This window comes from Humulus lupulus, chromosome 3, assembly GCF_963169125.1.
Source record: "Humulus lupulus chromosome 3, drHumLupu1.1, whole genome shotgun sequence".
NCBI classification, from domain to species: Eukaryota; Viridiplantae; Streptophyta; class Magnoliopsida; order Rosales; family Cannabaceae; genus Humulus; species Humulus lupulus.
The window spans coordinates 12,602,960-12,731,355 of NC_084795.1; the positions used below are offsets into that span (position 1 = coordinate 12,602,960).

At 37.9% G+C, this 128,396-nt stretch overlaps 9 protein-coding genes, 1 long non-coding RNA gene, 1 other non-coding gene and 1 pseudogene across 18 annotated transcripts; 3 read left to right on the forward strand and 9 right to left on the reverse strand.

Annotated features, from left to right (window-relative positions):
- Window positions 1-37,337: 37,337 nt before the first annotated feature.
- LOC133823647 (uncharacterized) lies at window positions 37,338-54,386 on the reverse strand. The gene is made up of 3 exons (XM_062256503.1): window positions 54,140-54,386; window positions 37,681-38,935; window positions 37,338-37,575 (listed from the first exon to the last, which is right to left on the reverse strand). The coding sequence occupies exons 1-3, from the start codon at window positions 54,384-54,386 to the stop codon at window positions 37,338-37,340; spliced, it is 1,740 nt and encodes a 579-aa protein (XP_062112487.1).
- On the forward strand, window positions 38,308-38,414 carry LOC133828244 (small nucleolar RNA R71). The gene has a single exon (XR_009890874.1). It is a non-coding gene; the product is annotated as a small nucleolar RNA R71 (small nucleolar RNA).
- Window positions 54,387-57,027: 2,641 nt separating the features above from the next.
- On the reverse strand, window positions 57,028-58,314 carry LOC133823649 (uncharacterized). Its single transcript, XM_062256504.1, has one exon. The coding sequence runs from the start codon at window positions 58,312-58,314 to the stop codon at window positions 57,028-57,030; it is 1,287 nt and encodes a 428-aa protein (XP_062112488.1).
- Window positions 58,315-59,035: 721 nt separating this feature from the next.
- Window positions 59,036-63,887, reverse strand: LOC133822126 (1,4-dihydroxy-2-naphthoyl-CoA synthase, peroxisomal). 3 transcript variants are annotated; one of them, XM_062254354.1, is made up of 10 exons: window positions 63,693-63,887; window positions 62,908-63,158; window positions 62,675-62,797; window positions 60,803-60,904; window positions 60,657-60,695; window positions 60,451-60,549; window positions 60,294-60,341; window positions 60,119-60,214; window positions 59,886-60,008; window positions 59,036-59,317 (listed from the first exon to the last, which is right to left on the reverse strand). In XM_062254354.1, exons 1-10 carry the CDS (start codon window positions 63,694-63,696, stop codon window positions 59,201-59,203), a joined length of 1,002 nt encoding a protein of 333 aa, XP_062110338.1. In that variant the 5' UTR covers window positions 63,697-63,887; the 3' UTR covers window positions 59,036-59,200. The 3 variants fall into 3 exon arrangements, with proteins under 3 accessions (XP_062110338.1, XP_062110339.1, XP_062110337.1); XM_062254355.1 differs by having other exon boundaries at window positions 62,908-63,152; window positions 63,693-63,885; XM_062254353.1 differs by lacking the exon at window positions 63,693-63,887 and having other exon boundaries at window positions 62,908-63,168.
- A 1,866-nt stretch (window positions 63,888-65,753) lies between these two features.
- LOC133822124 (polygalacturonase At1g48100-like) lies at window positions 65,754-70,953 on the reverse strand. The gene is made up of 7 exons (XM_062254351.1): window positions 70,424-70,953; window positions 68,578-68,709; window positions 68,225-68,455; window positions 68,064-68,108; window positions 67,755-67,962; window positions 66,625-66,815; window positions 65,754-66,472 (listed from the first exon to the last, which is right to left on the reverse strand). Exons 1-7 carry the CDS (start codon window positions 70,811-70,813, stop codon window positions 66,080-66,082), a joined length of 1,590 nt encoding a protein of 529 aa, XP_062110335.1. The 5' UTR covers window positions 70,814-70,953; the 3' UTR covers window positions 65,754-66,079.
- On the forward strand, window positions 67,957-68,861 carry LOC133822128 (uncharacterized). Its single transcript, XR_009887807.1, has 2 exons — window positions 67,957-68,137; window positions 68,293-68,861. It is a non-coding gene; the product is annotated as an uncharacterized LOC133822128 (long non-coding RNA).
- Window positions 70,954-81,462: 10,509 nt separating the features above from the next.
- On the reverse strand, window positions 81,463-84,513 carry LOC133822125 (probable polygalacturonase At1g80170). Its single transcript, XM_062254352.1, has 9 exons — window positions 83,973-84,513; window positions 83,541-83,669; window positions 83,277-83,447; window positions 83,097-83,117; window positions 82,803-83,010; window positions 82,614-82,695; window positions 82,360-82,468; window positions 82,119-82,235; window positions 81,463-82,025 (listed from the first exon to the last, which is right to left on the reverse strand). Exons 1-9 carry the CDS (start codon window positions 84,243-84,245, stop codon window positions 81,738-81,740), a joined length of 1,398 nt encoding a protein of 465 aa, XP_062110336.1. The 5' UTR covers window positions 84,246-84,513; the 3' UTR covers window positions 81,463-81,737.
- LOC133822123 (pentatricopeptide repeat-containing protein At4g33990) lies at window positions 84,115-87,068 on the reverse strand. The gene is made up of 2 exons (XM_062254350.1): window positions 84,892-87,068; window positions 84,115-84,190 (listed from the first exon to the last, which is right to left on the reverse strand). Exon 1 carries the CDS (start codon window positions 86,917-86,919, stop codon window positions 84,907-84,909), a length of 2,013 nt encoding a protein of 670 aa, XP_062110334.1. The 5' UTR covers window positions 86,920-87,068; the 3' UTR covers window positions 84,115-84,190; window positions 84,892-84,906.
- Window positions 87,069-87,214: 146 nt separating this feature from the next.
- Window positions 87,215-90,220, reverse strand: LOC133822127 (uncharacterized). Of its 6 annotated transcripts, none has more exons than XM_062254361.1 (5): window positions 90,035-90,220; window positions 89,495-89,813; window positions 88,094-88,198; window positions 87,924-87,971; window positions 87,215-87,590 (listed from the first exon to the last, which is right to left on the reverse strand). In XM_062254361.1, the coding sequence occupies exons 2-5, from the start codon at window positions 89,741-89,743 to the stop codon at window positions 87,351-87,353; spliced, it is 642 nt and encodes a 213-aa protein (XP_062110345.1). In that variant the 5' UTR covers window positions 89,744-89,813; window positions 90,035-90,220; the 3' UTR covers window positions 87,215-87,350. The 6 variants fall into 6 exon arrangements, with proteins under 6 accessions (XP_062110345.1, XP_062110343.1, XP_062110344.1 ...); XM_062254359.1 differs by having other exon boundaries at window positions 89,495-89,819; XM_062254360.1 differs by having other exon boundaries at window positions 90,015-90,220.
- Window positions 90,221-92,763: 2,543 nt separating this feature from the next.
- Window positions 92,764-93,644, forward strand: LOC133822129 (cytochrome b-c1 complex subunit 8-2, mitochondrial-like). The gene is made up of 2 exons (XM_062254362.1): window positions 92,764-92,990; window positions 93,299-93,644. The coding sequence occupies exons 1-2, from the start codon at window positions 92,821-92,823 to the stop codon at window positions 93,345-93,347; spliced, it is 219 nt and encodes a 72-aa protein (XP_062110346.1). The 5' UTR covers window positions 92,764-92,820; the 3' UTR covers window positions 93,348-93,644.
- Window positions 93,645-100,091: 6,447 nt separating this feature from the next.
- Window positions 100,092-103,384, reverse strand: LOC133822130 (E3 ubiquitin-protein ligase BOI-like). Its single transcript, XM_062254363.1, has 5 exons — window positions 103,011-103,384; window positions 102,848-102,915; window positions 101,520-101,707; window positions 100,919-101,280; window positions 100,092-100,792 (listed from the first exon to the last, which is right to left on the reverse strand). The coding sequence occupies exons 3-5, from the start codon at window positions 101,623-101,625 to the stop codon at window positions 100,241-100,243; spliced, it is 1,020 nt and encodes a 339-aa protein (XP_062110347.1). The 5' UTR covers window positions 101,626-101,707; window positions 102,848-102,915; window positions 103,011-103,384; the 3' UTR covers window positions 100,092-100,240.
- A 6,476-nt stretch (window positions 103,385-109,860) lies between these two features.
- On the reverse strand, window positions 109,861-110,917 carry LOC133823650 (uncharacterized; annotated as a pseudogene).
- Window positions 110,918-128,396: the final 17,479 nt, after the last annotated feature.

The following is a 128,396-nucleotide window of genomic DNA, read 5'->3' on the forward strand; positions in this document are numbered from 1 at the left end:
AAAAAATATTGATGATGGTCTTGTTGAGGTAAATTTGAATGTCACATGTCCTGACAATAAAACTTTTGATGATTACTTTGACGATGCATACATATGTAATGTTCCTGATGCTAGTTTTGCACCTCACACTCTTGAAGATAATTATTTACCACTTCCTCGTTGTAACGCCCTGGCTATCCCAGAACAGTTACGGTGAACAGTGAACCGGAAATTTGACTCGCTACCCGAGTCCTTTGGTTAAAAAACGTGATCTAAGTGTTATTATAGGTTAAGGTGAAAAACTAGTAAAAATGAAAGGATACATTTCATTAAGTAAATAGACTGCTCATGAGCCATTCAAAACGTTTACAGGTTGATTATAATACAAAATGGTCGCTACAGTTTCAAATTTACAATCCCCGCCGACCTAAGCGGAAAAAATAGGGTAAACCCCTAGTCCCTCTGAGAACTCCCTGACCATGGTGGTCAAGCGGCCAAATATGTACACAACACCACCTAAGCTCTCCACTCAAGGTTGGATGAGCTTCTCTTTCCCTTTACCTGAACCACATAGCACCCATGAGCCAAGGCCCAGCAAGAAAACACAATAAAGCATGATATAATATCAACAATGATCATAATAATCATCCGGGACTAACAGTCCAAAATAGATAGGTAACAGTAGCAAAAGTCACAACAGTGGGTTCAGCCCCCTTCAGCCATGTGACGATAGGGTCACCAGGGCTTAACTGATAAGTTATCCTTTCATAAGTTTGATCAAGATAGGTATATGGTGAATGGTCACCAACATAACCTTCCTCATGACCATAGGGTCATAACTGTAACGCCCTGGCTACCCCAGAACAGTTACGAAGAATGGTGAACCGGAAATTTGACCCGCTACCCGAGTCCTTTGGTTAAAACGTGATCTAAGTGTTATTAACAGGTTAAGGTGGAAAACCAGTAAAAAGGAAAGGGTACTTTTCATTAAGTAAATAAACTGCTCATGAGCCTTTTTAAAATGTTTACAAGTAGTTCATGTTACAAAAGAGTTGCTACAGTTCCAAATATACAATCCCCGCCGGCCTAAACGGCAAAAATAGGGTAAACCCCTAGTCCCTCTGAGAACTCCTTGACCGTGGCAGTCAAGCGGCCCTGTATGTACATCACACCGCCCAAGCTCTCCACTCAAGGTTGGCCAAGGTTTTCCTTCCCTTTACCTGCACCACATAGCACCCATGAGCCAAGGCCCAGCAAGAAAACATAATAAAACATGATATAATATCAACAACGATCATAATAACTATTCAGGACTATCAGTCCAACAACTAGGTGACAATAGCCAAAAGTCACAATAATGAGCATCGCTCCCTCTAGCCATGTGACGATAGGGTCACCAGGGCTTAACTGAGAAATGAATCTTTCATAAGTTGTTTAGGACAAGTGTATGGTGATTAGTCACCAACATAACCTTCCTCACGACTCTGGAGTCGAAACTATGGACAACGTCCCTTAGCCATGTGACAAACAGTCACCGGGGTCATATACCTTGGCTATAATCATCTGGTTGTAAGCCAGGCAAGCGCTTATAAGTTTCTCGACCCTAGGGTCGGTCTGGCATTAATGCTATAGAGCCATTCAATGCATGATTCTCGACTTTAGAGTCGGTCCCTGACTAGTCAGTGTCTCAAACAGGTAAACAACGTTCAACAACATTTAATATGCAATCCATGTCCACATATATCAACCAACATGCCTCAAGTATCAAACCACGCATGTCATATATCTATACAGGGTGCAACTGTACTAAAACACCGTTTTCTTACCTCTCGTTCAAGTGAGAATAATTATATGAACGACCCCTGAGAACGATCAACCTTTAAATTCCTCGACGGTCACCTGGTCATAACCAAGATATAGGATTCATCAATAAAAATGATAACTGAGGGTTCCCAAACCAAATCCCAGCCCCCCGAGACCTCAAATACTACCCAACCGGGTACTAGGTCCAACCCCGAGGCCTATGGTTTGAATCCCTAAGCTAAAAACCACTTTTAGCAAAGTTTGGCCTTATGGGCCGCGGCCCCAAAAAGCCGTGCCGCGGCACGCCCCCAAGCCCTATCTGCCAGACGCGCTTGGGCCGCGGCACACAAAAGCTGTGCCGCGGCACCCAGCCCAGTTCAGCCTAAACCCCACGCTCAAACCAGATTTCCCCCTGGCGTTTTTCTCTCAAACTAGCCTCTCAAACCATCATAAAACCTCCTCCAAACATGTAATTAAACCCCCTTACAACATCCTTATCTCACTCACACCAAACTCCAATCAACTAACGCCAAAAACCTCCTTTGATTCATACTTCCCACATCAAGAACATGAATTGAAAACTATAAACAAAAATAGAGTACCAGCTGTGATTAATGGCAAAACTCACCTTGAAACTTGTCTTGAACCTTCCACACAAGCTAGCACAAGTCTCCAACCCAGCCCTTAAGTTTCCCTAGCTTGAATTATCACCAAGAACACAAAACCACCAAAGGAGCAATAAAGGAGATGAGGTACGGGTAAGGGAGAGGCAAACCCCTGTTTTTGTTCTGTTTTATTCTACAGCCTTCAACCACTAAACATCATATAAATCCTCCCTAAAATGACCAAAATGCTCTTATGTCATCTTAAGCCTCTAAAGTCACCCCAAGGGCAAAATTGGTACTTCTAGCTTAACCCGTTAATCATAATTAACGCTTCCCAATTCCCGCTAATCTCAATATCCTCGAACACCAATATTTCATAACCCGTTACCCTAAAATCCCTGGTAACGCTATAACCTTTAATATCACCCCGAGACTCACCCCGAGCCCCGAGCTCAAACCTGTTATGACCAAACCGATAAATCATGTTCAAAGATCGTTTCATGTCGAAATACTCGAACCAATCCACATTATAATGTGGTCTCACAATATATCATTATCATACAAACAAGTATTCAATTATATCCTCAACGGGCCAAATTACCAGAATACCCCTGTAAACACATGTGGACACACATGCATGCATTTAACATCATATTATAATACAATTCTCATAAACATGCATAAACACATTTAATGGCATAATTAAACAGTTATGGCCCTCCCGGCCTACTAATCTAGCCATTAACCATAATAGGGAATCCGGGGCATTACAACTATCCCCTCCTTACAGAAATTTCGTCCTCGAAATTTACCTAAACAGCTCGGGATACTGACTCCGCATATCAGACTCAAGCTCCCAGGTCGCCTCCTCGACCTTGCTGTTCCTCCACAATACCTTAACCAAAGGTATTGTCTTGTTCCTGAGGACTTTATCCTTCTGATCAAGTATCTGAACAGGCTGCTCCTCAAAGGAGAGATCTGGCTCAAGCTCCAGATCTTCATAACTCAAGACATGTCTCTCATCAGATACATACCTCCGAAGAGCGGATACATGGAATACATTATGCACGACCGACAACGCCGGGGGCAAAGCTAGCCTGTAAGCCACCTGACCAATCCTCTCTAGGATCTCAAATGGACCTACAAACCTGGGACTCAGCTTGCCTTTCTTCCCAAACCTTCTCACCCCTTTCCATGGCGAGACTCTAAGGAAGACATAGTCTCCTACCTGGAACTCCACGTTCCTGCGTTTGGGATCTACATAGCTCTTCTGTCTACTCTGAGAAGTAAGCATCCGAGCTCTAATCTTATCAATAGCCTCACTGGTCCTCTGAACCACCTCAGGACCTAAGTATCTCCTTTCACCTGTCTCATCCCAATGAATGGGAGACCTACACTTCCTACCATATAGCATCTCATAAGGTGCAACACCAATGGTAGACTGGTAACTGTTATTATAGGAGAAATCTATCAAAGGCAGATACTTACTCCATGATCCACCAAAGTCCAGTACACATGCCCGCAGCATGTCTTCTAATATCTGGATCGTCCTCTCAGATTGCCCATCTGTCTGAGGATGATAAGCTGTACTGAACTTCAGTCGTGTACCCATGGCCGTCTGTAAACTTTTCCAGAACTTGGAAGTGAATGTAGGGTCCCGATCCGACACGATCGACCTAGGAGCTCCATGGAGGCGCACGATCTCTCTCACATAGAGATCTGCATACTGGTCAACAGTATAAGTAGTCCTCACTGGTAAAAAGTGAGCTGACTTGGTATAGCGATCCACTATCACCCAAATGGAATCGTGCTGACCAACTGTCCTGGGCAAACCCACCACAAAGTCCATTGTGATGTCTTCCCACTTCCACTCTTTGCATCTCATACAACACCTTACTCTTTGCATCCAGGCACCACGAAGATGTATCAGGATGTGAGATCGTTCTATTGGTGGCCAAGGATGAAGAGATATGTAGTAGAGTATGTGGCTAAGTGCTTGACATGCCAACAGGTCAAGGCTGAGCATCAGAGGCCAGCAGGGTTATTGCAGCCTCTAGTTATCTCAGAGTGGAGGAGGACATCACGATGGATTTTGTGGTGGGCTTACCCAAGACTGTTGGTCAGCATGACTCTATTTGGGTGATAGTGGATCGCTACACCAAGTCAGCTCACTTCTTGCCAGTGAGGACTACTTATACAGTTGATCATTATGCAGATCTTTATGTGAAAGAGATCATGCGCCTTCATGGAGTGCCTAGGTCGATCGTGTCAGATCGTGACCCCACTTTTACTTCCAAGTTCTGGGGGAGTTTACAGAAGGCCATGGGTACACAGTTGAAGTTCAGTACTGCTTATCATCCTCAGACAGATGGGCAATCTGAGAGGACGATCCAGATATTGGAAGACATGCTGCGAGCATGTGTGCTGAACTTTGGTGGATCTAGGAGTAAGTATCTACCTTTGATATAATTTTCCTTCAATAACAGTTATCAGTCTACCATTGGAGTTGCACTTTATGAGATGCTGTATGGTAGGAACTGCAGATCTCCCATTCATTGGGATGAGACAGGTGAAATGAGATACTTGGGTCCTGAGGCAGTTCAGAGGACCAGTGAGGCCATTGAAAAGATTAGAGCTCAGATGCTCACTTCTCAAAGTAGATAGAAGAGCTATGCAGATCCCAAGCGCAGGAACGTGGAGTTCCAAGTGGGGACTATGTCTTCCTTAGAGTCTCGCCATGGAAATGGGTGAGAAGGTTTGGGAAGAAGGGCAAGCCGAGCCCTAGATTTGTAGGTCCATTTGAGATCCTAGAGAGGATTGGTCAAGTGGCTTACAGGTTGGCTTTGCCATCGACGTTATCAGTCGTGCATAATGTGTTTCATGTTTCAGCTCTTCGGAGGTATGTATCTGATGTGAATCATATTTTGAGTTATGAAGATCTGGAGCTTGAGGCAGATCTCTCCTTTGAGGAGCAGCCAATCCAGATACTTGATAGAAAGGACAAGGTCCTCAGGAATAAGACGATACCTCTGGTTAAGGTATTGTGGAGGAACAACAAGGTCAAGGAAGCGACTTGGGATCTGGAGTCAAATATGCAGAATCAGTATCCCGAGCTGTTCAGGTAAATTTTGAGGACGAAATTTCTGTAAGGATGGGATAGTTGTAATGCCCCAAAATCACTAATGCGGTATAATGGCTGGATTAGTAGGCCGGGAGGGCCATAACTATTTAATTATGCCATTAACTAATGATATGCATGTTTATGAGAATTATATTATAGTATGATGTTAAATGCATGCATGTGGGTCCACATTTGATTATTAGGGTGTTTTGGTAATTTGGCCCGTTGAGGGGATATTTGTGTATTTGGTGCATATTGTGATTTATGGATGAGATCCCATTATTATGGAGATATATTCAAGCTATTCGGCATGAGACTGTCTTATATTGTGGATTAGCAGTTTTGTCATAACGGGGTCTTTTATTGGGGATATTGGGTAATGAGAATGTTATTTGATGATAAATTGGGAGTTATTGAGATCAGGAGGAAATTCTGGGAGTTTTGACTATAATGTCCCCGTGGGTGTTTTCGGGACCACGAGCACTAGGTTTTATACTAGGTTTTATTTGAGGTTACTTAAGCTTGAAGTAGCTTGTTAGATAGAATCGTACGTTAGAAAAACACTTTCTCTCTTCCCGTTAGTTCATTTTACTGTTCGAGGCAATTTCGAAGACCTGAGATAAGTAATTTACAATTTGACAGTCCAAAACTAAATACCTATTACAAAAAATGAGACAAGCAATTTACAACTAACCTATCCAAAATTAAGTACCTATTACAAAAACGGAGACAAGAAATTTACCTAGTTCACAAACCATGCTCAAAAGCTTATTGTCACTACCATATATTCCTAATAAAAAACATACAACCAAATACTCTATCCCAATAAATTCAGTCATGCATTATGCCTATTCTAGTAAATATCCCAATTGATTTGTTTAGAAATCACAATTCAGTATAGGAAACCTATCAAAATTGTAACAAATTATGTAAAAAAAATTCATATCAAAATTCCAATGGCTAATGCTTCTCACCAGACCCCATTGCTTCTTGAATCTCATCTGTCCTGCAAGATTATTGATTATATATACTCATGAAAATAGGTTCCTTAACACAACAAACCTTCACAAAAGTGAATCCACCAAAATAAAAGTTAATGTCCTAATCAGATGGTTGGCTATAAAACCTTATTTTTCTAATGCCTCTCATCAAATACACACATCACTAAGAAAGCTAAGACATGAATACTAATGTTAGTGACAATATGTATATACACACATATATACTAATGGAATAAGAACTGATTAAACAGGCTATTTATGAGTAAATAATTCAAAAACTATGTCACTAAATGTAGCAAAGAAGATTAGTCAGGGTGTCTCATCTTTAAGTTGCAAAGCATTAAGAATTTATACTCAGAGAGGGAGCCATTTTCACCAAATAACAATCCTTAAAAATTAGTAAAACAAAACATAAATTAAAAAAAATACATAAATACATATATATAGAGAGTAATAGAGAGACGGAAGGGAAGGAGAAGAGTAAGTGAAGGAGAAGAGGAAGGTCTGGTGGCTTGGCGTGAGTGAAGAAGAAGAGCAAGGTTGGGTCAATGATAGAACAAAGGAGAGGGAGGGATGGGTCGCTTGTGTAATGCCCCAGTTACCCCAGGACTGTTACGGTGAACGGTGAACCATAAATTTAACTCGCTACCCGAGTTCTTTGGTTAAAAACGGGCTTCTAGGTATTATTACCAGGCTAAGGTGGAAAACCAATCAAAACAAAATGATATATTTTATTTAAAACATAAAACTGTTCATGGGCCCATACAAACGTTTACAAGTTATTTACAGCTCAAAATGGTCATTATTGTTCAAATTTACAACCCGCTGACCTAAGCGGCAAAAATAGGGTAATCCCCCTAGTTCCTCTGAGAACTCCTTGGCCGTGGTGGTCAAGCAACCGCATATGTACACAGCACCACCTAAGCTCTCCACTCAAGGCTGGGTGATCTTTTCTTTCCCTTTACCTGCACCACATAGCTCCCGTGAGCCAAAGCCCAGCAAGAAAACACAATAATGCAAACATATAATATCAAATGATGATCATGATAATCATACAGAGCTTACTTTGAACAGATGAGTGAATATCACTTTGTGTTTACAATAACCATGCTGGAGCTTATAGCTCTTAATCAAATAAGTGGTTTAACACTTGAGGTTCTGGTAAACCATAATGAGTGATTGACGAGCAAGTCACTAGCTTATACAAATGAGTGACTGATGGGTAGTCACTAGCTTAAACAGATGAGTGACTGATGGGTAAGTCACTAGCTTTAACAGATGAGTGACTGATGGGTAAGTCACACAAGTGCTTTTAGTTTTCATTGAGCTTGAGGTCGGTCCAGCATTAACGCTCTTTCGAGTCATTTAATGTAGATTTCGATTAGATCTAATCTTTATTGGCTTGCGTTGAACACGCTAAGGCCGTTCCTGACTTATGAGTCAGCACTGTAATGCCCCAAATTTCCTAATAAGGTTTAAGATCTTGATTAGGAGGCTGGGAGGGCCATAATTGATTTATTGTGTTATTAAATGATAATATACATATTTAGGTGTATTAAATATACATGTGAACCCATTTCTGAGTAATTGGGTGATTTTCATATTTTGGTCATTTCTGGCATATTTGGCATATATGTGATATGTGTGTGGTGCTTTATTATTGTTTAGTTATGCTAGGGTTACTTAGCACAAGACGATCCTAGGAGGTAAGCTAGTGGGAAAGTCACAACGAGATTTATTCTTGACTCAGAGTAAGTCAAGGGGTATTTAGAGCATTACCGGGTTATTGGGTAATGGGAATTAATATTTAGTGATAAATTGAGAGTTAGTAAGATCAGGGGGAAATTTTGGAGGTTTTGAATAATTTGCCCCTGAGGACATTTTCGGGACCCCGAGCGTTAGGATTTGGTTGAGGCTACTTAAGCTTGAAGTAACCTTTCAAGAAATAAAAAGAACGTTCAGGAACATTCTCTCTCCCTCTAAGTTCCATTTTCGTCTTCCGATCGCAATTTCGAAGGTAACTTGAGTTCTAGGACTCAGATTTAAGCGAGGATTGAGGCATATCAATCCTAGGAAAGATTAGAAGCTTCTTAACTGGAGGATTTAGTTGGAAACAACTCAATCAGAGGTAATTCAAGTTTTAAGTTTTTAAAGTTTTTAAGCTTGAATTGGACTTTGTGTTTTGATGAGTTTTTGATTGAATTGACGCTTGGGTTTTATGGGTTTTGGATCATGGGGATGTTTGGGAACTTTTATTTTTGGATTTGGAAGTGTTTAGGTATGTTTTTGGAAGGTTTGGAATGAAGAAAATCGAGGTTATGGCTGGTTTCTGGGTGGGGGCCGCGTCCCAAGCTCGAAGAAGCAGCTGGTGGAGTTTGGCTTGTGCTGGGCACCGCGGCCCTCGCTCCTGGTGTGGCTGGGGGCCGCAATTGAAGGTGCTAGGGCCGCGACTCAGGTAGGGTTTGAGGCTGTTTGAGTGTTTTGATCTCGGGAACTTGGTTTTAGGCCTCGGGATCACTCATACTCTCGGATTAGTGGGGTTTGATGTCTCGGAGGTTAGGTCTTGGTTCCGGGATTGGTTTTAGAACTTGAACTCATTGGTTCACCGTTTATGGTTATGACTAGGTTATTACTAGAGGCTTGAAGTAAGGATTGTGCTTGTGGCTCGTTTATTGGTAACCTGTGCTTGGACCAAAGGTAAGAAAACTGCACCCATATGTGACATGCATGGTTATTCTTGATGCATGTTGGATGTTTAAATGTGAACATTGATAGCATATTGAATGCTTAGCAATCTTGCTCACTTGTATATGGTTATTATTGAGGCATGCTAGATGATTAAGTGTGATGCATGTAATGCACGAGAAACATGTGATTAGGGCATGCCATGAATATTAACTATGAGACTGATCAGAGCTTGAGTCTCTGTGTTTGTGCATGATCATAGTTGTGCTAGCAACTAATAAGTAAGCATGCTGAATGCCCTACGTTTGAATATTCGACATATGACATATGCTTGGTAGCATTCCTTACTTGTGCGTGGCACTGACTCATTAGTCAGAATTGGCAAAGGTTTCAGTATCAACTGTGAAGCTGTGACTCATTAGTCAGGTTTAGCAGTGGTACTGGGCACTGGTCACACAGTGCTGACTCATAAGTCAGGAACGGTCTTAGCATATTCAACGCAAGCCAACAAAGATTAGATCTAATTGACATCTGCATTGGATGACTCAACAAGAGCATTAATGCCGGACCGACCTCAAGTTCGATGAAAACTAAAAGCACTTGTGTGACTTACCCACCAGTCAGCCATCTGTTTAAGCTAGTGACTTGCCTAGCAGTCACTCATCTGTGTAAGCTAGTGACTTACCCAACAGTCACTCATCTGTTTAAGCTAGTGACTACTCATCAGTCACTCATCTGATTAAAGCCATTGCAGGAAAGCCCAGGTAACAGTTTCGTTACACGGCTACGGGCACTGAGCGCCATAGTGACTTGCTTGTGAGTAACTCATTATGGTTTAACAGAACCTCAAAGTGATACCCACTCATCTGTTCAGGGCTATAAGCTCTGTATGATCATTCTGATCATCATTTGCATGGCTTTGGGTACTGAGCCCTATGGTGACTTGCTTGTCAGTCACTCAATATGGTTACCAGAACCTCGAGTGTTAAATCACTCATCTGATTAGGATTGACTTGATAGTCATCCAATCAGGAGGGCATAATTTCTTATTCTTTATTCCCCATCATTATATGAGATTATTTGCATGCTTGAATTGAGCTATATTTGTGTAGAGTCCAAGAACTTTACTTAGCTAGTTATTTAGTAGTATTATAGTATGTTTAGTATTATCTTTGTAACTGTGAATTTTTGGTTCAGACCGGGAATTATTTGGACACTCATAGTAGTACTTATAGATTTTCTAAGTTTAATCTATAGTTTAAGAATATTAAGTATAACCTAAGGTTTGATTAATGTGACTGATATTAAGGATTATATTTATTATATTATAAGGTTTAGACATCAACCAATAGGATTTTAAGCACATGTTATGAATGGTGATTAAGGATTAAGTATTTTTGAGGATTTAATTTAATAAGGAGTAAAGTTTGAATCCCCTAAGGTCAGTCAGCAGCTTTGAATACGTTGAGGGCTTAGTCAAGGCTGTTTACCCCATTCAAACTTAGCTAAAAGTGTGTAATTTCGTGTTTAATTATTCAGCGTATGCCGATATATCGCAGCTATAGGGGGCGATATATCGCAGCACGTAGATACGGAAAACACGAGACGATGCACGGTCGCCTCGGGCATACTGGCCCAGGCGATATATCGCCTCCTTCAGCATATGTTCAATTGTTTTTGAATTCCTTTCCTTTCAGCCATTCAAACTCCTCCATAAGTCCAGCATCTTTTGAACGAGTCTTCAGCCTCTGCTGAACGATTATTCAAATGATTTTCACTTAAAAAGCCATTATTTTTATTCAAGTAAAATCAAGATACTTTCATTCCAAAACTCTATAAATAGGACCTAGTACCCAGCCATTATTCACCTTTTACTCTAAGATCAGAAGCTGCAAGTGTTAGGAGAGTGTGAGAGTTAAACACCTGGGTTTGGGAAATCATAAGCTTAAACATCATAAGCTTATCAAACACTTTGGGAAGTGAGGTTCTATAGTATTTCGGTTGAGGTGTAGATTGGTCTTTCAAGTCTTTGAGGTAACCAAAACTCTAGTTCCTTTCTGTATTATGATATTTTCTTCCTCATAGTCTTCTACTCAATCTCTAACCTTAATCTTTATTTTGGTTAGGGAATCCAAGTTCTTAAGCACATAAGTTGTGGTAAGCATGTTTCTCAAATGGTTTAGTCTTCCCATCTCCTTTTCATCTCTTTCCTTCTTTCAACTCACTCATGTTCATTATTGTTTTAGGAGTGTTCCAAAAGTCCCAACTCAGTCCATTATATCCCGGTAACTTTGGTAAGGAAAATAGGCTAGAATCTATATGTTTATGTTTATGTTATCTTATGTGTTATGTTTTCATATGTTATGAATATGTTATTGATGTGTATGTTGTAGGCTTGGGCATATGCCCTATTTGACTAACAAGACCCCAAAAAGATTGTGGGCATAAGCCTATTTAGCTGGTAGGACCCCACTAATCTCATGGGCATAAGCTTGTTTAGTCTATGGGACCCCAAGTAATAATGGCCATTATAATAAGTGAATTATGTGTTATGATATGTCTTTACGTTATTATGAAATTATGTTTATGTTTATGACTATGTGTTAGATTTTCCTTGCTGGGCATTAGGCTCACTCCTTTCTGTTTATGTGCAGGAAAATAAGCTTTAGAGGCGGTAAGATTCGTGACGCTTGGAGGATGTGTATCGATGGTGAATGGAGTCAAGGGGCCGAGCGTTATTCGATTCGAGGATGTAGTCTTGTTTATGCTTTTATGGTTTTAAATGTATTTTCCGCATTTTCTATGTAACTCTTTTTAGTTTTTAAGTTATTTTTGTTTTAAAGACAATGGGTACCCATATCCTACTTATTATTTATGAAAGTAACCTTTGTTTCTACAAGTTTATAATAAATTGTGGTATTTTCGCAAATATATGTTTTAGTAAGAATATGTATGTATAGTTCGATAATGGTCCAAGAGTCTAGATTAGTGGGTCGTTACAATTTGCTAGGCATGCCAGATGTGATTTGATACCATGATATGATTATTCATAAGCATATTGAGTTTTCTTGCCGGGCTTTGGCTCACGGGTGCTATGTGGTGTAGATAAAGGCAACAGAAAGCTAGACCATCCTTAAGTTGGAGAGCTTAGGTGACGATGTGCACATATGCAGCTGCTCGACCGCCACGGCCGAGGTTTGAAGGACAGGAACTAGGGTTAAACCCTCTTTTGCCTCTTAGATCGGTTGGTTGTAAATATTTTCTTGTAACAGACCTTTAAATTATAATTTTTGGATCCCAATGTATACAGTAAACGTTTTAGTGAAACGTTACATCTTAACCAAAATTTTTAGTCCCTAAACCGCTAATCATACTTAGTTACACGGTTTTAGGCCAAATGACTTGATTAGCGAGTTTAGCATTGTTTACAAGGCACACCGTAACGGTCCTTGGAGTTTAGGGCATTACAAGCACTGTGTAACAAGTGCCCAGTACCATTTCCGAACTTGACTAATGAGTCACAGCTTCACAGTTGATACTGACACCTTTCCCAATTTGACTATTCAGTCAGTACCATGTACAGGTGAGCAAGATTTTCTAAGCATTCAATAATCAATCCATGTCCACATTTATACATTCAACATGCCTCATGAATAACCATGCATGTCACACATGGGGTGCCTCCAGGACATCGAACCGCACTAATCCGGGTAGTATGAACGATCCCAAGGCCTAAAACGAAGTTCCTGAGGTCAAAACACTCAAATGGCCTCAAAACCCTGCCTGAGCCGCGGCCCTCGCACCTTGAGCGGCCGCCCCCAGCCACACCAGGAGCAAGGACTGCAGCGCCCAGCACACCTAAAACCACTCCACCAGCTTCTTCGAGCTTGGGCCGCGGCGCCCAAGAACAGGGTCGCGGCCCCCACCTGGGAACCTGCCATAACCTTGTTTTCTCTCATTTAAAATCTTCCAAAAACATACATAAACACTTCCAAATTCAAAAAGCAAAGTTCCCAAGCGTCCCAATGATCCAAAATCATCAAATCCCAAGGTTCAAACGAATCAAAAACTCATCGATTCACAAAATTCAATTCTAAGCTTAGAAACTCTAAAACCTCAAAACTTAAAACTTAGATTACCTTTGATTGGGTTGTTTTCCATTAAATCCTTCAGTCAAGAAGCTTCTAATCTTTCCTAGGATCGCTATGCCTCGATCCTCGCTTAATTCTAACTCCTAGAACTCAAGATTTCTCCGAAATTGCCTCGAATGGTAAAAAGAACTAAAAGGAAGAGAGAGAAAAGTGTTTTCTAACATACGGTTCTATCTGATGAGCTACTTCAGGCTTAAGTAACCTCAAATAAAACCTAGTGCTCAGGGTCCCAAAAACACTCCTGGGGACATGATAGTCAAAACTTCCAGAATTTCCTCCTAATCTTAATAACTCCCAATTTATCATCAAATAAACATTCCCATTATCCAAAATCCCAATAAATGACCCCGTTATGAAAAAACCGCTAATTTTTAAAATAAGACCGTCTCATGCCGAATAGCTCGAATATATCTCCATAATAATGGGATTTCATCCATAAATCACAATATGCACCAAAATACACAGATATGCCCTCAACGCGCCAAATTACCAACACACCCTAAGAATCACATGTAGACCCCCATGCATGCATTTAACATCATATTATAATATAATTCACATAAACATGCATATAATCATTTAATGGCGTAATTAAACAATTATGGCCCTCCCAGCCTACTAATCTAGCCATTAAATCAAATTAGGGATTTTAGGGAATTACAACTATCCCTTCCTTACAGAAATTTCGTCCTCGAAATTTACCTGAACAACTTGGGATACTGACTCTGCATATCTGACTCCAGCTCCCAGGTCGCTTCCTCGACCTTGTTGTTCCTCCACAATACCATAACAAAAGGAATCTTCTTACTCCTGAGGACCTTGTCCTTTCTGTCAAGTATTTGAACTGGCTGCTCCTCAAAGGAGAGATCTGCCTCAAGCTTCAGTTCTTCATATCTCAAAATATGATTTACATCAGATACATACCTCCGAAGAGCTAAAACGTGAAACAAATTATGCATGTCCGACAACGCCAGTGGCATGGCCAACCTGTAAGCCACCTGACCAATTCTCTCCAGGATCTCAAATGGATCTACAAACCTAGGGCTCAGCTTGCCCTTCTTCCCAAACCTCCTCACCCCTTTCCATGGCGAGACTCTAAGGAAAACATAGTCTCCCACTTGGAACTCCACGTTCCTGGGCTTGGGATCTGCATAACTTTTTTGCCTACTCGGAGAAGCGAGCATCCAAGCTCTAATCTTCTCAATGGCCTCACTGGTCCTTTGAACTGCCTCAGGACCTAAGTATCTCCTTTCACCTGTCTCATCCAAATGAATGGGAGATCTGCACTTCCTACTGTTTAACGCCCAAACGTGACTTCCACTTAGCATTAGTCGTAGTATAGATGGGCGGTCGATTCCACAAGGAGGTAAAGAAACAAGTTAGTCAATAAATAAATGTTAGAGATAAATAATGTGAAGAAAGTAGAACAAGTGATATTTTTGTTGTGTTTGAGATTTAAAGATTAGAAATAAAGATAAATTAAAGTGTGATGTAACAATAGGTAACAAGTTGGAAGGATCAAGAGTCACCAATATGCATACTGATTTATTTGGATCTTTGATTCACAAAAATTACACAAATGGATAATTCACATCCCAACTATTCATTTGGAAGATTTAACATTGATGCACAAATATATTTTACAAAAATGTATTCAAGTGATTATTATTCTTTACCATGGAAGGATGAGATAAATCTTATGAGAAATCTAAAAATGACATTATACCATTGGCAATAATGCAATAAAAGATTGGACATAAAACCTAACACAAATATTACTTTTACTATTTATAAAATACATAGAAAGAGCATGACTAATTCTATATAGATTTTAGCAAAAGTACATATATATGAGTGAGATGGAAAAAATGATAAATATATTATCTATATTATTTTCACTAATTTGATAATACATAGAAAGTGCATGACAAAATCTATATACTATTAGTCAACATAAATATAGATAATAAGATGAAGAAGTAGAGATGAAAGAAAATAAATCACTAAAATATATAAACTTTAAGCACATGGTGAATCAAAAATACCAAACAAAGTCATAGTGCATGTAGGATCATCCTAACCTTCCTAAGAAGGTTAGTCTATTATAGAGAGAAAATATGAGAAATGAGACTAAAATTTGGTAGAGTTTTGCTACCTAAAAATTACATACAAAATGTGAAGGAAGAGTCCCTATTTATTGTAATGCCCCGGATTCCCTAATGTGGTTTAACGGCTGGATTTGTAGGCCGGGAGGGCCATAACTGCTTAATTACATCATTTAATGTGTTTATGCATGTTTATGAGAATTATATTATAATATAATGTTAATTGTACGCATGTCGATGTTATATGTTGAGACCACATTATGATGTGGGTTTGTTCGAGCTGTTCGACATGAGACGATCGTAGAATATTGATTAGCGGTTTAGTCACAACAGGTTTAAGTGTCGGGACTTGGATTGAGTCTCGAGGTGATTTTGAGGGTTAGAGCGTTACCGGGAGACAAAGGGTAACGGGATGTGAATTATTGGTATTTGAGAACATTGAGAATATCAGGAATTGGAGAGCGGTAATTATGATTAACAAATTAGGAGGAAAGTACCAAAAATGCCCTTGGGAGCCTTTAGAAAGTATTGATTGACCTAGGGGTAAAATGGACATTTCACCCCTAGGATAGATATAACACTTGGTGACTGAAGAAAGTGATGGAAAACAGAGTATACTTTAGAGTTCTCCCGTACCTTCTTCTCCTCACTGTTCTTTGTGGTTTTTGAACCAATTTTGAGGATTCAAGCTTGGGAAGCAAGCCTTGGGAGTTTGGGAGTGTGTTCCACCATTGAAGACCATCATAAGCCAAGCTTTGGGTAAGTTTCTAACCATGGTTTTCTCTGGTTTGCTCTGTTTTGGTTTGTTTTGCAGCTAAGATTACTAGGATGAATTCATGGTTTTATTGGGAGTTTTGGCTAGGGTTCCCATGCTTGTGATGTTTGGGGTGTTTTAGGACGGTTTCTGGGTTTATTTGGCATAAAGAATAGGCTTTGGAAGCTTGGGAATCGAGTTAGAATCGAAGAAGTTGAAGAAGGTCGGTTTAGGGGTGTTTGGGCCTGGAGGTAGCGCTACAGCGCCCACCCTAGGGCGCTATAGCGCTCCTCAGGAGATTTTCTGGCTCTTGGGAGGTTCTGTGTAGAGCGCTGTGGTGCTAGGGGTTGAGCGCTGTAGCGCTACCCTGTTCCTTCCAAACCCCATTTTGAGTGTTTTTAAGGGTTTTTGACTTGGGGTTTCAATCCTTAAGGCCCGGGATCGAATCTACTCACCGTGTGGGCATGTTTCGAGGTCCTGAGGGTGGTGTTTAGGTTAAGACCCTATTATTGTGGATTCTCATTAATGGAGGTTATAATTGGTTGTGATTAGGTAACCGCTAAGGAACTAAAAGATTGATCGTTCTCAGGGGTCGTCTTTATCATACTTCTCGCTCGAACTTGAGGTAAGAAAATGGTGTATGAGTACAGTTGCACCCTGTACAAGTATATGACATGCATGGTTTGATATTGAGGCTTGTTGGTTGATATAAGTGAATGTGGATTGCATATTAAATGCTAATGAATGCTGATTACCTGTTTGAGACACTGACTAGTCAGGGACCGACTCTAAAGTCGATGATCACGCATTGAATGGCTCTATGGCATTAACGCGGGACCGGCCCTAAGGTCAATGAACTTATAAGTGCTTTCCTGGTCTATAACCAGATGACTTTAGCCAAGGTGTATGACCCCGGTGACCGTTTGTCACGTGGCTAAGGGACGTTGTCCATAGTTTCGACTCTAGAGTCGTGAGGAAGGTTATGTTGGTGACCAATCACCATGCACCTGTCCTGAACATGCTTATGAAAGAAATCACCTATCAGTTAAGCCCTGGTGACCCTATCATCACATGGCTAGAGAGAGCGATGCTCATTATTGTGACTTTTGGCTGTTGTCACCTATTTATTGGACTGATAGTCCTGAATGGTTATTATGATCGTTCTTGATATTACATCATGTTTTATTATGTTTTCTTGCTGGGCCTTGGCTCATGGGTGCTATGTGGTGCAGGTGAAGGAAAGGAAAAGCTTAACCAGCCCTGAGTGGAGAGCTTGGGCGACGTTGTGTACATACAGAGCCGCTTGACCACCACGGTCAAGGAGTTCTCAGAGGGACTAGGGGTTTACCCTATTTTTGCCGCTTAGGCCGGCGGAGTTTGTAAATTTGGAACTGTAGCGACTCTTTTGTACTACAAACTACTTGTAAACATTTTGAAAGGCTCATGAGCAGTTTATTTACTTAATGAAATGTACCCTTTCCTTTTTACTGGTTTTACACCTTAACCTGATAACAACACTTAGATCACGTTTTTAACCAAATGACTCGGGTAGCGGGTCAAATTTCCGGTTCACCGTAACTGTTCTGGGGTAACCAGGGCGTTACATTTATAGATGGAGAAAATGACTAAAAAGAAATTAACAATAAAATGGAGTTTACAAAATAAATCTAAAATATTAATAATAAAATATGATTTTGAAAAATAAAATCTTATTATAAATATTAACCTAGTTATTTTGGTGTATGGTCAAAATGCCATTTTTCTAAAGCACCAAAAAAGATAAGTTTTAAAGCTCAAAATGGCAATTTTGCAAGACCCAATACCCACAAAATATGAGTTGAAGGTGGCTGGTGGCAGAAGTGGGTTTTGATCCATTTCCAGCCAATGAAAATGTGCCACGTAGGCAGGCTGCTGAGAAGGCTTTGGATTGGGCTTGATGCTGAAGGACGTTGCTGAGGAAATGGGACTGCGCTGGTGGGAAGGCAAGGGTCAAAGGCTGGGAAGGGGCTGCCGAGGAAATGGGCCTACGCTGGTGGGAAGGCAAGGGTCAAAGGCTGGGAGGAGCTAGCTTAAAGGTGTTTGGGCTGCTGGAAGTGACGTTGGGTTGAAGGAAAGCAGGCTGGCTGGCAACGTGGCGACCTTGGGTTGACTGGCTGGAGGACGCGTGGTGCTGGCTTAAGCACGCCACCTGGCGCTGAGGAGAGAGGAAACCAGACGGGCTGGGCTTCTCCTTCCAATTGGGCCACTTTATTCTTTAAAAAATATCACCATTTTCTTTCTTTCTTCAATTTTTGTTTGTTTCTTTCTAAGTGCCAAAAATACCAATTGAATCCTACAAAATAAAACAAACTAAATTAAAATCAAATATTTTCATTTATAATTTTAATCATATTAATTTGATGAAAATATTAATTAAAACTTAATTTATTTTGACTATTAAAATCAATAAATGTGTATTTTTGGGCACTAATCACCTACCATACAACATCTCATAAGGTACAACTCCAATGATAGATTGATAACTGTTGTTGTAGGCAAATTCTATCAAAGGTAGATACTTACTCCAAGATCCACCAAAGTCCAACATACATGCTCGCAACATGTCTTCCAATATCTGGATCGTCCTCTCAGATTGCCCATCTGTCTGAGGATGATAAGCAGTACTGAACTTCAACTGTGTACCCATGGCCTTCTGTAAACTCCCCCAGAACTTGGAAGTAAAAGTGGGGTCACGATCTGACACGATCGACCTAGGCACTCCATGAAGGCGCATGATCTCTTTCACATAGAGATCTGCATACTGATCAACTGTATAAGTAGTCCTCACTGGCAAGAAGTGAGCTAACTTGGTGTAGCGATCCACTATCACCCAAATAGAGTCATGCTGACCAACAGTCTTGGGTAAGCCCACCACAAAATCCATCGTGATGTCCTCCTCCACTCTGGGATATCCAGAGGCTGCAATAACCCTGCTGGCCTTTGATGCTCAGCCTTGACCTGTTGGCATGTCAAGCACTTAGCCACATATTCCACTACATTCCTCTTTATCCTTGGCCACCAATACAACGATCTCACATCCTAATACATCTTCGTGGTGCCTAGATGCAAAGAATAAGGTGTAGTATGAGATTCATCCAGAATCTCTCACCTCATAGCAGTGTCTAACGAAACACATATCCACCCCTTATATCTCAACAAGCTCAAATCAGACACTGTATAATCTCTGGATGCTCCAGCCAAAACATCTTCTCTAATCTTGATCAGTTGTAGATCACTCAACTGACCCTCCTTGATTCTTTCCAACAGTGTAGACTGTAGCGAAATATTAGCCAACTGGCCCACCAGCAACTCTATACCAGCTCTGGTCATAACATCAGCTAACTCTCTGGCTATCAGCCTCGCACCATAAATCTGCCCTGGACCCTTCCGGCTTAAAGCATCAGCTACCACGTTGGCTTTTCTCAGATGATACAAAATCTCACAATCATAATCTTTTACTAACTCCAGCCAACGCCTTTGTCTCATATTCGGATCCTTCTGGGTGAAGAAGTATTTCAGGCTCTTGTGGTCTGTATAGATCTCACACTTCTCTCCATAAAGATAATGCCTTCATATCTTCAAAGCAAAGACCACAACCGCCAACTCTAAATCATGAGTGGGATATCTCTTTTCATACTCCTTCAGCTGACGTGAAGCATAAGCAATTACCTTCTCTGACTGCATCAGAACACAACCCAAACCCTGATGAGAAGCATCGCAATAAATCACAAACTTCCCCTGATCTGTTGGAAGACTTAGAATCAGAGCTGTAATCAATCTCTGCTTCAATTCCTGGAAGTTGTTCTCACACTTATCTGACCACATAAATTTTTTATTCTTGCGTGTCAACTCAGTCAATGCAGTAGCAATATTTGAGAACCCTTCCACAAAATACCTATAATAACCTGCCAATCCAAGGAAACTTCTAACCTCTGAAGTATTCTTTGGCCATGGCCAATCTTTGCTGGGTCTACCTTAATCCTCTCCTTACTGACAATGTGCCCAAGAAAGGATAAATGAGATAACCAGAACTCACATTTCTTGAACTTTGCAAACAATCTGTGTTCCCTCAGTCTCTGTAGAACCAACCTCAGATGCTGCTCATGCTATGACTCAGACTGAGAATATACCAGAATATCATCAATGAAGACGATCACAAGCTGATCCAAATAATCTTTGAACACTCTGTTCATCAAATCCATAAAAGCAGCAGGGGCATTAGTCAATCCGAAAGACATGACTAAGAACTCATAATGCCCATACCTGGTACGAAAAACAGTCTTTGGTATATCTCCCTCCTTTACCCTCAACTAATGATAACCAGAACGAAGGTCGATCTTTGAGAATACCTTCTTACCTTGCAACTTGTTGACGGTGAGAACTCGTCAACTAAGTTAAGTCAGAAAAATCACAGAGCTAAGATTATGCAAAGAAAAACTCTCAGAATCTAAGTATCAACTTTAAGAACAATTGTAACAGAACAATGGTGAAATCAATTTTCATTCACTAAGATGCACTTGCTACAGTAAATTTTCCAACCCCCTCTCAGGTGGAGTTAGAGTCCATTTTATAGTGGGCTCTAATGGCCCTGGGTACATGGTGGTCCAGGGGACCAGATGGTACACGAGTACACTAAGAGGAGAGTGGTTCCAGGGGTAGTGGTGTCAACTCTGGTACATGGTCAGAGTTTGTGGGAGCACCTCAGCTTTTGTACCCGGTCATGACTCCACTACTTACCTTGTATGGGTGTCAGAGACGTGGTGGGGGTGTAGCCACTCCTCGTACTATTCCCAACCGCCACTATTTTTTGGGTACAGGTGTCAGGCCTGTTCCATGATCCTTGCAGGCATGTACGTACCCCTTTAGAGGTACCTTGTTCGTATTCTTTTTGTCTCTTGTGGGCCACCTCAAATATTGGCATCACGCACGCGGGTCCTTTGGGCGAGACCCATTGGGGCGAGACCGCCATATATGCGTAAACCTTCGGACGAGGCCATCATGGGATGCCCCCCGCGAGGCTGCTGGGTGCGCCAAGATGTTGCACGCGAGACAGTGCGTGCGGCCTAGGCATGGCCTCGTGTGGGCGTGCTGAGAGCAAGGCGTGCCTGGGCGTGTCCGAGCAAGGCGGGGCCTCGTGCCTGGGGCGTGTCCGAGCGAGGCGAGGCCTTGCGCCTGGGCGTGTCCGAGCGAGGCAGGGCGTGTCCGAGCGAAGGGGGCCTCGCGCCTGGGCGTGTCTGAGCGAGGAAGGGCCTCGCGTGACCCCTCGGATTTCTTGGTGCGTCTTTACTAAGTCTTCCTATGAGACACTGGCCAAGGGAAAGGTATCGGGTGGCTCGAATCACTTGAGGCTACATGAGGACAGACCCCCATATTTTCCCTTGGTGGAATCTGAGCATCCACACTTGCCCCCCAGTCTAGGAGAGGACCTTTCGGTGCTCTTGTAGACTATTCTCCTTGATACTTATAAATAGGCCTTCATGCAAGGCTTATTATTTTCACCTTACTTCCTTGGCTTAGTGGTTTTGAGAATCCTTCCTCTTTCAAGAGGTAAGGGGTTCAATCCCCCACATCCTCATTTTTTTTTCCATAGTTTCCTTCATTTTGTTTTTTCATTTCATTTTCATCATTCATTTTTTTTTACATATGAGCTAATTTTTGGTATGTCTATTTGGAGGCTAACACATCATTTTTGTTTATTTATGCAAACATGTGCTTTCGACCACTTAGCTCCTTTTTTACCCTGCCGACGCGTTTGGCCCTCGACCTCCTATCGACCGCGACTGCACTCTATTTTTCCTGCTTGAGGTATATTTTCTTTTTCCCTCATATTTATTGGGTCCAAATTAGCATTACTCGGGATGGGGTACCTTGGACTGAGCTTGCAGTGAGTTTTCCCATTTGCATGCCCCTCTTTTTTATACCCCGTAGTGAATCATCTAGGGCGTTTGCATCTAGAGGTTCTAAGCCCATTACTTTGTGTTTTGTAGCCATCCCCTCATTTACACGTGAACCCCTTTTTGCTTTCGGGACAAGGCCTCATGGCTAGTGATGGTCCGTTTGACATACCTCCGGGGGTTGAGTTTATTGACCTGTCCTCAGACTCAGAGTCCCCTGAGAAAAACCCTTATCAGGACTACGACTCCTTAAGGCAGGCCCGTATCCGCCATCTTGAGCACATGGCTAAACTTAGGCAAAAAATTTGAGTGGTGGAGAGCGAAATTGACTCGGTGTCGAGAGGAGACGGAGCACCTTTCCCCCCAGACCTTAGTGACCATGTAGCGAGCCTTAGGGTGACCCTTTTAGAGCTGCAGAGGGAGTTGGTGCTTATGGAGAGACACCTTCTGCCTGAGCCCTCCAGCCCATCCTCGCCTGATGACTGTCATGGGGCTGTTTCTGCTTCTCTTCAACCCTTAGTCTCGGTTTTTCCTAGCCTAGCACTTCCACATTCGCTCCCTGGTGGAAGACTCTTGCTAGGAAGAAAAAATGGAGGGTCAAGTGTTCTGCCTCTTTCTTACCTTTTTCTTTTGGTTTTGCAGATATGCCGAGGGCACGACGACAGGTAGCCTCCCATGAACCAGACGATGTTCCTTTACTGGCCTCCGAACTGGTGTCGCATGTGTCTGAGAACAGACTGAGGGAAATTGTGCATCAATATTATGTTCCTCCGGAGTACGCTCTATACACTCCTTTGGAGACATGCCGGGCCAACTGCCCCAAGACCGGTTATGTGGCCCTTAGCGAGCACATCCTGAAAGCGGGTGGTACCATCCCGCTACACCCGTTCTTTGTTGCGGTCCTCAACTACTTCGACCTGGCACCGCTTCAGCTCGCACCCAATGGCTGGCTGACTTTGAGCTACCTTTTCGTTGCGTTTATGAAACTGTTTGAACGCGCTCCTACGGCGACAGAGGTGCATTTCCTCTACAGCCTCATGCCTACTCCCAAGTCAAAGGGCTTTTACTATTTGCAAAAAGCCAACAACAAGGCCTCTTTGATAGAGGGCTCGGTGTCCAACCCGGGGTCCTGGAAGTAGGACTTTTTCTTCGTGGAAGGCCCCCTCTCAGTCTGCGGGGACTTCCGGGCCACTCCTAGTAAGTACCCTAAGCATCGCTTTCTCTCTTTTACTTTCTTGCAACTTATTGTTTCATGACTTACGTTCATATCGACCATGGCGTGTATTATGCAGAGCAATTTGCCGAACCCACACTCGTCGGGACAAAAGCGAGAGATCTGAGGCAGTTCCTCCACGCTGACCTTGATAAGAAGAAGGCGGTGTACTTATTCACCGTGAAGAATCTGAACCGCCATAAATTGTCCCCTGTCTCGGACCCCAAGTTCCTGTGGACCATCTCTGGGTCCAAGAAGATGAAGGGGGTATTGGCCGAGCCTTGCTCAGATGAGGATGAGGATGAGGAAGAGCCGTAGGAAGCCCCCCTTGACCGCGAGGGATCTCACCAGCTGCCTCCATCTCCTGGGGGATGCCCCCCATGTGCCTCTTACGATCCGGACATAGCCCTTCATTTTCAAGACCAGCAGGCCGCTCCGGGGTGTTATGTTTGCCCTGACCCTGAGGGCTACGATGCCTTCACTCAGGCTCCTCTCGACCCTGGACCATCGGGGACTTATTTCGCCGACCTTCCAGAGCCTCCCTCTGATCTACCAGGGCCTCAGTTTTCCAGTTTCACCGCGCCCCCTCCTGTTTCGGCGAGCGGGTCGTCCGTCCTCACCCAGCCAGGTGCCACTGGTGCGGATGGGGAGCCCTGGGTGACTCGGATGGCGACGTCTTACAGGCAGCGATACATCCAACTTGCCTTGGGCCTCCCCGTATCTGACTGGAACTGTCTTGGGAACATTGCCCAGTCGAACCTTGGGGAAACCCTAAGGCGCACCATGGCCTAGGTGAGTTCCTGCACCTTGCATCGGCCCTATTATGTATAGATGTACATGCATTTTTTTTTTGTTACTTATTGCTGATTTTGTTAACTTTCTTGTGCAGGCTTATACCGTGGCTCTACGGTTTGCCGACTCGTCTAGCAACCTCTTCGCGTCTACTACTGAGAGGGACTGCCTTACGACCCGGGTCCAGGAGCTCGAGAAAGAGCTTGAGGAAACCCAGTCTGAGCTAAAGAAGGTTCGGACCAAACTTGCCACCTCGTCGAGAAGGAAGCTGAAGGCGGTTGCCAATGCCAAGAAGCTGAAAGACCAAGTTGCCAGCCTGAAGAGCGAACTCCAGGTGACCAAGGATATCGCAGCAGCGTCGCAGGAGAGGGTTACTTATTTAGAGGCTGAAGTCGAGTCTATCGGTGTCAAACTCCAGACTGCAAGGGCCAAAGTTGAGGCTACCAGGACCGAACTCCAGGCTGCTAGGGCCAATGTCGCCACGTTGCAGGAGAGAAATGCTTCCTTGGAGGCGGAGAAGACTGCCATTGAGTACAGGTCCATAGACCGCGCCCTTTACAGCGTGTGGAGGCAGGATCCCAATTTTGATTTCTCTTCTCTCGGTGAGCACGCCGTCGCTCGAGCGGCTGTGTGGAGCGCCCGCAGTAGGAGGCCCTGAAGTTGTTATTTCATAACTTTTGTCAGCTAGCCCACCATGGGTGTACGCTTTTTTTTTTTTTTTTTAGACTTTGTAATATCATTATCACTACTATTTTTCTTTTGTAAATCTTGTCATGTCCTCAAGACTCCCTTTTTTAATGTATATATACATATGTGGTTATTTATCTCTTATTCCACTGCATTTGAGGCCCTTTTGAGCCTGTATGATGGGGTTTGGCACGTTCCCCTCTTTTATTTACCAGGCTGGAGGTCCTTCAGAGCCCATGTGAAAGGGTTCACTGGGACCTCTTTTGGTGCCTCTTGATTACTTTTATAAGGATATTTTGACCCCTTGGGTCCTAGCTATCCTTTTATATATTCTTGCGCGCGCTTATTATCTTTTGCGAGAAGCGTCCCTCTCGTCGTTATTCATAGTACTATTTTTGCAAGGGTCTCTTTTAGGACCCTTTTTGGCTAGACGGCTTGGTGGCTGCTCTAGACTTATTAGTGTTGTTACTATATATATTTTTTTTTCGTAAGACCCTTTGGCCTCCTTGATGTTCACAAGGGTAGCTAATCCTTGTGAACCCAAGGGATGCCTTGCAAGGTCCTCTCCATGTTTTCTGTATATAAGGACTTCGCCTAAGGCCCCGATATAAGGGTTCCTTCTGGGACCTCCCGTTAAAGGGTCCTTTTTAGGGTCATGGTCCCTTTTGGGTCCTCCTGACGGAGGGCCTTTTTTAGGATCCTCCTGGTGCATAGGGTCCTTTTTAGGATCCTGGTGCAAGGGGTCCTTCTCTGGATTCAGGGGTCCTTCTGGGACCTTTCGTTAAAGGGTCCTTTTTAGGGTCATGGTCCCTTTTGGGTCCTCCTGATGGAGGGCCCTTTTTAGGATCCTCCTGGTGCATAGGGTCCTTTTTAGGATCCTGGTGCAAGGGGTCCTTCTCTGGATTCTCCTGTTTGTTGCATGCTTTATCTTCATGGGCCACTATTTCCCCCCAAGTGTCTGGTGAAGTTTACTTTGGTAGGCACTTTTATTGATGCCCACATAAAGTAGAAAAAATAGCGTGTGAAAATGTGACCAGTTTCATTCATAGAATTCAGGTTACAACGATACATATAAGAACTTACACCTACTTGGGAGGTTATCTAAGTAACCTCTTTGATTTTTGCCTACCAAACTAAGATAGGATGCAATAATTTGAAAGCCTATCCTTCTAGCACAGGGTGTGAGCGCCTCACTGGTAGTATTTCCTGAGGTGCTCCGCATTCCATGCTCGAGGTATGATGGTGTCGTCCATGCGCGCCTGCTTATAAGTGTTTGGGGGTATGCACTGAGCGACATGGTAGGGCCCCTCCCAGTTCGCCCCCAGCACCCCTGCCCCTGGGTCTTGCGTGTTGGGGAGGACCTTCCTCAGCACTAGGTCACCAACTCTGAAAGTCCTCTCTCGCGCCCTCGAGTTGTAGTACCTCGCCGCGCGTTGCTGGTATACTGCTATTCTCATTTGTGCCTTCTCCCTTTTTTCTTCTAGCAGGTCCAAGTTCTCCGCTAGAGCTACGCGATTGGCCTCGTCCCCATATGCATGTATCCTAAGGGACTTAACCTGCATCTCAACTGGGAGTACGGCCTCGCATCTGTATGCCAAGGAGAATGGGGACTCCCCAGTGGTCGTGCGCGGGGTGGTTCTGTAGGCCCATAGCACATTTGGTAGCTCCTCTACCCAGGCTCCCTTCATCTTTTCTAGCTTTGCCTTCAAGTTCTTTATAAGAACCCTGTTAATGGACTCCACCTGTCCATTGGCCTGTGGGTGTACAACTGCATAGAAGCTTCTCCTTATCCCTCTTCCCCTACAATACTCCTCGAAAGCTCCCCCCTCAAACTGGGTACTGTTGTCAGAAACAATTTTGTAGGGTACTCCATATCTACAGACAATGAATTTGTTGACGAAAGAGGTGATATGCTTGGCCGTTATCTTCACGAGAGGTTCCGCTTCAACCCACTTAGTGAAGTAGTCCACTGTTACCACCGCGTACTTTGCTCCACCCTGCCTGCAGGAAGAGCGCCGATCAAGTCTATCCCCCAGATAGCGAAGGGCCAGGGGCTGGTCATGCTAGTTAGCCCATTTGGGGGCTTCCGAGGGTAGTTGGCGTGCCTCTAGCATTTGTCGCATTTCTTGGCAAAGTCATGCACGTCTCTCTCCATGGAGGGCCAGTAGTACCCTTGTCTCATGGCCTTCCTAGCTGTGGAGGGTCCACTCTCATGGTTGCCACACTCATCCTCGTGTATCTCATGCAATACTTTCAACGCCTCCTCCCCTTCCACACATCGCAGGACTGGCATCGAGAACCCTCTCTTGTATAGAACCCCTTCTACCAAGGTGTATCTAGTGGCCTTGTACACCAACCTCTGGGACTCTTTTTTGTCCGCGGGCAAGGATTCTTCCCCCAGGTCTCTTTTAATCGGTTCAGTCCACGACTCCTTTGGGGCACTGACCATGTGCACGTCCGTGCTGATGATGCTGGGCCTAGGTATGTACTCCACAGGTATCGACTCCAGAATATCCCCATCCTTGGTGGAAGCCAGTTTTGCGAGGGCATCGGCATAGGTGTTCCTCTCTCTTGGAATTTGCTCTATGCTGTATTCCGCCAATCGTCCCAGATAGCCCTTCACCCTCTCCAAGTACGCAGCCATCTTTGGTCCTCTTGCCTGATACTCACCTTTCACTTGGTACACCACCAGCTGTGAGTCGCTAAAAATACGTACGCGTGTCACCTTTAGCTCCAGGGCTAATCGCAATCCTGTCAAGAGTGCTTCGTACTCCGCCTCGTTGTTGGAGGCCTCAAACCCAAACCGGATCGCACAATACATCTTGTGTCCTTCGGGCCCCGTCATCATGATACCAGCTCCAGATCCTCCTTCATTGGACGTCCCGTCCATATGCAGGCTCCATTCCTCTAGGCCCCCTTGCTCTTTTTCCATGACTGTCCGCCCCCCTTCTTCACTTCTTCCTTCACTCGGCTGATTGGTGAACTCCACTATGAAATCTGCCAGCACTTGCCCATTGATGGAAACTCTCGGGGTATAAACAATATCGAATTGGCTCAACTCGATCGACCACTTCATTAGCCTTCCTGAGGTCTCAGCCTTATGCAGGACCTGTCTCAAAGGGCTATCAGTGAGAACTTCGATTGCATGAGCATGGAAGTAGGGTCTCAGCTTCCTCGAAGCCACAACTAACGCATATGCCAACTTTTCAATTTCAGGGTACTGGTTCTTCGCATCCACCAACCGTTTGCTCATATAATAGACGGGTCGCTGATCCTTCTTATCCCCTCTAACCAAGGCCGTGCTTATGGCATGCTCAGACACTGCCAAGTATAAGTATAGATTTTCCCCTTTTTTAGGTTTTGCCAAAAGGGGTGGCTTCCCCAAGTGCTCCTTCAACTTAATAAATGCCTCTTCACATTTCTCATCCCAAGCGAACTTTTTGCTCCCTTTTAGGACGTCAAAGAAGGGGAGGCACTTATCAGTTGACCTCGAAATGAATCTATTAAGGGCAGCCACCCTTCCCGTTAGACATTGCACTTCTTTCTTGCTCTTTGGCGGGCTCATTTTTATCAGGGCCTTTATCTTATCAAGATTGGCCTCGATGCCTCTGGAGTTGACCATGAAACCCAAGAATTTTCCTAAGGATACACCGAAGGTGCACTTGGCAGGATTTAACTTCATTCGATACTTCCTGAGTGTGTCAAACATCTCACCAAGGTCCTTGTTGAGCTCTGTAGTAGTTGTTGCGAATTTTTTTTACTACTGCGCAAGTATACGCAATCGAATAAACAAGTAATAATAGTGGAAATATATTATCGTTCCGTCAGGGAATTGATCTAATAATTACCAATAGCAAACTTTTATTTCTATTTGACTAACGAGATTTTAATGACAATTAACAATGAACAATAAACTAAGAAAGCACAATTTAATTAACGAAATTTAATATAAGCGAAAGATTAGAGTATTCTAATTTCATCAACCTTCAATTCTATTCAATCAATAATACAACTAATATGTTTCTTTGATCTATGGTTATAGCAAGTTTACTAATGACAATTCTATTCTCTCTCAAGATATAAAATATTCAGTTTACCTGCGAATTTTCTACATGTCTGTGATAAATTCTACACATAAACCGCATTAAGAACAAAAACCTAATTGCTACACAAACCAATTTGATACTTTCGTTCTAAATTGAAATCTATGTCTATTGTCTAAAGCTATTCCAATTCTCACTTTTCAGATATTGAATTAAAACCAATAATCATGCAACATATGGCCAATCAATTACAAGCATTAAACATAAGAACAACAGATAACCATAAATTCAAAGATTCATAGAAATTGCATTAAAGACGAATAGAATATCCAGTGACTACATTAAAATACTCTAAATACGAATTTAGTTCATAATATTAAACTTCATCATCCAATCTAAAATTCAAAAGCATAAAAATAAACACAAACGAAATAAACGTGGATTCTTCTCTGTTTCTTTCCCTTTGCCGTCAGAATGCCTCCTTTTCTCTTTTCCTTTAAGATCTTCTTTTTATTCTTTTTACAAAAATCCAAAAACCTACGAATTTCCATGAAAATTTCCAAAAATGCCCTCGTGCCGATATATCGCCTGGCGAATTCTCTCGTTGAAAACGCGAGTTTCTGATGTCGTTTCTGCAAAAACAAAATTTGGAATTCCTTCTTATGCCGATATATCGCCCAAGACAGGCGATATATTGCGTGTACAACATTTCCACATATTGGCCAATATTCGGCTACTAAAACCAACATTTATCCAAATTCTCGAACAAATCAGAATTATAACGACAAACTGCACAAGTTCACCAAACAGATTAAATAGAAACTTTCTCTTGAGAAAAACAACCAAATCAATCTGAAAATGTTATTAATAAGCGTATATTTTATACGCTTATCACACCCCCAAACTTGACTGATTGCTTGTCCTCAAGCAAACAAAAGAAAGAACAAAGAAACAATCCAACTAAAAAAAAACTATTGGATGACTTAACTTCACAGAAAAAAAATTTAGACTTAGACAAGGGGCATAATTTTTCTCAAAAATTCCAATTCCTCTTCAATCGCTCAACCAATGCTTCAGATCATGTGACTAGAATTTCAACATATCACTAATTTCTCCAAATACTGTCATTCATGCAAATACATATTTCATTTAACAAATACCATACAAAACATAATTTTACAAGTATCAACATTCATTCATACCACAAACCCATCAAAATTCACCATAAGCTTGCTCAATTAACTTGTCTCCACTAATATAAAATCTGTATCATGTAGATCAAAAGGACTTTTATAGGCTCATAACATTAGGCTTAGGTAAAGGTAGATAAATAGTCATTTAGGCTCGGTATTACCATAAGCATATAAACCTCAAAACTAGCCAACTTTCTCTTCACCACACCAAAAATCACCCTTTTATACAATTAGAGAGAGAGAGAGAGATTACAACACTTTCATCATTTTCTTATTTTCTTTTTGTATCATTTTTTCTATACTTATCACTTTTTTTTTTTTCAAGTCACACTCCCCCAAACTTAATATTTTCTATATATATACAATCAAGGAGTGTGACAAAGTGATTTGTTTATTTTTTTTTTCATAATCTCAAAAACTTCTCTCTCTCTCTTCTTTTTTTTTTGTACAACCATACTACATTCAAATCATATCAATACCTCATTATTTTCCATTCTACTTTCCCACAATTTATATGCTTATGATAACAAAGGAAAAGGAAAAATGATGAAGTTAGGAAATTTAGGCTCAATAGTATAATCGATAACAAAAACCAAAGCTTTAGGCTAAAAAATGGTAACTAAGGATAAATTTTTATGGGTTAGCTAGAAAGGCTCAAACGTTTACAAAGAAAATTGCCTAAATCATCCCTACTCAATACTTCATTTAGCATTTCGTCTCAACAAATCAACTGAGCAAGTTCTAGCTTATTTCAACATCCACCATGCATACCAATTCCCACAATACTTATAAACTTATATAATGTAAAGCATAAATTAAATAAAACACATATACTACACAAATGACAATACTCAGATCAATTACCAACAGGTTAAGCACACAGTCTACATATCCAAAACATCAGTCTAACAACATCAAGGAATTAGCATATATCATCATTGAAGCCCACCTGTCTCAGTCAATAACAGTTTCGTACAGTCATCCAACATTAAAAATAGAAATAAAAAAAAATCAAAAGAAAAGTAAATAGTCCCCCAAACTTAAAATAAAAAGTGCCCTCACTGTTTCATAAAATCCAAAGGACCTGAACTAAAAGAAAAAAATAAAATAAAATAACTAGAAAAAAAAACCTGACAACCGAACAGTTACTCTTCATCATCTGAATCTGGAGGCGGCTGATATGGCTGGCGCAATTCTGGAGGGCATTGGGGAAAATCATTGAAGCCCGTATAGCGCGCAAATGCCCCACAAAAATCGACCATGTAATTCGTCATGTGGAATTGACGATCTCGAATGTCCGCCTGACCATGCAACAACAGCTGTTGTTGTCTCTTCAACTCCTCAATGTCTTGTTGCATGGTGCTATACTGTCGAGAACTAGAGCCTTCAGTAGCTCTAGAAGTAGATGGTTTCCGCCCCTTTCTCTTCGGCCTAGTGGATTCAGGTTGCTCATCGGTCGGTGGCAAGGACAGCAGACTCGGATCAACAGGCTCGTATCCCAAACCAGTGGGTCGAGGAACACCCCCATAATTCTCATCCTGATATAACACCGATTGATGACTAATGATTGGAGACTGTTCACATACTTCATTAATGTTCATTGGGACGCCTTGATCCTTACAGAGACTGGTAATTAATGAAGCATGCCCATGACCACCAGATGTGGCCCCTCGCGCTATGTAACTGATACTCTCAGCAATAAGCCGCCCAACATTAATCGACTTGCCCGAACAGATACAATAGAGCAAGTAAAGACGTTCAGTGGTCACCTCCATTTGTTGAGTGGAAGGCATGAGAGTACTGATGACAAACCTATTCCACAACCTCCCATATGGACTCAAACAGGTAGCCCGGATTGATCTTGGAGTAATCATGTCACTCCCCATTTTGTAAGTGGAACCAGGCTTCGTCATTTCCCTTAGGAGCAAATCATAGTCCTTTTCTGCGGCCCCTGCGCGATAATCATCATCCCAAGGATCATTTAGGCCGTAGAACCTATTGATTTCTTGCGGAGAATAGCACACCTTCTTACCCCGAACCAACATTGTGTGATCATCCCGCTCGACAAAAGCGTTGGCATAAAACTCCCTTACCAAACTAATATTGGCCAAAAGCTTTGGCTCACACAATTGCTTCCAATTCCGATTGATAATCATCTGTGGGAGTATTCCATCCAACTCACTAGGCCTAAAGTGAGACTCTACTATCACTGTTTTATTCTTTACTATCCATTCCTCGAATTTATTTTGCGCAGTGGGATTAACAAAGGTATGGGCAATATTGACATTGGCTCTTTGGACGGTAGACATGGTTTTTGCTTTCTTGGGAGCCATAGAGTAATTGAATCACAAAAACATAGGGAATAGTCTCTGAACACACTGAGAACCCAAAATCAACTCAAAAACACACTAGAATATCCAAAATAGTCCAAAACTGTTCACTGAGTAATTTTGTCGAACACCTAGTGTGCGATCAAGAAAAATTGGCCTACAATACTCAAACAACCCACAATCTTCCCCAACTGTATAGAATATGCTCCCACAATGATAAAAACAGTAAACAAAAGCCAATCTCCCAATAGATTCTCAAAATTTCGTCCAATGCCCCAAAATAACATCAACTTCTTCAAATTTCCTCAATAGACCATCAAACACACAAAAAACTCAAAAGTGTACCTTGAATATGGAAATATGATGACAGAACGGTGGTGAATCACGTCAATAATCGGCCCCTTGAGTGATTTATGGAGATGATTGAGAGAGTGTTGTGCTTGAGAGGAAAATTTGGGAAGGTTTGAAAGAGAGGAATAATTGTAATGTTTCGGTTCTGGAAGAGGCTCGGATTGGGGTTTATGCTGATATAAACTGAGAGAAACGGGTCATGTGCTCCCCACGTGACCATTTTTTTTTCAAAAAACTCAACTAGGCGATATATCGCCTATATGTGGCGATATATCGCCACAAGCTCTATGCCGAATCTGACTTGCATGCCGATACTTCGCCTCGACCATCCCCGATATAGCGCAGCCCCATTTCCTCTAGCCGATATATCGCCTCTAAGTGGCGATATATCGCCACAGGCAGTATACCAAAACGCTGTCTCTGACTTCCACGGCGATATTTCGCCACTTGCACCACCGATATGTCGCCTCCTCCTTCACTGATGCCGATATATCGCCATTGATAGGCGATATATCTCCTGGGAATGAAAAAATTTTCCAGCTTTAAAACCAAAAATCCCCTCCAAATCGATTGTCCAGGCGATATATCGCCTGGTGTAGGCGATATATCGCCCAAACACTGTTCAAATTCATCAACTTTTTTTTTTCAACAATTTTTTTTTTTGTTTTTTTTTTCACGTTTTTCACGGTTCTACTAAACTAAAAGAAATTAAAAATAATAATGTCAAACGAAAACAAAAACAAAAATAAATTACAAAATAATGAGGTGCCTCTCAAAAGCGCTGTCGTTAACGTCATTTAGCCGGACGCTGCTTTCCTTTCCTTCAAGAATCCACCAGAGTAATATTGACCTTCGTCTCAATTTCTCCTCCATAGTAATGCTTCACCCGCTGTCCATTAACTTTAAACGGCGAAGAATCACCTTGTTGAATCTCCAAAGCCCCATATGGAAAAACTTTTGTAACATTGAATGGCCCCGACCATCGAGACTTTAATTTTCCCGGAAATAACTTGAGACGGGAATTGAATAGCAGCATCTTATCGCCCACTTGAAAAGTCCGATTGACAATATTATTGTCATGCCATTTCTTTGTCTTCTCTTTGTAGATTCTTGCATTCTCGTAGGAATCATGACGCAATTCATCTAACTCATTCAGTTGAGCTAGCCTTAATGCTTTCGAAGCGGCCGGATTGAAATTCAACTTCTTTAACGCCCACTGTGCCCTATGATCCAATTCAAATGGCAAGTGACAAGCTTTACCATATACAAGACGGTAGGGAGAGGTACCAATTGGTGTTTTAAAAGCTGTCTGATAAGCCCATAACGCATCATCAAGCTTATTCGACCAATCTTTTCTATTAACGTGCACCGTCTTCTCTAAAATCAGCTTAATCTCCCTATTTGACACTTCTGCTTGCCCATTTGACTGCGGATGATATCCCAATGCCATCTTGTGTTTAATTCCATATTTCTCCATTAAGGAATCAAAAATCTTATTGGCGAAATGAGTCCCTTCATCACTTATAATTGCTCGAGGTGTGCCAAAACGAGAGAAAATATTCTTTTTCAAAAACTTGACTACCACCTGAGCATCATTAGTTGAAGTAGCAACTGCTTCAACCCACTTACTTACATAATCCACCGCCAATAAAATATACAAATTACCGAACGACGGTGGATAGGGTCCCATAAAGTCAATACCCCAAACATCGAATAATTCAACCTCCAATATATTAGTGAGAGGCATTTCATGACGTCTTGAGATATTACCTACCCTTTGACAACGATCACACCGTTTCACATAGTCATAACTGTCTTTATACAGAGTAGGCCAATAAAATCCACATTCAAGGACCTTTGCAGCAGTCCTTGCTCCCCCAAAATGTCCACCAGTCGGCGATGCATGGCAATGAAACAAGATGTCCTTCATTTCTCTTTCCGGCACACATCTTCTGATAATCAAATCCGGACCTTGTTTAAATAAGAAAGGATCATCCCAGTAGTAGTTCTTCACATCATGATAAAACTTTTTCAGTCTCTGCCCAACAAATTCCGGTGGCACTACGTTGGCTGCCAAATAATTCACATAATCCGCAAACCATGGCACCAACTCATCCTCCACTGCAAATAATTGCTCATCTGGGAAACTCTCATTAATCTCTCCTGCAGCAAGTTCCGACTTATCCCCCAACTCAAGTCTTGATAAGTGATCCGCCACCAAATTCTCTATACCCTTCTTATCCCGAACCTCCATATCAAACTCTTGTAAAAGAAGCACCCAACGAATAAGTCTAGGTTTAGCATCTTTCTTAGCAATAAGATGCCTGATTGCGGAATGATCAGTATACACAATAACTTTGTTCCCCATCAAATACGGCCTGAATTTGTCGAATGCATAGACAATGGCAAGAAGCTCCTTCTCAGTGGTGGCATAATTCAATTGAGCGCCATTTAGTGTTCTGCTGGCATAATAAATAGTCCGAAATACTTTGTCAACACGCTGCCCCAGAACCGCACCCACTGCAAAATCACTTGCGTCGCACATTAACTCAAACGGCTGGTCCCAATCCGGTGAAATTACTATAGGTGCCGACACCAACTTCTGCTTTAGTATCCTGAAAGCTTCAAGACACTTCTCATCAAACTCAAATGGCACCCCATTCATCAACAAAGCCGAGAGTGGCTTAGAAATCCTGGAGAAGTCCTTTATAAATCTTCTGTAAAACCCCGCATGACCAAGGAAACTTCTCACTCCCTTAACTGAAACTGGAGGCGGAAAATTCTCAATAGTAGCAATCTTAGCCCTATCGACCTCAATACCATTCTTAGACACCTTATGCCCAAGTACTATGCCTTCATTTACCATGAAATGGCATTTTTCCCAATTCAAGACTAGATTCGCCTCTTCACATCTTCTCAGCACAGCCTCCAAATTCGTCAAACAATTGTCAAAAGAAGACCCCATCACAGAGAAATCATCCATAAAGATCTCAATGCTCCGCTCCACCATATCAGAGAAGATAGCCATCATACACCGTTGAAAAGTGGCAGGGGCATTGCACAGACCAAACGGCATACGACGGAATGCAAAAGTACCATATGGGCAGGTGAATGTCGTCTTTTCTTGATCCTCAGGAGCAATGGCTATTTGATGGTACCCAGAATAGTCATCCAGAAAACAGTAATACTGGTGTCCAGCCAATCTATCTAACATCTGATCAAGGAACGGCAATGGAAAGTGATCTTTTCTGGTTGCTTTATTCAGTTTACGATAATCTATACAAATCCTCCAACCAGTTACGGTACGCGTCGGGATAAGTTCGTTATTGTCATTCTTCACCACTGTAATCCCTCCTTTCTTAGGGACTACCTGAACTAAACTCACCCAACTACTGTCTGAAATAGGATAGATCACCCCAGCATCTAACCACTTCAAGATCTCCTTCCTTACCACCTCTTTCATTGCTGGATTCAATCGACGTTGTGCTTCAATAGAGGGCTTACTGTCATCTTCCATCAAGATCTTGTGCATAACTGTGGATGGACTTATCCCCTGAATATCTGCCAACGTCCATCCAATTGCCAACTTATGAGTTCTCAACACCCTTAACAATTTTTCCATCTCCTCATTAGAAAGAGAAGAAGACACAATAACTGGTAAAGTCTCTTTCTCACCCAGGAAAACATAGCGAAGATGTGCAGGCAATGATTTCAATTCCAACTCTGGAGGTCTCTGAACTGATGGTAATGGTCTTTCAGGTCCTTGGCCCAAATCTTCATATTTTCGATTATAAATTGGCCCTTTAGAATTCAACCACTGTACACACTCTTGGACCTCACTGTCTAACTCAGCATCTATATCCCCAATTGTCAAGCTCTTCTGAAGTGAATCCTCTGTAAGATTAATTTCAGCCACCGCTTTCTCTACCAGGTCAACTCTGAAACAGTTGTCATTGACATTTGCAAACTTTAAGGCCTTAAACACTTTGAATACCACTTCTTCGCCCTGAACTCGCAGTGTCAGCTCACCTTTCTGAACATCAATCAAAGCCTGCCCAGTAGCTAAAAATGGCCTGCCCAGAATGATTGGTACATCCATATCCTCCTCCATATCCAGAACGATAAAATCAGCAGGAAAAATAAACTTATCCACCTTCACAAGAACATCTTCAATAATTCCCCGTGGATGTTTTACCGATCGATCTGCTAATTGTAGAGTGACTGTTGTAGGACTAGCCTCCCCCAAACCAAGTCTTCTGAATACAGATAAAGGCATCAGATTTATACTCGCCCCCAAATCACACAAAGCATGCTTACATTCAAACTTCCCAATTGTACACGGTATAGTAAAGCTCCCCGGATCTCTCAACTTTTGGGGCAACTTTCTCTGCAATATCGCACTGCACTCTTCAGTGAGCGCCACCGTCTCATACTCCTCCATCTTTCTTTTCTTTGACAGAATCTCTTTCATAAATTTGACATAACTAGGCATCTGCTCTAATGCCTCAGCAAAGGGAATATTGATGTGCAGCTTTTTGAATACCTCTAAAAACTTAGAAAACTGTTTATCAAGTGTAGTTTTCCTAAGCCTCTAAGGGTATGGAACTTGAACTGGTTGACTATCAACAACGGGAGGACACTTGTTTGAACCCTGGTGGTCTTCAGTAACCCCATTCACTTTATTATCTGATTTCTCACCCAACTCTTCATTCTGAACCACTGACTTTTGTACACTGGGCTGCTCCACTTGCTTACCATTCCTCAACGAAATTGCTTGACAGTTCTCTTTAGGATTTACCACGGTATTACTAGGCAAATTCCCTTGCGGTCTGTTATTGAGCATGTTGGCTAACTGATCCACTTGTGTCTCAAGGTTTCGAATAGAGGATCTGGTCTCAGTCATGAATTGAGTCTGAGTATTAGTGAGGGTCAACAAGGCTGCTTGCAACTCATTAGGCTTTTCTGGTTGATCTTGCGGTCTAGGCTGGTGTGACGATGAGGCTTGATTCATAGGTTGTTGTGGCATGTGCTGCTGGTATGGCCCTTGAAACTGTGACTGTTGGCCCTGATTATTTCTCCATGAGAAATTTGGGTGATTTCTCCACCCAGGATTATAAGTATTGGAGAATGGATTCTGATAAGGCCTCTGAAAATTACCAACTGCCTGTACCTGAGCCTGATTAACTGGCATATTACCATACATGTTGGCCGCTGTACACTGTTCATACAAATGAGGCCCTCCACATATTTCACACCCTGATTGCATCTGTATAGCCTGGGCTTGAGCTGAGATCTTGTTTTGTTGCAACTGCTTTCTCAATGAAGCAACCTGAGCAGTTAAAGCAGTTATAGCATCTAATTCATGTACCCCAGCTACTTTTCTCTGTGAAGTATCTCGTTCGGCAGGCCACTGATAATTGTTCATAGCCATCTCCTCTAACAATTCATATGCCTCGTCAGCCCCTTTACTCATGAAAGCACCACCTGCTGCTGCATCTATTATAGTGCGAGTAGTACCGCAAAGCCCATTATAAAAATTGTGGACTAACATCCACTTCTCTATACCGTGATGAGGGCATTTTCTGAGCAGGTCTTTGAATCTTTCCCATGCATCGTACAATGACTCTCCCTCATTCTGATAGAAGTTATTGATTTCTCCCCTCAACTTAGCAGCTTTTGCAGGAGGAAAGAACTTTGAGAGAAACTTCTGAGCTAGTTCCTCCCATGTATTGATTGAGTTGGCCTGTAGAGAAATAAGCCAACTTTTTGCCCTGTCCCTTAGTGAAAAAGGGAACAATCTCAACCTTATTGCATCATCGCTCACCCCATTAAACTTAAACGTTGCACATAGCTCAAGGAAATTCACTATGTGCAAGTTAGGATCCTCATTGGGGAGACCACCAAACTGAACAGAAGTCTGGACCATTTGTATCATCGCCGGCTTAATCTGAAAGTTATTGGCAGTAATAGTAGGCGGCCTAATGCACGAGTGTACTCCTGTGACAGCGGGGAGCACATAATCTCTTAATGCTCGCACATTTTGGTCCTGAGCGATATGATTCTGACCATCATTGTTGTTAACCCCGTCTCTTTGGTTGGCAGCCATTGATACTTCCAACCTCTTTTTCCTTCTGTTTTGTCTGCAGGATCTTTCGATTTCAGGATTAACAGGAACAAGATTTGCAAATCCTTCACGTCGCATACAAAAGATTCACCTATTAAAACAGAATGCGACAACTTGGATTAGTTCAAATAATAAAAACAGCCAAATTAGAATAAAAATTAACTATTTTGATATTAACAGAATATCAATTCCCCGGCAACGGCGCCAAAAACTTGTTGCGAATTTTTTTTTACTACTGCGCAAGTATACGCAATCGAATAAACAAGTAATAATAGTGGAAATATATTATCGTTCCGTCAGGGAATTGATCTAATAATTACCAATAGCAAACTTTTATTTCTATTTGACTAACGAGATTTTAATGACAATTAACAATGAACAATAAACTAAGAAAGCACAATTTAATTAACGAAATTTAATATAAGCGAAAGATTAGAGTATTCTAATTTCATCAACCTTCAATTCTATTCAATCAATAATACAACTAATATGTTTCTTTGATCTATGGTTATAGCAAGTTTACTAATGACAATTCTATTCTCTCTCAAGATATAAAATATTCAGTTTACCTGCGAATTTTCTACATGTCTGTGATAAATTCTACACATAAACCGCATTAAGAACAAAAACCTAATTGCTACACAAACCAATTTGATACTTTCGTTCTAAATTGAAATCTATGTCTATTGTCTAAAGCTATTCCAATTCTCACTTTTCAGATATTGAATTAAAACCAATAATCATGCAACATATGGCCAATCAATTACAAGCATTAAACATAAGAACAACAGATAACCATAAATTCAAAGATTCATAGAAATTGCATTAAAGACGAATAGAATATCCAGTGACTACATTAAAATACTCTAAATACGAATTTAGTTCATAATATTAAACTTCATCATCCAATCTAAAATTCAAAAGCATAAAAATAAACACAAACGAAATAAACGTGGATTCTTCTCTGTTTCTTTCCCTTTGCCGTCAGAATGCCTCATTTTCTCTTTTCCTTTCAGATCTTCTTTTTATTCTTTTTACAAAAATCCAAAAACCTACGAATTTCCATGAAAATTTCCAAAAATGCCCTCGTGCCGATATATCGCCCAAGACAGGCGATATATCGCCTGGCGAATTCTCTCGATGAAAACGCGAGTTTCTGATGTCGTTTCTGCAAAAACAAAATTTGGAATTCCTTCTTATGCCGATATATCGCCCAAGATAGGCGATATATCGCGTGTACAACATTTCCACATATTGGCCAATATTCGGCTACTAAAACCAACATTTATCCAAATTCTCGAACAAATCAGAATTATAACGACAAACTGCACAAGTTCACCAAACAGATTAAATAGAAACTTTCTCTTGAGAAAAACAACCAAATCAATCTGAAAATGTTATTAATAAGCTTATCAGTAGTCTTGGTTTTTACTAACATATCATCAACATATACCTCCATGTTCCTCCCTATCTGGTTGGCGAACATCTTATTGACCAACCTTTGATAGGTGGCACCCACGTTCTTCAACCCGAAGGGCATCACCTTATAACAGTAGAGTCTTTTATCCGTTATGAATGACGTATGCTCTTCATCCGCTGGGTTCATAGGAATCTGGTTGTATCCCGAGTAGGCGTCCATGAAGCTAAGTAATTCATGCCCCGCTGTCGCATCTACTAGCTGATCTATCCTCGGGAGCGGGAATTTGTCCTTAGGACAAGCTTTATTCATGTTTGAGAAGTCGACGCAGGTCCTCCATTTCCCATTTGGTTTTGGAACTAGTACTGGATTCGACACCCATACAGGGTAAAATGACTCACGGATAAACCCATTGGTCTTCAGCTTGTCGACCTCCTCCTTTAAGGCTGCGTACCTTTCTGGGTCTAGCGCCCGCCTTTTTTGCCTAACGGGCCTCGCTTCAGGGGAGATATTCAAATGGTGGCACATAACATTGGGGTCTATACCCACCATATCTTCGTGACTCCATGCGAATACATCCAAATTATCCTTCAAAAACCTTATCAACTCCTTCTTCACGTCACTCTGCAGGTTTCTTCCTACCTTCAGTTTTCTCAACAGGTCTTCCACTACTATAACCTCCTCTACTTCCTCCACTGGTTCTGCTCTTGACTCCTCCACGACTCGAGGGTCTACCTCCTGCGGACTCCCCGCGGGCACACGCAGTGCCTCATGTATCACCATGGCCATTGGTTCCCGCAGTTTCACAGGCGCACGGAGTGAGGTGTTGTAGCACTCCCTTGCTTCTTTCTGTTCTCCCTTCATACTAGCGACCCCTCCTGGAGTTGGGAACTTGACAACCAGGTGATTTATAGAAGTTATGGGTTTCAGTTCTCTTAGGGATGGTCTCCCCAATACCGCATAGAAAGCTGACGCACAATCTACTACGGCAAAGTTAGCCATGACTATAGTCTGTCGTGGTTGCTCCCCCATGGTGAGTGCCAATTCGATCATCCCTAGGGGTTGCACTGAGTCCCCCGTGAATCCATACAGGGAAGATTGGCAAGGTTTTAGGTGACGAGTGCCCAGTCCCATCTTTTCCAAGGCAGGGCGATACAGGATGTCCACCGAGCTCCCATTATCCACCAGGACCCGGTGCACACGCATATTTTCCAACTGAACTGTCAACACCAGTGGGTCGTTATGGGGAAAATGTACCCCCCTTGCATCCTCCTCAGTGAATGTGATCGAGTCATTTTCCCCCTTGAAGCTTTTCAGGGGTCGCTGTTCCAAACTCATGACACAGGGTGGCAGATTTTGCCTGGCTTCTCTTGCGTACCTATCTCGTCCCTTCCGAGAATCTCCCCCAAACCTTGGTCCTCCGAAAATGGTTCGGACTTCTCCCTATATTTATAGGGCTCGCCCTTGCGTCTGGGGTATCGCAGGCTCGTCCTCTGGCTTTGGCGTTTCTCTCCTAACATAATGGCCTAGATGCCCCCTGCGGATGAGCTCCTCAATTTCTTCCTTCAAATGGATACACTCCGTCATGGTGTGCCCGATATCCTTGTGGTACTGGCAGTATCTACTGGGATCCATTTTGGACCGGTCCTTTCTCATTGGTGGGGGCTTCTTGAAGGGAACTCGGTCTTCATTGGTGAGGTAAATATGTTCCCTGGTATCTGTAAGGTTCGTATAGTACGTGTAAGCCGCTTGCCTATGATCACTCCCTCGTTTGGTCTTTCTCTGTTGATCATCCCTCGACCCATCATACGCTCTTTTCTTCTTTGCTACATTCGATCCGTCGTTAGGTGAGGGCTTCACGTTGGATTCCTCCTTTCCTGCCTTTAGGTTTGCGTGGCCATCCTCCACACGAATGTACTTCTGCGCCCTCTCGTAGAAGTCATCTAAGTCGGTGACTTCCCTCTTCAGCATGTTGTCCCACAATTTGTTTCCTGGGCGCACTCCGACTGTAATGGCCATTTTTAACTCTCGGTGGGTCAGGCTCCCCACTTTTGCGGCCTCCATGTTGAACCTGTGAATGTAGCTCTTTAGGCTCTCCTTTTCTCCCTGCTTCACGTTGGCTAGGCTGGTGCCTGGCATCGTGTAGTCCCGCACTGCGTGGTGCTGTTGGAGGAATTCATCAGAAAACTGCTGCCAGGACCTGATGGACCCCGGCCTTAATCTTTTAAACCATTTGTATGTGGGTCCTTTCAATGTGACGGCGAAGCAGTGGCATCTGGCTCCGCTACCAATTCCCCTCAGTTTCATCAAGTCGTTAAATGCGTCCAGATGGTACTTTGGATCTGTGCTTCCTTCGTAGGGGGTGATATTGGGTTCCTTAAAGTTGGCAGGGAGTTGGATGGCCTGGATCTCCCTCACGAAGGGTGACTCATGGTCAAACTCTTCCTCAAAAGACTGACCGCCAGAGGCGGTGACGATCTTGCTTCGCAGGATCCTCATTTCTGTGTCCAGGTCCTGCCTCCTCTTACTTAGGGAGTCCCTTAAAGCGGACGGGTTCAGATCCGCCTTTCCTTTGCCCTCTCGAGGTGCCATAGGGGGCGTGGTCCCTTTACCCGCCCTCTTTTTGTTGAGCTCCTCCCGTAAATCTGAGGGAGCTCTTTTAGAGGTGACCTCGTCCTCGTTGCGAGAGGCAGCGTTGGTCCTTGGCTCTGGTTTCTGGGCCTGCTTCGGTGGTTCAGGATGTTCGTGTTGCTTCGCTCGGGGGGTGTTACTGGTAGAGAGTCGAGTCCTCCCACCATCTACCGGTACAGTGGTCTCCACCCCCTCCCGACCTTTCTCTTTTCTCTTGGGCAAAGTCACGCTCAACTTACCTTGCAATAGGCCATTCAGCACCTCTTGCATGTTCTCCAGGGTGGTCTCCAACCGTTGGTTCTTACGGTGGAGCTCATGTATTTCTTCTTCATAGAATCAAGATTTCGAACTCGAGCTCACGGAATGGACCCGGGGATGCTTATCATGTCTACGCGTCGAGGGGCCCGGGTCTTGCCGGCCGGAGTTCGGTACTTCTGGCAGTTTAGGGAGCAGGAATTCGTTGGCATTCCCCGGTGGTGCCCTTGGAGGACTCCCTCCGGGCGGGACGGCCGGTGACGAGGCCTCTCTATCACCCTCGAGAATCTCAGGGTCCCTTGGGGGCTCCACATCTCTGGGTGGAGGAGGATCCTTCATGGAGGCCTTCAGCTGGACTCCGTTAAGGTGGACCTCCACCTCTCGTGGCTCCCTGAGTCCCTTTGAACGTCTCGGCATTTCTGCTTGCCGGAAGTAATGGTAGAACAGTAGCTTGGTACTTACGTTCCCACAGACGGCGCCAAACTGTTGACGGTGAGAACTCGTCAACTAAGTTAAGTCGCAAAAATCACAGAGCTAAGATTATGCAAAGAAAAACTCTCAGAATCTAAGTATCAACTTTAAGAACAATTGTAACAGAACAATGGTGAAATCAATTTTCATTCACTAAGATGCACTTGCTACAGTAAATTTTCCAACCACCTCTCAGGTGGAGTTAGAGACCATTTTATAGTGGGCTCTAATGGCCCTAGGTACATGGTGGTCCAAGGGACCAGATGGTACACGAGTACACTAAGAGGAGAGTGGTTCTAGGGGTAGTGGTGTCGGCTCTGGTACATGGACAGAGTTCGTGGGAGCACCTCAGCTTTTGTACCCGGTCATGACTCCACTACTTACCTTGTACGGGTGTCAGAGACGTGGTGGGGGTGTAGCCACTCCTTGTACTATTCCCAACCGCCACTATTTGTCGGGTACAGGTGTCAGGCCTGTTCCATGATCCTTGCAGGCATGTACGTACCCCTTTAGAGGTACCTTGTTCGTATTCTTTTTGTCTCTTGTGGGCCACCTCGAATATTGGCATCACGCACGCGGGTCCTTTGGGCGAGACCCATTGGGGCGAGGTCGCCATATATGCGTAACCCTTCGGACGAGGCCATCACGAGATGCCCCACACGAGGCTGCTGGGCGTGTGGCGTGTCTGAGTGAGGTGGGGCGTGTCCGAGCGAGGGGGGCCTCGCGCCTGAGCGTGTTCGAGTGAGGTGGGGTGTGTCCGAACAAGGGGGGCTTCGCGCCTGGGCGTGTCCGAGCGAGGCGGGGCCTCGTGCCTAGGCGTGTCCGAGTGAGGCAGGGCCTCGCGTGACCCCTCAGATTTCTTGGTGCGTCTTTACTAAGTCTTCCTATGAGACACTGGCTGAGGGAAAGGTATCGGGTGGCTTGGATCGCTTGAGGCTTCCCTTGGTGGAATTTAAGCATCCACACAACTGATCAAAAAAATCATCTATCCTTGGCAAAGGATACTTATTCTTGATTGTCAACTTATTCAGTTCTCTATAATCAATACACATCCTCAGAGAACCATCTTTCTTCTTCACAAACAGAACTGGCGCATCCCAAGGTGAGAAACTAGGTCTGATAAAACCCAAATCTAACAGTTCTTGCAACTGTACCTTTAATTCTTTTAACTCACCTGGGGCCATTCTGTAAGGTGCTCTAGACACTGGCTCCATCCCTGGTGCCAGTTCTATCATGAACTCTATTTCTCTGTGCGGTGGCAACCCTGGAAAATCTTCTGGAAACACATCCAGGAATTCACAAACTAACCTAGTATCTTCTGGTCTCACTGGCACGACCTGAGTGGTGTCAACCACACTGGCCAAGATTCTAATGCAACCTCCTTGCAATAGATCCCTAGCCCTCAATACAGAAATCATAGGTATGCGAGGTCCATGCACAGTACCAACAAACACAAAAGGATTCTCACCTTCAGGCTCAAAGGTGACCATCTTCTTTCTGCAATCAATGGTTGCCCCATACTTCACTAACCAATCCATACCCAATATCATGTCGAAGTCAGTCATAACCAACTCTATCAAATCCACTGATAACTCTCTGCCCTCCACTGTCACGGGCAAAGATCTGACCCATCTCCCGGATACCACTAACTCCCCAGTGGGTAACAAAGTTCCAAACCCCACAGCATAAAAATCACAGGGTCTACACAGTCTATCAATAATACTACTAGCAACAAAGGAATGTGTAGCACCAGAATCAATCAAAACATTATAAGGGGTTCCAGCACTAAGAATCTGACCTGTAACTACTGAGGGAGAAGCCTCAGCTTCTGCTTGTGTCAATGCAAACACTCGAGCTGGGGTCGAGTTGTCCATTTTCCCGAGTTCTTCTTTTCTTGCCTTAGGGCAATCCTTCTTAAAATGACCTACTGCTCCACACAGGTAGCAGGCCTTTTTCCATACACTCTCCCAAATGATGCCTCTTACATCTAGGGCATTCAGGATGAGTCTTCCAGGCTTCACTACCACCTGGACGACCCATTGAGATACCACGGGGTCGCCTATCAGGACCTGGAACTGGGAAGGTGTCAGGAACCTTCCTCTTCTGCTCACTAGGGCCTCTACCCCTACTCGAACCCACAAATGGAGAACCTATCCTCCTAAACTCCTTTCTGGCTGCACTATCTCGCCAGATCTTGTTCTCCGCACTCTCAGCTGTGAGTGCCTTCTCAACCACCCGCGCATAGGTAGTAACCCCAACCACAATGATAATACGAACATCACGGGCTAATCTGGGTTGTAGCCCCTGAAGAAATCTCTCTCTCCTGGTCCCATCAATGGGCCCCAGCTCCATGGAAAACTTTGCCAAACGATCAAACTTTAAGGCATACTGAGTGACTAACAAACTTCCCTGAAGTAGCCTAATGAATTCCTCAGCCTTTGCCCCCCTAATGGCATCATTGCAGTATTTCTCATTGAACAGAGTCTGAAACTCTTCCCAACTCAGGGCATTAACATTCTTGGTCTGGGTAATAACCTCCCACCAAATTCGGGCATCCTCCCGAAACATATAAGTGGCACAGGCCACCCTCTCATTACCAGTCACTTTCATGAAATCTAGGATGGTGGTAATCATACTCATCCATTGCTCTGCCTTGGCGCGATCTGCATTGCCTTAAAAAACCAGAGGTTTTTGCTTCTTGAACCTTTCATAAAGAGGCTCTAATTTATTTCCAACCTCAGGCAGCTGCTCTGCTGTTGGCACCGACACAGGAGGTGCCTCTGATACACTAGCCACTGCAGGTGCTTATTGTTGTCTTAGGAGACGAAATTCTTCCCCCTGTCTCAACACTGTAGCCTGTAGATCACTAATCATTTGCTGCCAGTTTACAGGAGCTGACTGTGGAATCTGTGACTGATCATTCTCCTAACCCTGACTATTATTATTCTGGCCTTGATCACTCTGGCCAGCTGACATATCTGTCTGCCCTAGATTCATTATTATCACTGATACCTTGCTGAAACAACGATCATTACGGCCAGTTATGTAGTAATAACTAAACCTCTTGCTGCCTTACGGTCCAAGAACAAGCACACAAATATCATATTCCAAAGTCATACAAATTTACAAGCAGATACATGTTTATAGCATATAGCACTCAGCATGTATCACATAATAATTCATAAACCACAATACTAATGAGTATGTTCCAGCAATTTCAGTACTATTTAGCACACGGTTGCTGAAGATGTAATATTCAGGGCACAGGTTTAACATGGTGTCTCATGCATACAGGTAAAGCATTTATAATATATTTAAGCAGTTATACATATAACTACACAAATAGTTACCAAACCATGAGTCGAGCTTGTCTTCAGTGGTGAGTGTACATGCCCAGCCAGTCTACAGGAACCCTAACCTTGGCATGCTCTGATACCAAGTTGTAACGCCCCAGTTACCCCAGGACCGTTACGGTGAACCATAAATTTAACTCGCTACCCGAGTTCTTTGGTTAAAATCATGCTTCTAGGTATTATTACCAAGCTAAGGTGGAAAACCAATCAAAATGAAAGGATATATTTTATTTAATACATAAAACTGTCCATGGGCACATACAAACATTTACAAGTTATTTACAGCTCAAAATGGTCATTATTGTTTAAATTTACAACCCGCCGACCTAAGCGACAAAAATAGGGTAAACCCCCTAGTTCCTCTGAGAACTCCTTGGCCGTTGTGGTCAAGCAGTCGCATATGAACACAACACCACCTAAGCTCTCCACTCAAGGATGGGTGAGCTTTTCTGTAATGCCCTGAATTCTCCGATGTGGTTTAATGGCGGGATTAGTAGGCCGGGATGGCCATACTTGTTTAATTATGCCATTAAATGATAATATGCATGTTTATGAGAATTATATTATAATATGATGTTATATGCATGCATGTGGGTCCACATTTAATTCAGGGGTGTTTTGGTAATTTGGCCCGTTGAGGGTATAATTGTATGCATGTCGGTGATATGTTGTTGAGACCACATTATAATGTGGGTTTGTTAGAGCTATTCGGCATGAGACAATCTTGGATTATTGATTAGCGGTCTAGTCATAACAGGTTTAAGTTCGGGGCTCGGGATGAGTCTCGGGGTGATTTTAATGATTAGAGTGTTACCGGGAATTAAAGGGTAACAGGATATAAATTATTGGTGTTTGAGATTATTGAGATTAGCGGGAATTGGAGAGCGTTAATTATGATTAACAAGATAGGTGGGGAATACCAATTTTTCCCTTGGGAGCCTTTAGAAACTTTTAATTGACCTAGGGGTATAATGGTCATTTCACCCCTAGGATAGGTATAAACCATTTTTGAGCTGTGAAAGAGGTAGAAAAACAGAGCTTCTTCAAGAGCCTTCCCGTACCATCATTTCCTTCATTTTCCTTTGATATTTTTGAACCATTCTTGAGGATTCAAGCTTGGGAAGCAAGCCTTGGGAGTTTGGGAGAGTGTTCCTCCATTGAAGAGCATCATAATCTGAGCTTTGGGTAAGTTTCTAACCAATTAATTCCCTGGTTTTCCCTGTTTTAATTCTATTTTGCAGCTGTGATTTCTAGGTAGAATACTTGGTTTTGTTGGGAGTTTTGGCTAGGATTCTTATGGTTGTGATGTTTGGGGTGTGTTAGGATGGTTTTTGGGTTCATTTGGCACCAAAAATGGGATTAGGAAGCTTGGGAATCAAGTTGGAATCAAAGGAGTTGAAGAAGGAGGTTTCAGGGGGCACCTGGTTTGGAGGTAGCGCTATAGCACCCACCCTAGGGCGCTACAGCGCTACACATGAGGCATTTGGGCGTTTTGGGGGTTTTGAGAATAGCGCTGGGGCGCTAGGGAGCAGCGCTGTAGCGCTACTCTGTTCCTTCAAAGTCCTGTTTTGGGTGTTTTTAAGGGTTTTTGGCTTGGGGTTTCAATCCTTAAGGCCCGGGATCGAATCTACTCACCATGTGGGCAGGTTTAGAGGTCCCGAGGGTGGTGCTTAGGTTAAGACCCTTTCATTGTTGAATTTCATTAATGGAGGTTATAATTGGTTATGATTAGGTAACCGCTAAGGAATCAAAGGTCGATCATTCTCAGGAGTCGTTCTTATTATATTTCTCGCTCGAACCAGAGGTAAGAAAACTGCACCCCATATGTGACATGCATGGTTGTTCATGAGGCATTTTGATTGTGTAAATGTGGACATGGATTGATTATTGAATGCTTAGAAAATCTAGCTCACTTATGCATGGTACTGACTAATTAGTCAGATTTGGCAAAGGTGTCAGTATCAACTGTGAAACTGTGACTTATTAGTCAAGTTCGGCAGTGGTACTGGGCACTGGTCACACAGTGCTGACTTATAAGTCAGGACGGCCTTAGCGTGTTCAGCGCAAGCCAATAAAGATTAGATCTAATCGACTTCTGCATTAATTGACTCAGAAGAGTGTTAATGCCGGACCGACCTCAAGTTCGATGAAAACTAAAAGCGCTTGTGTGACTTACCCATCAGTCACTGATCTGTTAAGTTAGAGACTTATCCATCAGTCTCTCATCTGTTTAAGCTAGTGACTTACCCAACAGTCACTCATCTGTTAAGGCTAGTGACTTACCCAGCAGTCACTCATCTGTTTAAATTAGTGTCTTGCTTGTCAGTCACTCATTATGGTTTACTAGAACCTCAAGTGATATTCACTCATCTGTTTAAGAGCTATAAGCTCTGTGTGGTTATAATACTAATCATTTGATAATGTTTATATGCAATACTATGTTTTCTTGTTGGGCCTTTGGCTCATGGGTGCTATGTGGTGTAGGTAAAGGGAAAGAAAAGCTCACCCACCCTTGAGTGGAGAGCTTAGGTGGTGATGTGTACATATGCGGTCGCTTGACCACCACGGCCAAGAAGTTCTCAGAGGAACTAGGGGGTTTACCCTATTTTTTCCGCTTAGGTCGGCGGGTTTGTAATTTTGAGACAATAATGACCTTTTTGAGTTGTAAATAACTTGTAAAAGATTTTATGGGCCCATGAACAGCTTTATGTACTTAATAAAATATATCCTTTCCTTTTTGTTGGTTTTCCACCTTAGCCTGTTAATAACACTTAGAGCACGTTTTTAACCAAAGGACTCGGGTAGCGGGTCAAATTTCCAGTTCACCGTTCACCGTAACTGTTCTGGGGTAACCCGGGCGTTACATTTTCTTTCCCTTTACCTGCACCACATAGCACCCATGAGCCAAAGCCCAGCAAGAAAACACAATAATGCAAACATATAATATCAAATGATGATCATGATAATCATACAGAGCTTATAGCTCTGAACAGATGAGTGAATATCACTTTGTGTTTGCAATAACCATGATGGATCTTATAGCTCTTAATCAAATAAGTGGTTTAACACTTGAGGTTATGGTAAATCATAATGAGTGACTGACGAGCAAGTCACTAGCTTATACAAATGAGTGAGTAACTGATGGGTAGTGACTAGCTTAAATAGATGAGTGACTGATGGGTAAGTCACTAGCTTTAATAGATGAGTGACTGATAGGTAAGTCACTAGCTTTAACAGATGAGTGACTGATGGGTAAGTCACACAAGCACTTTTAGTTTTCATCGAACTTGAGGTTGGTCCAGCATTAATGCTCTTCCCAGTCATTTAATGCAGATGTCGATTAATCTTTCTTGGCTTGTGTTGAACATGCTAAGGTCGTTCCTGACTTACGAGTCAGCACTGTGTGACCAGTGCCCAGTACCACTGTCGAACTTGACTAATGAGTCACAGCTTCACAGTTGATACTGACACCTTTGCCAATTCTGACTATTCAGTCAGTACCATGCACAAGTGAGCAAGATTTGCTAAGCATTCAATAATCAATCCATGTCCACATGTATACATTCAACATGCCTCAGGAATAACCATGCATGTCACACATGGGGTGCAGTTTTCTTACCTCTGATTCGATCGAAAGTGAATAAAAGAACAATCCTTGAGAACGGTCAACCTTTAAGTCCTTTAGCGATCACCTAGTCATAACCAAATATGGGATTCCATCAATAAAATGAATAACAAAGGTTCCCAAACTAAGATCTAGCCTCCGGGACATCGAACCCCACTAATCCGGGTAGTAGGAACGATCCCGAGGCCTAAAACCAAGTTCCCAAGGTCAAAACACTCAAATGGCCTCAAAACCCTGCCTGAGCCGCGGCCCTAGCACCTTGAGCTGCGGCCCTAGCCACACCAGGAGCAAGGATGTGGCGCCCACTACTTAGGACCGCAGTGCCCAGCACGCCTAAAACCACTCCACCAGCTTCTTCGAGCTTGAGCCGCGGCGCCCAAGAACAGGCCCGCGACCCCCACTTGGGAACCTGCCATAACCTCGTTTTCTCTCATTTAAAACCTTCCAAAAACATACCTAAACACTTCCAAATTCAAAAATCAAAGTTCCCAAGCATCCCAATGATCCAAAATCATCAAATCCCGAGGCTCAAACGAATCAAAAACTCATCGATTCACAAAATCCAATTCTAAGCCTAGAAACTCTAAAAACTCAAAACTTAAAACTTAGATTACCTTTGATTAGGTTGTTTTCCGTTAAATCCTTCGGTCAAGAAGCTTTTAATCTTTCATAGGATCGCTATGCCTCGATCCTCGCTTGATTCCAACTCATAGAACTCAAGATTTCTTTGAAATTGCCTCGAACAGTAAAAAGAACTAAAAGGAAGAGAGAGAAAAGTGTTTTCTAACGTACGGTTCTATCTGACGAGCTACTTCAGGCTTAAGTATCTCAAATAAAACCTAGTGCTCAGGGTCCCGAAAACACCCCCGGGGACATGATAGTCAAAACTTCCAGAACTTACTCATGATCTCAATAACTCCCAATTTATCATCAAATAAACATTCCCATTATCCAATATCCCAATAAATGAGCCCATTATGACAAAACCGCTAATTGGTAAAATAAGACAGTCTCATGCAGAATAGCTCGAATATATCTCCATAATAATGGGATCTCATCCATAAATCACAATATGCACCAAAATACACTGATATGCCCTCAACGGGCCAAATTACCAACACACCCTAAGAATCACATGTGGACCCCCATGCATGCATTTAACATCATATTATAATATAATTCACATAAACATGCATGTAATCATTTAATGGCGTAATTAAACAATTATGGCCCTCTTGGCCTACTAATCTAGCCATTAGACCACATTAGGGATTTCAGGGCATTATAGCTCGGGTCAATGAGAGAACAAAGAGATGAGAGGGAGGGGTGGGTCATATACCTGGGTCGGCATTAGGGTCTGACCGGCTGGACTTCGTCGCCGTGGGTGAAGGCGCTGTGAGCAGAGGAGAGCGGAGGAGAAGCCATAAGTGAAGGAGAAGACCACTGCCCTGAGTACGATTTAGGGATTTAGGTTATAGGGATTTTTTTTTTTTTTTTGCCAAAGTAAATGAAAGGGTAAGTTGGAAAAATATACCCATTCATTTAAAAAAAATAGGCCATTTGGCTAAAATGTTTTAAAAGTAGGTTATTGTGCAAAATACACTAAAAATGGTCTATTTCCACAAATTTCTCTTTAAAAAATTTATTTTTGGACCCTATATTTTGTAAAATGGTTCAAATAGACCACTAAACTTAATTTTGATAAAGAAAAAATTGAATATGACAACACAATTTTTAAGCAGGATGATTTTATTTTTGTTATGAATTATTAGTTTGATGAATTATTTATGATTTCAGTTGAGAAAACTTTGACCAAAATCAAGTTTAGGGTTCTATTTGAACAATTTTACAAAACATAGGATCCAAAAAGTAATTTGTCAAAACACAGGGTCCAAACATGTAATGAGACAAAACACAGAGTACAAAAAAGTATAAACCCTATAAAAAAAAACTCCAAAAATAAATATATTTAGTTGAAAAGGTCTGTATTAAGTTGTGTAATGTTTTAGTGCATATTATGTGGACATATAATTACTCTATCAAAATCCATGAACACTTTCGTTAATATTATTTTACTAAGAGCACTACCAATGGATGCTCTACTCCATCCTTTAAAATACCTTCCTAAAACACACATTTTTCTATTTTACCTCCAAGTTTTACATTATATCATACATCAATTTCTCTATATATTTCTCTATATTATTTAAATATTATATCTTTAAACATATTTTATTAATTAAAGTAAAATAAAATAATTGAAAAAGAAAAAAGAAATAATAAATATATATTAAATGGGAGAGAGAAAGCTTATAAAGAAAAATAATAATATTAAAATATTATATAAAGGATATGTAAATATTATGTAAATGTAGATATGGATTAATTAGAGTTTGTGCATAGCTATTATAAATATATGTATAAATGAACTGATAGAAGATGTTTTTGTGAGTTTTAGCTAAATATTATAGAGAAAGTGTATTATAAAATACATCACCAAAACATATTTTTTTTTATAATTTACCTCAAACTTTTACATTATACCATACACCATCTTTTTTATTTTTTCTCTACATCATTTAAATATTATATTTAAAAAAATATTTTATTCATATTAAGAAATAAAATAATTAAATATAATAGTATCATACTTATATATATATACAAAAATTTATAAAAAAAATAATAAAATATTTATAGCTTGATGAATAGTATTTCATTACTTAGAGCACTCACATCCGGTGAGTTAAATCAATAAAAACTGTAAAAAGTAGCTCCAACTAAGAAAAATAAGTGTACATCGGATGAGGTATTTTACAAATTTTTTTTGCTAAATCTACAGTAAAAAGCTATATCTATGGTATACTATTCATCCTTCATTCTAATATATTATTAATTTTTCTCATCTTCCCATTTTCTCAATCTTTTCCCTCGTTTTCTTCCAAGATTGGCGCCAGAAAATGTTTTAGCACTTCTGAGTTGGGTAAGTCTGTCTGGTTCGTGCTCCTCATTCCCCTCCCCTCCTTGCAGTGATCATCTTCTCTCCTCATTACACCCACACCAGCCACTTAAGCATCTCAGATTTTTAGACACGTCCACTCTCTCTCAATCAGGTAACAAAATGGCACACTGAAGTTCTTATTTTTTTGGTACTGCAAGTCTTGCATATAATATATATATATATATTGATAATTTGACTATGGAAGCACACGCAAGTTCTTATTTTGGTACTGCAAGTTTTGCATATAATATATATATCTATATTTTGGTACTGCAAGTTCTTATTTTGGTACTGGTTATATATATATATATTGGTACTGCAAGTTCTTGGTAATTTGACTATGGAACTACTTGATTCTACCCTCTTCAAATTTCACCTTTATACCTAATTATCTTAGAAATTTCTTTTCATGCATTTCTACAAACACATGGAGACCATTACGTGGGAATATTATCTGAAATGGTATTTCTTTAGTGCTTATCATATATTTCAAATAATCACCAAATGAGAAAATACCCATTTGCTGCATATCTTTGTACATGATCGAACTCTCAATTGGGGTGTCACTAAAAGAGTAACCTCTGCTCATAGAGTTCCAAATGTAGTGATTAGGCTGAGCAATTTGACTAAATACTGACCTTGCATAGTAGAAATCTCCAGTTTTGGGAGAAACGCAAAAGTCAATAATCTTACTCAATGGAATCATGTTTTTGATAACTGATGTAGTTATCATCAACCCATATAGCTGTTTCAGCTTAGCCATGGTTTTGCATTTTTCCAAGAGACAGAGAATTGTGTCATAGGATTTCTTCATTATTTTCTTTTGTGGAGCAAAACTCAAGAGTACAGTATAAATAGACTGCTCTGTAATGGCCTCAAAATGGGGCAAGAATCATCTGTCTAAGCTAATAGAATAAGTTAAAAATCTTATTATAGTGATTTAAGCTAACAAAGTTGGTAGCTTGAAATGAAGCAATGAATCCCTACTAGTATTTGTTGATACCATCTTTTAGAGTCTGATTGTATTGGCCAATACCATGATTCTAGTACTTTAAACTACTCGAATTTGGTTGATATACTCTTGAATTAAAAAATTTATACAATAAGCATTACACAATATGAAGAAAATTATATTAAAAAAGAAGGGAATCATATTTCATTCATGGTAATAGCTTGGGCCCTTAGCTTTCATGGTGTTGGTCTCAGTACTTTTTCCTCTGCAATAAAAATCTCTATAAGCTAAATAAGCTGAATGTGGTCAATTTGAGTTAGTACTATTAAATTGGCCATTGATGCAACTAATGGGCCTACTATTTCAATGTACTTAGTTATAAACCCTGTAGTCTTAGTTTTTCCTTGCTTATGTTTATATTTTAAAGTTAGCTCCACAATAGTTCATTTCTCACTAACACAGAAAGAAATATTTAATAAGAATACAAAAATAGTTTGTTATTAGATCCAGTACAATAGTTTCCTTATTTGCAAAATAAGAATACAAAAAAAACATAGTAAATCTAACAGTGAGAACCAAAATAACATAAATTCATGTTTAATCTATTTCTATTTTGGTAGTTTACCAAAAAAAGATGATGAATTAGTTTCATCTAGATTTATGTCAAAAGTAAAACTTTCGAATGGGGCAGGGCAGTAGATCTTAATTACCTATAACAAAGTTGGTTTAACTTTATCACATATCCTCCTCTCTCTCTCTTTTAAATTATTGAGAATTAGTTGACATTTAAAGCATTGCAACATACATATTATATATGGAAGAAATTTATGATTATCTCTTGTCAGATTTTGAAAGATGGACTCACAACTCCATCACTCACAACTCCATGGGGTTCATTCCTTCACTACATTGTTACAAGAGGAGGAAGAAAGCTACAATGACTATCTCCCATCTTTGAATGACTTAGAGTCACAATATACTCCATCCAATCCAGAAGAGGGAAGTAGTAGAAAAACTAAATCTAGAAAAGGAAATTTTAGCACAGAAGAGGACAACTTGCTAGTTTTGGCTTGGCTGAATACTAGTATGGACCCAATCAATGGGGTTGATCAATCAAAATATTCATTTTGGTCTAGAGTTCATGAATATTATGAGAAAAACAAAAAATCTATATCTTCTTAACGTAGTTCATGCTCTGTTAGAAATAGATGGTCTACTATCAAACTTGCTACAAATAAGTTTTGTGGGGCCTTAGCTCTAATTGAAAGAAGGTCTCCAAGTGGGGCTAATGAGCAAGATAAGGTGCATGAATAATATAATATAATTTATATTGTTTATAACACTTTGAATTATATATTTCTCATCTCTTTTACTTGATTTTTCAGATTGAGAAAGCCAAAGAGTTCTACCGAAGTATCCATCCCACTTCATTCAACTTTCTTCATTGTTGGACTATTCTTCGACACCATCCAAAGTGGAAAGAATCTGTGGCTGAGGGTAGCAGAATGAAAGCTAAAAGAAGATCAATAATTCGAGATGGTCATGCACCAGAGTTCATAGATGAAGATACTGCAGCACCATCTTTAGATGTGAATTTAGAGAGACCAATTGGAAAGAAAGTTGCAAAGAAGCGAAAGAGGCAAGAGGATAACTCTTCCAATATTACTGATTTGGTGATTGAAATAAAAGGGGAGAGAATCAAATCTAATGCTGAGAAAGGAGAAATTAGGAAAGAGTATGCCCGCATTGCAAAAGAAAGGCTTGAATTTGATAAACAGAAAGAAGAGAATGAAATCATGAGGAGGGAGTTAGAAATTATGAGAGTAGATGTATCAACTTTATCTCCAACGCAACAAGAGTGTTTCCGTACCCTCCAATTGGAAATACTTGAGAAGCAAAAGTCTAGAAAGCCATGATTTAGAGTGTTTGGGCTGGTATTTTTGGTATTCTTGAAAGGTAACAATGCAACCACTTTTGGGAATTCTCTTTTACTAGTTTTTATCATAGTTTTTTTGCATATAAATTTGCATAAACTAGCAGCCCAATAGCTTCTTTTTTTGTATAGAAAATTACCCATAGCTTTTCTATGAAGAAATTTGCATTGTACAAAACAAAAGCTCAATGATGGTTACTTTTGATAACTTTTTTGTATAGAACACTTGAATGATGAAAAATTTTATTCTTGAAAGAAACTTTTTTGCATAAAATGTTTATTGCAATAGTTTATATTGGCTGTAAAAACTTCCTAATATAAAAGGCAATATTGTTGACTTGATGATTAATATCTTGAATTTAAGGTTACATATTTTATATCCCAAGGAAATACAATAAAATAAGACAAAAATACAATATTAGGCTTAACATAGGAAAAGAAAGAAACTAAAGTTACATCTTCCTCAAAATAAGAACATAAATATTAGCCTAAACTTGGTAATATATAAAATGCAAATACTTAAGATTTACTATATATTTCCCATAAATGTTCAATAAGATCCGACTGAAGTTGAAAATGAATTCCTCGATATCGAATGTGATGATGGCGTTGAATGAAGTTTACAAATTCATTTGTATGCTCATGGGACATAGGCTCTTCAGTTATTTCATCGCTTTGTTCATAAACAAAGTCTTCTACTCGAAGATAAGTATGTCGCTCGTCTTCTACGATCATATTATGCAAAATAATGCATGCCATCATAATCTCCTTAAGTGTTTGTCGATCATAAAATCGTGCCGGTCCACGTACAATAGCAAATCGAGCTTGAAGCACTCCAAAAGCTCGTTCTACATCTTTTCTTGCTGATTCTTGAGTTGCTGCAAAATGTTTATTTTTACGGCCATGTGGAGCATGAATTGTTTTGACAAACGTAGACCGTGAAGGATATATACCATCGGTAAGATAGTAGCCCATCGAATAGTCATTTCCATGTATTGAGTAGTTGACCTTTGGAGCATGTCCTTCAGCAAGCTCTCTAAAAGCAGAAGAGTGTTCTAGAACATTAATATCATTATGGGAGCCTGGCAATCCAAAAAATGCATGCCATATCCAGAGGTCATATGACGCTACAGCTTCTAAAATTATAGTTGGCTCGTGAATATGACCATAATACATTCCTTTCCAAGCACTTGGACAATTTTTCCATTTCCAATGCATGCAATCAATACTTCCTAACATCCCAGGAAACCCGCGACTATCTCCAACTGCGCACAATCTAGCTATATCGTTCTCATTTGGGGATCTTAAGTATTCATGGGAGAATATGCCAATGATAGCCTTAACGAATTTTTTCAAACACTTGGTTGCTGTATTTTCTGCAATCCGCAAGTATTCATCTACAAAATCTCCAGAGACTCCATAAGATAATATTCTCATTGCAGCAGTTATTTTTTGAAGCGAGGAATGACCCAGTCTTTTAGCAGCATCTCTTCTTTGGACAAAATATGGTTCATATGCTTCAACTTCGGCTTGAATACGCAAGAAAAGATGACGTTGCATTCGAAACCTCCTGCGGAATAAATTCGGTGGATACGTCGGGGACTCAGAAAAATAATCTTGAAAGAGGCGTTGATGGCCTTCAAGCGAATTTCTTCGAATGAATGCACGTCGGGGAATAGACCTACGATGCGATGTTGAGCCTCTTTCATTACCCAAGCGTTCTTCTTCAATAGCAAGAGCTAAAATTATCTCCTCCTCCTCCTCCTCAGATGACGAAGAGTCAAATATCTCAAAGTCAGGATCCATAGGAACTCTATAGAAAGAAGTAAAATAAAAAGTGTGTAAAGAAATAAATGAAAGTGTTTGTAAAATTTTGTAAAATAATGATATTATTTATAGGTGAAGTTTTGAGAAAATCAAAAGAATATTCTTAGTATATACTGAAGAATATGCTAAGAATATTCTTTCACAATAATCAAAGAAGAATATCCATAGAATATACCAAAAAATATCTTCAAAATATTATATATATATCAAAGAAGAATATCCATAGAATATACCAAAAAAATATATTCACAATATTATATTATATTTAAATATTTCCAATGAAAACTCCCAAAATATATTTTGAGAATAATAAAATTTCTTATTTGTAATTTTTTTTAGAATAATTGATATTTTAGTCTATCTTATAAATTTGGATAAATTTAAATTATAATATAATTATGTGATATTACATATGGGTAGATATTGTAAACATTAAAATATATAAAGATATTATTGATAGTTATAGAAAATATTTTAAATGAATAAAAAATATTTGAAAATATAATATTTAAATGATATAGAGAAAAAAAATAGAGAATCTGATGTATGGTAAAATTTAAAACTTAGAGGTAAAATAGAAAAATGTGTATTTTTTAGAGGTATTTTAAAGGATGAAGTAGAATACCGGATGTGAGTGCTCTTATAGAGAAATACTATTTATTTAGGTAAAAAAATAAAAATTTACATCACTCGTTAGAAGAGACTATTTAACAATTCTTTTTTTTATATTATAAAGAATTAGACATTTTAGTTTCTCTATTAAAAGTGCTCTCTAAGGCAACTAATTGTAGAAGACACTTAACACATCCAATTGAAATTGAAAACAGACTGATATCTTTACATTAATAAATAATGGCAAAGTCTACTAAGGTCGTCGAGGAAATTTAGAGAAATCAGGGCGTCTACGTTCCACATACGCCGTCTTCCCTTCATTACCTTCTTCAGTACCATAAAATATAAGTGTGGCATCTCCTGCAAGGGCCTGCATCGATCATACAAATATATTCACTTATTAAATTATATTTTCAATAAAACAAATGTGTTATTTATTTGGAACATAATCATCATCATCATCATAATTGTATATTTATAATTTGGGAATTTTTCGTACAGTACTTCACTTTAAGCTTTATCGGTGGAGCTCTTCTTTGTTTTCGACTCGTATATAGTTTTCGGCGCAATTTTTTTTTATGACTGTATATTAGTTATCACGCGTGCAACAATATATTTGAACCTAGTTTACGGTACGGTAAACTATTCAGAATTTTCTGAAAATCGCACCAATACTCTAAATAACTACAATATACATGATCATAAAAAAAATCGCGCCGAAAATTGTTCATTCAGAGACCCCCCTCTATATAAATATATTAAATGAGTCAAATCAGCTAATTCAATCGATGGAGTCCTGTTATGAAAACAGTTTTATTTAAGGCCTATCAATCTCTTGGTTTCTTTAAACTCTTTTTACTAAATTTTCTTATCATCTGTACACAATTTATCGTGTTATGTTTGGAATAGTTGAATGGATTCCAAGTTGAGCAACGTACCTGGAGGCCAGCATGACCATCATCAACAGCATTAAGAGCCGATTTCAGGACCCGAAGTGCAGTTGGGCTGTTTCTCAGTATTTCTCTACACCATTTAATTGTTTCTTGCTCTAAATTCTCTAGCTGAAAAAACATCAAAAACCATAACAAAGGAGACAATCAATTTAATATAGACCTTCAAATAAGTTTTATTTTAGCAGAATAAGTTTTATTTTAGCAGCAAAAGAACTTACTGGCACAACAGTATTGACAAGTCCCATTTTATCTGCTTCAGAAGCTGTGTAAAACCTTGCCATGAACCACATTTCACGTGCTTTTTTGGGCCCAACCTGTTAGTTCCATATATAATGATCACACTCACACACATTGAATGGGTCATTCTTAAGAAGTCTCAGCTCGAAAGTTTACCAAGCGAGACATAATGGAGCTTCCATAGCCAGCATCAAAGCTTCCAACCTGCAATAAAATTTTACAACTTGGTGAAGTTTGATGCTGCAATACAACCCTTTCAAAGCTAGATTGATTAGTCAAATAATTTTGAGTCTGAGACTGAGTTGATAAGAACCTTAGGACCTGTTTGACCAAAAACAGCATTATCTGCAGCAATGGTTAGATCACAGACCATGTGTAGTACATGGCCTCCTCCAACAGCATAGCCAGCAACCTGGTGAGGATTATTAATGAAATCATTTTTCTTTTGAATTTTTTTAATACAATGAGCATATTGTATTAAGAGGATTGAACATAGTAAGATTAGCAGGACCAGTGTACCATTGCTATCACAGGTTTTGGAAGACGACGAATCTGCATCTGGGAAATAAGAATAATAATTTTTTTTTAACAAATCTTCCCAAAAACCCAAAAATGGTGGTTAAAGAAAAAAGATAACAGGAGTCAATGATCATAGTCTGCGATACCTGAAGATCTAAAACATTAAGACGACCAAAATTTTCAAAATCCGAATAACCATCTGCCTTTCTCAAAGCTTGATCACCGCCACTACAGAAAGCCTTAGTTCCCTAGTTGAAATTAACATTACACATTACTCAAGCTCAAAATTAATTAAATGGATGAACAGTAATCTCCATTAACAGGAAATAATTCATTTTGCCAATTTGCAAAATGACAAGAAGTTGTGAAGTAAATTCGATAGAGTGTAGAATTTTGGTAAAACCTATTTTGCATGATTATATAAAAAAAATGTCATTTTCCGATGTGACATTGAAAAAAGAGATTTTTTTTTTTTTTTTTGCCAAATTTCCATTTTTTTTCTTGTAATTGGCAGCTAAAGTCTATTTTTTTACTATTCTCGTTTAAGTTTCTAATCTTTTTTGTTTATGTCAAAAGTCCCTTTCATTAAATAATTTGTAACTATTTTCCCTTTGTTGTTAACAATCTAATAAAATGGAGACTTAGCATAAATATTAGAGACTATTGCCACAAAAAAAAAAAAAAAAAGATTAAGACTTAAACGCTACAATTTTGAAAGAACACAAACTTTAGTAGCCAATTTCCTATAATTAATTTTTCTTTTCAAGCAGATCTAATTCTCTATAATTAATATATAAAAGATAATCCTAAACTCAGTATGATAATTAGTTAGTGATTTTTTGCTATTTATTTATTATATTATTTTCTGCCATTGTATAATCTCACATTAAATCAATTATAAACTTTTCACTAAAATAAAAGTATATAATCCCAAAATTATATCATAGTTCTAATCTAAATTATTCTTCTTTCTTTCTCTTTCTAAATCTATAAGTTTTTTATTTATTTTAATTAATAAAAATATTTATAGATAAATTTGATGTAAAATGAAAAAAAAAATAGCTGAAACACTCAAGGAAGTGATCTAATAGTAATATTATATATATATATATATAAAATATGATTTATACATCTTTAGACCATGTATTTTATTTTATTACTTGTTTAGACCTTGTATTTTCACAAATTATTTTTTAGACCATATGTTTTATAAAATAGTTCAAATAGACCCCTAAACTCGATTTTGATCAAAGTTTTTTGAACTAAAATCACAAATAATTCATCAAACTAACAACTTAGAACAAAAATACAGTCATTCTGCCTAAGAACTGTGTTGTTATATTCAATTTTTTATTCATCAAAATTAAGTTTAGGGGCATATTTGAACCATTTTACAAAACACAGGGTCTAAAAAATAATTTATCAAAACATAGGATCCAAATAAATAAAGAGGAAAAACATAATAAATAAATAATAAAAACTCACTAGGTAATTTTTGTATTACAAATAATAAATATATAAATTATTTTGTGGCACTTATTTAAAGTCTCTCAATTATTTTGTCTAAGTTTTTTAATTAAAAAAATTAATATGGAATATACTGGTAAAACTTGTTTAGAGTAGTCAAATAGCTCCCTTAAAATATTTGAGAATTTGTTTTTTATATATTAATAATAGAGTATTCAATTTTTTTGAAAAAAAATAATAAATTATAGAAAAATTGGCAGCTAAATTTTTCATTCTTTCAAAATGGTTACATTTAAGTCCCAATTTTTTTTTCAGCAATAATCTATAATATTTATGATGAGTCTCCATTTTAACATATTGATAAGGGTTAGGTAAAAATGTGCACTAAAGGGATAAGGGTTAGGTAAAAATGTGCACTGAAGACATTTTGAAAAAAAAAATTGGAACTTAAACGCTACACTTCAAAAAAGAATTTCAAACTTTAGTCGTCTATTACTTTTTTTTTTTAAGGTAAAATTACTAATGAATAATGGAAGAATAAAAAAGTACACCTTTCCAGTGAGAATGATGACTCCAATGGAACTATCGTCCCTCGCATCATTGAAAGCACGAATAAGCTCTTTCACTGTAAGTGGCCGGAACGCATTTCTTTTCTCTGGCCGATTAATCGTAATCTTTACCCATAACAAAAGAATCAAAATATATTTCTATAATTGTCATCAAATTCAACTCAAACAAGCTAAGGTTGAAAAAGAAGAAAAACAATCTTAAGTCAAAGCCTGACCTTTGCGATTCCTTCGTCGACGGCTTTCTCGTAGATAATGTCGACAAAGTCCTTACCAGAATCGTCACAAGCGGTTCTCCACACGACAGGGTGAGTCGATACTTCGCCGTGTATCTTATGATATCGGTCGTTCATCGACGCACTAGACAACTCAATTGAGTTCGAGTTCGAATGATCCGACTGACCCGGGATGAGATGGTTGGTTACCAATGCCATTCTCCTTCTCATTGAGTTGAGGTCCTTCTCTGAAACTTTCTCCATTATTCAATATTGAGATATACAGAGATAATGACTACTGACTAGTGATATTGATTATCAATATAAAACTACTTGAAATTAAATTCTCAGATTGTTTTCATGTGACTATTTTTTTTTAATGATAAAACATGTAAAAAATCACAGTTTTTTTTCTTAATCATCCCACTACTACTTGTCGCCAACAAATTAATTCTATAATCAAAATGTACTACACCCCATTTAAGCAAATCTAAAACTTGTCTGTTTTATCTAGAGACCCATTTTGTATAAGTATACCCATTATTCAAAAGGGATCAGTCTGCGAAGGAATCATTACACAAAAGAGCAAACTATAGACCATATTGAAGATTTCTCAAAACTAACAGGTTCTAAAGCAAGGTAAGATTTAACAAGTTTCTGTAGAAACCCACAGTTTAAGTTTAACAAGTTCAAGATCACATAAAAAAAAGCACATGAACATGGAGAAACAAAAGTTTTCATCCATCAAATCCAAGCCACAAATGTTTCTAATATAAACAAAATCATACCCATGGAATCCAAGTGAGAGAGGAGACAACCGTGAGATGGGTGAGGAAGGAGAGAGAGGCTGCGAAAATGTCAGAGAGAAAGAGAGTACACTGATGAAGAGCTAGCTAGCTGAGAGAGATATACTTTTTGTTTAATATTTTTTAAAAAAATTAAAGTATATTTAATTTAGAAGAAAAAATTGATTTTGATATGTTTTATTATGAAAAAAAATAAAACAATATGATAAACTAACGGAAGTTAGTATAAAGGGCACAAATAAGCAAGTTTTTATTGGATTTTAAGTTTCTGATGAAAAATAGTCCAATGATCAGTGATAGATAAGATTTTGGATAAGGCGCGACTTGCTCTGCTTATAATAAAAACGGTGCGTTTTCACTACTTTTTAGTAATTTTCCGCTAATTTAGATATTATTTTTAAAAATTATCTGATGAGCGAAAAATATCGAAATTTGTAAGAGATTAGAGAGAAGCTCTAATCTTGAATACTGAATAAGCGAGTAGAGACTAGAGGGAAGCTCGGCTGATAGCTCCGTGTCTGCCTCTCCGGTGGATTGTGCGCCATATCTGACGTTTGAACTAGGCTGAGTCTGGTGTAAGGGTAAATTTATATATATTTTGTATGTCTATGTTGATATTTGGATTCGAAATTGCTCTCTTATTTTGTCTGTTGATTGAGGAATAATTAATATTGCTGCTGAAATTAGTGCTCGTTGAAATTTAGCTGCTCTGTAATCTCTATGCTTTACTAAATTGAGTTTAATGAGTGACGAATACTGATTAAAAATAAGCTCGAAATTGTAGGATTGTAACATTTGAACTGTATTCGTACATTAATCGACAAAAATTTTATGTTCGAAGGGACCTGTTGGTATGGGAGATTTGATGGGGTAATAGGGTGAGCCCATCATTTTGTGATTGCAACAATTGCTTTCTGGGCCCTTCAATTTAATTTATGCATATAAAGATTGTGCTCATTTCTGAATTGAAATAAAAATTGAAACGAATTACTGATAATTTTTTTGGCTCACTCTCTTTAAGACGCACCGAAAGGCTTCGCTCTTGTACACGGTCAAAAAGCTCAGAGAAAATTCGATTTTATTAGAGGAAAATGTTTTTTGTAAAAATGATGTATTCTCTGGTTATTCTGATCTGACTCCAGCTCAGCTGGGACGGCAGTGACAGCGTGCGTGGTGGTCAACCACCCATTCGCACAAAATTGGGTGGCCCTTGGAGCACACCATGGCACTTGCATCTTATATACACTATTTGTGGAGTATTTTTTACATATCACACACAAATATATGTTTTTAATTTTTAACAATTCACTTTTAACTTTTAACAAAAAGTTCCGACAGATTGTGATTTTTTTTTTTTTTGTACAAGTATTGCCAAATGTATTATGTAGCCACCCAACTTTTTGAGCCTTTGAGCTAACCGCAAGTCACGAAGATCATTCTCTTAATAAAAACATGACCATCAATAATAATGTCGTTTTTTCTTCTTCTCTATTTAGGCTTTTGATATGATTGCTCTTGTTGAGTTTAGAAGGTCCCTAATTTGCCATTGCTTAAGCCTATGCCCTACTCAGAATTTGCTGACATTTGATATTCTTATGTATATGACTTGTTTCGGTGCTGACATATTGTAAAGCAGCAAGTGGAAACTGATCTATAGTTTAAAGACTTTGAGAGTGTCAAGAATTCTCTCGAGTGATCTTGAGAAGCTGTAAACTTGTTTCTGTGGTACTTAGGTGGTAATAGAGCTATAAACTGCCTGCCCGTGGGTGTAGATCTATATGGTCGAACCACATAAACCTTGTTGTTGAGTTTGTGATCTTAGCTTGAAAGTGTTCTGGCTGTGTTTGTAAAAGTTTTTGTTTTGTGAGTTCTTGGTTTCTTATCATTGCTGGGAAAATTGTTTTTCATTAATCTTAAATTTGGAGGCTTTGAATGATTCATAGAAATTTGATTTGCCCAATATTACTTGCTCATATGCATGATTAAAACACACATTTTCTTATGGGTTCTCTTATATTTGCAATGTCCATAATCACCAGTACGTAGATATGGAACCTTTTATTTCAAACTTAGATGCAACCACTCGTATAATAATATATGTCACTCAAGCAATATGCCATAACAATAAACAATGGCTTTATACTTTATAACTACTATAACTTACTTATCCAGCTAAAAAGGAAATTCTGTATGCTCTCTCATAATGGCAATGTAATACCCTACTAATAAGTAACTCCCTACAAACTAGGACTACCTGACAAACTATACATGCTTAAAAATCTAACTCGATTTGGTGTTGAAAGGGGTCAGGAAAATCATGCCGACCACACAAGAGAATACACCATTCAGATGATACTTTGTATAGATTCTCAACATGTATCATGATCAGATTGAAGTCGGTTGCTTGAAGGCTTTCCCATCTGTAAACAATCAATTGGTGGGACAGTAGGAGTCCTCAACTCTCCGAAAGTCTGCCAGCAGAAGGGATCATACATGTGATACCGTTCTTGTATTGGCTTAAGCTGTATGGAATTTAGCGTCACATCTATGCATGGTAGATTGTCACTGCAGGCGAAGTGTACAGGTTTTACTGTATAGGTCCCTCTTATTCTCTCATAGGTGATTCCTGATACAGCCACAGCTGATGACTGGTTCTTACAGTTACTTTTGTCACAATAAAATTGGTCGATCACAATTGGAAGTTGAACTTCAGAAACTTGGATGTTTGAAAACAGAACTCCCTGGACAGAGCCTAATCCACCCTGCAAATACAAGATATAGTGTTTTTAAGTATTGATAAGAACTTGGAAGTAGTTTTTGCTTTTCAAGTACGGACACTAGGAGAACATGAAGAATATTTGGATATAAACTCTTTCTATAATGGTCATGACTCTGCTTAAATCAAGATTTATACCTGCCAAGTCTTGATTCTGACACCATTCATTGTGTTGTGCATCATGACATCTCGGATGGTGATGTTAGAGACACAAGCTTTGGTGTTATACCTGCCTAGACTTCCAATGCTGATTCCGTGACCTGGTCCGCAGTTCACATTGTGTACGTATATATTTGAGCATCCAGTTTGAATTGAAATGCAGTCGTCTCCTGCACAATTCAGTACATGTTAAGAACGTTTTATAATTTTCACTCTTAAAATAACTTAACATATGGGTTTGTTTCATTCAATATCTATGTCATTCTAATTTGCATCACTTTATGTGCACTTCTAAATCCCCGACCTCTACCTTGTTCATATTAGTTGGTTACTGCAAATTTATGTTCACATTTTTTTTCTTAAGCTCCATGGTGTGTACCTTACTTGACACTAGCTTATTATAAACTTAGGTGCTTAATTGTTATGTCTTATTGCTCAAAGCACTTGGTTCTGAGAGCATAGCTTATCTTATGTTTTCTAATAAAAGGAAAAAGGAAAAAGGAAAAGATTCTTTGGCTGGAAATTCACCTGTTTTATGTGATCCTATACGGTAATATCAAGTTGCCTTATTGAGTAAAAGTGCAGAAGTGGACGATGGCGGAGGAATATAATGCAAAGCTTCTAGTTCTTGATGAAGACAGATGAGGAATTAAAAACAATAGTACTGCAGCTTTTTTTTTCTCTGTGGGGTTCAAAGCCTAATCTTTTTATCTCGTGGTCCACTGAAGGTAGTATGTATAAGGTTTAAAATGGACCATACAACTGGTGGTTATAATGGTTAGGGTGAGGCGGGTTGTTTGATGCCACATGTCAATTTATCAGTGGTCAGAGGTGTAAGGTAAGGAAGAAGTATAGAGGTAGGAGATAAGCTTGTGCCTTGCATTTCCGGGATCTCATCTTAGCTATTCAAGTAGATATGATATGATCTTTGTTTTTCTTTTTTAATTACACTAATGCCATCAAATTCTTTTTCACATGTTCCTACTATGTTTTAACCCTTTTGACTTTGGATACTAAGGCATCATCTGTGTTCTACCATTGTTTAAACCAGATACTGTGAATAAGAAAACTATAAACTAATCATGTAAAAGTGATTAAAATTTAATTACCACAGGCGAGAGTGGTGGTGTGGATTAACACATCTTTGGAGTTTTGCAGGTGAATTCCATCCGTATTCGCACTATCACCGGGAGATGACACACTCATGTCATGGACCAACACCCCAACGCAGTTGTCAAACTTGAGGTGGCACTGAGGACTGTTCTGGATTGTTATCCCCGTGACTGTCACATTAAAGCTCCCATAAAATCTCAGGGCCTGTTTAACAAAAAAATACAACAAACATGTTACTCCCCATATGAAGTCATTGAAATTTTTGAGTTATCTTTGGATGTTAGCTTCTCACAAGTGGTCCTTACCGTTGGTTTGATGCTTGGCATTTTCGCACTAAGCTTGCTTCTTATCTACCACAGAAAATTCAATGAAGATCAAGGTAAGTTTTGGACTGTCTGTTGAGTATAATTTAATAAGGAAAGTGAATAATCCAGGGAAAGTTACAAAAGTGAAGGAATATAATTACCGGGACAGGTGGGAGTAGATGTACTGTGCTGTTTAATGGGATAATGAGCTTTAATTCATCATCTGCAGGATCATCATAAAGAGAGGCCTCTTGCCACCAAACTGACCCTTTTCCTTCTAAAATTCCATTCCCTTGAACTGTGATTCCTCTTAGCTTTGAGAATAAAAGCCATTGGAATAGACCTTTTCCCCATGCTTTGGGGTCTGTTGGGGCTATGATTGTGCCATCCAGCTATGGAAAGAAAGAAAAGAGAGTAATATTAAGTAGTTAGACTAATGATATTTAGCACACAGGTATGGCATTGAGATCATTTTTATCACCGAGTGGATTCTCTTTTTGAACCACTAATTTACCTGAAAGACAATGTTGGGCTCACAATATGGGCCAGAAAATTCGATGGGCCCAACAAAGAATTCATATTTAGCAGGCACAAGGAGTGTTGATGCCTCGACCTTACAAGCAGCTGCCCATGCAGCTTGGAATGCCTGCATAGTACCATAGCAAATTATTGTTACTGTGTTCATTACGAAATTAATGCCAATTATTGGTGTTAATTTACACAAAAGACATATATAACTGTATACAATTATTGTTGGAATCTTGATCCAACTGCTGTAACGAGAATCATTTCACTGTGTGGGGCCCATTCATGGGGCAATACTATTGTCTTTGGGCATCAACTATATGACATAATGTAACTCAAAAAAAAAAAAAGTGGCCCACGTAACATCAAACTCGACTACTTTTAAATCCTGAGAATTACGTGCCTATGCCTACAGATAATATTATATAAATAATATCCCACTACCATTTCTCTCTCTCTTATTCCTTTGTTTCAATTCTCTACCAGAATCTCAAAAAAGAATGACCACAAGATATTGAAAAGGAAACCTCATAATAATTCTGCGTTGCAATGTACTTACACGTTAGGTCGTCATATTTCATTATAAATCGTCACTTAAATTGGAAAGTTGTACGGTTTATTAAGATTAATTTTAAGGGTACATTAATAATTAAAAAGAAGATAGGTGTCACATTTGAATTAATATAGTGGGTCCTAAAGTACAAAATTACCTAAACAACATGATGAAGAAATTGAATGAAGAATTACAAAAGTTAGTATAATTTTAAGAGGATTTTGGATGTAGTCCTCTTCTTTATTTAGTCTCATGGCATATTATACGTAATTTAAAAATAAAACAATACAAATGATACTATATATTATTGCAGTATGTACGGGATAAAGAACCAATTAATTTATATATAGAGAACCACTACATTGTATCTATTTTTTGGTAACACTGGTGCAGTTAATTTGTGTTTTCTACATTTCGATAATTTTTTTTCTAATTTTTTTATATGACAGTGTACATTGTAATCATTTACCGTGTCTAAAACAAGATTCAAACAACTTTTACATTCGTATACAAAAAATAAGCATACATGCAACAAGTTGATTTAATTATGTTTTTGGTACTATAATTTATTCATAATTTTAAAAAATTTGTAGAATGTTCTAAATAACTACAATGTACGCCGTTATATAAAAAAATTTAATATTATATCTATGCAACATTCGAAAATATAAAAAGGATGCACCAGGTTGTGAAGAAAGTGAATATTTTGTATTGGTTATCTATATATATTTATATTTATATATATATATATATAAACGGGATAAATAAATATTTGTATTGGCTATCTATATATATTTATATATAAACGGGATAAATAAAAATTCAAAACACAGTCGCTAAAAAAATTCTAAGCCAAACATATTGCATGTTGGAAAGAGGAAAATACATGTAATGACATAAATGGATGAAAATTATCAAAATAAAATTTTCCAACACCAGAACAGAGATTTTTGTCTTTTCCTCTTGTTATTTAAATATGTAGTTTTAACATATTACCCTTAAAAAGGAAAAATAAAATACAATTAACTAAAACCAAAAAAACAGAACCTTTTTCAGACTATTGAGTTTCGTGACTAGTCAATTTATCTCAAACACTTTTAATGCAGTGCAAGTAAAGTTCATAAACTAAAATTCTCTAAAATGTATGTAAAAAACTACATCCTAACGTATAAATATATATATATATATGTATATATTATAAAAAAAAATAAAAGAAAAAACAGAGGATTCCCCTGTTCTTAAGCAAGAAATATTTATGAACAAAGCAAAAAAATTAACACACCTTGGTATCGTCCGTACTTCCATCACCTTTGGCACCAAAATCAATAACGTTAAAGGTTGATGACTGATGACCATTGTTGTAACCTTTATTTTTGGGTGGACTCGACGGCGGAGTGTCGCCACCGGGCTTGACAGTAGTCGGCGGCGGCGGCGGAGCTGCTTTGTAATGCGGCGGAGGTGGCGGAGACTTTGGCTTTGATGAACCACCATGATGGTTGTTGTGGCTGCTGTGGCCCTTGCCTTTCTTTTTATTGTACAAAGATGAGGCTCCTTTGTTCTGGTGCTTCCAGTGTCTACCCCTTCCACCAATGCAAGCTTCAAAATTTGATGACCACACCAGAAAACCAACCAGAATCATGAATGTGAGACTGCTGAAACTAAAACCACCCATTTTCTTAACACAATGTGGACAAGAGAGAGAAAAGGAGAGAGAGAGAGAGAGGTGGTGATGATGATGATGGTATGAACAAATGAGAGTTGGGTTTAAATAGGGAGAGAGCTCAAAAGCTTCTGGTAAGACTGTTAATACATATGCAAAAATAAGGTACAATAGTATTATTATTATTATTATTATTGATATTAAAGGCTATATGTGTAATGTGAGTTTCGTTTTGTTTTATCTATGTATAGTTTTACATTCTATGTCGTAGTTGGAGCAGTAGTATACTATACACTAACATATGCAATTTTAAAAAAATTTGTTGGAATTTTGTTGGCCTCGTCATCATAAAGGACCCATTTTATACATGACAAGTGTCACAATGTTGTTACTTTTGATCTGATCAAGCCATCCACACAAGCCAAGCTTAAATAACTAATTAGTCTTAGAAGATAGTAAATACACTAAACCAAATGAAATATTCTTCATTTTAGCTAGCTTGACACAAAAAGAGACAATACCCAATAAACGAATTATCTTAAAAGGCTGGTTTTTCTTTTGTTCTACAATATTTCAATATTGTTGGTATATTTATAGTTCATATAGTCTAAGCCTTAGCTTCTCCATAAGTGTTTGAGCTACATTGTATGTGATAATGATGTTAACACAAGCAATTAATGGTCAAAATTCTGTATCGATAACAGGTACTGCTACTAGTTATAGCTTATAATTGGTTATGTTTTGGCACATTGAAAGCCTAGTTTAGCTGTGTTGTGTTGTGTTGAACCAAGCCAAATGATAAGATATTATTATTATTAATTATTATTTTAGGATTAGGGAAATGTGGAAGCCAAAAAGTGACACGTGAGTGGGTCTATAAGGTGTCAAGGTCCGGCACTGATTATAACAACACTTTATGGTCACATGCTTCGTTCACGGACTCAACTCTTTTTTTTTTTTTTTTAAATTTTTTTGGCTTTTTTGTCTTCTTGATTCCCTTGGCTACAAATTCACCATCCTTCTTCTCCTAATTTGTAAAGCTTTTGCTTCTACAACATCCCAATGAGTATTAAAAAAAGTAGTGTTTAAAAGGGTAACCCTAAACAGTCCCAAAAGGTCCCACTTTAGTAATGAAAAAACTATGTTAATAATGGTGATCACAGAACTGTCTGTCTACCATAATACTTGGTTATGATTAGTATAAATTAATTAAATAATTATGTAGGTATGTATACATATATATTATTATGAAGTTGATGTAAAGAAACACAAACCAGTATCTTCATCGCCCATAGTTTCTTTTGCCATCCATGGTTTTTCATGTGTATTTCTGAAGTAATGACAAAGCAGTACACACATAGTACTGTGTCAAATTGTACAGCTTAAAACAATAATGTATGTCATAAACATTTTAGGAAATTTAAATTGTTTTTCTGGCTTGTGTTCTGAGTTCAGATCACATGTCTTAGTGGAATACTAACGGTTTAGGTTAACCAAAGGAAAAAAGAAAAAGAAAAAAAACTTCTTCTGTGTAAGTAATATTTAACTAAATAACTTAATCAGTACTATATGCTACCATGGAATGTACGGTATACTATAAACAAACAAAATCCCCTTCGAGAATTGAGATCATTTCCTTAGAAGAACTTTATTTCTTTCTTTTTTACTAAAAATTTCCCTACAAAATCACAAAGCTTAATTAAAAAAAAAGTAGTTTATTTGAATAGACATGTAGACTATAATGCTTAATAATATATTTTTTTTATGAGAATTTGCATAAGGGTACTTTTAAAGAGATGTAGAATATAACAAGAATGCCCTCCAAAATTCCTAGAAAATGATGTGGAAAGTGATGTAAAGCGGGGATTTATTTGGAAGGAATGTTATTGACAGAAATATCAGTATTTTTTTATTTTATTTTTTGGTGGGTTTGAAATTTAATTGGGTGATGATGAGTGAGATGAGGTAGTTAAGGTAATGAGAAGTATATGATAAGGTGAGGAATGAAATGAATTTGTATCAAAGTATTTTCTGTGGCTATAAGAAGTCATATTGGAATTTGTATCTAAGTAGATGATGAGAATATGAGATGAGCAAAACCTCATTTTCATTATCCCCAAATACACTAACTGTACAACTCTTTGACCTCACCTGTCTCAAGTCCCTTTCCCCATTCCCATTAATTAATTTGTTATACTATTTTCTTACTTCTCATCTCATCTCACCTCTTCCAATTTCATGTCACTTTTAATTTCCTCCTCTGGAAAATCATACTTGTCTACACCCACTTTCCTTTTTTCCTAAACCCTAAAATGACATCTCATTATTAATTATTGAGTACAAATTATGTATGTATGTATTAACAATCAACAAGTATGAGATGGTTATTTTGTTTTTTAGGTACAAATAGGATTTATATAAACGTTTTCTCTTTCAAATCCTCTCTACTCACCAAAAAGTGGAATCTAATAATAATAATAATAATGTGTGTGTGTGTGTGTGTATACCTTAATATTAATCATGTACGTACTTGGAGACATAATAGTCAGAAAAGATATCTTATGTTTTTGGTATTTGATAGTGTTTTAATTAGAACCCCACTTTTTCTTGATGTTGTGTGTCTTCTTCTGCTTTGAATTTGAAAACCAAATATAAAGAAAGAAAAGGGAAATTAAAAGGGATTTTTATGAGTTGAATAAGGGGCTTCTTAGGCAGCCGTCTTTTTGTGTTTAATTAATAAATACAATCTCGTGAACTTTTTTTTTTGTTGGCTCTCGTGAACTCCATCTCCATCTTCATTCATACATCTATAAATATATATATATATATATTATATAGATGATTAATAGTGTTCCATTCCTTCTACTCCATTATTAATCAATGAGAGAAAATGTTCCACTCACTCATGAGGCATCAAATTTTTCATGCAATCAAATTTAACAAAACGACATCACTAGGATCACTCCATGACCAAAACTACAAGGCACTAGTGATTAATACGTACACTACAATTAATATAAATGTAGACCCACTTTTATAGATATTTCTCTTTTTCTTTTTTTAGGGGCACTTTTATAGTGTCTAGCACACTACATAAACAATTCTATCAAAATTCTTATTTTTCAGTTGGTTATAGATTTACTTCAGTCTCAAAATAATCATATCACAAACTTAATTAATAGTCTTTTGATATTGCAAAGACAATATTCTCTCAATAATCCCTTGTATATTATCGAGTTTATAATGAAGGGTAAAGCGATTATAGTATTACTAATTGTAGGTAACTTTCTGTAGTGTTTGGAATAAAGTTTATCGAAGGGATTTCACACACACATATATATATATATGCTAGAGAAAAAAGAATTAGATCAATTTGCTTCCTAAATACCATTAATTACTTAGCATTTAATAGAGCAAAATGTTTTTAAGTTGAAGGAGAAAATTTGTTCTCTAATAGCAAGTTTTAAAGGTATAAGTGGAGATGTTTATCATAGAGAGTTTTATATAGCTGTCTAGCACTAATAAAAATGAACTTAACAATATGATTAGCTCTTCAATTTTTTGGACCCATAAATTGATGAAGTACATCAAAATAATGGATTTCACAACTAATTAATTTTTAATAACAAATATATAAAAATATAACCTTATCATATGTCAGTTTTAAAAAGTTAATTTTAAAAAGCCACAATTAATAGTCTTTTAAATTTGTTAATTTTTATTAGAATTTGCTACACATTTTTTGAATACTCTAAAATGTTCTAGACATTTGTAGAATATTTTACTTAAGAAATTTCTAGATACTTGTAGAATAGATGAACTTCAAAGACATTGTCTAGAATACTTTATAGTGTAAAACATCTTAGAAGCTATATGCTTAAATAATATGGACTATTTATTGTGTAGATTAATCTAGAAGTTATATTTGTAAATCAAATATACTAGAAAAATCTAGAACAAATAATTTTAGCCACAAATGTAAAGTGGACTAGCCACTATAAATACCCTATCATGAGTAACAAATAGTATAAGTACAAACAACAAACCATCAATAAAACTCTACCACTTTCCACTATCCTATACTCTCTAAAACATAAACTTTACTTCCCCAAACCCAAATTTCTTCACTTGTCCACTCAACAACATCAATTGTAATATCATGATAAATCATTACTCTAGTCATTACTACTACTCATCAAATATTCTAAACTACAACAAATCATCATTATTTCTCTATCCTAAATTCACAAACCATCAATTTTTTTAAAATACAACTTAATTATGTAAAAAAAACTATGACTAATTTGTTTACTTATACATTTATATGAGAATCTAAAACTCATATATTTGAAAAATTAAAACAAAATCATAGAAATATTAACAGATGTAAATTTCCATATAAATAGTTAAGTGGCAAAAAATGGGTAGGTAACCATTTGGTACCCTGTGTTTTTGCAAAGTATCATTTTGGTACCCTTTGTTTTCAATAATGCTCATATGGTACTCTGTATTTTAAAATCGTACATATTTGGTACCCTAAACTCAAATTTAATTAATAAATTTTTATCAATTTAATCAAACTGCTGTCAATTATGTAAGTTCCAAATTTAAATTTAATTACTTAATTACTTATAACTAATGACAGTTTGATCATATTGACAAAATTTTCTCTATCAAATTTGAGTCTAGGGTATCAAATATGTATAATTTTAAAATACAGGGTACCATATAAGCATTATTGAAAACAGATGGTACAAAAATGATACTTTGTAAAAACATAAGGTACCAAATGAATAAATTCCTGGCAAAAAATAAAGTCATAGGTAGTGCAAACTGCAAATAGATGTTTAAGGGTCCACATGTTTTTATAAAACTCAATCTTTGAAAAATATTATCTATTTTAAAAAATATGCCTATGATATAGTTTTGGACAAAATTGCTCACGAGCATATTTTGTAGCATTTATATATGTCTTTAATGCTTAGAAACAATTTTACGGTTAATTATTTTCACTTTATAATTAATTTTTATAAATTTTTTTAAGTAATAATTGAGTTGCATAAATACTAATTTAATTAAGTTGAAATATAATTTGTTTGTTAAAAAATATTGATCATTCATATTTTGTGAATCTTCTTATTATATAAAATTGATACTAGTTCGATACTAATTCTATACGTACTAAACTTTAATACTATATTTAGATGCCCCAACCTCGATGACAACTATATAACATTGATACAACAACTTAAATTTCAATTTTTTTTCTATTAATTTTTTTAACATAAAGAATTGGTACTTATAACAATATAATTGCCACTCAAGAATAATATATATTTCAACTTATTTATTATAATTTTCAAATATTGTTTCATTTTATTTCCTTTACAAAATAACCAAAGTCGTTGTCAAAGCTCCATTTTGTAGCAGGCACACACCCATGATCCTTGTCAAATTTCTATTTATTAGGCACTTTTTTTCTTTTTTTCGAAAGGTATTATATTTATTAGGCACTTAGCCATGGGTCATTTTTTAATTTCAAATAGCACAATTAAAACTTCTTCGCAAAAAAAAAGTACAATTGTCACCTACCTAAAATATTCCACAACACTTGCCAAAAAAAATATTTAAAAAAAATTACATCACCCCAACAAATATGGAGAGCAGTAATTAATTATTGGATTCGACCTAGTTGCCTTGATGCCATCTGAGATTAGTTTTCTGAAGATTCTATTTATATAAATATATATATATATATATATAAACATGCATACGTACAATATTTGTTCTTCACATTTTTATATCATTTTCTCAGTCATTCTAATTTTAGAGGATCTAAAAAGTACCCCACGGTTTGGATTTGCTGTCAATCTCATTTTAAACCTTGATTTTATTTTCAGTGTGTGATGTGATACATAATTATTATTATTTGCTTATTTTAATGACAATTAACTCAATATTAGTCACCTTAATTATTAACCCTATCACCATTAATCTTGTTTTCAACCCTAATTAGCTCCCTTTTAATATGCGGTAGTTACCAAACTATTTTTTAATAATTCCAACTGACCTTTTGTTACTGATCAAGATAAAAACAAAAGCAAAAAGTAATTAAAGAAAGAGGCCAATAATCCAAAAACAATAAAAATAAGAATTCATAAACGTAAAAAGAAGTACGAAATATAATATTTTTGTTAGTGATCATCCAGAACATAATCCAACATTTACCAAAAACACATCCATAGCAATAATAATAAGGTTAAGGTTTAAAGTTTTCTTTTATCTCAATGATTTAAGAGAAAGAGAAAGTTAAAAGAGAGGGCAGTAGTCTTCTCAAGTTTAAAAGCAAATTAAAGCACTCTATTCTTATGTGCAAATCATTACTTAATTAATTTCTTCACTAAAATTGATAAATACCATCTTTTTAGCCACTTTAAAAAACATATGGAAAGCTCGATTAACATCAACTTTAATCTTTAAATATGTATAAAGCAAAAGAAAAAGAAAAGAAAATTGAACAAAAAAACAAAGAAAAGAATCAACCTTGATTCACACACGAAAAAAAAGTAACTTGTATACCACAATAAAGAAATTTGCTGCAAAGCCACATTAACTAATTTTTTGACGGTAGTAAATAGTTTAAAATATTACGCTCAAGTTACTAAGTAATATTCTTTACAATAAAATATATATATATTATACTAATTTAATATGATCTTTAGTCACCTTTCGTTAAATTTTATGGACTATTTGTTGACTATCGTCGCACTAAATAAGTATAAAACAGAATTTATTGCAAAAAAAAAACTACTTGGGTGGTTTGGTAAAAATTTTGTTTTTGAATTTTTTAAACACAAAAATGGAAATATTATTTTTATTTTTGTTTCTTTATTTTTTAAAAATAAAAATATGTTTGGTAACTATTTTTATTTTTTATTTTTAAAAACAAAAAATAACAATTGTGTTTGATAACTTTTATTTTTATTTTTTGTTTAACAATACAAAATAAGGTGTTGATGTGAAGAAAAGAAGAAAAAAACGAAAATTTGAAAATGGTTTAAAAAAAAATTGAAAGTGAAAAAATTCTATTTTCAAAATTTAAAGAATTTTAATTAAAAATTTTAAAAATAATAAATAAAAATAGAGTTACCAAACACAAGTTTATATTTAATTGTTAAATTTTTAATTAATTAAATAAAAAACTATTTATTTAAGGGCTCGTTTGGTAAAAATTTTTGTTATTGAATTTTTTAAACACAAAAATAGAAATATTATTTTATTTTTGTTTTTTTTATTTTAAAAAAAATAAAAATATGTTTGGTAACTATTTTTATTTTTTGTTTTTAAAAACAAAAAATAATAAACGTGTTTGATAACTTTTATTTTTATTTTTTGTTTAACAATATGAGGTGTTGATTTGAGGAAGAGAAGAAAAAAATGAAAGGAAAAAATGAAAACTGTTTAAAAAAAAATTGAAAGTAAAAAATTTTTGTTTTCAAAATTTAATAAGTTGTAATTAAAATTTTAAAAAAATAATAAATAAAAATAGATTTATCAAATACATTTTATGTTTAATTTTCAAATTTCTAAATAATTAAATAAAAAACTATTTTTTTAAGTGTTACCAAACAACCCTAAGTGATACCAAACAGACAATATTTTAGATTACTTAATAATAACTTAAGTGAAATATTTCACACTACCTACTAACTTATCATAATATGATCAAGACCGTCAAAAGAGATCATATGAGTGGAAAATGTGCACCATTTGGTGTTGGCCCTACGAAACAGCAAACGACCCAATTCAAAATTAACTTGTAAGAATAGGAGGTCACGGATCATTCTTGAGATTTGGAGCAATTAAAGTATATATAATATGTAAAAAAAAATTCAAGTAAATTTAAATAATTCACCATATATGTGGCCATATATAAGTAATATGAAGCTTCCCCTATTGGGGAGCTAGCTCTATGATTGTAAGTTACTCAAAATTCATAGCTTCTCATAATGGTTATGGTAGACTAGTTGTGTTTGTAGTTGTAGTAGTAATAGTAGTGTTTTGCATGTGAATTTTCATTTGCCTACAAAACGTGTATGTGTCTTACAAGTAATAAGATCCCAAAAAACGACAGTTAAAATATTTATATATATTTTTTGAACGACAAAAAGTGATGATACTGTCCCTACCTTTGTTGTTTGTATTCGAATGACTATAACTCTCAATTTGTGGCCCACATTTCTCGACCCAAAAAAGATGAAGTCACGGATCAATTTGAGCTTCTATCTAAAGCTCTGCTCTCAGCTCAACTCATGTTTGTGGTTCGGTTACTACTAGTACTACTGATCTTGCTTGCTCTTCAGGACAAGAATTCATGATCTTATTATTACCCTTATTTTTACTCTATTACTAGCTTCTTCTCTTTTTTGTCTACAAATAATAAATGTATGCAAGTTGTGTGAGTTCTTCTGTTTTAAAGTAAATATTTGTTACACATATATAAATATAAATATTTTTTTTTTGTTGATTCCAAGCAGGACAAAGTATGGCAGTTTTTTTATTGTTTCAAACAACAAATATATATAAGAGGTTTGAAAACAGTTGAAAGAAAAAAAAAGAAAGAAAAGAATGATGCCAATGTTGTTTTATTATGTAAAGACATAATATATATATATATAGTTGTATAAATATGTATATATATTTTGTAGTCTTGTATTAGGTGGCAGCCACTCGTGACTTCTTTTGCCTATGCATTTCTCCACTGCATGTGCATGTGTTTTTTTCTATAATAAGTTGTGTATATTTGTTTAGGGTTTATGGCATGAATGGACATCAAATTTTATATATAAGCTAAAGCCATAAACAAATATATATTTATATATAATAAAGTTTGTTGTATTCTGTGTCCAATTTTTTTTTCTTTCTCTATTATGATTATTGTTATTGTAATGGATTAAGAATAGCCAGCTGAGCTGAAAGCCAGCCAGGGTGTCATCTGAAATAGGGGTCTTCACTTTGGTGCCTAAAATTTTCAAGGACATGAAAATTAATAACAGAACCACTAAAAACTACATATATAAATACAAAAAGGTTATCTGTATTGGAGTCTTGGCATCCACATTTTGAGAATTTTGAGTTGTCTTCTTATTCCTTTCTATCCATTTCTCATCTTAAGTGTAGTTGATAGATACCAAAACCCACTTTGGAGGGGCACATAGCACAACCTCAACAAAACTCATGCCTTATCATCATGTTCCTTCTATCTGGATTGAATTTTGTTGAGTAAAGAAAAACTACAAGAAAAATAAAATAAAATAAAATAATGAACAAGAAAATATTTTCCTGACTTTGTCATTTTCTCAATCTCTTTTGTGATACTTCTAAGTTATTAACTTATCCTTACACTTTCTTTATATTAAAAAAATATATCATTTTTCTTCAAAATTCAAACAGAGGAAAATGAAGTCCCACCTTTTCTTTTCTTTTTTGAAAATTGCACAGGCATACAAAAGCAATTACGAGTGACAATTTTGTTTTGGTTTTTCAGAGAGTTTTTACTGGAAAGAATAAAAAAACAAACAGGCTTTAGTTGTTTTCATTTTCTTCAAAATATATTGGGAAACTAACCATAGACATAAGACAACCAAGATCAATCTTCCTTGAAACATAATTCCAGTGGACCACAATGTGTTAGAATGTATAATAATATTATATTAGCAAAATGTATGTATTTGTCACTTTGCAAATAGAGAAGCAGTTCAACAGATTAAGTAAAAAATTAATTAATTAATTAATTATCAGTATTAATTTGTGACATGTGGGTCTTTAAAATTGAGTTTACAGTATACTATAAGCTATGGTCACTACCACTGATTCTTTATACAGTTCAGCTTTTGAATTTGCAGACTGCAAAACAAAGCAAATGGTTAAAATTTCTTGGTTCTGCATATTTAAAATTTATAGGTGACTTGTTGACTGGACAGGTTTATCATTCACAATGTTAATGGTCCCCCATTGTACCTATTTGTAACTAAACTAATATGTTATTTGATGGGAAGAAAAGCAAAATAAAAATTGACTAATAGTTTTCATATCTATATTTTTACTTTCAAGACATTGAAATTGATGATTATCTGCTACAATCAGTATTGTCAATGACAATGTTTTGATCTTCCCCAAGTAGTTAGTTATGATCACAAGGAAGCCAAAAATATAATTCATAATAATTTAAAGATGAAAACATCGTTGTGCATGTGGTGATTCTAATATCACTTTTTTCTTGAAAATATTTGTTTTAAAAAATTGAATAATTTATGCTACTTTTTTAACCGAGTTTTCACATATTTTTGTTAGTTTTTTTAAAAGGGGTTCTTTCTGGTGTTCTTTGGAAACTAGTGAGATTCACAAGCAATATTCAATCTTGGCTGAACCTTAAAAAAAAAACTCTAAATTGGGCTCAGCTTAGACATTCTTTGATTGAAACAAAATTGGTTCAAATTTAGAGGTGAGATCTTTCGGCAGGCACTTTTTCTTGGGTTGATCACATCATCTAAAAGTAGCCCATGTAGCCCAAAATTCCAAACTATGTACTCAATCAGTCAGTTATGTCAAAATGTCAACTTTGGCATGGCATATGTACTAGACTAGGCAACACAACACCATCAATAAGGCTAGATGAAAATATATTCAGCCATTTCATTAAGTCAATAATATGTTCTGATACATTTGCTTTCAATCTTCTATAATTTAGACACATTTAAAATTCAGTATATGTATAAACTACCTCCGTAATATCCCATAAAATTTAGCTTTAACACCTCAAACCTCATCCAAGAAACCTTACTAGAGATCACTCTACAGCTTCTTTACCCTATTTGGTATGGTTATATATCAATCAATTATTTATGTTGTATATGCCTATAGGCAAGCCAAATAGTCAGAGTTCAGTGTGGACAATATCATTCTGATCAATTGTCGGTTGAATGTTTTTGTTATCTTGAGTGCTAAGGCAGTCCGCTGAAGGGTGAATAGTCCCATATTTAAAGCCTTGAGCAGAGTTGCAATAGGTCTCCACTGTCCCATCTGGCTTCTCTAAGTTGACATTACTCAGGATTATGTTGCTGCATGGGACTGAGTCACTGCAAGCGAATTTCATGGCCTTTTCGCTCTTTGAAGTTCCGATTATATTCTTGTAGACAATCTTGCTTATGTTCACTGCTGATGTCTGGCAAATCAAGACAATAAGAAACAGCTTGAGTGTAATGGCTAGAATTTGAAAGCAAATATGGCTATATAATATTGAATTTGAAGAGATTACCTGGTTTTCGCAACTTTTTGGAGAATCACAGTAGAACTGATCAATAATAATGGGGTTGGCTACATCTATCATCTTCACATTTTGGAAACGTATACCTTGAACATAGCCAGAACCTCCCTGAAAAACAACACCCCACATAGAAAGGAACAAACACACGTAAGAGACGACTTCATTTCTCTCAATGTCTTGGAGCAATTAAGTAGTTACTGTAAGAAAATGTGTCAAGTAATGGTAGTACAACCTGCCAAGTCTTGATCCTGACACCGTTCGTAGTTTCCTTGAGGACTGCTGTATCCAATACCACTTGAGTAACTATGCCTATGGAATTGTCCTTTCCAAGACTTCCAATGCTTTTTAGTAGAGTTTTGCACCAAAAGAGAAAATGAAGTTTTTTAGAACTTTTGTTTCATTAATTTACGTTATCAATAATCAAATGAGTGGTCATTTTGTGCCTGAGAAGGGTTGAATAAAGAATAATTTATAGATAGATGATACCTTATTCCATGTCCTGGTCCGCAATAGATTCTCTTCATCTTGATGTTGGAGCTGGCATTGACAATTGAGACACAATCATCCCCTGAAATAAAATGCAAAAGATCCCCAGAAAACACTACTGGGTCAGAACACTTAGGATATGAGTAATGAAATTTGACATTGAACCAGATAATGGCAAACTTCAGAAACCTGTTCCAATTCTGCTTTCTTGTAGAACCACATTAGTTGATTGAGTGATATGGATTCCATCAGTGTTGGGACTGTCTTCTGGAGCTGTAACTTGTACACCAATAATTCGAACAGAATCGGACCGAGAAATGATAAAATTCATCTGTTGGCCGTTCTGTATGGTGAGGCCTTTTACCTTTATAGCTGTGCTTGAATCTATAGTCAATGCCTGCAATGAAACCCCAAATCAAACTCTTTATTATCACTCTATTCATAATTGAATATGCAATTACAACTAAAGGGAAAGATCCTTACTGTTGGTGCCCCTTTGCATGGCTGTAGAAAAAGGAAAATGAGCTCATGTTAGTTTCTTGCTCATAAAAATGTACTTGAATAAAAAATTAAATCTATTAAGGCTTGGCTTAGTATTTAGACTCGTTATATTCACTTCTTTCATCACTAAATTAACAATTGTAAATGAGGAAAGATCCATACATTTGTCTTGTTTTTTTTGCAGGATGCTGCCCACCATTTGCTACCTGAGCCATCAATAACTCCATGGCCTTGGAATAGGACTCCCTCCAGTTTTGAGAAATCAAGCCATTGTCGCGCAAACTTTGGATTCCAGTTTTTCGGTTCATCTGGTGCCACAATTGTTCCATCAATCTGTACAGCATAACAAATTATTGTCACCATAACTGTGAGAAACACGAGTGGCAAAGACTTCATAGTTTGTATAGAGATCATTGCAGGTTTTACCTGGATAACTAACTTTTCAGCACATGGCCCTTGAAATTTTGTTGCATTGACAAGATAACGGCGATCCTCAGGAACCAAAAGAACTGCGTTCGGTGTAGAGCAGGCAGTATCCCATGCTTTTTGGAAAGCCTAATTCAATCACCCAATATGGAAGAATAAATGTAAATGATTGTTTCCGTTTTATGAAAATATGATAATAGTTCGGTCACAACATTAAAGTTCGAATGAATAATGATACTTTTCACATTATTAGTATAGGAAAGTTTGGATTTTGAAACTCCGATAAATCTGGAAAATTTTCTTTTATTGACGTAGCTTCACCAATTTTCTCAGACTCAGCCTTTAAAGATAGTGTTAACCAATGCTTAACAACTTAAAATCCATTTGGATGAAACAAAATATCAAAATACAGGTAAACAATATGTTGTTCACCTGAGTATCATCAGAAACTCCATCTCCAACAGCACCAAAGCTATCTACATTCACAAGAACCTTACCACCACGTTCGCTTGTCCACGAAGGGATATCAAAGAAGTCGAAATCATTGTCATCTTCTATGTTTAGGCTTTTGAAATCAGTGTCATCTTCTATGTCCATGCTTTCTAGCTCATCAAACATGGCAATGTTGTCGTGCAGCATGTTTCCTGCAACTGTATAAGACGCCATCAAGAAACCAAGAAAAGAAAGCTTGAAGAATTTATCCATGTTTTTTTACGAGGGGGGGGGGACTGTTTTGGTTGTTTTTCTAGATTGGTTTTGATTGATTTGTATAAAATCCAATGAAACAATGGGTTATAATTTATACATGCAGATTAGTTTTGGAAATGAAGTGTTTTGTCCACTATATGGCTTGGCTTGAAAGTACATAAAGATGTTACATTTTCAACATGCCCACACTTAAAGTACAAGAGATTTTTTCTTTCTTTTATTTTTTTTGGAGCTCCTTGCTTTACTCCTCATCTAGTGAAACAAAAATGCACCAGCAATAGTGCTCATGGGTCCTATTTGTATTTCTCTCTCCCCAAGAGAAACCATGCAAGTTGCAACTGATTCTAGATAATGGAATGTATAGTGTTAATTAAGTACTGATGAACAGTCCTAAAAATTTCGTACAAGAAATTAATAACAAAACTTCATTAAAAAAATTAAAATATAAGAACAAAACTAAAGGGTCATTTGGTTAGTTAGACCCAACAGAGGCAATGTGAATGTGGATCACGTTTGTTTACCACATGCAGGCCACACTCCTCAACGGCCAAACATGGAAAGAATTGTTTCTAAAGTAAAGTTATGCACAAGATACATGACTATGAATTGTTCTACTTAGAAATAAAAATATCCCAAAACGCACCAAATATCAGTATGTTCAAGATTGTAACTTCGAACTAGGATTTCTGGTCTCAATTAAACTGTGACCAATCTCTCTTGTAACCTTCCTTGCCATTGCCAGCTCTCTAATTTCCATTGAAGTTGAAAACTCCCCAACTTCAGAGTAAAAGTTCGAAACTTGCAAACAAATTGCAGGATTCTCTGGTTCAAGCTCCATCAAGACTTTGGCTGCTCGTCTTCCCATTTTTTCATTCTTATGTACCCTGCAACTTCGTAAGAACGAGCTCCACATCATTGAGTTTTCGTTTCCCTGTGCCTTAATTAACAGCTCCTCAGCTTCATCTAGCAAGCCTGCGCGGCCTAAAAGATCAACCATACATGAATAATGCTGCCGATCAGGGCAAATTCCATATGAAGTTTTCATTGAATCAAACAGCATTTTTCCTTCTTTCACCAACCCAGAATGGTTGCACCCTGCTAATGCACACAAAAATGTCACTTTATCAGGTTTCAGACCCTTATGGATCATTGCTTGGAATAAATTAAGACCTTCACTTCCCATTCCATTCTGGGCGTATCCATTGATGATTGATGTAAAACATATGGTGCTTGGTGTTTGAAGTTGTTCAAATACCATTCGAGAGTAATTGATATGACCGCATTTTGAATATGCATCAATCAGAGAGCAGGAAACTGCGAGATCAGATTCAAGTCCTAATTTTACTGCACAACAGTGCACCATCTTGAAACTTGCTAAGCTTGTCAAAACAGAGACTGATAATGCTTTCAGGGTTGTGGAGAGAGTCACTTCGTCAGTTCCAATTCCCTCATCAACCATCAAACCAAACATTTCAACCACATCTCCAGTACAGCCACAATGCATCAAAGATGTCATTAACGAGTTACAGCACTCGAGAGTTCTTTCTTTAACATTTTCATATATGGCAACCGATCTCTCTATGTCACCGCATTTGCCATACATATTTATCAAAGCAGATTGGATATGAGCACTTCTACTGTCAAATCCCAATTTCATTGCATAAGAATGAATCTGCTTCCCAAATCCAATATTCTTGGTTCCACTAGCTGAATTCAGTAGTCCCACGAGTGAACGGATCGATGGTCTATTCCCCCAAAACTGCATCCCAGAAAATACTTTAATAGAATCAAGAAGTAATCCATTATTGGCATAGACCCACACCATTGAGTTCCATGAAATCACATCCTTTAACGGTATATCTTCAAATGCTTTTCTTGCATCAATCAAGTTCTCCCAATCAGAGTATAAATCCACCAAGGCGTTGGCCACAAACACATTCAACTCCACCCAGCCAAGCTTAATAGCATGACAATGTAGCTGCTTTCCTTCATCCACGAATGACCCTCCATTACAACAACCACGAATCAAATAAGAGAAAGTAAGCCCATTGCACTGAACACCAGCCCACTTCATCCTAAAGTACAATCCCAACATCTTCTCCACTCGACCCACTTCACATAACCCGCGTAGAACCAAATTCCAAGTCTCTAAATTTCGTTCAGGCAATTCATCAAACATCTCGAGAGCCACATTTTCTTGTCCCATTTGCAGATAAAAATTAATAAGAGAGCTGCCCACAAACAAGTTCAAGCCAAAACCCATCAAAACAGCCCTACAATGAACTTGACCCCCTTCGGCATAAAACCCAGCATCAGTACATACACCCAATACAGAGGAAAACGTGGACGCACTTTCACGAATTCCACGAGAAACCATTTCCGTATAAAACCCAAAAGACTCTTTCAGAAGGCCATAACGGCGGTACCCGGAAATTATCAAGTTATACGAAACAACGTCATAGAGCGGCGTTTCATCGAACACTTCAAGAGCAGAATCAAGGTCCCCGGTTTTGAAAAAACTGTCAATTGCTCTGTTCTTCGAATATACTTTATCATTGTCGTTGACTTGACAGTAAGATTCTAAACTCAGAGAAGACGAGGTTGCTAAGACTCTGGCTGTACCGTACTTGGGTCCAAATGTCGTTATCTTCCGTACAAAGGACAGTAACATTGGACTTGCTAATAAAGCTTGGAAATAACTTCCAAAGCAAAACTGGCTGGTGGTGGTCACTGCCCACCGGCTTAGGTTGCTTGAATTTTTTTATTAATATTATTTTTAATGTTACCATTAAAGATAACATCTGGTTTTACACGCAAATAATTGTACTCTTGCTTTTAGAGAAGGGTGGTTTTCTGTTTAAGACAATGTTAATGGAACAAAGAAAAAGCATCCCAACCCCCTCTTTGCTTAGCTTCAAATTTACACATAAATGGAAAGAAACTATATTGTTAAAGGTATATATAAATACTCATGAATCATGTTCATTCTTATTCAATAAAAAATTGACATACATTTTCAAAGCAAGGATAGTTTCATATGGACTGGTACGAAGAAATTTATTCAAACCATATAAATTGGAACACTTAATGAAACACGTAACATTAACATGTTGCAGCAATGGCCTCCAAGAGGTTTACTACAAAACCCATCTGGGTTTCTTCATTGATGCTTGAAAAGAGAGGCACATGCACAAATAAGGACTTGTGACCCTTTTGCTCAGCGAACCGGAGAGAGTGATAGTACACATAGTTACACACAAAGCGGCCAGCATCGTCTGATATTGTCACGTCATAACCTTTCTTCTTCAAAAGTTTCTGAATTTCCTTAGTGGAGCAGCAAGTCTTTTCAGAAGAGATGTTGAAATTGAGTAGTTAGTACATGTAAATTCCAGTTGAATGTGAAAAAGAGGAAAGAGGGAAAGAATCCCAGGTTGGGAACACCATCACATGGCTAGAAAAATTGGCTGGCATAGGTTTGTGAAGATTGGATTTAAGCATTTATCTCTCTTTAAGATAATCACTTAATTTTGATCTTGTTTTAAAGTAAGATAGGATTAGATTGGAATAGATTTCAGTTTGAGTGCAGCTCTTAGATCATCAATGCCTTGATGAGGTGCTCTTCATTTGAAAAAAATATATATATGCATATGTATGTGTGTATAGAAGATAAAATACCTCTCTTGCAAGAGAAGTTCCTCCATCTTCAGAGACTATAGGGACTTGCTGTAATTAGAGAAAATTAAACAAAATTCAGTACATATCAAACCCAATTGATAATGAAATTACGAAAAAGAAATTTATAACATGGATTAGTGACATTACAAAGAAAGAAGAAGCAGGTTCACCTGGGGACTCCATCCTAGCTCATCTGGACAACAGAAGGTGGCTTCATTTACGGCCTTCATCTCAATGGCGAACTTTGTTTCCCCATTATCCACTCCCAAGTGAAGCTGAATAAGCAATGAAAGGAAAAAAAAATACTCTATTAACTTACTCAAAGCTTAATTGAGAATCTAATCTCCCACTAACAAATATGTATCACCTCAATAACCAAGAATATTCTTTCAAATGGTTTTGTTATTGGCAAACTGCTCCAACAATATCATGAAAACAGGCCCTCAGAACAGAACATCAATGTGCAGAGAACCATCTAATTATAACATTGGTCTTGAAATCTCCACAAGATATGATCATTTCATTTCAGTCCAAAAATAAACGCTGTTGAAGCGTAAAATAATAGATAGGATTAAAAAGTGAATTGTGCAAGAATGACGATGATACATAGTTTTTATTACAAGAGTGTCATGAAGAAAGCTTACATAAACAAACAAGCTTTGTCAGATAACACGCGTGACATTTTAACCTTCTTTTGCAAACTACATCTCGCATCCTAGCATTTTCTTACAAGTTACATTTTAGCTTCGTTAGCAAACAGTCCTGGCCTATAAAAGGACGGCCAACAGAAGCAACGAAGGAGAGAAAGAAAGGAAGATAAGATCCACACTTATCATTAGCGTGTCTCTCCATAAACTAGCTCTTTTTAGCCTAAACCAACTTTTATGAGACAAACTAGGTCATCATAACTACATCACGCCTTCTCACCCTAACATATATAAATATATTTCCAACCTTGTACAAGACTGACTACAAACTCTATTATTGATATATTTTCAATTTTTCATAATCTAGCTACCATAAGATTATATATAGATATATTTCCAACCTTGCATAACCTAGCTTATTATAAGATAATATATATTTCCAACCTTGCATAACCTAGCTTGCTACAAATTCATATGTGTTTCCAAGCTTGCATAATCTAGCTTACTACAAAATTACTCCAAACTAGCTATATTCAGCAAAATAAACATCCTAAGATACAAAAAGTATCTCTCTAAACTCCTTTAAGCGATAAAGATGATGAGTTATGCTTCTTTTATTGTAATCTTCTATTAATAATAAGAAGACAATTCTTGCTACCCTAGATGTAGGCAATTATGGTACATATAGTGGTTCATAAATGTGTTGTTTTTTAATTTTATTTTATTTTATTTATTCATCCCGAGTATATCATCGATAATTTATTATATTGTTTATATTGTTATTAAATGTTCAGCTAGAACCCTGAACAAACGGCAATGATCTAACCACAATTATAATTTTTTTAAGGCAAAAACCATCTGATTCCCAATAACCCAATTCATATCAGTCTTAAGTTGATAAGATCTGAGAATGAAAATACTAACCCATACAACTTGCTTATTGTCTTTAGAGACAGCCGATTCCATGGTGTTGAGAAGGAATGGCAGGGCACCATCTCCAGCAGTTTCAAGAACAGTACAACTCCCAAGAGTAACACCAGCAGACAAGCCTCTGCTCTCAACAAAATCCTTGAGATTATTGACTATAATTTCAGTGGGATTTTCAGGAACCCCTTGGAATTTCTTGAAGCCAGTCACATGAACCACTACACCCTTTGGCGCTTCAGAACCCATTTCCTCGCTTTGAACACGAATACAGTTCCCAATTTTCGCTAAATGTTTATATATGTGTGTTCTTCGGTAGCTGAAACTGAAACCAAGTCAACACAACACAAGCCTGAAAACTTACAAACTTCTTTATATGTACTCAAGTAACACAAAATCCTTTCAAAAGTCAAAACCCATGATCGATCGAATCAAACTAAGCAATTAAACCTACAAACTGATTACTAAATCCGATTATTGATATTAATAGAAATTGAACATAAGTATATATAATCCATACCATACCAGTGAGAGAGTTACCGAGTGAGGAATCAAAGTTGAGTTTTTTCGCCTCGAAATAAAAGAAACTACCAATACGAAAAGGAAAGAAAATGAGAATACAAATATTCTTAGTTACATGAGATCTGAATGGAATGATTGTTCGTGAACGTGGGAATTCACAAGAAAAGTATCAAAGTTAAAGTTGCTTAACCATAATTAAGGTTCCTGTAACGAGCTATTTAAAATATAAGAAATGTTTGGATGTTTACAAATTACTAATGTCATTTACAAAATAATTAGTAATTCAATATTATTTAAAATTAATAGTAATTATTACACTCAATTTTTTATGTAGTTATAAGAGCAATCCTAATCCTAATGGCTCTTTAAAATAGCTATTTTTTACAAATATAGCTAAAATATGGTAAAATGGTTCTTTATCAAACAAGATACTCTAAATTTTTTTTTTAGCTCAATATACTATTCACTATTTACTTGAGATAACTATTCATTCATTTATAAATTTTTTTTTTCTAACTTACGTATATATATGTTTGATATTAGGAATAATATTATATGGTTTTAGTAATTTTTTAAAACTTATATACATATTATCATTTTATATTTTGTTATAATAATTATACTGAGTATTATATTTAAATTTTGTATTAATTTATATTTTATTTATTTTGAAATAATCTAAAATAAAGTATAATTATATTTTGATATTATATATGGATAAATATCATAAATATTAAAAGATATTATTGATAATGAGACAAAAAATTTAAAATGAATAAAAAAATATTAAAAAAATAATATTTAAATAATATAAAGAAAAATAAAAATGGTGTATGGTGTAATGTATAAATTAGAAGTAAAATAGATAAAGTATTGATTTAATGAGATATTTTAGAGGATAAAGAAATATATTTATTATAAGGGCTCTAAGAATTAAAATGTATAACTGACACCCTCAGCTAACTCAAATTATATAATTATTGTGTAATTATATAATTAGACTAATTTCCTGATTCGAATAATCATCCGAATTACAATCAATTATAATTATAAAGTAAATTTCCAATCACAACATTAATACTCTTCCACTCCCAATTTGATACTATCTTTTATTAATCTAAAAACCCAAAAAAGAAAAAAATATATATTTTATGACGAGATATGTACAATGTAGAAGAGATTGTTCTGACTTCTGTAGTACATTTTTTAATGATTTTTTTTATCCTAAATTCATCACCTGGCCTCAGTTCTACCTAAATTTCATCAAGGTAGATGAGCAATTTATTGGACGGTACTTTTGTTTTTTTCATCATTTGACGTTATCCTAAATTGTACTATGTGAATCAATTTAATACTCTTCAAAGAAAAAAAGTCAATATAATACTATAGTTAAGTGCACCGGAATTATTTTGTATTATTGATTAAATGTATGGATAGAAACGAAATAAATGTTTTTTGAAATTGTGGATGTAATATAATGAAGTATAAATATTTTTCTTCTCAGTTTTGATCAATTCTTACTAAAAAGAGAAAGACTTTTGTTTTGTTTGTTCCACCCTTACCCTATGTTCGGTGGAGAAAAGAAGTGAGAGGAACGAAAATAGTTTGGAAAAAAAAAAAAGAGTTGTTTATCCCTTATTTGAATTTTGGATTTTAAGAGGAAAAAATAATAAATTTTAGAAGATTTTTAATTTTTTTATTGGATTTAATAAAATTTAAACGCAATATATTGTATGAATATTATTATAAATTTATTAAAAAAATTATAAAATTTTAGAAAAATATACTCCTTAATTTTTTTAAATTATTTAATAAAATTTCAAGATTAAAAAATATTAAATGAGATTCACTATTTTATTTTGGTAAGAAAATTAGAGAAAAAGCTTTAGTCCGAGAAGACTACTAGAGAGTTCCATCATCATCCATCCTTAACTAGAGAATTCCACCACAATATATAATGTGACTCGACTCGTAAATTCTCTCATGATTTTCCGTCATAATTTGTAGAGTAATGATATGTGCATTTAAAATATACACTTAAATATTATACACAGTGATATAGTTGTTTAGTTTAGCTAATCATATTTATTAAAACTAGGACTTACTATTTTAAAAAGTATGACGTGTGGCACATTACTTGTATATAATATTTAAATACATATTTTTAGTGCACATATCATTACTCTAATGTATAAGGTAAAAAGAAAGAAAGAAAAAGGAGGGATTGGTTGGTGTTAGAGTGTGGAATATGCGATTAGAAGTAGAATGGGTGCATATTAAGAACTATAGGTTGTCTCTCAAAATTAATTGGTAATGAGTAGAGTAACAATGCTTTTATGTATTGTTTAATGTACTTACATATTTTTCGTGTGGGAGTATTTTCCCTATTTTTCTTAAAATCTCTCTCAAGATAGTGGCTATTTTTTACTTACTAATCTTAGATGGCCCGATCACAAGTGTCACTTTTTATTAGCTCACTATTTTCGAATTACAAGTTGCTTTTTTGGCTTTTTTTTTTTTTTTTTTGATTGGTTTTGAATTTGAATCGGATATATACTTGTTTGAGTTTTTATTGCTCATAATAACTTGTTAGAGTATAAAATATGAATTTAGAAGTAAAATGTGATACATGGTAAGAAGTAGTGGGACTCGTCTCAATACCAATTAGTAATGAGTGAATTAATTCATGCTATTATATATTGATCAACGTAACTATGCACTTTCTACATAAATATTTTCCTTATTTTCCCTAACATTTGGTAATGGTAGTTTGGAGTGGTCAGGAAAGGAGTTGATCAGAGAATATGGGGAAGCAACCGGTGAGAATGAAGGTGGTGGTGTACGCTTTGTCACCGTTCCAGCAGAAGGTGATGATGGGTCTATGGAAAGACTTGCCCACGAAGATCCACCATAAGATCTCTGAGAATTGGCTCAGTGCATTCCTTCTCATCTCTCCTCTTCTTGCCACCTATACGTACTCTCTCTTCTCTCTGCTCTCAGTTTCTTTTCATTCTTTTTGAAGTTCATGATCGATTTTCTATGATTAAACCAGACACTAATTAAACTAATCACTAATTAATTTTCATCTCCATTATAGTGAACTTGATACATACCTGGTTTTCTTCTATAGTACATATAGAGAGTAGCTCAATACATATTTAGTATATGGTTTCTTTACATTTGATTTACTACTGTGTTAATAGTAAGTTTTCAATTTTGTGCATGTATTAATTGTTTATGTTTTGTTTTTAATTTCTTCATGAATGTAAAAAATATGCACAGGTATGCCCAGAATTACAAAGAGAAAGAGAAGTTGGCTCACAGGTACTGAAGAGATGTGAAGTACAGTGGCTTTGGTTCAGTGTCTCTTATGTGAATATAGCTGCAACTATATATGTGTCCCTGCAAAACTATATTATAATTATATTTTGTTGTGTTGTATGGCAAGACCAAGATATATATACAAATTAAACTAAAGAAACTCACCTGAGTGTGGATGTTAATTTTGCAATAAATGTGTAGCTTTCCCCTAAGTAAACATGGGATGTTGATGTTCTGCCCTATGCTTTAGTTGATTGAGGGCAGGGCCGGCCTTGAAAAAAAGTAGGTCTAAGACGGTTTTAATAAATTTAAAAAAAATGGATCTTTTTGTATATGTAATTTATTTTATGTAATTTTAAATAAAATTAAACTAATAATTTTAAATAATTAGGCCGGCTGGGAAGGAAAGGCTGCTGGGCCTTATTTAAATTTTTTTTTTCTTGAACACCAGCTGGGAAGGGGAAAGGCTGCTGGGCGGGCCTTATTTAAATTTTTTTTTTCTTTGAACACACTTAAGAGTTTACATGATATTTTTGGGCCCTGGGTAGGGGTGGGCCCTAGGCACGGGCCTAGCCCGCCTATGCCCAGGGCCGGCCCTGATTGAGGATTATATTAATATATTGGAAAATTTTCAAAGAGATAAGTAATAAAGCTGCTGCTGTGATATAAATTGTTTGGGTAGCTAGGCTGGAATTTAGATGTTTAAATTCAATTTCATGCTAGAATTGATGAGCACAATATAATTCCCAATAACACTCGTTAGTGGTTCAATACAAAAATATCAACAATCTCATAGAATATTGAGGCATATCAAATAGATTTTAAATTAGAAGTTTTTCATTGAATCACGAATGTAGGAGATGATTTAGGGCTCTAAATAACCCGCTAGAGAAGAGCTCTAAAAATGTATGTTGGCTGAAGTGTAATTAGTTATTCCATTATGATCTTAATTGAACAATAAATTTCCTACCATGCATACAAATATATAGTTATTTTTACATACTATTATTATTAGGTCATAAATAAATTTTTTAACATTTCAATCATAAGAGGAGGCCTAAATGCCATTGTGGTATGGCTAAAAGTGATAAATAGTATCACCACTAGGACTAGCTATCAGTTGAGGTTTTGCCGTTGGCCTGCTCATGAACAATTCTATATTACAACATGTTCAAAGGAACTGCACATTGTTGCTCTAGATAGTGGATCACCAAAGAAAGACTTCCCAAACTTGTTCAAGAATAAGACATTAAAAATTGGGCTTACTTTCTCAGTCAGCATTCCACAAAATATTCTAAGAATAGAGTAAATGTATTCTCATCTGTCGTGATTTCCTAAGACGCACTAAATTTATACCTTAAGACAGAAAAAGATTAAACCACGATTAATGATGCATAATGAATATGATTGCGAGACATTAAAAACGCCTCATCTAATTCACCCACAATTCTCATGCTTTGCTTATTTAATAGCTGGCCAAACTTTTTAAGAGGAAGTAGATTGAACCAGCTCTTTAGGCTTTGTTTGGACCTTGAATTTTAAGATAGAAAAATAATAAAATTCAAATGATTCCATTCTTTTTTCATGTTTTGATTGAATCAATAAATTACGAGTTCTTTTTCTAGAAAAAATAAAACTTAAATGTAGTATAATTTTTTAAAATTTACAACAATTATAAATACATACAAAAAAATATATATATTAAAAAAAATCTCTTATCAAATCTGTGGAAAACATTATCCTTCATTTTTGCTTTATAAAATTTTTCCTTTTTAAAATCCAAAATCCAAACAAAGCCTTAATCTTCATACTTTCTTTTTCTAGATAAAATATTGTTACAAAGCATGACATGGTGTCCAATACTATTAATTAAATTTAATATTAGATTCCACTCATTATGTAACGCACTGGTTACCCCAGAACAGTTACGGTGAACCGGAAATTTGACCCGCTACTCGAGTCCTTTGGTTAAAAACGTGATCTAAGTGTCATTAACAGGTTAAGGTGTAAAACCAGTAAAAAGGAAATGGCACTTTTCATTAAGTAAATAAACTGCTCATGAGCCTTTTTAAAATGTTTACAAGTAGTTCATGTTACAAAAGAGTTGCTACAGTTCATATATACAATCCCCGCCGGCCTAAGCGGCAAAAATAGGGTAAACCCCTAGTCCCTCTGAGAACTCCTTGACCGTGGCGATCAAGCGGCCCTGTATGTACATTACATCGCCCAAGCTCTCCACTCAAGGCTGGTCAAGCTTTTCCTTTCCTTTACCTGCACCACATAGCACCCATGAGCCAAGGCCCAGCAAGAAAATATAATAAAACATGATATAATATCAACAACGATCACAATAACCATTCAGGACTATCAGTCCAACAAATAGGTGACAATAGCTAAAAGTCACAATAATGAGCACCGCTCCCTCTAGCCATGTGACGATAGGGTCACCAGGGCTTAACTGAGAAATGAATCTTTCATAAGTTGTTTAGGACAGGTGTATGGTGATTGGTCACCAACATAACCTTCCTCACGACTCTAGAGTCGAAACTATGGACAACGTCCCTTAGCCTTGTGACAAACAGTCACCGGGGTCATATACCTTGGCTATAATCATCTGGTCGTAGACCAGGCAAGCGCTTATAAGTTCCTCGACCCTAGGGTCGGTCTGGCATTAATGCTATAGAGCCATTCAATGCATGATTCTCGACTTTAGAGTCGGTCCCTGACTAGTCAGTGTCTCAAACAGGTAAACAACGTTCAACAGCATTTAATATGCAATCCATGTCCACATATATCAACCAACATGCCTCAAGTATTAAACCACGCATGTCATATACCTATGCAGGGTGCAACTGTACTCAGACACCGTTTTCTTACCTCTGGTTCGAGTGAGAATAATTATATGAACGACCCCTTAGAACGATCAACCTTTAAATTTCTCGACGGTCACCTGGTCATAACCAAAATATAGGATTCATCAATAAAAATGATAACTGAGGGTTCCCAAACCAAAACTCAGCCCCCGAGACCTCAAGTACTACCCAACCGGGTACTAGGTCCAACCCCGAGGCCTATGGTTTGAATCCCTAAGCTAAAAACCACTTTTTAGCAAGTTTAGCCTTATGGGCCGCGGCCCCCAAAAGCTGTGCCGCGGCACGCCCCCAAACAAAGAGGCCCCCATCTGCCAGTCGCGCATGGGCCGCGGCACGCAAAAGCTATGCCGCGGCACCCAGCCCAGTTCAGCAACTAGCCCATGCACAAACCAGATTTTCCCCCTGTGCGTTTTTCTCTCAAACCAGCCTCTCAAACCATCATAAAACCTTCTCCAAACATGTAATTAAACCCCCAAATAACAACCTTAGCTCACTCACATTAAACCCCAATCAAAACAACATAAAAACTCCCTTTAATCCTCACTCCCCACATCAAAAGCCATGAACTAAAAACTATAAGCAAAACAGAGCATCAGTTGAAATTAATGGCCAAAACTCACCTTGAGACTAGCTTTAAGCCTCCCTCACAGGCTAACACAAGTGCTCCAACCCAGCCTTAAGTTCCTCTAGCTTGAATTACCACCAAGAACACAAAACTCTCAAAGAAGGCAATGGAGAAGATGAAGCTATGGGAAGGTACGGGAAGAGAAGATAGAGCCTCTGTTTTGTTCTGTTTTATTCTACAGCCTTCAGCCATTTAAAACAAGTATATCCACCCCTAAAATGACCAAAATGCCCTTATACCATCCAAAGCCTCCTAAACCAACCCAAGGGCAAAATTGGTACTTCTAGCTTAACCCGTTAATTATAATTAACACTTCCCAATTCCCGCTAATCTCAAAATCCTCAAACACTAATAATTCACATCCTGTTACCCTAAAATCCCCGGTAACGCTATAGTCATTAATAACACCCCGAGACTCACCCCGAGCCCCGAACTCAAACTTGTTATGACCAAACCAATAAATCATGTTCAAAGATCGTCTCATGTCGGAAAACTCGAACCAATCCACATTATAATGTGGTCTCACAATATATCATTATCACGCAAACAAATATTCAAGTATACCCTCAACGGGCCAAATTACCAAAATACCCCTATAGGCAAATGTGGACTCACATGCATGCATTTAGCATCATATTATAATATAACTCTCATAAGCATGCATAAACACATTTAATGGCATACTTAAATAGTTATGGCCGTCCCGGCCTACTAATCCAGCCATTAACCATAATAGAAAATCCGGGGCATTACACATTATAATAAAATTATTAAATTAATTAAATTTAATTGCTCATAATATACCCTCATCAAATAGTATTACATACATTTGGACCAACCAATGACTAAAATGAATCAAGATTTCTAGTCAAATTAGTATATCTTATACTATGTCAAATCAATTTAATTTTGACACATGATACGTTGCTTACTAACCAAGTGTGATGTTTCTCCAAATTTGCCGCAATATATTAAAGGACGAGATGAAAGTAAGTTAATAAATTACTACTTTCATTGCAAACAAATTCTTTCATTCAAATATTTTGATATATATTTGATAAAAATATGAAGTGAAATAAATTACACAAAACTCTCATAAATTACATTAAAAATATTTCTGTTTTGAAATCAAATAATTCGGAAATTTTCTAAAATAATATCAATGATGGAACGTTATTTTTTTGTGTGTATAAAGAGACAAATTTAACATTTCTATGCTCATGATATTTTATTTTTAGAAAAATTATACCAGGATAAACTAATACTAAAGTAAATAAAGAATTAACATATTAAAAAATATTTTCACGATTAATATTTTTTTTTAAAATAATATACTATTTTTTATAATACAAATATCTTATAATTTTTTTTAACAACTTATTTTCAACTTCCTCTTCGTATTCGATCTTCTCTTCTTCTCTACCTCTCTCTTTTTCTTTGTCATCGGATATGTCACCATAAAGTAATCAAACAAAAAGACAAGTTTTAAAATATAACCAAATTAAGAAATATTCTTATATTGTTATTGCTTCTATGTTAATGAGTTATTTCAATCTAAAAATTCACTTAAAAAACTAATTAAAATAATAATACACGTTTTACACAATAACTAAAATATTAAAGCACTAAAATATAACAAAAAGAATAAGTACATATATGCATCTGGTCAGTTCTTTTTAATTCTCAAAGTTACTAGAAAGTAACCAAAATAAGTAAGATACTATTTAAAAGTTATTAAAAAAATACTCAAAATAATAAGTTATCTAAGTTGTGTTTTAGTTTGTAACCAATAAGTAATCAAATAAATACGAAAAGTTTCAAAAATAACATAATTTACGAAAAAATGTTAGTTTTTTATATAAAAATTGGCATATTTGATATTTATTTTTTAAAGTTGATATTTTTGTAATTATCTTATATATAGGTAAACATTTGAATTTGATGAAACATAAAATCTTATATTTTTTTCATTTATTTTGTTATTAAAACATCTCGACAAAAAAAAAATTCCCATTCATATTATTTTTAATCAATAAAAAAAAATATTGATATAAAATTTTAAACTACATTTTTCCCAACAAACTTTCAAGGGTTTAGTGCTAATTAAGGATATTTAACTCAAAAAAATTCTGCAGTTAGAAAGTGGAGTTCTTGAAATGAGTAATCTTTGGAAGCAAGCTCTTCATAGGCGAGCCTTTACCAACAAGTAAACATTGGTCAAAGGTAATATGCAATAAAGTCTGACATGTCTACAATATCAGCAAAGCTAACTAATTGAGGCTACATCAAATGTAATGTGCAATAATCTATCATGTCGGACGTAGTGGACTGTTTTTCCATTCTGTAGGACAATGGCAAACAACAACTTATTGCTCTTTGCTCTGACAATGTTGGCTGCTTCTTTCAATAAATATATATAGAGAAAGAGGAGACCTTTTTATCTCCCCCAAATCATACTCAGCTCGGTAGAATTTTTAGGAAGCGTTGCTGTATTTGAGTCACTCAATTGAGTCGGTTACCATCAATGGTGATGGCATGATGGCAAGAGATGAACCTATTATAATTATTTTATTGGTTATCCAAAAATTAATTTTTATTATGTTGAGATTAAAATGTCGCATTCTCACTTAGGTTCTCCACTTTAAAATTGATGATGATGTCGTTAGACTCTTTAGATAGCCATTAAGAAAACATGAGACAAGTTCCATTTCTATCCCACTTGTGATACCACTAAATTTATGAAATAGCACTAGACAAAGTCCATAAAGACATCACTATTTTCCTCTTTCTTGAGCACAAAAAACTAAAATTAGAACTAAGCATATGGCCTATGAACATTGATTATAAGGCAAAACTAAGATAATGTTTGTAAAATAGTAACTTCTATTTTAACTTTGATAGCTATGTATACATTGAGCCAATGGATCAACGTAAATAGTCACGTCAAAATCTGATAAAGTAAATATTGTCATCTGATATCTAACATATGATTCTTGGATAGTTTGTGCAAAATCTATATCACATGAGCTTCGGTTACAATTCGTTAGTAATACCTCACATTAACTAGTGATCACATGAGACTACTATCATGTTCCCCAAGTACTCATTCATACAACACATTATCGGCATTGTGGTTTGTTTTGAAATTGGTTATGACTAACTGTAGTTTCGTCATTGTTACTCATCTTATAATTGATGCAAGAAAAAGAAGAGTGCACTATGAACAACAAGACATGTTCATATTAACACAGACTAATTTACACTGAAGATAAAACTACTATTCACCAAGGCAAACCATATGTATATATGTTTACACTTTCTTTTTCTTTAAACTTCAGTGAGTGAAAATAACAAATATCACGCAGCAGTAAACTTCTCATTTTTAAGTTAGTTGCTTTGGATATATTAGGACAGATACACTTGAACACTAGCAGTTTTGATCAACTGGCATACAGGGCAAGCACCGATAAAGGCATCACACTCTTTACATAAACACAGGTGCCTACAAGGCATCAACAACATGGAGACCTCCCTTGAGTTGCAAGCTCTGCAAGTCATAGTTTCCCTTGAACCCTGGTTCTTTGGAAGCGACTTCATAGCTGTACCGGGAACGCTTAGCATGTTACTGGGATCGATGTAGGAGACAGCGTCATCGATTTCACTGTCTCCGAATCCTTCCTTTCCTTGGTCTGCTGCACCTTGTGAAATCGCCTGCTGGAGGTTGCTCTTGAGAACGTTCACTACCGACTCGTTGTACTTTGCTCTATAGTGCCAATTCTGAGCTTCCATAGCCACCTGCTTCATTCTCTCAACTAGTTCCCGGTTCTTTCTGTTCATGTTCTCAATTTCCGCTTCTTTCTCGCGTAGTTTCTTGCTGACACCTTTTTCGATGGCAGCAAGAAATGAAGCAATGTGTCTTTGCTTCATGTCCCTTACACCCTTTGCCAAATGCTCCTCCTGTGAGAATAGTAAGTTAGAATAAAAAATGTTAACCAGAACAAATTGAAACTTGTTTCGAATATCAATTAGACTGGCATTTGAAACTTGAAAGGATTTAGAAAGTGCTTGGAGGGTATTTATTACCTGTATTTTCATGTACTGGTCAAACTCTTCTTTCTGCCGATCAAGTTCTGTTCTTACATTATCACCAAGGGAGTAGATGATTGCAGGTGCCCCGGTCATGCTTCCACTTGCAGAAGTGACAGACGAGTTGCGCTCATCATCATCGTATGATAATCTTAAACCTGTCGATACAGGATTTGGGTTTGGAATGCTCGCCGAACGATCAGCTTCATCTTGACAGACGTTATAGTTCAATGAAATTTGAAGCTTTTGTTGCCTTGGGATATCATCTATTTCCCTGCTTCTTTTATTAGGCCGAAGCATGGGAGTCATGTGATCATTTCCGAAGTAATTCACTGGATCAACACCGCATCCATTTGGAACTGCAACATTATATCATTCACAAGTCAAGTTTCAGTTAACAGAGAAAATACAAGCAAAAAAAATGACGCTGGAGAAAACACCATTTTGACAAAATCGTTAACTAAAAAGCAGGATAATTGTATATAATCAATAACAATCAACAAAGCCCAAAACTAACCTCGTAAAATTGTGTATGATAAACACCAAAATACATGACATAATATTTTTATTACTATGCAATGTCTCAATGAAAACTCACCATTTCCGAACAGCTGCAGCTGATTTGAAGCATTTGTTGGATATTGGAAACGATTCTCGTCGAGGAACACAGGAAGAACAGGATTACCATTGTTTCCTCCCAACATAATTTATACTCAAGGCAAGATAATCAACCTTAACTTATGTTGCTTTTGAAGTATGTGGTTAAAATAAACAGAAAGATTCCACCTGCAAGAGAGAGAAAGAAGGATCAAATCCAATCCAACAAAAGTAAGATTGAAGCAGTAAAACACCTAACACCCACAAACAATGCCCTTGTGAATAATGAACCAGAGACTGTCATGTGGTCATTACATCAAACAATAGGCATGTTTATTGCACCTATTGCATTCTTTAGACGAAAAATTTGTTGAAAAAAAATTATTAGGAATATAACGTTTATTTGAGAAACCCACAAAAAATGGAGAAAATCAGGAAATATTGATTGGAAAACAATTCACCTTTATTTATTTATTTGTTTCAACAGTCAGAGAGGCATCGAAATATTTGGATGGAAGATAATTTATGCTCCTAACGGCAAAGATGACTGTTCTTTCTTATCTTTCTACCAAGTGTTTATAATTCAATACTCAAGAATTCGCACAACCATCCATGTGAAAACAACATACTCATAAACAGACACCACAAGACTAAACATTCCTTTAAAAATTATTTATAAACAAGAAGTTTCAAATTTTCACTCTAAAACCAATAGCAAGATAATATTAACAGAGATGTGATGAAATCAAGTTTTCAAAAGGCTGCCATAGGAAACTGCGTCAAAGCAAGAGCAAACTACATTAGTTGTTCGAACGAATAAAAATTAGCCAAACATACTTTCAAGCACAGAATCCACCGAAAAAATTGTCAACGACGAGACGAACACTAACAAGCAACATACCCAATTGGCTATATAAATTTAGTAGGGGAAAAAAAAGTTTCTATAAATCAAACGCAAACCCGAATAGAAACTTAAAAAGGAAAAACTATTGGAGATGAAATCAGACATACCCAGAATGTTAGGTAAAACCATACATACAAATTTAACGTATATAAAAGGAAAGTGAAGAAACAAGGATATCACCGAAAAATCCTTCTCGGATCAGCGGTAAGAGAATCTAGAATATCAAGTATCAGTATAATAAGCCTAAGAACAAGAAGCTAACAAAAAAGCAGAGAAAAAAAAATCTCTTTTTGAAATGAAAAAAAAAAATCACAGAAGGCAAGCCTGTAATGATTCAAGATACCTTCCCATCTCGAACAACATAGAATATTTCACAAAAAAAATCAATATTAAAAAAAGAAAAAACAGGAAACAGAACAAGTTACCTGAAAGTAGCAAAGCTCCTTTGATTAAGTTTCAAGAAAAGCTAAGTTATCAATCACCCACCCAGATCCTGCAAATCCCAAATAACCAGCTCCGAAAAATCAAAACCAGGAAAACCAAAAGGAACCCATTTTGTAAAAGACATAAATAAGAAAAGACATATACCTCAAAAATCACAATGCTTTATAGATAAGGCAAAGAAGAATCGATCATCATCTACAACCTTCCATTAAAACGATCCAAGCTTACCCACCACCAGCACCACTCAAATGCCAGATAAAAAATAAATAAATAAATAAAATTTTATATCACAAGTCAAGAGATAAATCTGGTTATGGTAACCGAAGAAGAAGAACCAGGAATTAAAAAGAAAAGAAAAAAGTGCGGTGAGAGTGGGAGAGAGATAGAGCGACGGGTTAGAAGTGGCCAAATTATTAGTGTGTATGGATGGATTAAAACGGTGGTATAGTTACGCTAACTGATGTCCTTTTTTAATTTTTCTTCTTTTTTTTATTTTATTTTCCGCTCTCTACTGTCCTAACCAAGAAAAAAAAACAATAATAATTACACAATAGAAAAGTAGAGGCAATAGATAAATAAATAGAGCGTTTTTTTTAATTGTAATTAAATAAATAATTAACCAAAATGGAGACAGTTTCTCTAAAATTCCGCATTCTCATCCATTCCCTCCATAACCATCCATGACCTTTCTTTTCTTTTTCTTTTTCTTTTTTTTTTTGTAATAATTAATATTCTCTCACCAACAATTACAAATACGCCTAAATATATTTGATTGGTTTAATTTTTTAATTTTGTCACGCTTAATCGTAGTTGACTTGATTGTCAAATGTTATGTGTGTCGACATTTGGGGATGTGTACAAGCGTTCAAAGACTTTTATTGAAAAGTAAACAAACCAATTTTGATCATTCCAAAACCAAACAATAAAAAAAACACGTTTTTTATAATCTCTAGACTAGATTATTACCATAATTCTCATTTTAAAAAAAGTTCATTCAGTAAATATATTTGCGTTCACACTAGATTAATTACAATAAACAAATTTAAGACGTTTCCATGACCTAAGGCTTAGATTTAAATGTATATGACTTAAATATTAAATTATACCAATAATAATATATTAATTTTTTATGTTATTGGAAACGAAAAATGCCTCTTAGCAATTATAGAGTTAGACTAGATGGTTGATATTATTATTATTATTGAAATTGTTAAATTTTAAAAAGAAAAGAAAATAAAAGATAATTGGGTGAGGTGAATAATATTATTAATGATGGTGGAAGAGATGCTTAGGTGGCAGGTAGGGGGTGTGATTGCGAATGAGAAAGAAATAAATATAAAAGCGGGAAAGAGAGGGTAGGGGTGGTCATGGGGTGACTCTTCTGTGGAGCGGCAGATGGGTCCCACGTAGTGAGTGAGGGGGAATGGGTCCCACTTTTGTTGGCGGGTAATTTTGGCGGGTGAGCAAACTAACAGTTCAGACCTTTATTCACGGAATTAGATACAAACGGACCAACCACACTGCCCCCCAATAGCCAATACCCCATACGTACCCTTGTATGTATATAAGTATAACAACAATAACCATTAACAACCTCTCCTATCCTCTCTATCATTATTATCAATACTTGACAAAATTAAATATTTTTTAAAGTTATTTTTGTATTTTAGTTTAATTTTAATAATTTTTTACAAAAAAATCTCTCATAATTTAGATAGTTAGTCAAAAATTTAGACAGTGATCGAAAAACTCAAACAGCTGATCGAAAATTTTAGATAGCTGACCGAATTTTAGACAAAAATTGTTTTATAAAAAATTATCAAAAGTAAACCAGAGTACAAAATCACTTAAAAAAATATATAATTTTCACCAATTTCTCTATTAATTTATTATTATTACAATTATCTCTTCAATTTCTCTCTAGGAAAAAAATTAATTTTTTTTAGTAAATAGAGTAAATAGACTCTCAATTAAATTGAGATAATACTATGGTTGATCTTTTTGTTTTCGCTGAATATTTGTTTTGTGAATCGGTTAAAAATAATCTTTTGATCAAAATATTTTTTAATATAACTTAATAAAGATTAATGCTAGATAATCACATTGTTTAATATCTTGAGAGTAAAATTGTTTTTGAACAAAATTAGATTTAAGGAATTATTTTAAATTAATTTATAAAATGTGGAATCTAAAAAATATATTTTTCAAAATAGATGATTCAACCATATATTTGGTAAAAAAAAATGGCTAAATTAGTATTGTCTCAATTTAATTTAATCAATAGTTAATTCTTACAAGTGTATCATTTTTTTGAAGGGTATACAAATTAATATGATAAGAAATTTAATGAATGCAAATATCATTCTACTAATTCTGATAAATTCATTATCTCAAAAAAAAAATCTGATAAATTCAGAAAACACTCATACTAAAATGATCTTAATATTTTTATTTTTAAAAAATGCTAAATTAATTTAATTTTTATAAGGTTGGTTGTGGATATCACATTTGGCTTTGGGTGTCACAGTGTCCACGCTGATTCCAATGTGTGAACCAGATAATCCAGCACCACACTGAACCAACTCCAGCTGTCCCATTACATGTCTCTCCATTAATCAACAATAATCTCTCTATCTCTTACTCTCTTACTCCCAATTATTATTAAATAAATATTGTAGAATGTAAAATATAGAATTATTGATGAATGTAGAATGTAAAAATATTGTAGATTATTATTAATCTTCAATAATCTCTCTATCTCTCCCTTCACTTTAAGTCTGGTGGGGTTCTTCAGTGTTCTTGATCCGTGAATAGTTTTTGGTACAATTTTTTTTATGACTATGTATATTGTAGTTATTTTCAGAAAATTCTAAATAGTTTACAGTACCGAAAATTAGATTTAAACAGGTTGCTTTCCACACGCATAAAAAAAATTAGTCTCGTGAGCAACAACATGATTGAACTTAGTTTTCGATACTGTAAACTATTCTGAATATTTTTAAAATTTGCAAATGCTCTAAATAGCTATAATAATACTGTCATAAAAAAAATCACACTGAAAACTGTTTACGGATCGAAAACACTGAGAGTCACACCGGTAGGACTTAAAGTGAACCTCTATAGGAGAATTGTCCATAAAATATATAGTTATTTGGGACGAAAATATTTAAGTTAACATATTTGTATTATTTAAGTACCCAAGTTATTTTTTTTGTGGTGAAAATATTTTTTTGTTTATGTTTTAGTATAATTTGATACAATCCTCAATTATCACGGTTAAATTTGTTAATAATACAGGACAAAAATATCAAATTAAATAAATATTTGTGACAAAAATACCTACTTCAAAAATACTTGCAACAAAAGTGCAATGATTACGGTGAAAATACCTAATAGACATAATTAAAACCATACAACATAATTGGATTCGACTACTTCAAAGTTACTAGTTACCAACTAAGTAAAACCATCTAACAAATCAAACCAAACCAAACAAACACGGACGAGTGTGACGAAGTTTTTGGTTTATTAAACAATAGAAAAAAAGAAGAGTTTGTTTTGATGCTAATATTAAATTAAATGACATTATTAAGGACAAGTCACGTGCCTTCTTAATTGGTGTTTCACTTCACGGATGGCCGAAATCAATACCAACCTAATTAAACATCAACCATGGGATGCTGCTGCCTCGATGCTCAGCCAAAATAATGGAAAATTCAAATTTCAAAAAAGATTATTATTAACTAATTAATTAAAAGTCTAAAAAGTTGGCCCTCCCCACGTTAATCACAATAATCTTCTCCCCTTTGGAAAAGTTTTACCCATGAATCTTGACCGACTAAAACTGCTTGTCTATGCTTATACTTATGTCCATCTCAAAAAACTAATATATACAAAATTGAATGTCTCATCTCATTACAAAAAAATATATATATTCAAATAAAAGTGACATTTAACACATCTTCATTTTAATTCATCACTTTTATTTTTCTTCTCTTTTGCCCAAGTCATGCAATATTTTCGTATTGATACTACATTGTTATTTCGTCTAGTGATTCACTTGCATTATTTACATTTATAGACTTCTTCTAACTCTTTAGATACTTCATTTACATTTCTTTTATTATTATTATTGTCAATAAAGCCAACAATTGGTTTTTTTTTATTTCAAGATCAAAGTTGGACTTCTCTCTTGGATTGCCCATTTTGAATGGGCATGTGACGCCCTACTTCCTTAGAGCCGTTACTAAGTGAGTTTAAAAACGTGTTTTCATCTCGCTAATCGAGGTTTTGGATCAAACAGTGTAATTAAGCTATAAACAGAGGAAAAACCTTAGAAATACTAATTTTCATAGAAAATCATAAAAAGTTTACACTTGGGATCCCAAAATACAGTTTAGAAATGTTTACAACATGTTAATTAAACCAAGTCGACTAGACGACAAAATCAGAGTTTGTTTACAAGCATCTCCCAATATTCTCTGGCCATGGCAGTCAGGCTGGCCAAACATGTACACGCCGCCCCGCGTCTGCTATACTCATGGTTGGATGATCTCTTCTCTCTTTACTCTTACCTGCACCACAGAGCATCTGTGAGCCGAAGCCCAGCAAGAGAACCCACAAGCAGATAACATATGCAACACATGTATCAAACATATAAACATGCCACCAATGGCTAAACACATACGGCCTAGCCGTCCCAGGCGTTTACCAAGCCCTGGGTTCGCGGACCACGCCGTGAGGATATCCCAGGTATCCTTCTAGGGACTCGCCCTGGCAACTCGCACCCCACATGCTCAATGCTGCTCCCGGCCCCATGCCGTTCTCGGCCTTGCACCCAACGTGCCCAATGCCGTTCCCGGCCCTTCGCCGCTCTCGGTTCACACCGCTCGCGGCTCAAGCCGACCATTCATATCATAATATACATAGCATAACAAGCAAGCATAGAATTCTAGCATAATCAGATAAAGGGCTACGCCCCGCAATTCTAACATATTGGGCTCGGCCCTGCATATCAATCCATTCAAGCACACTGGGCTCAGCCCTGCATATCAGTCCATTCAAACACATTGGGCTCAGCCCTGCACACAAGCTCTATGGGAACAAGGGTTCTCTTACCTGAGGTCTCTGAGCACCGATGTCTCGAGCACAGTCCTCTAACTTGAGCCTCGCCGAAACCCTAGTCACAACACATTAACAATATCCAACCATCAAGTTCTATTCCAACGAATAACTTCAAACCATAACCATAACCTCCGGGACCTTGAATTCTATCAACCCGGGTGATAAAATCCATCCCGAGCCTTACCCCTTGAGTTCCCAAGACTAAAATACCCTTAAAAACTCAACCTGGCACTAAGGGCTGCGGCCCCACCCTCAAGAGTCGCGGCTAGCCTCAAAACAGAGGCTAGCACACCCCTGCAACACACACGGGTCGCGGCACGCGCACCAAGCGCCGCGGCGCGCATGAACTCTCGGCCATCCTCGGTTGCACGCGCACACGGGCCGCGGCGCGCCCATCCTAGGGCCGCGGCCCTCCTCACCGAACCCAGAATTCTTCATCAATTTCCTATCTTTTCTTCAAGCCAATCCTCACCAAAACTCACCTATCTAACCCAGATATTAAACACATATACTCCAGCTCAACAATAACTCAGTAACAACATCAAAACCCATCAAAGTCTACTACAAAAATCCAACTAGAACCCCAAGAACAAGTTAAATTCTACCCACATACAAAGCTTGAAAACACAGCTGAAACTTAAGCATAATTACCATGAAAAAGCTTACCTCTTGCTGAGTTAAACCCCTGAAGTTGAACCTTAATTCCCCCAAGCTCCTAGCTCCCTAAAACCCAGCTGAACTCCTTAGACCTTCAAGTTGATTCCCATAGTTTTCCTTGTGTTTATCTTAGAGAGTGAATGGGAAGGGAAGAAATAAAGCTATCCTTGGCTGAGAAGAGAAGTATAAGTCGGTTCCTAGAGTTTCTAAATAATTCCTCTTTTTGTCTTATTTGACTTAAGTCTAAAGGGTTACCTCAAGGATCGGGGTACTAAAACGTCCCCGAGGACAAAATGGTAAATTTCCCCAATATTCCCACCTAGACATTCCATCCTCAAATATATCTCCAAATATTTATTTTCATGTCCCGACAATCCCATAACACCTAGTACCCAAATTACCCCTCAACTCGCCCCGAGTCGGAATCTCTACCCCGTTGTGACCCTCTGGCTAACCGCTCCCCAGGACTGTCTCGGATCGTGCTGCACAGACATTTCACATATATACACATATATCACATTCACGCCCCTAATATCCAGACGGGGCCCACATGCACATTTAACTTACTAAACATGCATAACTATCTTATATTCACATTAATTCACCCATTAACACATTAAAGCATAATAAATCATTTATTGCCCTCTAGGCACACTAATCAAGGCCTTAAGCCCGATTAGCAAATTCGGGTCGTTACAGGGCATTATAAAGATATAAAAGAAGTTACACTGCGGAAAGTTACTTTTCATTATAAGCTTTTATTTATTATAAGTCCAATAGCTCAAAGAGCTTCCAATCCAAAACAATAAAACAATATTTGGTCAAAAAAGCTATTATAGATTTAGTGCAAGATTAATACTTAAAAATAATCACTATTTAATGGTAGCTACCCCATTAGTTGCTACTCCATTACTTGCTTAACATGTCCAAATTATCCCAAAATATAATTTTTTATTTTCTCTCTCATCTACATCACTTTTGGCAACTTTTTTCATAAAAATGCCCTAATGTTAAGCCACCCTAAAAGTTGTCAACTATGGCCCTACACATTATTATTTAATATATTATTTTGTAATTATAAATATTGTTACACTTTTTAAATCCATATATTAATATAAATAAATATTACATGAAATTTAAATTAGACGAAATTTAAAGGAGCTTATAAAATGACATAATCATAATTAATCAAACTAACATAATTAAAAAAATGCTAATTAAAATAATTTCCAAATTTTGACCATATGTGCTCTACCAAATCCGCCTGAAGATTGCGATGAATGTTTCTATAATGAATTTCAGCATTTCTTTGAAGCATTGTCAGGAAGTCAGAAATAGGTCCATAAAACACTTCAACCATTAGGGTGTCGGCGGGGCCGTCATCATAATTAAAATCAAACAAACTCTCATATGCATCTCTTTCATCCTCGACAATAATGTTGTGCAATATGATGCATGCATACATAATATCTTTGAGAACATCTCTTTGCCAAAAACGTGTTGGTCCTCGTACAATAGCAAAACGAGATTGAAGTACTCCAAATGCTCGCTCAACATCTTTGTGTACCGCTTCTTGGCATCGGGCAAATAATTTTTTTTTCTCTCCTTGAGGCAGTGGGATAGTTTTAACAAATGTACCCCACTCTGGATAGATACCATCTGCTAGATAGTTAGTACCCATTGTTGTATTGTGTGTCATTTATTGTAAACTCAACTCTCGGAGATTGCCCTTATAAGATATCAGTGAATAATGGGGATTGATTTAACACATTGAGATCATTATTGGATCCTGGAACAGCAAAAAATGCATGTCATATCCAAAGATCTTGTGACGCAACTGCTTCGAGCATGATTGTGGGTCTGTCGTGATCACCTCGCGTGAATTGGCCTTTCCATGCAACTGGGCAATTTTTCCATTCCCAATGCATACAATCAATGCTTCCCAACATGCTTGGAAAACCACGCACCTCCCCGATTTGAAGTAAGCGACAAATGTCCTCCGCATTGGGTCGTCTTAAATATTCGGTCCCAAAAATATCATTCACTCCTCGAACGAAATTGACTAGACATTCAATAGCGGTGGTTTCACCAATTCGAACATGCTCATCAACATAATCGGCAGGCGCTCCATATGCCAACATTCGCATAGCAGCGGTGCACTTCTGTAATGGCGAAATCCCCCTTCTACCGACTGCATCAAACCTCATATAGAAATACTTCGAATGATTTTCTAGAGCTTGCACTATGCGTAGGAATACGTGTCTACGCATTCTAAATCTTCTTCGAAATTGATATTATGTATACATCGGTTCATCAGAAAAAGTAGTCATCGAACAAACGTTGGTGTCCTTCTACATGACCCCTATCAATGTGGGCTCTCTTTCTTCCTTGTCTTGTTGAGCTTCCCCCATCCATGAGCACTTTGAAATATTGATCATCATGATCGTCAGTACACTCTGCAATTATGATATCTCTAGACTCATATTGTCGTATGGATTCGGAGAATTTGGCGAATCTATTGTCGAACTTAGAGTATATGATATTTGGGAATAAAAGATTAATGAGAGAGTAAAATAAATGATTGAATGGAGAGTTAAGTAAAAGGAATATTGAAATTTGGTATTTATAGACATGGTGACATATATATGTAGCCGTTAAAATAAAGGATAATTTATTTAAATAAAATAAAATACATAATGATTCGGTTGATAAAAATACATTGCAATTACAACTTCAGGATATTATTCTTATTATAAGTAAACCAGTTTTCATGATCTTTATTTTGTTCAGGAGTCATATGCGACGTGTCCATGATGAGATAATCTATGTATTTTGTCATCCTGTTATCTTTTGCCTCTTTCTCCTTTATCGCCACCAATTTCTCAAATGTAGATGCTTTCTGTTCACTAATTTCTATAAATCTAGTATGTGTGTCTTTTTTTTCTTTCCCTTTTCTCTTTGTTGCCTTTTGGCCAGTAGGGCGCACTTCACATACTTCATCATCATTGATGTCTGCATTGGAAGAATAAGTAAATGCCTCTGATTCTGACACCTTTGTTCTCTTACCACCTTTTGGTTGGTACATTGTATTCCATTTCGGCTCATCCTTTAGCAATCTCCAATAGTCCACAAGCAAAAAATTTGAGTTGTTATTTTCAGATCTGTACAATTGATGTGCATTCTCAAGAATTTACTCATTAGACCAACCACTGTGATGTGCATGTTGTACTCGTTTATAACACCCATTGAAACGCGCCACCTTTTGATTCATCTTGTTCCAATGATATTTGCATTGCCTTCCAATTCTTGGTTGCTCGTCTTTTTGGTTGGTGTTGTAGTATTTTGCGATCCGAGCCCATAAATGTGTAGAAGTTTGGTCATTCCCTACAATGACATCCTTAGATGTATTAAGCCATCCACTTATCAGAAGTATAGTGGCTTCTTTGCTCCATTTGACTTTACTTTTATGCCTTGATTCATCTTCATTGTGTAGAACTACATTTTCCAACCCTTCAACACCATGTTCAGGTTAGGTTTCGGAGACAAATGTCGATGAAGTTTTGTAAATCCTATAATTGGCATTTTTATAGAAATATCTTTTTTCTTAAAAGATAAATTGGTTGATTTAATTGTTTCCTTTTATTATAATTTTCGGAAATAATTGTTTTCCTTTTATTATAATTTTCAGAAATATTTTTTTTCCTTTATTATAATTTTCGGAATTGTTTGGTTTCCTTTATTTCAAATTTCGGAAATCCACTTTCCTTTTGTGTGAATTTTGGTCAATAATATGCTTCCTTATTTAGCATATATTGTCTCATTTTGTTTATAAAGGAAACAAAATATATTGCAAATATTCAGTACTTACCCAAAGTTGTTTTGGATTATTTGCTGATATATTTTCGTGCAGCTCAAGGATTGCAATAAGGAAACTGGTTCTTAATGTCATTAATTATTGTTTCCTTTTTGAGCTTGTTTTGATCCGACACAGGTCTGAGCTGTCCCCACCGATATCGCATCTGTCGGATCAACATCTTCTAAATAAGGAAACTCTTCGACAATCAAGAATAACTTCTATGATTCTTGCCTTTATTAGAAGAATTCTTTCTCAGCCTTTGTGAGCACGAAAAATGACTCTATAAATAGGGCTCTAAAGACAGTGAGAAAATCGAACTCTTTGGTGCATTATTCGTGAGCATTATTGTAATATTTGAGAGAGTTCCTCTTTGTATTCAAGATCATAAGTATTCACGTGATCTTGTAGTAATATGTGTGTTTAGTTTTTAGTGGTGAGTTTATACCATGTTCATGAGTGAATACACATTGTAATTCAAACACAACGTTTATAGTCTTTGGGAGAAGATTTTTTACAAGCCTTGCATCGAGAGGATGCAAGCACTCGCTGGCCATTGAAGGGAGTTCAAGTGGTTGAGCGTTTCAATAAAGATCAGATTAGTGAAGAGAAGTACAACAAGTTGCGGCAAATCTCAAGAGGGAGTCTTGTTTTGTTTAAGTCAATGTTTTTGTACTTGTGATTCTTTATTAATTGGTTCATTCTCTGGGCGTGGCCCCAAGGAGTAGGTTATCCGAAAGGGTTTCTGAACCTTGTAAAAATTCGTTGTGTTCTTTATTGTTTTGCACTGCCTTTTTATTGTGTTCAGTTTCTGTCGTGACAAGTTTGGATTCTGTCCCGACAGAACTGTAATCTGTGTAAACAGTTAATTATCATTCCGCACTTTAATTAATTCACATGGTTTAATTAATTTGGTAATTACTAAAAATGGAATTTCAAGTTTCACGATTCAAATCAATACTAAAATTTTCTATACTTGGCCTGTAATTTCTTGAAACCATTTCGAGTTGGTGTAGGAAAGGCATATGAAAGACATATGGTAGTGAATTTGTTGGTGTGAATAATGGAGCTTGTTGGGACGTATCAAAAGAGCCAGAATTTTGGAAAGGGTAAGAGGATATGGGATAATTTTGAGAATTTGGAAAACTGTGGTTAAATTGAGAATATTGAAAATTTAGATTTTGGGGATTAGTAGAGGGAGTATTTTGAAAATTTTGATTGAAATGAGAATATTGAAAAATTGGATTTTGGGGGTTGGTATGTGGAGAATTTGATGAATTTTGAAAATTTTGAGAATATTAAAAATTTAGATTTTGGATGTTGGTATGTGGAGAATTTTGGGAATCCATTGGTAAGAAAAAAAAATTGTGATATTGATAATTTTGAAGAAGAATGTATGAAATAGTGTGAAAATTGAATGAAATAGATGAGTATTTATAGAAGAAAAAAATTGTGTGATAAAAAAAACCAACGGTAAATAAAAAACGGTCACAATTTGGACCATTTTTTTTTACAAAGATGTAATGCTACATTTTATATATATATGCATAATTAAAAAAAAAAAAGTAGAAAGTACCGTTGCCTAACAGTGGCAACATCTGCTTCAATTTTGAAAGCCACGACTCCTCTCCAATGCTCAGGCTCTCTTCTATCAAGTATCCTGTCAGAGAAAGTCAACAAGCCACATTTTTGGCAACAAGCATTGTAGTTGCTCTAACATCATATAAAAGTGTCTAACATTTAACATATTTATAAATTAAAGTATTTTTAAGGTGTCCAACACCATATGAAGTGTGTTGACGCCGTTTTTCGCCAACAGATAAAAGAAGAGAGCACGTAAACAATTAAAGACAATGGCTAAAACAAACAAACGAGTCAGACACACGGTTTTTACGTGGTTCAGCAGTTAAATCTGCCTAGTCCACGAGTCTCTGTTATTAATCTCAAGATTATCTCTGAACAATCCTTTAGCATGAATTCTCCAGAGTTTTCTCTCAAGAATCAGAAAATCGGTCCTTTACAATGGTGCATCACTTCTCTATTTATAGAGAATGATGCAGAATACTATCCCACATATTTCGGGTAGTTACTCTTTTGTGAATAAAAATAAATAGCCTTAAATGCCAATAATCAGATATAGAAGGAAACGTTCCCCAAAGATCAGGAAACGCATAACTGACTAAATAATATCCCACGATTTTTGGGGATTTACATCAATAAATGAGGATCATATCCCATATCTACAACACTTGTAGATATTCAAGGTAGTCATTGCGTATCTCCAAGGCTTCACGTCATTGTGCGAGCCGCTGACACTTCCCGAGCTGACATTTCTTTCGAGATGGCATATCGAGCTCGAGATCCCTGCTCCGAAGTTGCTTCTGAAGATGAGGGGCTCACAGAGCTATCCTTCGAGATCGAGATCATTTCGAGGTCACCATATTCGAGGTCTGTACCATACTTTGCAGGCTCCGATTTACAATCGTAGAGCATACCCTTAACCCTCACGAGACCATTTAATGCGAACTCAGCTTTCGATGTCATATTTGCTACGGCTCGAAATCTGGGTATAACATTTTGCCCCCTCAAAAGTATTTGTTCGAATCCTAAGAGAAGGAAACTTTTGAACTACTCTTTTCGGGAACCATACCGTCACACTCTTAAAAACGGACACGTGCCAGATGGGTATTGCTCACTTTAGGTACTTGAGTACCTTGGGAACATGCCCACGATCGTTCGTCTGACATCTTTTCGGCGCTATCTTATCATCGACTCCCCTCCATTCGATCTGTTGAGGATTTCAATCAACGTTCCTGATTAATTCAGTTTTCCCACCTATTTATGCAAGACTCCCTCTTCGTCTTCTTCACATTTTCTCATCACAGACCAGAAAAAAGAAACACTCCTTAAACCTCTTACCACAGTTTATGCTCATTGCATGTTTTCCAAGCCGAAGAAACAAAAGAATCCTGGTTTGTACGACTCAGTGAGTTCTTTCCTGCGACCTCTTCTCCACTCGACGATTTCGCTGCACTCCCCATTACTGTGTAAGTACGCCATTTTTGTTGTTCCTTTTATATTGTGCTTGCTGTGTATGTTAGTTTACGTTATTAGCATGATGCGATAGGAGGGTTTGAACCGATAGGTTTTTAGGCTTTCTGGATTTTCACTCTGGAAGTTCGTCTCTGGTTTATATTCATATTCAATCGTTTGAATGTGGTTTCAACTTTCTGGGTTTTGAAGATTTTAGGCTATGTTTCTTGTACACCAAGTTTTCGGGTAAAAACCCTTATTTTTGACAATTACACGAAACCCGAAAAAGCCCTTTCCTGGCTAACCGCCACCTTTCTTTCCCTTGAACTTCGGGATTTTCAAAAAATCATCCACGTTCTTTTTCTTCCCTGTGGAACACGCGCTCTGACTCTTTAGTGAGGGTCTTAATATTTAGTTTCTTGCCCTTAGTTATCCGAGCTTATCTTATCGAGTTCGTGATCCTTGCATGCATGGCCCTCGCCATTTTTTCTTTCTCGTTAGATGTCACAGAATCTGGAAAGACGGTGGGGGTCATTACGAGCAATCCCTTACGAGCCCAAATCTCTGAGCCCGGAATCGGTCTTTGTTCGGAACCAGCGTCGGATTAAAGAGTACGAGATCGCACGCGAGCAAGAAGACATCCGAGCCCACTATCGCCGCCAGATTGACGAGGTCATCGAAAAGAAGAGAAGGGTCCTTCGGGAAGCCATCTATCCGGAGCCGAACCCCGGACCTAGGCCAGTTCCCCTCGACCCCGCGTTAAAAGTCACGGTAGCATACCATCCGGGGGAACTTCAGTTTTCCTTAATGGCGGAGCCTTCGTCTTCGCAGCCTAGGAGGGAGATGTTTGAAGCCGAGTTCTACCAGAGCTCGGTTACCACCTCCGACCAGATAACTGACATCCTGGCCCTTCATGGCCTTAGCTCGTTGGACACACTGAACTGCCGAGCTCCGACAAGACATGAACGGAGCTGCTTCGCTCCTGGGGGCCGTGATTCCAGTGTGAAGTACGCGGCCTGGAGCCAGGAACACCTAAAGGCAGGAGCTTTGCTGCCCCTGAAGTCCTTTTTCAGAGATTTCACCGATTTCGTTGGGTTGGCCCCATTCCAACTCAACACCAACTCATACAGGGTGCTGTCTGCCCTGAGGTCCTTATTCCATGAGCTGGGGTGGATAGGACCTTCACCCCAAGAGATTTTATACCTCTTTTGTTTGAAGAGTAATCCATCCCGAGCTTGGGGAGGAGATGGTTTTTACTATCTTTCGAGCTATCCCAAAGAGACAAAAATCTTTGAAGACCTTCCGAACCATCCCCCTGACTTCAAAAGGGCTTTTTTCTGGACAGACGGTCTGTTCCCGTCTCGACATCGTTCGTTTAGGCGAATTCGTAAGTATTCTCGTTACTTTCTATTTTTGAGCTCGAATCTTTAGTCCTTGTATCCATGTTTAGTTGAAGTGTATCTCGCCTTTCAGCTAACTTTCAGCGTCCCACCCCCGACGAGACAATGAAGGAGCACAGAGGGAGCCTGCTTCGACTCCCTTATGGCAGGAGGTCTCTTTCATTTCTGTTACATGAGGACAAGCTTCGAGCTTGTGGCTTGTTGGGACAGGGCCAGTCAACCTCTGACTGGTCCAGTAAAAAATACGAACGCTGGGAGGAAGTGCCTCTGCCCACAGGCATCCTTCCCCCGAGGAGGGAAAGGAAAGCATCTCTCCCAATTCGCTCGAGAAGTCCGCGGTCGGGGAACGAGGCCAATGATGAAGCCTCGAGCTCGGACTCCGGTGGAGGTAAAACCCTTCCTACTTCGCGAATGTGGTCCCCCACTTTATTAAAACACAGGCCCAATAGACTAGTCTCGTGCCCACAGGATAGATACCACTTCTACATATGGAGTTGGGTAGATGACTGTGTCCATAGGTTTGACAGTGGGCTCGGGAAATACGACACTATGTATACCACGGACGAGATGTGGAATGGGATAGCTGTGCAGTATGGGACCAATGATTATAGGGACCTTTCGAGGTTATCACCAACTTATAGGGAAGGCCCTCCCCCCGCCTCTTCTGAAGACGGGGGAATTTCATGGTCCCCAAGCTCAAGCTCGGGGGAAAGTTCCAGTTAGGTTTTTTCTTCAACTGGTTTACACCTTTTCCCAAAGTTATTATCTTTGTTTAACTCACTGTCATTATGCAGGTGCCATGAATCCCGACCTCGACGCCGTGCTCTTTAGTGATGGGGGAGCTGGCGCCCAGAAAAGCAAACGCCCGAGGATACCAAAGAGGCCCGATCGACAGTCCAAGGTACCTAAACGTCACGAGACGACTCCCACGGCCCAGATCACTGCGGACACCTCCAAGGAGCCGACTGCCCAGGTCGATAGGTCAGGCTCAACTGCATCCATCTCTCAGCTTCCCACCGATACCCGGTTAATAGTTGCTCGGCCTCCGAAGAAACCTTCTACCTCGACGGTTCAGCTGCCAACGGCCCGAACTCATACTGAGGAATATGTACTTGATGGCGCCGCTGGGGCAGAAGGGGCGCTTCTCAGCTCGGACGTCCTTTCTCGGGTAGGTCAGAGCTTTTCTGGCTTTGATGCCGACCACTGGGACCTCGTGCGCAAGGCCTCGGACTGCAATACTCTTTATGAGAAGAGTATCGAGCTCTCCGCCGCGGTAGCCTTCTCAAACACTCTTTATGTCTTAGAGTATTCATGTCTCTGATTATATTTCTGATTCATTCTTTGTGTTTCAGGCCCTTGTTGTTTCAGCGCAACTCAACTACAAGCTGACCAACGAGGTGCAGACGAGCTTAAATCTGGCTCAAAAGTCGAAGGATCTCGAGCTGAAGATGATTGACGAGCTCAAAGACTCGAAGTCTGAAATTGACAGATTGAAGACCCGTCTCGAGGAGCTTGAAAAGTCAAACGCTGAGCTCGAGAAGGCCAAAGCCAAGCTCGAAGAGGAGAAGTCTGAAATTGAAAGATTGAAGACCCGTCTCGAGGAGCTTGAAAAGTCAAACGCTGAGCTCGAGAAGGCCAAAGCCAAGCTCGAAGAGGAGAAGTCTGCAACCTTCGATTTCATGGAGAGCGAGAAGACCCGCCTCCTGGATGAGGCTAAGGAGCTGAGGGAGAAAGCGGTCGATCAGGCCATGTACAAACTTTGGGCCGACAATGCCGATCTTGACACCAGCTTCCTGGGTCCTCTCGAAGCCACATATGTTGAGCGGTGGAATGCCCGTCTTTTGGAAAGTACAGCTGCTCGAGAGGCGACCCAGCAGGATAGTCATGCTATTCGTCCTGGAGGGTCTGGTGATATTGATGCTGAGAAGGCCAAGGATACTCTTCTTTCTTAAATCCGTTCTCGGAGAGATCAGCTATCGGGGCTGCGTCCCCTCATTCTTGTAACTATTTAAATTTGTGCCCACAGGGCTGACACAATTTCTTTATATGCTTTACATTTCTTGGCTCGAAATATTTTACATTTTTCTTGCATTGATGAGTTATGTTTATTTAATTCATACAAACATAGTTTAGATTTAGGCTCGAAATTCGATGCATTCATGCATAGTTTATTCGAATTATCCGTTTCCGACCTCGTTATTTATCAAGGTCGTACATTACTTTAACCATGAACTAAAAAGTACTTATATGGCATGTAATATGAATGATTTGGTTAATCTTTTAGTCACTTTTCCTCATCCTTAGTATCTTAGCTCCGAGGTTATGAGTTCGAAACTATTTTAAGATGTTCCAGCCTCGATCTCGACATATTTCGTGATGGGTTTAGGCTCCCATTTATCATTGATCGATAATTTGGCTGGTTTGTTCCAAACCTGTTATGCTTGCACATCTGGTTAACTCCAAACGTTTTTGGTTTTTGGTAGTTCGGTAATGTCCGAACTATCTAAGCCCGTGTACTTGGTTATTTCCAAATATTATGTTTTTGATAACTCGGTTAAGTCCGAAATATCTAAGCTCGCTCGGTTAAGTCCGAACTATCTAAGCTCGCGTATTTGGTTATATCCAAATACTTTTTTGTTTTTATTTTTTATTTTTTTATTTTTAAGCTGGAGGTATGTATACCAATGATGCCCCCTTAATATCCTATGAGTGTGACCATAGGTTATTAAATTAAGAGAGATTGCAAAAATAAAAATAAATTACATGTGAAACAAAGTAGACCCTTTATTTGAAATTTAAAAACAAACTAAGTACAGAAAATCATGGTTACGGGCGACACTTCCTTCACTATTGATAATATGGTCTCAGGTGTTCGCCATTCCATGCTCGTGGTATGAGGCTCCCATCTAATCTTGCAAGTTTGTATACGCCAGGGCGGATGACTGATTCTATCTGGTATGGTCCTTCCCAGTTTGGCCCGAGTACTCCTGCTGCTGGATCTCGGGTTGCTAAGAATACTCGTCTCAAAATCAGGTCTCCCACTCCGAACTTTCGGTCTCGAACCCTCTTATTGAAATATCTCGTGGTCCGTTGCCGGTAAGCAGCATTTTTCAGTTGAGCCTCTTCCCTTTTTTCTTCGATCAAGTCTAGGGTTTCTTCGAGCTGAATATGATTGGAACTTTGGTCGTAAATCTGAGTTCGAATTGTCAGAATTTCGACCTCAATGGGCAACATTGCCTCGCAGCCGTATGCTAGAGAAAACGGGGTATGCCCAGTTGATGTCCGAGCTGTAGTTATATATCCCCAAAGGACTTGGGGTAATTCCTCAGGCCATCGTCCCTTTGCTTCTTCCAACTTTTTCTTCAAGGAACTCTTGAGAGTTTTATTAACGGCTTCGACCTGACTGTTCGCCTGAGGGTGAGCCACTGACGAAAAGCTCTTTATTATACCGTTCTTGTTACAAAAGTTGGAAAATAAGTCGCAATCAAACTGGGTTCCGTTGTCAGACACAATCTTTCTTGGCACTCCATATCGGCATACGATGTTCTTTACCACGAAATCCAGGATCTTCTTCGAAGTTATGGTCGCCAATGGTTCAGCCTCCGTCCATTTTGTGAAGTAATCAACCGCGACCACAGCATACTTTACTCCTCCTTTGCCAGTTGGGAGTGAGCCTATGAGGTCGATGCCCCATACCGCAAAAGGCCATGGGGACGTCAACATGGTTAGTTCGGAAGGTGGAGCTCGGGGTATCGTGGCGAATCTCTGGCACTTGTCGCATTTTTTCACGAACTCGAAAGAATCCGTTTTAATGGTTGGCCAGAAATATCCTTGGCGTATAATTTTCTTGGATAGGCTATGCCCCCCGGTATGATCTCCGCAAAACCCTTCATGAACTTCTCTAATAATCTTCTTTGCCTCGGGGGGAGTCACGCATCTGAGCAATGGCATGGAATACCCTCTTCTGTATAGCCTTCCATCCAGGATGGTGTAACGAGGAAGTTGATACATTAGTTTCCGAGCCTGACTTCGATCTTTGGGAAGAATTCCATTTTCGAGGTATTAAACGATCGGGCTCATCCAGGTCGGTTCTGTCTCGATCATGCACACATCTTCCTTGTCTGACTCAGTAATGCTGGGTGCTGACAGATGTTCTATGGGTACAACATTCAGCTCCTCATTTTCAGTGGAAGTGGCGAGCCGAGCTAAGGCATCTGCATTTGAGTTTTGTTCTCGGGGAACTTGTTCGATTGCATAAAACTCAAAAAACTCCAATGCGCACTTTGCCTTCTCTAGATAAGCTGCCATTTTTGTGCCACGAGCCTGATACTCTCCCAAGATTTGATTAACTACGAGCTGAGAGTCGCTGTAGCAATGTATAGCTCTGGCCTTGAGTTCCTTTGCTATTCGTAGTCCCGCCAGTAAAGCCTCGTACTCAGCTTCATTATTAGATGCTTTAAAGCCGAACCTTAATGCAGAGTGAAATTTGCTCCCTGCAGGGGTGATCAGAATAACTCCTGCCCCCGCTCCATTTTCATTTGACGACCCGTCGACGTAAAGTTTCCACAGCTCGTGGGTCGTGGTTGTTACTTCGTCGTCGGCTGTACTGGTGCACTCTACTATAAAATCTGCCAACGCTTGTGCCTTAATGGTTGTTCTCGGATGGTAGGTGATCTCGAATTGTCCGAGCTCAACAGCCCACTTAAGGAGTCGACCAGATGCCTCTGGTTTGGACAAGACTTGCCTTAATGGTTGATCTGTCAGTACATGGATAGGATGTGCCTGAAAGTAAGGGCGGAGCTTTCGAGATGAGTGGATCAGACTGAGGGCGAGTTTCTCCATCAGTGGATACCTTGACTCTGCCCCCAGTAATCTTTTACTGATGTAGTAGACGGGTTTCTGTATTCTCTCTTCCTCTCGGACGAGCACCGCGCTTATCGCGTGTTCAGTTGTTGAGAGATATAAGAACAGTACTTCTCCCGTCTCAGGTTTCGATAGGATAGGTGGTTCGGCTAAGTGCCTTTTTAGCTCTTGAAAGGCTAGCTCGCACTCGTCTGTCCATTCGAACTTTTTACTTCCTTTCAATAAGTTGAAGAACGGGAGACCGCGGTCCGTTGACTTCGAAATGAACCTGCCCAGAGCTGCCATCCTGCCAGTCAAGCTTTGAACATCTTTATGCTTCCGAGGTGAAGGCATATCGATCAGGGCCTTTATTTTATCGGGATTAGCCTCGATTCCACGAGAGTTGACAATGAAACCCAGAAATTTCCCCGAACACACCCCAAAAGTGCACTTCTGAGGATTCAACTTCATGTTGTACTTTCTGAGCACGCCAAAGCACTCTTCGAGGTCATCAACATGGTTCTTGTTAAGTTGAGACTTTACGAGCATGTCGTCAACATAAACTTCCATGTTGTTCCCTATTTGCTCTGAGAACATCATGTTTACGAGCCGCTGGTACGTGGCTCCGGCATTCTTGAGTCCGAATGGCATGACATTGTAGCAGTAGAGCCCTTTATCCGTAATGAAGCTTGTATGCTCTTGGTCGGGGGCATGCATGGGAATCTGGTTATATCCAGAATAGGCATCCATGAATGACATCAGACCATGCCCCGCCGTGGCATCCACGAGCTGATCAATTCTCGGTAGGGGAAAACAGTCTTTCGGGCAGGCCTTGTTGAGGTCTGAGTAGTCAATGCACGTCCTCCATGTCCCATTGGGTTTCGGGACCAACACTGGATTGGCCACCCAATCAGGGTAAAAAGCGTCCCTTATAAAATTATTTGCTTTCAGCCTGTCCACCTCCTCCTTTAGTGCTTTCTTTCTGTCTTCATCCAGCTGCCTTCGCTTTTGCTGCTTCGGAGGAAAGCTTTTGTCTATATTCAATGCGTGGCTCGCTACATTAGGGCTTATTCCCACCATGTCAGAGTGGGACCACGCGAAGACATCCTGGTTTTTCTTCAGAAAGCAAATTAATTGCTATTTTGATTCGTCTAGGAGGTGTTTCCCGACCTTCACCTTTTTCGAGGGACTAGATTCATCGAGCTGAACCTCTTCGAGCTCCTCCACAGGTTGGAGGTCAATCTTCTCTTCAATCCTTGGATCGATCTCCTCGTCAATTTTCAGAACTGTCCCGTCTTTATACTGTATGACAACAAGTGCTTGCGCGCTTGTTTGTTTCTTTCCCCTTAAGGAAATGCTGTAGCACTCCCTTCCTGCCAGTTGATCTCCTTTCAATGTTCCGACCCCGCTTGGAGTCGGGAACTTAAGGGCTAGATGCCTTACAGATGAAATTGCCCCCAGCCCGACCAGGGCGGGTCTCCCGAGCAATACATTGTAGGCAGATGGTAACTCTACTACCACGAACTCCATCATCTTGGTCACCGAGACTGGATAGTCTCCCAAGGTCACAGGGAGTTCAATGGACCCCATACAGGCGGTTCCTTCTCCAGAAAAGCCGTACAAAGTGGTTGCACAAGCCCTCAGGTCGCGAAGGGAGAGCCCCATTTTCTCTAGGGTTGCTTTATAAAGAATGTTAACTGAGCTCCCATTGTCTATGAGAACTCGGCGCACTCTTTTGTTGGCAAGCTGTAGGGTGATGACGAGTGGATCATGATGAGGGAACTGGACGTGAGAGGCATCCTCCTCGGTGAAGGTTATAGGCTGAGTCTCAACCCTTTAGCTTTTTGGTGCCCTTGGTTCGGGTTCATATGGAGACCCGTCCCCTGTCTTCAGCTCATTCACATATCGTTTTTGAGTATTTCTGCCCCCTCCTGCGAGATGAGGACCTCCCGAGATGGTTATTACGTCCTCTCCATCTATCGGTGGAGGCCTATCCTCATCCCGAGATCGGGAGTTATTATTCTGTGTTGCCGGAAGCGCGGCTACTCTCTGGCTGGCAGTAGCCTGTCCAGTATTATGGTTTTTGACATACTGCCGGAAATAACCTCTCGAGATCAATCCTTCGATCTCGTCCTTCAGCTGTCGGCACTCATCAGTCGTGTGGCCGGTGTCCCTATGAAATCGACAATACTTGCTGGAGTCCCTCTTGGACTTTTGATTCCTCATAGGATCCGGTCGCCTGAAGGGGACCTGGTTTTCATTAGCCAGGTATATGTTTTCCCGGGACTCGTTGAGCTCGGTATGCACTTTATATACGGAGAAATATCTTTCTCCTTTTTTCTTCTTTCCTCCATCAGCCTCGGGATTATTTCCCTCGCTTTTTTTTCTCTTGGAAGGATTCTCCGAGGCAGGCTGTGTAACTAGAGGGTCAACCGAGGTTGAGGCGGAGTTAATGTTTATCGTTGTAGTTTCGGTCTGCGAGGTCGCTTTGAGTGTTGACCTCGCTTCCTCTACATTAACAAATTTCTGCGCCCGTCTGTTAAACTCGGTTATCTACCTCACCGGTTTCCCTTGTATGTCATCCCAAAGTGCACTCCCGGGTAAAACACCAGCTCGGATGGCCATCAAGTGCCTGCTGTCATCCACGTCACGAGCTCGGGCGACCTCTAGATTAAATCTTGTCAGGTAGCTCTTTAGTGTTTCGCCTGGTTGTTGTCGGACGTTAGTCAAAGTGGATGCTTCGGGTCTGACTCCCACCATAGCCCGGAACTGCTTCTTGAAGTCTCTAGACAATTGATCCCACGAAGTTATAGAATGTCTCTTGTACTTCTCGAACCAACTCTTGGCAGGCCCGGCCAATGATGTTGGAAACAACATACATCTGAGCTCGTAACCCACGTTACTAGCTCTCATAATAGTGTTGAATGTACTCAGATGGCTGCATGGGTCGGTTTTTCCTTCAAACGCTGGGACGTGAGGAATCCGGAACCCTTGGGGGAACTGAGTGTTAGAAATATTGGGAGCAAACGGCTCGAGCTCCTCATCAGAGTCCTCATATCGACCGTTTCCTCGCTCATTCTTCAAAAGCCTAAAGGCTTTTTCGAGCTGATCGATCCTTTCTTGTACTGGGTCCTTAGGCGGTGTTTGGAATTGATAGTCATTAATCGCGATCCCAGGCTCGCGTCTCCGTGAGGGATCTCTACGCCCATTCAGATGATTCCTAAGATCCGGGTTTGTCTGATCTCCCTTTCCCCTGCTCTGATTCAGGTGATTGCGCAGGTCGGGATGGCTCTTGTGATTCCCAGTATTTTTACGACCCCGGCCGTGTTTACTGACAGACCTTGTTTCTCCGGACTCATCGCTAGTGAAACTCATCGATCGGTCATTTCGTGGTGGATCCTTTCTACGTCGCCTCGTCACTGCAGTGCGAGATCGGGACGTCTGACTTCTCTCGGATGGCGCGCCTTTCCGCCCCTGGAACGTCTCCCCGTTTCCTTGTCTCTCCCCTGTACGCCCTTGATCCTGATCTCGACCAGGTTGAGCGTTCCTGCGGGGAGGTGAAGGATATCTTATGGGAGACGGAGGAAACCGTATAGGTGACGGTGGTTGCCGTCCTTGCCTCGGCCTGGAAGGTCCAGTATTTGCCCGAGATGGGCCGGTTGCGTTTGGTGCGCTACCAGGAACCTGAGTCCGAGCCTCGACAGGAGCTTGGTTGTTCTCAGTTCCTGCAGGCACTTCCACAGGTGGATTAGGCGGGACCCGAGCTCGGGTACTCCTCTGAGGCCTAGAAGGAGCAGATGGCTCTGTTGGTGCTGGAGGCTGAGCTGGCCTCCTTGTGTTAGCATTTTTTCGTGGACGTCCACGGGGCTTCCGGGGAGGAACGTGCACGTCCCTTGGAGGAGGGGCTCGGTCTTCGCGCGGAGGTGGGGGCTGAGCCACCTGCGCCTCCGCGGCTATCCTAGTCAACTCCTCGTTACGCTTGTTGGCATCTGCCAGCAGTTGTTTCAGCTGCCGATTCTCCAATTCTACAATAGGGACATAAAGCTCAGGGTTAAAGTACATGTCCTCATCCCTTGGTTGTGGAGGTGGTCCCCGGGAATCAGAGGACCCACTCCTTTCATCAGCGTCCGGGTTCTCCATTGGCTGTTTTCCAGGACGCCTTGGGTAATTTTCTTCAGGAGTGTTCTGATTGTTTGTAGCCATGAATCTCTCAGGGATGGATGCTTGAGGCTCTCAATGAAAGCACCAAACTGTTGACGCCGTTTTTCGCCAACAGATAAAAGAAGAGAGCACGTAAACAATTAAAGACAATGGCTAAAACAAACAAACGAGTCAGACACGCGGTTTTTACGTGGTTCAGCAGTTAAATCTGCCTAGTCCACGAGTCTCTGTTATTAATCTCAAGATTATCTCTGAACAATCCTTTAGCATGAATTCTCCAGAGTTTTCTCTCAAGAATCAGAAAATCGGTCCTTTACAATGGTGCATCACTTCTCTATTTATAGAGAATGATGCAGAATACTATCCCACATATTTCGGGTAGTTACTCTTTTGTGAATAAAAATAAATAGCCTTAAATGCCAATAATCAGATATAGAAGGAAACGTTCCCCAAAGATCAAGAAACGCATAACTGACTAAATAATATCCCACGATTTTTGGGGATTTACATCAATAAATGAGGATCATATCCCATATCTACAACACTTGTAGATATTCAAGGTAGTCATTGCGTATCTCCAAGGCTTCACGTCATTGTGCGAGCCGCTGACACTTCCCGAGCTGACATTTCTTTCGAGATGGCATATCGAGCTCGAGATCCCTGCTCCGAAGTTGCTTCTGAAGATGAGGGGCTCACAGAGCTATCCTTCGAGATCGAGATCATTTCGAGGTCACCATATTCGAGGTCTGTACCATACTTTGCAGGCTCCGATTTACAATCGTAGAGCATACCCTTAACCCTCACGAGACCATTTAATGCGAACTCAGCTTTCGAGGTCATATTTGCTACGGCTCGAAATCTGGGTATAACAAAGTGATACCTTATAAGGTTGGTTACCTATATTTCATAATACTTATTAAATTAAAATGTGTGAAACACGATATTGAATTGCATCAGTAACAGTATGCCACTTCCTTATAGTGTTAGGCACCGCCGGTGACCCTTAACAATTCTCATAAAATTATGAATTAATACACTCATTACTAACTAGTTAACAACTTCTTTTCCATTTGTTTTCTTCCTTCTTTATTTTTTTTTCTCTCACATCTCTTTTTATCATTCATATTCTCTCACTTGCAGAGAATCAAATGAAGCATGAAAATGAATTGGGTTTTATTTTGATTTGGGATTATATTTCATTATTTATTTTTGAATTATTCATGGGAACAAGTACTAATTACTTTCAAATTGTAGTATATAGCAAATAAAATAAATCAGTGACAAAAGTATTAGATATTATTGTTTTAATTTATCAGTTTATACCGCCCTAGTTTGTATTATTTAGTCTACACATTCATTATAATGAATTATTAGATATAAATCTTAACAACAACTTCTTTTTTTTCTTCATTCTTTGCCTTTTCTCTCACGCCTCTTCTTGTTTCTTCATGTTCTCTCTCACCTGCAGAGAATAAAATAGATGAAGTATAAAAATAAATTGAGTATTATTTATATTTTGATTTTTGAATTATTAGCAGGAAATAGTACTATTTGTTTTCAAATTGTAGTATTTATATATCAAATAAAATAAATCAATATGACAAAGTATAAGATATTAGTGTTCTGGCTCATTCGTTAATACCGCATCGTTATGTATCTTTTAATAGTGATATTTCAACTTTCTATTGTTTTTGGAGGTTTGCAAAAGTATCAATTATTTTCAAATTATTGCGTTATTAAGGTGTAGATATTTGAAAAAATATATTTAAGAAATTCATTAATTAAAATTAAAAATTAATTAAAACTTACAAAATCTTATTAATTTTTTTTTTAAATTGAAAATAATTCGTTAAAATTCCAAAAAAAAAATCAAATTATAATATTTTTTTTGGTCACAATGAAAATGAATCACATAAAGAATGAAACCAAAACAAAAGGATTATTTATAGTCAACAAGTTAAGAAGTTGTTTGGTATGCAGGAATCTGGAGATAGTAATGAGAATCTGAACAATTGATTATATTTAGTATTAGGTTTTAATTTTTCAACTAGGGAATCTGAACTTTAGAGAGTTTAAATTTTTTTTATTCTAGGTTCAAGTGAAACTCACTTGTACGTTTTCAAATGCTCAGAAATGTAAGACACTCCAAAATTATTATTATTTTTTAAAAAACTAAAAAAAAAGCTTTAAATCAATAGTTTTATTGTAAATGACTAATTTTATTTTTGAAACTTATAATATAAAAACAAATATACAAAAATTATAAAATGATAAATATTATTTGTTTATTGAAAGAAATTGATATATAAAGCATTTATATCACGTTTAGTTTAAAACAACAAATGAAATACTATTAAAAAAAATAATAAGGTTATTGTTGTGTTTTTTAAAATTACACTTTTATTCTAGTATTTTATAACTCTATTTTTTAATTTTGTTAAAATTTATTGTCTAGTCAAA

What these genes read in the sequence shown, in the direction of transcription:
- LOC133823647 (XM_062256503.1), bottom strand. Translation starts at nt 54,386, where the DNA reads ATGGCTAAGCTGAAACAGCTATATGGGTTGATGATAACTACATCAGTT. An exon ending in CAAAGATATGCAGCAAATGG is followed by an intron (nt 38,936 to 54,139) that starts GTATTTTCTCAT and finishes TGCGACGTGAAG; the next exon opens with GATTTGCAAATCTTGTTCCT. An exon ending in AATGAGTTGCAAGCAGCCTT is followed by an intron (nt 37,576 to 37,680) that starts GTTGACCCTCAC and finishes GCTCAATAACAG; the next exon opens with ACCGCAAGGGAATTTGCCTA.
- LOC133823649 (XM_062256504.1), bottom strand. Translation starts at nt 58,314, where the DNA reads ATGGATCCTGACTTTGAGATATTTGACTCTTCGTCATCTGAGGAGGAG.
- LOC133822126 (XM_062254353.1), bottom strand. Translation starts at nt 63,168, where the DNA reads ATGGAGAAAGTTTCAGAGAAGGACCTCAACTCAATGAGAAGGAGAATG. An exon ending in GCTCCATTATGTCTCGCTTG is followed by an intron (nt 60,215 to 60,293) that starts GTAAACTTTCGA and finishes TGGAACTAACAG; the next exon opens with GTTGGGCCCAAAAAAGCACG. An exon ending in ATGGTCATGCTGGCCTCCAG is followed by an intron (nt 59,318 to 59,885) that starts GTACGTTGCTCA and finishes TGATCGATGCAG; the next exon opens with GCCCTTGCAGGAGATGCCAC.
- LOC133822124 (XM_062254351.1), bottom strand. Translation starts at nt 70,813, where the DNA reads ATGGGTGGTTTTAGTTTCAGCAGTCTCACATTCATGATTCTGGTTGGT. An exon ending in CACCACCACTCTCGCCTGTG is followed by an intron (nt 66,816 to 67,754) that starts GTAATTAAATTT and finishes TGAATTGTGCAG; the next exon opens with GAGACGACTGCATTTCAATT. An exon ending in TCAGAATCAAGACTTGGCAG is followed by an intron (nt 66,473 to 66,624) that starts GTATAAATCTTG and finishes TTGTATTTGCAG; the next exon opens with GGTGGATTAGGCTCTGTCCA.
- LOC133822125 (XM_062254352.1), bottom strand. Translation starts at nt 84,245, where the DNA reads ATGGATAAATTCTTCAAGCTTTCTTTTCTTGGTTTCTTGATGGCGTCT. An exon ending in TCAGGATCAAGACTTGGCAG is followed by an intron (nt 82,236 to 82,359) that starts GTTGTACTACCA and finishes GTTGTTTTTCAG; the next exon opens with GGAGGTTCTGGCTATGTTCA. An exon ending in CAAAAAGTTGCGAAAACCAG is followed by an intron (nt 82,026 to 82,118) that starts GTAATCTCTTCA and finishes TTGATTTGCCAG; the next exon opens with ACATCAGCAGTGAACATAAG.
- LOC133822123 (XM_062254350.1), bottom strand. Translation starts at nt 86,919, where the DNA reads ATGTTACTGTCCTTTGTACGGAAGATAACGACATTTGGACCCAAGTAC.
- LOC133822127 (XM_062254361.1), bottom strand. Translation starts at nt 89,743, where the DNA reads ATGGGTTCTGAAGCGCCAAAGGGTGTAGTGGTTCATGTGACTGGCTTC. An exon ending in ACAATAAGCAAGTTGTATGG is followed by an intron (nt 88,199 to 89,494) that starts GTTAGTATTTTC and finishes TTGCTTATTCAG; the next exon opens with CTTCACTTGGGAGTGGATAA. An exon ending in AGCTAGGATGGAGTCCCCAG is followed by an intron (nt 87,972 to 88,093) that starts GTGAACCTGCTT and finishes CTCTAATTACAG; the next exon opens with CAAGTCCCTATAGTCTCTGA.
- LOC133822129 (XM_062254362.1), top strand. Translation starts at nt 92,821, where the DNA reads ATGGGGAAGCAACCGGTGAGAATGAAGGTGGTGGTGTACGCTTTGTCA. An exon ending in CCTCTTCTTGCCACCTATAC is followed by an intron (nt 92,991 to 93,298) that starts GTACTCTCTCTT and finishes AAATATGCACAG; the next exon opens with GTATGCCCAGAATTACAAAG.
- LOC133822130 (XM_062254363.1), bottom strand. Translation starts at nt 101,625, where the DNA reads ATGTTGGGAGGAAACAATGGTAATCCTGTTCTTCCTGTGTTCCTCGAC. An exon ending in GCTGCAGCTGTTCGGAAATG is followed by an intron (nt 101,281 to 101,519) that starts GTGAGTTTTCAT and finishes ATAATGTTGCAG; the next exon opens with TTCCAAATGGATGCGGTGTT. An exon ending in ACCAGTACATGAAAATACAG is followed by an intron (nt 100,793 to 100,918) that starts GTAATAAATACC and finishes CTATTCTCACAG; the next exon opens with GAGGAGCATTTGGCAAAGGG.